Here is a 144179-nt window from a genome sequence, read left to right as displayed (position 1 = left end):
AGAGACCCTCAGAGGAAGTGATAAACAGCATATCACATGTATGCTGGCCCTTCACCAGTGCTGAGAGAGAGAGAGAGAGAGAGAGAGAGAGAGAGAGAGAGAGAGAGAGAGAGAGAGAGAGAGAGAGAGAGAGAGAGAGAGAGAGAGAGAGAGAGATCCAAGCTATGAGGGGAAACATAAAAATAGGATGTTTGTGGCCCAGGATAGTCTGGGCAAAAAACAAGACCCTACTGCAAAAATAAACAGTGTATAGCCAGGTACTGGTGGCTCATGCCTGTAATCCTAGGACTCAGGAGGCTGAGATCTGAAGATAGTGGTTTGAAGCCAGCCTGAGCAGCAAAGTCTGTGAGACTCTTAGCTCCAGAAAACCAGAAGTGGAGCAGTTGCTTAAAGTGGTAGAAGAGTGCTAGCCTTGAGTGGAAAAGCTCAGGGACAGCTCAGCCCAGGCTCTGAGTTCAAGCCCTATGACCAAGAAAATAAATAAACAAAAATACCCAGTGCAAGCCAGGCGTTGTGGCTCATGTCTGCAATCCTAGCTACTCAGGAGGCTGAGGTCTGAGGATTGCAGTTCAAAGCCAGCCAGGGCAGGAAAGTCCATGAGACTCTTATCTCCAATAAACCACTAGAAAACCGGAAGTGGTGTTGTGGAGCACTCGCCTTGAGCTGAAGGGTGCAGGAACAGCGCCCAAGCCCAGAGTTCAAGCCCCATGACGGACAAAAAAAAAGTGCAAAAAGGACTGGAGGTACGGCTTAGGGGATAGAGTGCCCGCCTAGCAAGCAGGAAGTCCTGACGTCATTACGGAAACAACCAGCCACAGCACAAAGCGAAGGTCCTAACACAGCCACCATGGGTGCCTTCAATCCCTCCACACCATTGAGCAACACAGAAAAAAAACAAAAACAAAAACAAACCTGCTTGGAAAGGAGGCAGCGGCAGCACTGGTGGTGTGGGTGGGACGAACAGAAGTCCCTGGTGGGGTGGTGGGGCGGGCTGGCCGGCCGTGGGGGTGGGGGGGCTCAGAGCTGTTTCCTCCGGTTCTGTGGGGCTCTTCCCGGGGACACTGGCTGGTTGTCTTGAGCTGTTTTCCTTTGCTAAGTCTCAGAGGACTTTATACTCGACTCTAAAGTTATTCACCATTGGAAGAGGGTCAGGCCAGCCCAGGCCTGCCCTGCCACCGACCCGCCTGAGCTGGGGCGGGCTTCTAAACCGCTTGTGCCTCCGTCTCCTGTCTGTGCCGCTGCAGTAGCAAGGCTTGTTACTGCCCTGAGTTGGTTTGAGTGTCACTGGACTCCCGTGGGGCAGCTGCTTAGTCTGGGTGCATAAGCACTTCATGTTAAATGTAAGGAATTCTACGATGGACGTGCGTGTGCGTGCGTGCGTGTGTGTGTGTGTGTGTGTGTGTGTGTGTGTGTGTGTGTGTGTGTGTGTGTGAAGTAGCTTTATCTTTTTGGAAAGTTTACTGAATGGATGAATTACATTCTCTGTTGCCTTTTAGATGGTTCCTCCGTTCCTAGTGCCTTTTATTCTGCTTTTTAATTTTTTGGCAGGGCTGGAGATTGAACCCAGAGCCTCTCAATTGTTAGGCGGGACTTCTACCACTGGACCTTCACCCAGGGCCCGCTTTTGTTGTTTTAGACACATTAGGAGAGCCTTTCCTGGGGTGGAAGGCACAGAGGGGGGGCGTCTGGCTGGGCTATGCCCTCTCCCCCCCTTCCCCACGCTCCCCCATCCTCAGCCTGGCTCTGGGAGGATGGTCTGGCATCTGAGCACAGGTGGGGCCTCAGATCTGACAGACATTTATGAATCCATGAAGCACAGCTACGTCCCTGCACTGGAGACAAGGAAGGGTCAGGGTTTCAGCTTCTAGTTCAGCAAGTCAAGAGGCCCAGACTTGACTCCCCTGGGGCGCTTAGAATAAGAACTGATTCCAATTTGTGCAGCTTGCTGCTGGGTGGAGAGGGTGGACTGGAGGTGCTGCTGACAGGCCTCTGGACCCTGGAAACATGGCAGAGACCCGAGGGTGATGCCCAGGCCGACTGGGCGTCGCTTCTCTGCTGGAGCCTCGCACAGCTGTGAAATTAGCTGGGACCCCAATCCCAGAAACCCTTTGGCAAAGTCTTGCTTCTTTTCCTAGTCTGGGGTGTTGCTCTTCTTGATCTTTCCAAAGCACGGTGGGCTGATTTTGAGTTTTGATCAGCAGAAACCTGTATTTCTCATAATCTCCTGCACAACAGTCTTTTTCACTATTTCCATCATGGTGGCATAGCCATTTCCGGTCTGAACTCGCCTTATGGCTGCATTGCGATTTCTGGTCTGAACTTGCATTATGACTGCATGCTATTTCCAGTCTGAACTCACATTATGGCTGCATTGTGATTTCCAGTCTGAACATGCATTATGGTTATATGCAGTAGCACCACATCACAACTCATTCACTGAGGGGTGGCTCAGGGGTGGACATGGAACCCCCAAATGGCAGCAGTAGTGATGGATATGCTGGGTCAGGATAGCATTCTAGACTGACTCTCTGTTCCCCCCCTCCACCCCCCCCGTGACCTCTGTTCAAGGTCACAGCTGCACATTCCTGCCTCAGAGTGCTGGTATCCCTTGCTCTCTGGATGGTGCACTCACTGCAGGCCTAGCAGGAACTGGAAACAAGGGCTGAGTGCAGTCTAGATCTAGATCTAGTGTTGCCATGTGTCCGCTGTGCTAGAAGACAAGATGGCACATGACGTGTGCTGAGGTCCCCAGCAGAGGTCCCACAGACCGGCCCACTGTGGGTGAGGAAGCCCGCCCACTGGGCTCTGCGGACCACACTTCAATCCGTCTGCAGGTCACCACCATCCCAAGAGACTTCTACATTTGTCTCTTTGACATCCCAAGGGAGAAAAAGACTAAGAATCTTCCAGATGGCTGTGGCTGCGATGGGACTGATGCTCCCTGGAGGAGCTGGAAGTCACAGAATGGTTGGAACCCCCACTCCTGACCTCTAAGCTTCCAAATGCCACAGCACACCTACGTCAACAAGTGAACAGACTCATCCTGAATCAGCCTTGAAAGGAGAGTCCTGTCCTGTCTGGCTTCCTTGTCCCAGGACAGCCACAGGTACTTGGTGGAAAATGAACTATGCAACTTGTGGCAGGATGGGAGGGGTAAAGCGAAGAATGGGGTGACATTGTGCACAAAAGAGGCATCCTCATCACTTGACTTAGGAAATGGCTTCCCCTCTGTACACCACCTTCATAAGAGTAATAAAAATATATTTTAAAGCTCACAGGTACTGGGCTGGGAAGGTGGCTCAGTGGTAGAGTACTTGCCTTGCATGCATGAGGCCCTGGGTTCGATTCCTCAGCACCACATAAGCAAAAAGAAAAAAGCCAGAAGTGGTGCTGTGGCACAAGTGGTAGAGCACTAGCCTTGAGCTGAAGAGCTGAGAGACAGCGCCCAGGTCCAGAGTTCAGGCCCCACAACTGACAAGAAAAAAAAAAAAAAAAGGTCACAGGTACGCATAATGGGAATGCACACCGAAGGCATGGAGGCGGAAGTTTCTAATCACAGGGAATCAGCCTGTGAGCCAGGCTGGAGGTGAAGAGGGAGAACGCAGGCACAAGGTGAGGTGCACAGAGCCATTAGGAAGGTTGAACGAACCCCGCTGGAGTTCCAACTGGCTTCCAGTGACCTTAGCAGCCAGTGTAGCTTTTCTTCCAAAATCTGGTAGAATAGCAACTTTGAGGTCATTTCCCTTAGGAAATGTAGGAATTGCTTAATAAACATAAAGGCCTAGCACTGTGGCTCAAGCCTATAGTCCTAGCTACTTGGGTGGCTGATCATAATCTGAGGTTAGTTCAGACAAAAAGAAGTTTGTTAGACTCTATCTCAACCAATGGCTGGGTGTTGTGGTACATGCCTGTCATCCTTGGGATGTGGGAAAGCACATAGATGAAAATGGCAGCCCAGGCTGGCCCAGGCCTAAGGTAAGACTGTACCTTGAAAATAAGTAAGATAAAAAAGGGCAGGGGATGTGACTCAAGTGGTTAAGCCCCTACCTAGCAACTGTGAGGCTCTGAGTTCAACCCTCAGTACCAAAAGAAACAGAAGGATAAGCCAAAGAGACCTAACCTTTTGCTTTTCCCTATTTCAGATATCAGAAAATTGTGCTTAGAAGATTCCTGAAAGAATCTCGTGAGAACTGAGTGCGATCCACACCCCAGGCTGAAATCAAAAGTATTGAATTCTTAAAAAAAAGCAACTTTAATTCTGTGCAAATGATCAGTTACCTGTTAGTCCCTTATCAATTTTGCTAGTCTTCTCCAGAAAAGCTTGTTCATGGAACGTGGCCTTTTCTCTCACCAGCCATATCTAATGTAAGCCTTGTGGATTTCCACTGAAGAGCGTCTCCAAGCTCCCCTCCCTCTTGAGTACCATCCAGCCCTCGTTGCTCCTATGTGGCTCATGCTAACAGCAGTAGGACCCACAGTGGCCTGCCTTAACTCCCTACTTCCTTTAGCCAATCTCTGAGTGGCCAGCAGACTTTCAATCTGTGGCTTTCCTGTGGACGCGTCCCTTGTTACCACCTGTACCCCAGGCTCTCTGCCCTTCATAGGTGGGGCACATTGCCAGCTGTCCTAAAGTACCCCAATATCCCTTCCTTCTGTAACTCCAGGACAGTGGCAGCGATTCCCTGCCTCTCTCTGCCTAGAAGACCTGGCCCAGTGTCACACCTTCCTGAAGCTTCCAAGCCTCCTTGCCTCCCCAGGTGGGAAGCCTCCTTTTCAGTCCTGTCCTGAATACCTGATCACCTGGGCCTGCAGCTCTGCTCTGGCCCTGAGCTCCATTCCTTTATTGGGTGGGCTCTGTGTCACACAGGCCACACACACCTCACCAATGCTCCCTGCATGAGCGTTTGTCTGAATGACCGAAGTTGCTCAGTGTCATTAAAAAGAAAAAGCCAGGCACCTGTGGCTCGTGCCTGTAATCCTTGCTACTCAGGAGACTGAGATCTGAGGATCCTGGTTTGAAGCCAGCCTGCAGGAAAGTCTGTGACACTCTTATCTCCAATTAACCACCAGAAAACTGGAAGTGGTGCTGTGGCTCAAAGTGGTAGAGCACTAGGTTTGAGCACAAAGAGGCTCAGGGACAGTGCCTAAGCTTTGAGTTCAAGCCCAGGACTGACCAAAAAAAGTAAAAACAGAAAACCCAAAGCTTATCTTAGAGAACACAGGATGGTGAGATGGAGCTTCTGTGTGTCTTTAAGTCAGTGATGAGCTGCTGCCGCCTTACCGTTCAACAAACCCCAAGCCTCCTTCTTAATCAAGTCTTGCAGAGCCGTTGGATATTCTCTAACAGCTTCTGCATGGACTTTGGGCCTGGACCAAATTCGTATGCTTGGCTCCTGTGGTCTAAATTAAAACCTCCCATTCTTTTTCCTACCCCTTTGTCTGGAGATGGATACTTACACATTAAACACTACGGGCATCTTCCTTTTCAACAAGTCTTCTCCTGAACTAAAGTTGCACCTTATTCAAGGAATGTTAGTTTAATACCAACAAGTACTATTGATATAAATCAAACATCTCTTTTAAGTGAACTAGATGAGAGGTGTTATCTGGGCTGCTGCTTTGCATGCCGAGCTGCAGTTGTTTCTGATTCTAAGTTCCTGAATACACGGTGACTTATGTTTCCTTCCCTCCTGTCTTTTCCTTCCTCTTTCTTACCTCCCTCCCTCATTTCCCCCCTCCCTTCTCCCTCTCTTTTCCAGGGCCTAGGCTCATGTTACTCTCTAACAAAGCTTGAACAAGCATTTTGGGAATATTTTGTAACTCCATTCTGTGTGGTGTACTCCTAGCACTTGGGGGAAGATATGTAAATCTAAGCAGGAAAAGACAGCGCACACACGCACATGCACACACATCACACACGTACACGAGCACACACACAAGGTTCCTGGTTAGTGTTTGAGATCCCATCTCTCAGGCTCAGCAGATGCCCCCTGCCTCCCCATGGAGCCTTGAGACTTCTAAGCAAACACATTCTTTAAAAAAAAGAAACTTAAAAGAAATATATCTAGAAAACTAAACATATGAACAATGGGGAGCAAAACCTGCAAATATTCCCACGTCTAGGCACATCGAAGAACGTGGCACACACCGCAACCATTTCCAGAAAATCATAGAACACATCCTAGATGCCTGCTGAGAGCCACATTAACCAACTTGTCAACTGACAGGCAGCTTTGGACCATCGGGGCCCCTGCCTGCCCCTGGGGACGGTGATTTGTCATACCCCATGTCCAGTAGCACTGGAGACCGAAGGCTTACCGTGCTCGTGGCGGCAGGGTCGCCATGGCACCTGTCCTCCTGGGGTGCCCTCAGACACCGGGCACAGCCGTGCCCCTCCAAGTCAGCCAAGAGCCGGCCCAGGCTGCGCCTGCGCAGTCAGAACACGCGCAGCCCAGTCCGGCCGAGGGCTGTGCGAGCGGCCGGCCCGAGGCGCATGCGCACGCATGCGCGCTGCCCCTTCTTTCCTCTTTCGCCCTTCTTTCTGTCTCTTCCATCCTGAACTTGGACTGACCTGCCCAATTCTCAGGAAATCCAAGCCGCAGGACCTGCCCATTTTCAGCCGGTGTGGCCTGAAGGGCGGCGCTCGCCAGGGCTGCGGCACAGGTAGCTGTGTGCTGAGGGCCGGGGGTGCTGAGGGCCGGGGGTGCTGAGGGCCGCGGGTGCCGAGGGCCGCGGGGTGCTGAGGGCCGCGGTGCTGAGGGCCGCAGGGTGCTGAGGGCCGCGGGGTGCTGAGGGCCGCGGGGTGCTGAGGGCCGCGGTGCTGAGGGCCGCGGGGTGCTGAGGGCCGCGGGTGCTGAGGGCCGCGGGGTGCTGAGGGCCGCGGGGTGCTGAGGGCCGCGGGGTGCTGAGGGCCGCGGGGTGCCGAGGGCCGCAGGGCCGCGTGTCCTCACCGCATGGGCCCGGGCGGGGCCCTGACTCTCCCCATGCATGGCGGTGCAGACCCGAGCTCGCCCGCACAGCTTCCTGACACAGAGGCACCGCAAAGCGTCCTGAAGCCGAGCTCCTCTCTCAGGGTGGCGCGTGGAGCAGCCGTTCTTCATAACCTCTGAGCTTCCTGCGCAAGGCCTGGGAAACCTCCGCCACGGCCGGGCCACATCCGGGCCACAGCGGGAGGCTGTGCTGACAGCAGACACAGCTCTCCAGCTCGGACGGAAGCAAGCCTCGGGCTCGCGAGCGCCGTCCTCCCGGAGCCCACTGTACACGAAGACGTATGGTCAGGGTGCACGGGAGGGCCCTTCGTCTCGGCTGCCTGGCACTGCACTGAGCCACACTCGAGCCTCTTCTGGAAGGCAGAGTGGAAGCTCAGAGGCTGCGTGTGTATGGGGGTTGTTCTGGCACCCCAGAAGGTGGAATGCATGGAAAGCAGTAGGAAAAGTGATGCTGTGTCTCTACCACCCCCGGGCTTCCCCCTGCTCTGCTGCTGCTGGAGCTAGCTCTGGAAAGAGCAGCTGGGAACATCATCCTGACCTGCTGAACTGAGGCAGCCTCTCGGGTCCCTGCCCTTCCCCACTCCAGCATTTCCCCCTCTCTCTTCTGGGGTGCCCCTACCTTCCTAGGAAGGTAGACTGGAGTTCACAGCATACACAGAGCCAGAGGAATTGGTCCCAGGCTAACATCTATTCTCCAGGCCCATGGTCTCCCCTAAAGATGCTCCTCTGCAGCTTTCTAAGCCCTGACTCCCCTGGGCCCTAGGAAGAGAGTACTTTGAATTTTCATGCTCACTTGATGCCCTCCCACCTCTGTGTTAGGCAATTCATGCATTTTTCTTCTTCTGCGTTGTCTATCGTCAGTTTATTTCAACAAACTCAATTATCAAAACTCCAGAGGGGAAGCTCCTTAACCCTAACACCTTCCTTCTCCATTAGTTACTGTTTGCCTGGATTATAACATTTATAGCATGTAACATGTAATTACGAGCTCTTCTTGGGCAAGAATCACATCATACCCTTCATGTTATTAAGAAAGTGCTATGAACAGCATGAAATACAGTTGCACTTGAAGCAGCTTGTTGGATTACTTCATTTTTACTGTAATAACACAATTACAAATAAGGTGCAAACCACTTAGTCTCGAAGCCCTTGGGCAAAGCAATAGAGCCTGCTTCTCTCTCCAGTGCCTGTAGTTTCGCCAGGTCAACTGCAGTCAAAAACATAATAGTGGGGAATTAAGACATTTTTGGAAGAAAGAGAAACCACATTCACTTAGCTTTTATTACAGTGTATAATTATGCTTATTCTATTTTACTAGTACTTATTGTTGCTAATCTCCTACTTTTACAAACTTATAGATTCAACCCTATCACAGATTCGTATAGACAAATCAAAACATAATACATGAAGTCTCTGGTAGCAGACAGGACCCCTAGGAGTCATAGCCACCAAAGAGCATTTTCAACATAACAGCAACAATAAAGTCACTAGAAAATTAGTGTGAGAGAGAACAGCACATTTCTGAAACCACAGTGCCACTTACCAGCAAAGGTACAATGCCAGGGCAGGCTCTTGGCAACGGCTCACTCACACCGTAGTGTGCCATGCCTCATTTCCAAACAAACTTTTTACCCTGTAGAGAATTCGGAGACTTCCTAAAATATATCACAACACCTTAGCTAGAAAATACTGTCATCACAGACCGGCAGGGACTCCCCCAGCATTCACTAGGCATTCTATTCCCTTCTAATCACCTCTTGAGGAGCCTGAGATGCCCACTGCAGTGCAGATGGCAACCACTAGAGGGAAGTAGAGCCCCTCCTCTGGAGAGGGGAAGACCTTCACCCTCTGGGGAAGGCAACACAGCACCCAACTGATAGAAATTCGTTCTGTTAGTTAGCTGAGGTTTTTCCATTTCGTTCTCATTAGCTATGCGCACTAATTTAACAAACATTGGGTGCCTATTGGTATGCAAGAAAAAGAGGAGCCTGGTATGCTCCCAGGATTGTTTGCTCCCCAAACTCTGAGGTGGCCCAAGGACGTCCCTACCGCAGGAGACCAGGGTGTGCAGTTTGAGGACAGCCAGGCGCTGCCGTGAGGACGAGTCACTGCGCTGCACAGAAAGGAGCCCTGACCTCCTCGCCTGCAGGCTCAGGACTACAAGCGTACCTTTTCTGAGACAGTCTTCAGGTGACCGTGTTGTTTCTTCGCATATTGGGGAACAGAGAGCTCTGGACTGTACAAGCCTCTGGCTCCTTACTTACAAGGAAACAAATCTTATCGATGTGGGCTCCAGTGACCTCTGCTGACCTCACAAGTTACCTTCAGATACCCGTCCATGCCACCCCTCCACCTCCAAATCCAGCCGTTGGGATGGACTGGAGGGAGAGGGGAGCACTGAGTTCACCAGTCTTTGCAGCCTGCCTGGGATGTCAGTGCAGAGGCCCCAGAAGGCGTCTGTGTGCACCCCAGGGGTGCGCGGCAGGGGTGCAGGGCCAGGTGCACCTCGGCATGCAGCATGGCTCTTGGAGTAGTGCGCAGGTAGGCTGTATGCAGGACTGGTATTCCACACTGGGCCCAACTCCTTCTACAAACATAGGCCTTTGGTGCTTCCTAAATCTGCAAGGTTCTTCAGAATTGTAGAGTCTACAAGACAGATGCTGTGTGCACAGCACGAAAAGACCTATTAGCAAAGGACGTGTGAAATGAGTGCAGTGCAGCCCCTCATGTAGACACATCCAATGCATCCACCCCCCACCCCCCAGTGGCACTCTGTGATTTCTCTCCGTCCTGTTGGCCTCTGGGCCCGCTGCTCTATTCTAGGTCTGTCCAGGATGGCTCATCCACAGTTGTCGAATGTGAGCTGTGGCACAGGCTGTGCTCTCGCAACTGGCCCGGGTGCCATAGCACGGTGCTGGGACCTGGCTCCCCGACATGCTCTTCCCCGGGCCCAGATGCTCATGGTGAAGCCTGGCTCCGAGATGACCAGGGGGAGATGGCGCTCACCACTCCCCACTTGGCAGGAGTGACTGCCAAGTCACAGTGCGAACACTGGCAGAGGGAGGGCAAGCATGGCCGGTGATTCTTTGGGAATCCAGCCAGTGTTAAAGGTTAAAATGCTGTCCCCACCTCCCAGGAGTGGCAGAGATTAGCCTGCCCCATGACCCAGTGTCACAGTTGCCTGAAGACCCACAGTAGCCTTAGGGGCTCCATTAGGTGGTGCAGTGCAGTAGATGATAGAGTTGCCCTATGGGGAAGTCATCTTCCATTGTCCCCAGGTTCCACCATCAGTGGAGGATGGGACAGAGGGCACACCGGGTTGGTAGTGTGGCCTGGAGGCACAAGGAGCCAGAGGCTGGCAGACTACAGAAAATCCAGCCTGGCTACGGAAAGACCACGGTTCCCTCCACTTCCTCTCTCCCTCTCTCCCTCTCTCCCTCCCCCCTTGCATTTATTAGTGTGAATGCCACAGTAGAATGGAAAGTATGCGATGAATTTATGTCCCAAGTCTTAGGATGATTTGTTTAATCCCTTTTCAACTTCAGACACATGTTGATAGTTCTGTGGGAGTTCCCCATATTAATCCAATTATATGGTTAAAGAGAAAACATTTATAAATTTGTAATTGAGTGGGTTGTAACCTGGGCTTTTCTGATTAAATTTGGCACAAGGATTCTGGCAGTTGAAAAGCTGAAATTACTGGTGATGTATTTATTATGGCCTGCAGCCACTGTAGCAGACAGGGAGTTTTGTTTGAGATTTTATATATATATGCCTGAGGAGTTATGGAAGCCCAGCTTGGTTGTGTAGGTATCTGTGTGGAGGTGTCAGATGTGATTGCATCCTGGTGGAGAGCTGATGCCTTGTGGGCTCTCCACCCCTCCACCCCCTTTAAAACTCCTCCTACTCCGCTCAATTCACCCTTTCATTCTCCTCTCCTTTCTTCTCCCTCTTCCTCTCTGTTGCTTTGCTCTAAGACGGAATAGTCACTTGTCACTTCTGTTAATAGCAAATGTTAAATCTTTTGTCTCTCCCTCCCTCCCATCCTCCCTTTCTTCTTTCCTTCTTTTCTTTCTTTCTTTTACCAGTATCGGGGCTTAAACTCCCTTAGTTTCCTCTTCTTCTTTTTATTTATTTATTTTTTTTAATTCTTTTTTTTAACCAATGGCTGGAGGTCTACCACTTGACCTCCACTTCAGCTTTTTGCTGGTTAATTGGAGATAAGAGTCTGATGGACTTTCCTGCCCTGGCTGGCTTTGAGCTGTGATCCTCAGATCTCAACTTCCTGAGCAGCTAGGGTTTCAGGTATGAGATGCCTGTGCTCAGCCTAATCTGTTAATTCTGAATAGAATAGACAAGACCTCTCTTGGGGCTCAGTGGAGCAGGAGAAATTACTGACTCACTTTCCACAGACCCAGACACAAGTTTTCTTCAGGAGATAAAGACAAATACAGGACGGGACAAAAGAAATGAGAGTTTTTCAGAGCAAAAAGGGTTAGAGGCATGTTCAAGCAGTAGAGGGCCCACGTGGCAAGCAGGGTGTTCGAACCCAGTACTACCCAAACAAGCAGCAATGGTGCTGCTTGCATATGATTTGAGGGCCCCAGAGTCAAGTGCTGAGATTTCGCCCCCACATGAGGTATCCGGGGTCTTTGGGAGATGATGAGGATGAGACAGGATGAAGTCATCCAGACAGAGCTCCTCACTGCACCTGTGTGGCCTTATTAGAAGAGATGACGTCCTTGCTCACGCCCGGCTCCTCCACTGTGTCCCACAGCACCGGGGATGAGGCCGTCACCCAAGTCACCAAACATGCACATCCCAGCCACACCCTCAGAACCAGGTGCTCACAGAAATCTCCTCACTGAGAAAATGACTCAACTAGAGACTTTTGCTATTGCTATTGTTGTTTTTTTGTTTTGTTTTTTTTTTTTAACATAATCAGGTTCTATCTCATCTTTCTTCTCCTGTCCAGTCTCAGAGCACAGAGTGACATGGAGTGAAAAATCAGTGGAAGGAGTGGCTTTTCCCATACAAGAAGCTTCTGCTAGAGAGAGAGAGAGAGAGAGAGAGAGAGAGAGAGAGAGAGAGAGAGAGAGAGAGAGAGAGAGAGAGAGAGAGGAGGGGGGAGAGAGAAACAGACTGAAAAGTGAGAGAACTAGAGAGAGAAAGGGAGTGAGGAAAGGGCAGAGGAGAGAAGGAAGGGAAAATAGGAGAGAAGAAGAGGGAAGAGAGGAGGGGACCTCGGGAGATGCCTGCAGGAAGGGGCAGAGCTTTGAGCCCAGCCTGGCTTCACGTGGAGTGGGGACCATACAGTCTGGGGAAGGCATTTTGCAGCATCTGCTCGGCACACAGACATGTTGGTGCAGGGATGAGCACACAGCATTGTTTATGGCTAGGGAATGCTGGAAACATCTATATGCAGTAAGAAAGCAGTTATAACGATGGCCATTTTCCTTCCAGACATTCAAATAACACAGTAGATCTCTACCTATTGGTATTGCATGTATTCGTGATGTCCTTTCAGGTTTAAACAAGAGCAGTTTGAAAAACTGTATGTCATATGTCTAGTGTGAGCCTATATTTTTGTAAAATAATATGCATGGAGCAAATCTGGAGTGATAAACAGTGAAATAACAATCAGTGTGCTTTTAATGTTCTTCTCTCTCCATTTCTTTCTGAATGGCTTGACATTTTAAAAGCAGATTTGTGTTTCAGTAGCCATCTAGGCTCACAGCAAAATGATACTGAAATGCAGAGTCCTCACACACAGCCTCCACCACGCAGGCCCAGCCCCACTCATGCCTGCACCTCTGGGTTGTCTGTGGTGCTGTCCTGAGACCCAAGGAGCCTGCCAAGAGAGACTCACCGCCACCATCCAGTGTCTAGCATTACCGTCCTGTTCATTCTGGGTGTTGTACATGCTATGTACAGAATTCTGTGTACAACAGTAGACAGGATGGACAGATAACTATCATTAGGGTGTCATGCCATGTATTTTCATTAGCTGAAGTGTCCCCTGGGCTTCGCATGTTCATCTCTCAGCCCCTGGCACGCACTGATACTTTCCCCCTTCTGGAAGGTCTCCCAGTTGGGGGTCTCACGGTGTGTGTCCTTTTCTGGATTGGCTTTTCTCCTTCAATATGCAGACTGGGTACTTCCAGAATAGCTAGGATTACAAGTAGGAGCCACAAGGCCTGACCCCAAAGCAGTGACAGAGAATATGAGGCAGGGCGAAGGTCTTAGAGGGGATCACAGTCCTATCAGGAAGATAGAAAACGTGACAAAATGAAACAATAACACATACTGGCTCCAGTTGGGACCTCCCGGCTCTTCATGCTCCTTGTCCCCTCTTCAGCAATAGAGTGTGTGGGAGTAGGTCTGTAGTCTCAGCCTGCTCATCCTCTCTGAATCTGGAACAGCTGGACAGTACTGTACTGGAAAGTCAGGTGTCCTTGAGCGTGGCACAGAAGTCATGAGGAGCTGCTAGGGATGAAGGGTGTGTGATTAGTATCTAGTGGAGATCAGGACCAGGGGGCCATCCCCAAAGCCCTTGTACCTGTGGATGTACTCGAACTTGGACCCAACTCTGGGAGAGGGAGAGGGGAGATACTGAGCTTATTCAGAGCACATTGTAGGATGGGATATCAAACTAGAAATCCAACTGGACTACCCATGCCCTTGAGGAAAGAGACACATAGGCAGTATAAATACAGAAGCACCTGTATTTATATATATACATATGTATGTATATATACACAACTTGATGGTATAAATACAGGGGCACCTTTCACGTTGCTGGTGTCGCCCTGTGGTTTTGGCATATTAAGCAATGCATGTATGTTCTTGTATGAGGTCCCTAATATCTTAACTCTTCAGGGAAGTAAAAGAAGTTGGTTCAACCAATAAATAAGAAAATTCCTGTACAGAAATCACACCCTCATTCTCTGCTGTGCTTTGACTTGCTTTGCCCGAGGAGGCCAAATAATCCCCCAATTCAAGGCTGGCTAGAACGAATCAGAGGAGTTTTATTTAACCAAGTAGAGGGAGGTCAGCCGTTTAGAAGCAAACTATTCAAGGGATCAAAAAATGTTTAAACACAAATGTATTATATTGACAGAGTCTCTAATCCAGCCCAGACACTTACCTAGAAAGGTAAATAAGGGTGGTGCTTGTTTCTCCATGGTCATTCCTTGTATTTCCTTTGTAGTAACTCTTGAAATTAAGCTAGTGTGTAAGACCCTTGGTCCTTAATGGGAATGATACTATAGAAAGGCTGTTTTCCCTATGAATTAAGAGACCAAGAGAAGATTCATTTTTGTGTATGTGTGTTGGTCATGGGTCTGAACTCTGGGCCTGGGTGCTGTTCCTCAGCCCTTCAGCTCAAGGCTGGCGTTCTAGCACTTGAACCACAGAGCCATTTCCTGCTTTTCTGCTTATGTGGTACTGAGGAATCGAATCCAGGGCTTCATGCAAGGCAAGCACTCTACCACTGAGCCAACTTCCTAGCCTCGAGAAGATTCATAAAACATTTTAAAGATATGGCTTATACAGAGTATGACCTTAGAGATCTGAGTCTCAGAATCCGTTGACACAATTGAAACTGGAGTTGGAGACCCCAGGCCCTGACTCCAAGAGCTCCAGACGTCAGATCTGCCCACTCACTGTATCTGCCAAGTACAGTGACAGTGTTGGCAAAGGTCAGGGAAGGGACACATGTTACACGGCACAGGCAGCCGAGGAGAGAGGTGGAGTTCCCACTTCAGCCAGCCCTCAGCTATCTGCTCATGTCCTCAGGTGACAGACATGAGCTATAGGTTTAAGAAGACAGACACCTGAGGGCAGGGGAGAGAGGTAGATATAACCACTCAGCGGTTCTGGTCTGAGTCTGGTCTGGTACATCATTGTTTCAGTCCTTGTTTTGGGGTTCCGGAGTAGTTACGTATGTTGTCAGTGATCATTGCTGCCTGATGGGCCGTGTGTCCTGAGTATTCTCTAGGAGTCCTTGGGAGTAATTTCCGCTCCTTGTCATAAAGGCGTGATCCATCCATCCTGTCCTTCCTGTCTCATTCCCAGATTCCAAGGTGACTGCGAGGTGACTGCAGAAAGAATGGCTTAGAGAGAAGACACGGGTGAGATGGAAACAGGTATGTCAAGCTTTTCTCCTGATTTTAATTTGTGGGCCCAAGTAGGTAGTCAGTGCTTTTTACCAAAATCAGCTTCAAACACCTCTTGTAATACTGCCATTTATACTAGCTATGATCATTGTAAGAGGAGAGGCAGAATCACTGGGAAGGAGAGACAGTTATAACTCTGTCTGTCTGTCTATCTATCTATCTATCTATCTATCTATCTATCTATCTATCTATCTATCTATCTATCTATCTATCTATCTATCTATCTATCTCTGTGTGTCTGCCTAATCTATATCTATCTATCTATCTATCTATCTATCTATCTATCTATCTATCTATCTATCTATCTATCTATCTATCTATCTATCTATCTATCTATCTCTGTGTGTCTGTCTAATCTATCTTCTATCCACTTAACTATTCCACCTTTATTATATAAATACCACACCCCCACACACCGATCTTAAGAACTTGGTCATTGAGATTGGCTCCTTTGTTATCCTGGGAAGCTAGGTCTGTAGTCTCTGCAGAACCATTGCTTTTGTGTCTGATGCTGGAGGTTGAAGTCTACAGGCAGGCAAAGGGGAAGAAAGATGAATGGAATCTCTTAGGATCTAAAGACATGCTGAAAGATCTGAGCAGGATGGGCGAACACGTGTGCGTTGTCTTGCTTTGGTCTCGGTGGTGGCGTGGGTGTCCTGCAGAAACCAGAACCCTGGTCATGGAGCCAGGCATCGCTGGGGCACCACAGGCCCGACAACACATCCCTGGGCCAAGACAGGTGCAGCCTTCAGAGGACAAAATGCAGGCTATGAGATGGAGGTCTGCGGCTTCATTTCCTCCTCAGAATCTTGCACAATGGTCCCTCTTGTAGTCTAACCACCCTAACTAGAAACTCCCAGGCAAGGGAATTCTGGGAAACAGAGTTCATCCTCTGTTGGCTGACACCTTACACAGTTATCACATCCTCAGTTAACCCAATGCCATCGACCTGAGTACTTCTTCAGATCACTTCTAGAGGTCTTTCAGACTTCATTTGGTTCGAAGCATGTCCCTTGATGCCTGTTTTATACATGCAAAATCCAATAATATTTCAGCAGTGTATTTCCTTTTTTTCTATGTGAATTTAAAAATTGTTGCATTCTGCAGGTATGAGTTATGTCCTTAGAGATACAATCTTATGTGCTTCTATTTCAACATCATTTAACAATGAATGGTGTAACTGTATAAAAATTTATACTATCCTCATCCTGTAGTTGGGTTTTTAGATAGTCTGAAATTTTCTACTTTTTAACTGAGGAAATGGTATCTTTTTGCATCATTTAATTATTCCCTAAAAGAAATGGAGTAGTGGTAGACATTATGTCTTACGCTGTGCTTTAGTGCACATGTAGACATTTATTTAATGAATTTGGGTGTGTTTCAGCAATTTATATTTTCATCACAAATATCAAACCCTTGCACTTGGAAAGCATGAATGTCTTTATTGTTTTTGTTCCTTGTGCCTTAGGATGTAGCATGCTTTATTGATACTAAGAACTTTTTCTTTATTGTATCTTTAAAGTTTGAGTTGATTCACATTTGATGGCATTTTATAATACAATTGTCATTGTATTGTTTCACAAAATAATAGTATTTCTAATAGTCCAGAGCAGTTTACTCTGAATGAACAAAGTCTTTCTCCCCTCACACAAGCCTTCTGTTAAGGTTCTTAGTAAAGATTTATAGGTTCCTGGTTTAGGTCTCATTAAAATTATTCTTAAACAGTTTATGGTGTAATTGCTTTTAGAACCTTTTATTTTTCAACTAACAATAAATTATTGTTAGCATATAAGGGAAACCTATAGATTATATTTACCAGATATTCCTATGTTTATAGTTTTACTTTCTGTTTTAGTTATTAGGTTGCTGTCCACTTATTTTAAACTTTGTTCTTAGGAAGTATTAGTTTGCTGCTTTTCAAAATTCTTGCAATTTTGTTTATATCAAAACATTTATGTGTATGAGTATATATGCATTGCGGATGAGTGTGTGTGTGTGTGTGTGTGAGAGAGAGAGAGGGGGGGAGAGAGAGAGAGAGAGAGAGAGAGAGAGAGAGAGAGAGAGAGAGAGAGAGAGAGAGAGAGAGAGAGAGAGAGAGAGGAGAGAGAGATATGGAGGGAGGGACAAAGAATGAGTCATTGTGTAGCCAGGCCGGCCTCAAATCCCATGTTCCTCCTGCCTCAGCCTCTCAAGGGCTGGGATTATAGGCATGTCACCACTCTCCATTCTATTTAAAAAAATGTGTGCAAGTTGTAGAGATTGCTACAGGCTGTAGACACAAAGATGAAGATGGCACTCTTTTCACCCTCAGGTAGACTGAACTACAGTACTTTGGTTTATGAACTAGAGTGCTGCCTGGGCATGTTTGGGTGCCTGCCCCTAGCAAGTCTTGCAGCAGTGTGCAACCCCTCCCCCCATGGCTGAAGACAGCCCAGAGCATCTGACCTCCTGTTCATAGTTGCTCCATTACTTCCTCTCTGTAGCGATTATTTTTCTTAAATCTCTTTCCCTTAAGAAACAGCAGGGAAGCTGGGTACCAGCAGCTCATGCCTGTAATCCTAGCTACTCAGGAGGCTGAGATCTGAGGATTCCAGTTCAGAGTCAGCCTGGGCAAGAAAATCCTTGAGACTCTTATTTCCAGCTAGCTACCAGAAAACTGGAAGTGGAGCTGTGGCTCAAAAGAGCTCAGGGACAGTACCCAGGCCCTGAGTTCAAGTCCCACAACCAACAACGACAATAAAACAGTAAAAAAAATCCCCAGGGACTGAGACTAAGCACACAGTGGTGGTTGGGTATACAGCGGCATCTCTATCAGTTGTATCTCTAGTGAAATTTTGACTGGTCTTGATTGGAAATTTAAACCAAATAAATCTGACTGTAATGAAGCTTCTTATATTCTGAGTTTATTTAATTTACTTGGAAAACAGTGTAAGTCTGTTTGGGACTGTTATATGCGAATACCTTAGCTGGGCGCCCATGGCTCCAGCCTGTAATCCTAGCTGCTCAGGAGAGTGGAATCCAGTGGACTGTGGTCTGAAACCAGGCTGGGCAGAAAAACCTGAGGAAATTGTTTTAGGAAGACGTGACTATACTGTGATTAAAAAAAATCTTTCCTGAGGTTTCTGTGTTGGGGAAGTTCCAATGGGAGTAGACGCAAGACCGGAGTTTGGTTGTGGCCATGAAAATGTTGCTTTCAGAAAGAGTCTTAGGTCGAGCTGATGCTTACTGAAGGGTTCTGAGCTTAGACATGTCTGCTAAAGAATTGAGTGGAAGTGACTGCGTGCTTGCTGTGCATTTTCAAACCCCGCTTTCAGATGCTAACTAACATGAAACGGTGCTAACAAGCTCACAGGTTTTGTCTTACTTAGACTGGACCGCCTGTCATTTGCAATTTCTGTAAGTAAAAATGGTTGAGTATTAGTACGTTTCTGGGATTCAGTTGACTAGGAATCCATTTTCATCTTCACAACAATTCTGTGAGGAGGCAGCCGTCTTTAGCATTGTTGGGAATGCTGCTAAAGCATAGGAAGTTAAACTACCCCGCCGGGTTCCCAGTTGGGATGGTGGGAAGCAGGCCAGCCCAAGCCGACTGGCAAGTCTCGCTCTTAGCTTCCTGCTCCAGCAGTGGCTATTGAAATGTGTCTAAAGGACCGAATGCTTCGTTCTTAAAGTTGGTGCCACTGGACTATTGTGCCACATGGTCTGAAATGAAGATGCAGTTCCAGATATCATCTATTTTTTTTTTTTTTTAACAATACTGGGATTTGGACGCAGGGCCTTGGTTACTACTCAGGTGCTGTATCACTAAGTGGTGCCTCCAGTCTTTTTTTGAGCAGGTTAATTCTGAGATGGCTTCTTGTTTCCTTGCTGAATGGGCTCCTAGATTGTGATCCACCTCCATTTGGCATCCTGTCATGACTGAAATGACAGGCATGCACCACTACGCCCAGCTTTTGTTGAGGAGAGTTACAGAGTTTTCTACTCGGGGCTGGCCTGGAACCTTGATTCCCTCAGTCACAGCACTGTGCTCTGAGTCCTGAGTATCATTAAGAATTTTTGCAGGGCATGGTGGCTCCTGCCTGCAACATCAGCTCTATGGGAGGCTGATATTACAGCGGGGATCATGGTCTGAGGTTGTCCCTGGACAAAAAGCACCTAAAAATTAATAAAAAGCAAAATGGGCTGGGGACATGGCTCAAGTCATACTAGGCATCTGGTTCTGAGATCAAACCCCAGTTCTATAAAAACAAACAAACATCTTGAGCTACTTCACATCTTTTAGGGTCATTAATGTTTGTTATGATTACACTTGCTTGATTTACTTGCAAGTGAACATTGAAGCATCATCTGAGCCTGTTTCCTAAATATATAATGAAAACAAGGGTGAAACTTCACAGAATTGCCCTGAAGAGTGAAATATAATAGTGTAGATTAGCTAATTCTCAACATGACCAGTTATTACCAGTGTCTGGTGTGGAGTGACCCTCAGGAGTGGTCCTTCTAAAGTTAATCTTTAAACAGCACTCATAAATAGATAGCCTTAAAATACTTTCTTCTGAGTAGATTGGGAGTATAGGAAAGAATGTTTAAAGGGTGACTTTGATCAAGACACTTTGTATTCATATACTTCTTTGTTGAATGGCAATTCCTTTGTATAATGACTTGAAGATAATAACATTTTTTTAAAGAACAAACCTTTCTTCTATCTTTACTACTGTACCAGAAGTGGGTTTGGTGATCTGCCAGAAATGTCTGCCCAGGCATGTGGGAAGGGCAGGGTGAGTTGACTTGAGCATGTTGGGTTTGAAGACCCACAGAACACCCCCAAGTAGGAATGGCCGATAGGTGGTTGGATGTGCAAGCCTTGGATAGGCCAGAGGGACAGTAGATAAAGCCAAAAGCACATGTAAAATCAGAGCCATGATATGTGTAGCAGATATTTTGGGGAGATTACTCTTACATGAAGGTCCAGAGTGGTTAATAAAAAAAGCAAGAAAAGATGATCGGATAGAAAGTGATTAGACTTACATAGACATGAATTGAAAGGTTAGGCTAGGGTATTTATTAGTCATGACAATGGAAAGGAAAGAGAACCATGATATTCTGCAAGCAAAAAATGAGAGGACTTAGCGATGAACTGGCTAGGCAAAGTGAGATCACACCCAAGATCTTGAGCCTAAGAGCTTTGGAGTTGCGCCATTAATGGGAATAAGAGGGGTTCATCGTTAAGAGGTAGTGGTTGGGAGATGACACTGGAAATTATACATAACATTGTCATTTGGATTTTTGCCAGTGCAACAGGGTATTCAAGTGGAATGTCCACCAGGAAGTTAGGAAACTGAAGTAAAGAGGACTGAACTCCAAGGAAAGATCAAGACTGTATGTACATTATCTTCATAATGATGAGAAGTTGAAACAGGAGTGATTTCCAGGGGAACGCATGAATCCTTTAATATGAGCTTAACAATTAGAGTACAGACTTTTAACAAGTAAAGTATGGCTGGTTCTTATTATTCATGGTAGTTATTATGGTTTATAAATTTTCCATGGACACTGAATTAGCAGATCTTAAAGCGTCATTCCTAGGGGAAAATACAGAGTTTGGTTTCTGTGTCTGAACAAGATTTTTATCACAGGATCATCTCATGACCTGTTTTAAATTGTATGTTTCTGTTTAAAGACATTTTATTTAATACACGTGTGGAGTTATTACTGTAGGCCTTACCACTGACCGGCAGCATGCAATTCAAGCTTGAATGAACCTTCCCTAATATGTGTGCATTTCCTCTCAGAGGCACACTGCAGCCTTCTTGCCCTTATAATGCCAGACAGACTTCAGCACTATACACAGGGATCATCTTAAATGGTAAAATCACCAATAAGGAGCAAAAAAGAGTCAAGTATGGTGTTCAATAGTGGAAAGGACACTTGTTTACAGCTTGAGGGCTAAAATGAGCAGGCAGAGTGCTCCTTTACTAGATTCAGTGCTACTTTACTAGTTGCCAGGTGGGCAACTCAAGCTCTTCACTATAAATGGCAGGTCTTTGGTAGGACTTGAATTGTCATGAGCACTGATTTTGGGTCACAAATAGATGTTATGAAGAAGGTGAACGAGCATGTTGGAAGCTATAAATAACGAGGATGATTTGTATGAGATGAACCTAAGGTGTGTGACAATTAAGTCTTCACTGTGCATCCCCAGCTCCAAAACTTTACATCTTGGAAATCATTTTGAGAAGGATTCTCTTGTAAATATTTAAGTCATTGGAAAGGACAAGAACTGGTGTAAAGTCAATGGGTGAAGTTCAACTAGAATTCATTCTTTTTGTATTTCTTACCACTTAAACAGAATTATGTGTTAGTCCAAGGGGTTTTAGCAATAGCCTTTTTAGCGAACAGCGCCAGGCGCTTTGTGATGTGCTCTATATGAGAAGGTGTATTTCTTGATTATGGCAGAGTATAACCCAGGAAGTGGTATTAGACCTAGAATTCAGGCCTTTGGGGCCTCATCGGATGTTCTCCATTCTACAAGCTGACCACTAGAGGGCAGAGGAGATCCCGTGGATTTTTAGGAGTCGGGACTTGAAGTAATTAAGGCAGCTACTTCCTCTACACTACACTGGCCAGAGGGCAAGGAGTCTGAGAAATTTAGGATTAACACAAACTTTGGTTGTAAGAGCTTCCTACTAAAGTTGTAAAGTTCAGTTTTTGACGTAATGTCTTGTACATCTCATTGTTGCAATGGGTCCACCTGTATCCCTATTTAAAAATTTTGTTTTTTCCTGGGGTGGCGGGGAAGATGGGAAGGGATGGGAAGGGGAAACAAAGGAGGAGACAATGCTTGATGCTTGATAAGAAATGTACTCATTACCTTGCCCATGTAATTGTAACCCCTCTGTACAGTATTTTCACAATAAAAAAAAAGAAAGAGCTTCCTACTGAGGCTATAACAAATTGCTACAAGTATGGTAGCTCAAAACAAATTTATTCTCCAACAATTCTAGAGATCAGAATCCTAAATGGGTCCAGTGGGTCTAAATTCTAATGAGCAGTCCACCCAGAGACTCCATGAGGTCTGAGTTCCTGACGATACAGCAGGTAAGGCATCGCCATCTGAAGATACTGTGGAGGGTTACAAAGGGCCCTGTGAGGCTCCCAGGAGAGAAGGTCAGCCTACATCATCAGCTTGCCCCATACTTTCCTCCACTTTGATCCTAGAAGGCCAGAAATCACCAGGCTGGGGAAATCTAGGCAGGAAGACAGAGGAAGGGGCCTTGCGGAGATGTACTAGGCCCAGTTGTGGATTTGGGAGAAAATCTAATTTTATATTAAAATGGATTTGTGTGATTTGTGTGTGTGTGTTATGTGTGTGCATGTGTATGTGTGTGCCAGATTAGGGCTTGAAAGCAGGGCCTGGGTGCTGTCATTGAGCTTTCTTGCTCAAAGTTAGAGCTCTGCCATTTGTGCCATACCATCACTTCTTACTTTTTGGTGGTCAACTGAAGGTAAGAGTCTCATGGCTTTTCCTACCCGCTTGCTTTTGTAAGGTAAATTAAAGTGGGTTGCTGGTAAATGAGATGAGAGCGCCATGTGGCATTCAGGCAGGAAAAGAAGTTTTATTTCTGAACCGCCTTCCCCAAGCATGGTGGAGGGCACAGGCGGAAAGGGGTGAGCTGATGTCCTACCTGGGTTTAAGTAGGGAAGGGGCGGGGAGAAGGGGTGGCCTGGTGTGGACAGGAGGATGTGACCTCAGAGCCTGGGACCCTCCCGTTGTCTGATGCTCCTGTTGTCTGGGGCAGTCCAGGATGTGAGAAGGGGGAGGTGACCACTTCCAGGTGTGCCAGTTACTTAGGTGACACAGGAACTGGGCAGAGACTCAGTCAAGAGGAGGGAGGGGTCTGCCAGCGTTGGACCCTGATCCTCACATCTCAGCCTCCCCAGTAGATAGAATTATGGGCCTGAGCCACTGGCACCAGGCTAAGTATGGAATTTTTTTAAATATTGTATAGGATTCAACGTTTTTAGCCACTGAGTTGACCCTATGCTTACAGCATAAAAGGACTCTAAGTTTGCTTGTTACTCAAGTTGACAGCAGTCATGACTCTGCCTGAGTTTCTCTCTGAGGCAGAGGAAGAAATATTTTAAAGGAACAGTAGAATGGTATTCAAGCTTATGAGCTTTGCCGGCTCAGATTACCCCTTCATATTTTTTCATCAATATCATACTTTCCAGGCTTCTCTGCTAACTCCCCTGGCTGCCTATAGAATCCAGACTGGCTTGTTTGACCCTCCACGTGACCTAAACGGTGAGTTGTGGGGCAGAGAGAATGTGTATGTTTGGTCCACCCAGCTTCCATTCTTCATCTTTCTAGTGATTGCACCTTCGTATTCCTGCAGAGGATATAGAGACATAATAAGGAAGCATTTCTAGCTTGTATCTTCTCCTATTTTTATAAAACTGTGACTTCAATATGAGGAATGTTTGCCCTGTTTGATCTGGACTAAGGAAGAGAATTCCACAGCCTACCATTTTGTAGAGAAAGGAGTGAAGGACACAGAAATGGCAGACTACTGGAGATGGCGTGTGCAGAATCAGATGACTTAGAGAAGCTGACAGATATGTCTGCCCTACAGCAACCCTGGGTCCTCTTTTCCCCCCAACACTTTTTCTTTGGTGTAACACTTAACAGAAAACAAATGCAACCACAGTTTGTCTCTATTCTTTGCCAGTGATAAGATTTAATATTCCCTCCAAGATTTTGGTCAATAGCTAGAATTGGTCTCCAATCTGAGGCAGCAATTGATACTTCTATCAATGGTTGTGTCTGCGCTTTTAAGTTTTGACTAATAAATGCTTCCATAGTGTCATGAACAATCTTCTTTTGTCCAATTCTCCACAATAGCGCTTTGACTTCTTGATAGAGTGAGCTGTTTGTTTCTAAATCCAATATTGTTTGCTGCTGTGTATTGGCTAACAAATAATGCACTTACTATCATTGTTAGAATGTAATGGATTTGTATCACCAGAGTGGTATGGTATATTAGATGGAATGATCTAATGTCAAATTAATTTTGTCAATAAGTAGGCTGGTTCACCAGCATACAAGTACAAACTTGGACATTAAGTATTCTCAAACTGAGCATTCTTATACTATCACCATAGCAATGGCAAATAATGACATAATCCTCAAATTCCAGCAAAAAAGAATGGCCAAGGCATGATATAAAAAGTTCCTTCAATTAATACAATGTCTGCCAATGTCTTTAAATTCATCTTTTAAGAAACTAGCTTAGAAATGGAGGCATATGAAAACAATTCAGAGGATCAGCAACATCATTAAACAAGGTATTTCTTATGTAGGGTTTCTTGTCTTTTGATTTTTAAAAATAATTTTTAATTATCTTTAATGAGTTGTACAAAAGGAGTTCAACCTGAAATACCAATTTAAGAGTACAGTGTATCCTGAGCAATGTACCCTTGTTTGATGTGATGAACCCATCCACCATTGGTGAAGATGAGATGTAGCAAGTACTGTCACCAAGAATTGTGAGTGCGAGGCAGAGTATGCAGAAATGAAACCCTGCCCACAACCAACTTCTTGAAACAATTCATACAAGGAAACATATCTCTTTTTCATGCACCATCTACTTTAGTTGAGAAATTTAAATAAAAATGGAAAACGTCTGGAGGAGAGAGATGGATTCTGTTGGAACGAGGCCTTTGCAGAGTCTTGCACGAGAGCAAAGATGTTATGCAGAGTGTTTGATAGCTGCAATGATAATGTAAATGAATAGGGAGAGCAAAATTAAATCAATAACTGGCATGTGTTTTATAGGGTTTCTGAAAAGAAGATTACTTTAGTAAATCAAGTTGTGTTGTGTTGTTACTATGATACATGAAGAGATTGCCTTTCATGCGCCAAGCCCTGATACTGACAGCAGAAGAAATTGCCAAGTGCCTGGGGGTAGCGAGGAGCCTGTGCCAAGGCCACCAATGCAGTGTGGGACAGAGCTGGAGAAGGGAGCTGTCCATGTGCCCATCTTTCACAAGGAAGAGCCAGGCTTGCCAGAATGCAATCATCCTTTGATGGCTATGCAGCAGCCCATGCGATAGCCTTTGAGTTTTGAGTTCTGTTAAGATTTTTTTTTGGTACCAGTACTGGGGCTTGAACTCAAGGCCTGGGTGTTATCCCTTAGCTGTTTAGCTCAGAGCTGGTGTTCTAGCCCTTGAGCCACACCTCTACTTCTGTCTGGAGATAAGAGTCTCATGGACTTTCCTGCCTGGTTTGGCTTTGAACCACAAACCCTTAGATCCCAGGCTTTTGAGTAGCTAGGGTCGCAGGCCACTGGTGCCCAGCTTGGTCCTTGATGGTTTTTGAGGATGAAGGAGCACCCCATTCATACAGAGGAGAATGCGTGCCGCCTCCAGTCACATGTTTACATCTCAGAAAGAGGAGCTGGAGCCCTGGTGAGGATGTGAAGTGTATAGGCATAATGTGTGCTGGAGTAGTGTGTGCCTGGATAAGTGACACGAGGGGAGAGCCAGCCAGGAGGAGAGGGCCACGGTCACTGTGCAATGTCTCCAGCACCTCCCCTGGGCCGGGCATGCTGGAAAGCATACCCTTTCCTAGCCGGGGAGGGTGTGTCTTTGGGATCCTGATGGGACTCCTGGATCTTTCTGGCTCTTTCCATGGCTTGCCAGAGAACAGCTCACTGGGCTACTGTCAGCAGAGCCTTGGTTACATGCCTGCTGGTCCAGATGGCACTCATAGGTGACCACAGGTCTGTTCCCCGTTCATGGGCCAGTACACAGTGGATCTCACCACAATGACCACCAGAGGCTTCGTCTGCCCATTCTGGGAGTAGGTGCCTGTCTGCCTTCTTGTCTCAGACATAGGGGCACCTGTTGAACATGCTCTGGGAAGGGCGGCCAGCAGCTCTGTGGCACAAATCACTTCTCAGTTCTATGTGCTCTCAACCAGGGGTCAGGAGTCTGTGAGATAGTCTAGGAAAGGGGCCAGACATATGCTTTCCTGGCACAGTGTCTGGGCCAACTTTCAAGACCATCAGCTGCCACGTGAGGACTGTACATTTCAATCTCTTGCTCCTCGCACCCTGGCTGATCTTCCTTACAAACTGTGTTCATTATATTTCCTGAGGACTAGAGTGAGTGCGACCCAGTGTGTGCCTACGGTGCGCTCACACACGGTTAAACTCCTCCAGTGGGGGATACGTGAAGGAGGGGAGGGGGAGCATGGAGAGCAGTCTCTTGGGTTTCTCAGCCTATGGCAATACTTGTCATGTAGGGTTGCAATGTGCTCTTAGCTGATTGGCTGATCTATTACATTCCACCTTGAACTGTTTGAGGCAAGGGCTCTGTGGGTTAGTGACACTCAAGGGCTCAGACCCTATCACATCACTTAGAAGGAAAATAGGTGTTGAGCAGAGGTTATACAAAGGTGAGGGAAATGAATGGCTTCATCGATACACTTCAACCCTCGTGCCCATTGCCCAGGGGTAGCGGAGTGGGGTGGACTATCAGCTCCCTGGTGGAGCCCATTTGTCTTATTTGACCCAGTCATTGGTGAGAAGCATGGAACCCCCATCTGTGGGCTTTATTACACCATCAGAAGCAGTCTAGCAAGAAGGCTCAGGAAGGCAAATTCTAGGCGGGGAATATGATGTCTTAATCCTTTGGGGTGTATACTGATTCCAGCATATTTGTACAAAAGAAGATAATCACCTTGGCACTGCCTGGAAACGCAGCAAGTTGGAACTGTGCATAGAGGGTGTGCTCCCAGCACGCGTGGAGCGACCGGAGGATTTATTTATGCATGAGCAACGCCTGTTCTCTGCACCTTTCAAACTGGAGGAGGCCCCTGATGAGCACTGAGGTCTAGTATGATTCTTTGCTGTGGAGAATTGGCCTCCATGGATAGGAAGAAAGTGTGGGGTTTTTTTTGGATAAATCTATATTGAACATGAACATGTAAAATAAGCTTTTATTTGCACTCTGTGCCTTGGTCCAGATTTATGGGAAATCTGTTAGCGGGACGTTCTTAGGTGTCATGGCGGTGTGGGATGAGACCCGTATTTGATGTGGACTCTGTCACGCTCACTGGTTAGATGAACCAGAAGACATTTGTGCAACTGTGTCTTCTCTTCGTAAAGACAAAGAACTGCTTTGAAGAGAATGAATACTGTTCAAGGAGAGCTTTGCCATTCTTTTGTCATCTTGCCAGTGAAAAGCAATTTCTGTCTCCTTTCTCCCACATCTAAGTGAGTTGAGATGGTGAATCTGACTGGCTGACTTCTCGTTCCTCTCCCCTTTCCCTGTTGATGCCACCTTCCTTCTCATCTGTGGTTCTTGAATTATTGTTCTTCCCAGTCAGGCCAAGCACTATAGGCCCATGATATTTGTTGTCTTTTAAATTTTATGTGCACATTTCTGCTGAGTAATGGGTATCGTGCAATGATCAGCCACTATCACGATATATATTCAAATGTGGCACTTCCAAAGGAATTGAAGAGCCACAAGGACCAAACCCAACACTGCACAGGATTGGATGGCAAGATGACTGGGATGAGACAGAAACTTCCAAACTATCTTGTACTGTTGGCTGTTGACCATGCCTCCATTTATCCACAATAGAATGTGAGAACAGTATTTTAATCTACTCTATCGCATAGGAATGCCATGACAATGTGTGTGGAGAGTGTTGAACTCTTTTGATGTGTAGTTATTTAAGACACTAACTAGAACCAGAGGTACTGTGTGGATACAGCCTGGTTTGTAGAGCTACACAAAGAGCATAGAACAGAGATGGAGGCTGGCTAGCATAGGTCACATTGACAGTTGAGTGGCAGTCACTCAAGTTAGCCTTGGAGAGACTGCCACTTGATTTGCTTTGACAAGAACAACAGATGCAGTTTTGTAAATTATGGGGAAAGAGTAAAACCAGTCACTACAGTCATAGTGTCAGAGTGTCTGTAACACGAACTAGATGCAAGAAAACTCCAGTGAGCAGCGTGTGTATGTGTGTGTGTGAGGGGGAGTAGGGTGAGGGAGAAGAAGGAAAGGGAGGGAGGGAAGGAGAGACAGAGAGAGACAGAGAAACAGAGAGAGAGAGAGAGAGAGAGAGAGAGAGAGAGAGAGAGAGAGAGAGAGAGAGAGAGAGAGAGAGAGAGAGAGAGAATGAATAGTGGGATTTGAACTCAGGGCCACAAACTCTTGCTAAACAGCTCAAAGCTAGTACTCTATCACTTGAGTCACACCTCCACTTCCAACTTTTTATTGCTTAATTGAAGAGTCACAAAGACTACTCTGTCTGGATTGGATTTGAATCTCTAACCTCAGATCTCAGCCTCCTGAGTAGCTAGGATTACAGACATGAGCCACCAGCGCCCGGCACTCAGTGGGTATTTTTAAGAGAATAATATTGAAGAGAGGTAATTGACTCTTGGGTCAGTACTTTTTGTCTTAAGTATTTTAAAACTACTACTAATGATCTTAGAAGTTCCTTTAGGATTTTAAAGAAATTAAACATGTACCCTCAAGTCTGTAATCAAGTCAGAATTGGGATTGGGACTAGTGAAAATTAGTAATTTCATGGAGTATCTAATAGCCCATAGCTGATTGCTCTGATGTAGTCATCAGAACTCTAAATTTGGAAGCCCATTGCATTGCGTTTCATCCTAAAGTGTCAGAATAAGAAAGTTGCTCTGGTAAGTCACATTCGGAGGCAGGGATGAATGCACAAAGAAGGAAACCACTCTTTGAGGAGCTTGCTATCAGTGGGATAATCTAATTAAACCTAAATTGAGGAGTGAAATCATGCAATTGCTACAGTCCTAAGGGGGGTTAGTGGCACAGTTGGGACGGCATGACTTGGCACTTCATCACCCCCGTTATCTCTGCATTGTTAGTCAAGAATCACCCTGGCTGTCCCTGGCATGTGTTACTGCTCTCCTCCTAGCCTGAGCACCCCTGGTCTCACCTGGATTGTAGAAGTCTGCTAACTGGCTTGCCCTGGATCAGACCTCGGTGCCAGGACTCTTTCTCTGTTTGGCTGCTTTCCAGAGCAGTCCTCATTCTTTTGGGCTGGTGTCCTTGAGGTTGGAATCAGAGTGGTGGCTCATTTTGGCTTTCTTATGTGCCTCTTTTGGCTACTGTAGCAGAGGACTACATGTTTAGTGGCTTAAGCAATGGAAATATATTCTGTCTGTTTGGAGGCTGAAAGTCCAAAATCAGTTCTGCTGCACTGAAATCAACCCTCACAGGCTCTAGGGGAGAATGGTTCTTTGTCTCTTCCAGGTTCTCATGGCTGCCAGCATTCTTTGGCTTTTGGCCGCATCACTTCATGCATATCTTGTGGTCTATTGTCACACATCCTATATGTGCGTCAAATCCTCCTTTCTTCTAAAGACACTCATGATTGAATTTAGGGCCTAACCTGATAATCCTTTCTCTTATCAGGTAGCACCCATGGGTGTCTTGGAGGAGGAGGAGGGCTATGTTTCAGCCAACCATGTTTACTGCCCTTCCTATTCAAGTAAAGACTTGGTTAGGGAAGTCCTGCCTCTGACCATCCCTGATGGAGCCCTGCAGTCCCTGAGCAGTTAGAGGGAGGGCACTGTGGAGAAGGACATTCTGGGGGAGAGGACATGACACTTGGTTGGAGCTCTGGTCGCCAAAGGACAGGCTGGGGAGGTTGCTGTTGGATGGATGTGAATGGCGAGTTAGGAAATACCACACCAGCCAGGAGCCGCCTAAGAGAGCGTGTGTCTGAACACGAGATCACCTGCAAAAGAAGCTCACGGTCTCAGAGCTTGTAAGTTGAGTGAGGACCGAGCTCTGGATGGCAAAGTGGAGAGTGTTGTGCTTTTACTGGGTGATCATCAGGTGAGAGGGCCAGCCTCAGCACAGGTGCAAGTGCTGTTTTGTCCTTTTATTCCAGAAAAGAGGGTCTGTGCATTCTGTGTCCACACATACAAACACATAAACACCCATACATTCACATACATACGCAAACACACATACGTGTGCAAACACACATATAAGCACACATATACACATATATGCACATACATGCACACAGGTACATATACATATACACATGCATATACAGACATATACATGCACCCATACACATAGACACCAAACACATACACATATATATAAATATGCATGCATACATGCACATCATGCACACATGCACACATACATCTACGTGTATATTCACATACCATAATACATGCATGCATGCATACCAATCTCAAATTCATGTCACAGCCTTCCTCCTCTCTGTAGAATGTCACCAGTCGGGTTGGGTTTGGGATTGGCAGGTTGGATGGTAAAGTTCAGACAGCTCAGGTTTGCCCCACGGGCGCAGGCTTTCCAGCCCTGGAGTCGGGACCGCCTCCCGCCGGCCGGCCGGCGGGGGTGGGGGTAGGGGGCTGTGGCAGCTTCCCAGGCTCAGAGCTCTCCCAAACAGGCCGGGCTCCGGAGAGAGACCCTAGGTCAGGGTTCAAAGGGCAGCCACGGGAGGGCTCTAAATTGTTGGCCCGGATGATAAGGCGATCTTAACCCCCCCACCCCTCCCCTCCACTTCCTTCCAAACCAGCGGAGCCACAGCCAGGACCCCAAGCAGGGCGCGGGCGGGGCGCGGGACGGGGCCGAGCCAAGGGGACCCAGGGCACCCGTGGGCTGGGCAGGGGTCCGACGGCGTCGGCCTCTCCCGGCCGGACAGTGTGAGAGGAACTCCCAGGGCCGCTCTGCCTGCCGCGGGGCCCGCGGGACGCTCAGAACCCGGGGGTGGGGTCACGGGGTCACGGGGTCCCACGCCCCGCCCGGCCCGCGGACCCCGGGCCCCGCGCGCGCCGGCAGGGGGCGCCCGCGCGCGGCTAAAAGGCGCGGCGGGCGGCGGGCGGCCGCAGAGGGCGGCGCGGCCGGGAGCGAGGTCGCCCGCGCGGGAGCGCAGCTGTCCGGCGGCGGAGCGGAGCGCGGAGCGCGTGCGGACCGACGCCCCGCGGCGGCGTCCCCGACCCCGGCCCGCGCGCCCCGGGCTCCCATGGCCCCCTCGGCCCTTGCGCCCCGGCGCCCGCCGCCCTGGGCGGCGCTGCTGCTCCTGGCCGCGCTGCTCCCGGTCGGCTCCTTGGCGGGGGCCCCAGGTAGGCGCAGCTCCTGCGGGGACGGCTTCTCGGGGGACGTGGCCCCGCTCCGCTGGGCTCGTGTCGTGTCCGCGCCGCCCCGGGCGCGCTGGCTCGGGCGCCCTCGACGTGGGCTTTTCACCGCGCCGTCCACGCGGCGGCGGAGGGGGGTCGGGGCGGGCACGCTGCCCCGGGGTGCCCCTGTCTCCGGGTGGGGTGCCGTCGGAGGGGCCACGCCGGGACGGGCCGGCCCCCCCCCCCCGGAAGGCCGGGGTGCGCGCGCAGCCGGCTCCGACCCCCAGGGAAGCCCGGCGGGCGGGCTGGGAGGCGGGTGCCGGCGTCCTCGCCTCTCCCTCTGGCAGCACCGCGGCCCTCGCCCGCCTCTGTGGGCTTCCCCGGCGGGGCGCTTGCGGCAGATGGCCGCCTCCCGCCTTGCATTCTCACACCCGCGTGTTGGGTTTGCGGAAATCCAAGAAGTCGACGTGGGTGGGGAAGGCGAGGAAAACCAGGCGCTTCCCTTCGAGGGGGCTTGGCGCTGTCCCTGAGCTTTGCTTCTCCAGGTTGGTGCTGCACCCCCGGAGCCACAGCTCCACTCCTGACTTTTTTGTTGGTTACTTGGAGAGCGGAGTCACTCAGCTTTGTCTGCCTGGGCTGGAGTCGAACCCCGGTCCCCAGATCTCAGCCACCCCGAGTAGCTAGGATTACAGGTGTGAGCTGCAGCGCCCGGCTTGCAGGTGCTGTTCTGAGGAGGGCTGTGTGGTCTTTGGCGTCTGCATCGCTGTCTTACTGGAGGCACAATGGGAGAGAAGCTGGGGTCCCATTGTTCTGCGCCTTTTGGGGGGTTGTATCATGCGCGATTGCTTGGGCCAAGTTGATGCCAAGTACCGACTCCACATGCCGCCTCTAATAAAGGCTCAGGCCAGCCGTCGGGTCTCCCTCCAGTGATGTCTAGGCGAGCACTGGCCACATGCTTGGACAGCGTTCATCAGAATAAAGCTGTTTAAAATCTTGCCCCCTCCCCATGTACAGTCCACACTTTCAGTTTTCGAAGAGAATTTTTTTTTCTGAAGGTTGAAAGAGTTTTGGTCTCAGAAAACAATGGGAAATGGGTCCCAGTGCTAAATAAATCGGCTCTGAGGTGATTGTGGTTGATTCCCTCTATATCCCGCTGCCACCTGTCCTGGAGTGAGTGAGTGAGTGAGTGAGTGAGTGTGTGTGTGTGTGTGTGTGTGTGTGTGTGTGTGTGTGTAGGCTGTTCACTCGCCTTCTAGAATCCAGCCCCTGTGCACTCTTCCTTCTTTTGCCTCTGCTCTGTAAATCACTGAGCAGTGGAATGTTCCAGTTGGAAGGCGTGCTGGCACTTCGGCACTGTGTTGACGTGGGATTTGAAGGAAAATGATGACCAGACTGGAAATGGACAAAGGAGACACCCCATTTCAAAATGAATCTCTACCATATTGAAATCAAATGCTACAAGGGAAGTACCAGACTTCCTAACCTGTGTGAGCACCCCAGGTCGGCGCCCGAATCCCGGGCCACATAATTACTTCCATAGGGCCTTGGAAAGGCTTCCGGTCTGTCTTGTCATCCACAGCTGCTGTCGCTGCTCTGGCCTCGGGTGCCAGGTCTGCAGCAAGACCAAGCACAGATGGTTTCCTCTCTCTGGGTGAATGAAGGCGTGGATCCAACAAGCTGCTGTGTTAGCCCTCCCCCTCCCCCACTGGGACCCGCACCTCTGTAAGGAAGCAACCCATTGTCACACGAATACTGGCTGACCACTAAAACTTCACAATGTCTTTCTTTACAGTGGATGTGGTCATAATGGACACTGAATATCTCAACAAAGCTAACACCTGAGGGTCAGTTCACACACACACACACACACACACACACACACACACACACACACACCACTAAGCAAACAGTTCCTGTCCCCTCCCCCCACAACCCTCCCTAGAAAAAGCTACTATGCAAATATTAAAGTTACATGGACCATCAAGTCTAATAAGATATAGAGAGATAGATATGTATCTATCTGTCTATATATACACATATATATAATTCATGTCCCTGTATGCCTACATTTACAGTAGATTTTTTTTTTATTATTTACTTATTGAGTCAGTCCTGGGGTCTTGAACTCAGGCCTGGATACTGTCTGTAAGCTTTTTTGCTCAAAGCTAGTACTCTACTACTTGAGCTACAGCTCCACTTCTGGCTTTAGGGTGACTAATTAAAGATGAGTCTCACAGACTTTCCAACCAGGGCTGGCTTTGAACCATGATCCTCAGATCCCAGCCTCCTGAGTAGCTAGGATTACAAGGAATAAGCCACTAGTGCTCAGATTTTTATTTTATTTTTTAGAGGCCCTTTTAGAGAATCCATAAGGGCAGAATCATTTGCAGAGCAATACAGAGCTATTTGCAGAGCAATACAAGGACTCTTGTAAAAGCCACTGGATTTCCCATTGAATTGACAGTGTTTTTGCCCTGAGGTTTTGAACTGTTTTTACAAAAGCTTAGTGGGTAAAGTGCTGGTGCCTGACCAGGAACAAAACGGGGACACCATAATACCCTAGCAATTACTGAGGGTTTTTTTTTTTTTGTTTTATTCTGGTCCTGGGACTTAAACTTGGGGCCCGGGTGCTGTCCCTGAACTTTTTTGCCCAAGGCTAGCACTCTACCATTTGAACTATAGCTCTACTTGTGGCTTTTTTGGGGGGGGGGAATAACTAATTGGAAATAAAGAGTCTCGTGGGCTTTTCTGCCCAGGCTGGCTTTGAACTGTGGTCCTTAGACGTCAGCCTCCTCAGTCACTAGCATTGTAGGCGTGAGCTACCAGTGCCTAGCTTCGATAGACTTTCAATGGAAGAGCAGATGAAAATTCCTTAACATGTTTTCAGATTCTGCAATGCAATTAATTCTTAATTAACCATGATGAGTTTTAGTGTAATGTCCAGGATTTTGCAAAGTTATTGAATAACTTCATCCTGTTAAGATATTCTTCCAAATATCCATCTGTATAAGGCCACATTTCTCAAAACAAAGTATCTCAGTAGATTGAATGTGGGCTCCTGTGACCTTCCGCAAAAGAGATCCAAGGAAATAAAACAATGCTGCTCTGCCCTCTGTTCCTGTTTGGGGAAAGTTACTTTTCTCAAAATATGTGTTTATGCCAACATTCAAGACTTTCTTATTGCTATCCCCCAAACACACACCTCTTTGATTTTACTTCTTTTTGTGGTGCTAGAGATTGAACCCATGGCCTTACAGCCTGGAGCTGTTCCTCGGAGCTATAGCTCAGCCCAACATGTTTTAATTTTGTCTTGGTTTTATTTCTAGTATGGTAGATAAGGACAGAGACTCTAATAAGCATAACCTCCGAGGGAATCCTCGGAGATGAATCTGTGCATTTTCATTGACTCACGGCTGGTCTTGGACAGTCAGTGTTTCTTTAGGAACAGACCCAGTGAAGAAGGGGTCTTCTCTCCTCAGAGGCTTTGGGGTTTCCTGTGGGCCGTCGGTTTCCCTCCATTCTTGTCTTCTTTGCAAGCAGGTTGTGAATGCACTCTTTTATTTTGTGATCTGGTGTTGGAGCCTGGCAAATGGAAGGCTTGCTCTGTTCATCCTCCGAGTGTGGGATTCACAAGCATGGGGTTTGAGTTGTAATAGGGCTGCAGGTGAACAAGTCATAAGCCCCAGAGCATTATCAAGGCTTCCTACTAAGGCCTCTCCTCCCTACAAGGTAAGACTTGAAGGCCCATCCCCAGAAAACAGCGGGAAGAGTGGGGAACACAAGAATGTATCAGTTTCTCACTGCTGCTGTAATAAATGACCACAAACTTTACAGCCTGAAACAACTCAAAGGTTTATTATGTGGAAGTTTTAGAAATTGGAAGTCCAAGGTGGGCCTCCGTGAGCTAGCCTCGAGGGACCTGTTCCTTCTGTCCAGCCCAGGGGTGGGGAAATAGGTTTCTGTGCCTTCATGTGCCTTTGGTGCTGCCCTCATTACTCTGCGCTAAGACAAGGCCGTCTTTGGTGACTATCACTCTGCCCAGCTCAGGGTGAGCGGAGCGGGAGTCTAGAAGCAAATATTCCAGGTGAGCCCCAACTGTGGTGCCGTCTGCGGATTAAGGAGATCTCTTCTCGTTATTCTCCACAGAGCTAGGGGTAGCTCATTCTTCCACCTCTGCACTCAGAGCTTTCATTTCTTAGAAAATGTAGAGGCGAGCATTTAACACTATAAAAGTAAAGGGGAAAAAAGAACGTGTGTGCGCGTGGGTTAGTGACTGTGTAGAGCACTGAGGTCAGGAGACACCAAATACTGAGAATAGTGGTGTCTCTGGGGAGCAGCAGGTGGTTGGGGGCTGGTGGCGTTGCGCCCACATCGTTTGCCGGCGTGAGGAGGCGCACACCAGGGCCTGTGGAGCCGGGAGACATCGGCTTATTCACTGGAGTAACTTTTTCCTTCCTCCTAAAATTTGTCCCTGCCTGTGTAAGACTTGGCATCTTTCTCCCTGGGCGCTGTCTGCCGGCACTGGCGCCCCGCGGCCCTTAGAGGGCGCTCCCGGCTTTCTGGAGGCGTTCCGACTCCTGCAGGCCCTCCATTCATGCCGAGACAGCCGAAAAGCTTATAAGAAAAGGAGCCATCAGCCCAGTGATCTGCTTCGCTTTCCCTTAGCGCTGCCTTATGCAGTTTTGTAGCTTCCTATAGATGTTAAATTGGGAAGGGAAAAAAAACTCACTCGTGACTGTATGTCTGCAATATTTGTCTTCAACATCAATAAGAAAGGAAGTTGGATGAAGCCTAAACCTGAAGGTGAAGTGAGCTGAGGACCCAGGCCAAAGCGGCAGCAGCCCGAAGATGGGGAGACTGAGGACATGGAAAGAGGGTGACTTTGGTAACTTCAGGTAGTGTAGGTGAATTCCTCTCCCTCTCCCTGCCCCCCTCTCGCCTTGCTGTGGGGTTCCTGGCTGTTCATTACTGGTGGCATGAAGTGCTGTGGAGTGTACATTTCCCTGCGGGTTCTCACATTTATTTTTCACTGGCTCCTTATGCCCTTGGCCATCTCATGACTCTCCTGGAAATGGATTCTGAGTAGTTAAAATCACCGGGTTCTCCTGATGGCCATGGCATCGTATATGCTGGCCTTGACCTTGGAACCTGAGCTCCTGGACCAAAATCCTACAGTTGGCTCCCTGCTGAGGGCCCCCTGGGCTCCAGTGGGCCTGGGCATTTCCTGAGCTCCCATAATTTCTTTTGTGCGGTTGGGTGGGCACTTTCGCACGCATGTCCATTCTGGCTAAGAAATGGTCCGGTCACACACCCACTTGTATCCAACCCCAGCAGGGATGAACAGGAGGTACAGCTACCAACCTCCTCCCTGTGTGTGACAAAACAGATGTGGTGTGTGGCTCTGAGCACTGTGGGAAGCACTCTTCATCCGCTGGCTCTTCCTCGTACTGCGTGGTGTTGTCTATGCCACGAACACCGTGGCCGTTTAACGCAGAGCTCCTCTGAGATCTCTCACTTGCACAATGAAAATCACAGCTGAGAAGCTCCCAGGAGCGTTCCCTACGCCCTCCCTAAAGGGCCACACTGTGTGCTAAAACTTTCACTTCTTTTCAACCAGGAGCTAGTAAATCCAGGGAATATGCTGATGTATTATTTGCTAATCAGTGGAAATGACAGATCTGTGCCTTGCTCACACGGGATGAGAGGAGGACAAGTAGCATTAAAGTATTTTGGGTTTACTGGAGGAAGAGTGTCACGTCACTGCTGGCTTTATTTTTAGGGATGGTTTTGTTGAGTCTCATGTCTCCACTTAGTCTTCTAAGTCCTGACCCAGTGCCACATGGCTTTGACAGGTCCTAAGTCTCCTGGCCTCAGTTTTCTTATCTGCAAAATGAGAGCTGGCCATGGTTACGGGCTTTCTGATTCTAGCTTTCAGGCGTCCGCATTTGAATGTGTGTGTCCCGTGTGTTCCTTTGAGCGGTGGTGGAGCTGACAGTTAAGGCAAGCCCTGGACAGTTGAGAGTGCTGGATGTTGGCTTTGGGGCCAGGGGTGGAATCTGGTGTGATTTCCAAGGGAATTCCTTGTGGGAGTAACTAGTGGATACGATTTATTTTGTGTTTCTAAAGTCTGCAAGCACAGAGAGGTAGCACACACTGCTTTGGGGCTGTGTGTGCCTTCAGCACCTGTGGACTGCCTGCCCACCCCATTCCTTCTCAGTAGGCAGAGAGTTCATGCAGTGTCCAATACTGGCCACTACCAAGAAGCCACTGAGTTATAAGTTGTCAACCAAACTCCGAAGACCTATAGATATTCAGGTGGTCTTGATTCCTAGATACATTACGTAAAACTAACTCAGATGTTCTATGGGTGAGTTACTGTGTGGGGCTCTGAGGTTTAGGTTATAAAGACTTGTGGGGGCTGGGGGCTGACCTTCATGATCCTTGGGAGGTGGAGATGGGGAGGATCATTGTTTGAGGCCAGCCTGGGGCAGAAGAAATGGGGAAAGAAGAGAGGCAGTCAGAGGCTGAGCTCAGACACACTCTGACATGTGAAGTTTGGATAAACAGACTAAGAGGGAGAAGTCATAATGACATGGGAGAGAACCTAGCTACTACCGATTGCTTTCCAGTGTGTATCTTTGGTTTGGATTTCTCTCCAAACCTGCCATTTATTGTTTTTAGTTACAATTGCAGCTGAGAGACAGCCCAATATTGTGGATAGAGTTTACTCTATGTTTTTAGATCAGTTTCCTGACTGTCCCTTATGATCTGTGTGATTCTTGGCTCGCTTTGAGGAATACCAGAGTGTACAAAACTTAAAACACCTTCGCTCATGAAGTACAGAGTCCATAGGCAGAACATGCACATGCATTCTTGACAGATTATTTGCGTAGGCCATTCATAATAGTTGATTATCTGAGATATTTAAAAATAAATATCAGAGATATTAAAAAACCTGTAGCATCTCCAGGTCCTTGTGGTGGCCTGATTTTGGCTGCAGGGATCTTCTTAGCTCTCTCTAGTTCTTGCTCTCTTCCCCAGCCTTTGCCTGGCCTCTCCTCAGAGGCTGCACTTTCTGAGTTAGATGAGTGGAGACTTCGGGACATGCATGCCCAAGTGTTTAAAATAGTTAGACAGTAACTTTCACATTTTTGGGGGAAAGGAATGGATTTCAGGGAGATTTCATCGTTGTTGTTTGTCTGGCATCTCAAGCAGTTCATAGTGGGCTGAGCTGAAGCTGGCCCAGAAAACAATGGCAAGTCTTTAAGAAACTATTTCTTGGTGGTGAACTGAATTTGAAGAATGTGCAAAAGATCCCACAGAAGCCTGGAAAGGACTGGTTGATGATTGGGTCTCTGATGCCTTCAGCAGCAAGCGTAAGTCCTGCATCCCTTTCTCAGCTTCTTTTGAAGGCCTTCATTTTCATTTTCTTAGGATTGATATATCCATCTCTCTGTCTGTCTGTCTGTCTGTCTGTCTGTCTGTCTCTCTCTCTCTCTCTCTCTCTCTTTCTTTCTCTCTCTCTTTACCTATCTATCTGGACTCCCTCCAGCTTGTCTCTAAATGATTCTGGAAAGCTGATGATATAGATGGTAGGGTAGCTTTTGCTTACATTGATTGCTAAATAAAATAGCTAAGTGTTTTAAAAGCTCAGACTCTAATTATCAAATTTAGCCAGCTCTGTTGGTTAAATAAACTCCAGTTTCTGGCTACATCATTTTCAGGAAAGATGTGGTTACTCAAGTCAAATAAAGCATTAATGTTGTCAAATTTAAATTCCCACAGTAGAACCTTTATAAACAACAAACGGAAAGAAATCAAAGTTTCAACAAAGCACCTTAGGGAAACATGACTTTGATTTATGAATCTCTCCTCTTGACCTTCCTCACACACATCCAAAACCATCTTCCTGCTGGATATGACCCTATGTATGCTACTGTGTATGTTTGTCGTTTAGATCTGATTTCCACATATAAGAGAAAATATGCATCTTTTGTCTTTGTGGGCCTGACTTATTTCACTTAACACAATTCTTCCCAGGTCCATCTATTTCTTTGCAAATGACGCAATATCATTCTTCCTAATAGTTAAGTAAAATTAAGTACCACATTTTTTGGATCCATTCCTCCATGGAGGAGCATCTGGGCTGTTTCCATACCTTGACTATGGTGAATAGTACAGCAGTGAACATGGTTGTACAAGTGACTTTACTGTACCTTGGTTTGTAATATTTTGGATAAATGCCAAAAGTATATGACTGGATCATAGCGTAGTTCTATGTTTAATGTTTTGAGGAATCTCCAAGCTGCCTCCCTCAGTTTCAATCCCCACCATCAGCGTTTTGGGGTGCCTTTGCACTTGCATCCATGCCTGCATCTCTTGTTGTTTATATTCTGATGCTGGCCATTCTGACTGGAGTGAGATGGAATCCGTGTTCTTTTTTTCTTTTCTTTTTGTCTTTTTCTTTTGCCAGTCCTTGGGCTTGAACTTAGGGCACTGTCCCTGAGCTTTTTGCTCAAGGCTAATACTCTACCACTTAAGCCACAGCACCACTTCTGACTTGTTCTGTATATGTGGTACTGAGGAATCGAACCCAGGGCTTCATGCATGTTAGGGAAGCACTCTACCACTTGGTCACCTTCGCTGCTCCCAGTGTTGTTTTGATACGCATTTCCTTTATAGTCAGAGATATTGAGCATTTCTTTGTGTGTCCATTGGCCATTTTTACTACTTTTTCTGAGAAGTCTCTATTTAGCTTATTAGCCCATCTATTAATTGGGTTGTTGGTTTTTTGAGCTTTTTGAAATTCTGGATATTAGGCCATTGTCTGACACACAGCTGGCAAAGATCTTTTCCCATTCTGTGAACTGTCATTTTTAGATTATCAACTATGTTCTTTGTCATGCAGAAACTTTTTAAATTTGGTACTGTATCATTGGTTAATTCTCTCTTCAGCTTGCTGAGCTCCTAGAACTTTACTCAGGAAGTTCCTGCCTGTGCCAAGAAGTTCTACTGTTTCTCCTACTTCTTCCTATAGTAATTTCAAAGTTTCAGGCCTGGGAGTTCAATCCATTTTTGAATTGACATTAGTCCAGGGTGACAGGTAGGGATTTAGTTTAATGAATAGTCTTTTTCTTCACTTCAGTTTTTTTCCAGATCAAATAAAGAACATTCTAGGCCAACTTTGTCCATAGGAACCATTGACTCTTGGGGCAGTAGCAACAGAAAGGAAGGGAAGGTGTTGCCTGTTAGCATCTCAGGATTATGCAGGTGGCCTCACGTGGTGACCTTTGCCTTAGACACTCCCTCGTGGTAGTCTGTGTGTGACTGACTGTGTGCAGAGCCAGGTGAGATGGGTTTGGATGCAGTTTCTAGAGTCTGAGTGTGAGAATCACCTCTTGAAACTGATATCCTCCCTCCATGAAGATCATGGGGGGTATCTTATTTTTCCTTTAATTATCACTAGGTAATTGTACCAGGGATTTCAACTCACAGCTCAACGCATCAACTTATGAGTTCAATGCATCTTGACCAATGCCACCCCTTCCATCAGTCTCCTCGATCTCTCCCAACCCTACACATCGCCTCATTTACCTGGCTCCATTTTCACATATGCACATTGCATATTGTAGCTGTGTCTGCTGCCCTTCCATTCTCCATTTTCACAGACTCTGCAGGTTGGCAAGTGGCGTCTGCTTTGCTGATGTGTGTAGCTTTGCCATGTGGCTGCTCTGAGCTGATGAATCACAAATGTGATGACAATTGAATTCAGATCCCATCCAGAGCCCTCAAGAGCACACTGGTGTGCATGCATGGCAACTTGGAATTCTGGAAGGATCCAGTGATGCTTGTTGAAAATAGCCGAGGACGTGGCTTAGTGGCAGAGCACTTGCCTAACATGCCTGTATTGTGGGCATAGGGGAAAGGAAATTGGAAACTGCTGGAAGGGCTGGGGACCACCACAGGCTTAGGTGAAGTGGCTGGAAGGGTGCTCCCAGGGGTCCATTTAGTTCCCGTGTTCACCAGGGAGTGTAGAGGGCAGTCTGTTGCTGTTGCTGAACAGGAATAGGCCACTGTGCTGCCTGTCAGGAGCGTCCCCCGTCACTGGGGTCTCCAGCCCCTCTCTCATCGCATCTTTGGGCCTGGGGTGGAATCCAGTAAGCTAGGCTTCTATGGGAAATAGATTCAGTTGGGAAGAATGTGCAAGTCTGCCTTCTTCTTTGGCTGCCCTCAACCTTGTGGGGGACCTGGACTGTCTGTGGGTCCTGATGTTTCTCCCTAACCTGGAAACAAGGCCCCACAGCTTCCCCAGGGCCAGGCCAGAGGCTTTGTGTACAGAGTTCTTTGTGCTCCCTGTGGTGCTTTCTACTACAGACTCCAGAGTCAAAGAGTTTGAGTGCTAGAGAATATGCCAAGGGCAGACAACACTTTTATGGAGGCCCATGAGTGTTGAGAAACATCAGAAGAGAATCCAGGCTATTGTTTTATTATTCACACTGTGTCCACCCAATACCAGTCTCCCAGAGAAAGGTGGGGGTAAACCAGCTGTGAATGGGACTAGGCATAGTTTTATTTCACACAGACACAAGACAACTTGCTCTCACTTTGGCAGGAAGTGGGGGGCTCATGATTATTGGGCAGATATAATTGCCAATGTCTATTTGAAAAAAAAAACATTTAAACATTGGTCAGTCATTTTAGTGTCTTGCTCACACGTTGGAACCATGTGGATGTCTCTGGGTTTCTGAACATTGCTGAGCTATCCAGCATTATGTGAGCGATAGCAGATCTTTGCTACCTTTCCTCTCAAGTAAGAAACTCAGGCTTATACATCCCATCGATTCTCACGCTCCAGCTATACGGTGGGTTTTGTGCATCTAACCTTTTCTGGCTTATCTGTGGGATTTTTAAAAAATTAGATTCATGGTTATGCTGAGATCTGTGTTTTCATCATTGTAGTGTCTGGGAAGCATTTGGTGGTTTCCAGTGGAAAGCACAACTTGACTCCAAACAAAGAAGAGGTAGGCAGGCTTCTGTCCACAGGAAGATTTAAGTATCTCTGGAAACTTTAGAAATAATGTTAGTGTTTGGGGATTTCAAGGACTGGTCTATTTCAAAAGCAGGCAGGGGGAGGCCAGCCTCCAATGGCCAACCTTCCAAGTAAAGCCACAGGCCTGTGTCGGCTTCCAGCTGCCTTACTGTGAGAGCAGCTTCCATGTGAAGCTTGCTGAGTTGGGGCCCCAGCCTGCTGATCTCTGCCCCTGCTGGGAAGCAGCAAACTCACTATCCATCCCAGTTCTCCATGGTGGTCCAGTATTGGAGACGGGTGCCATGGAAACATCTTCAAGCAAACAGACTTCATGTACCTATCAAGTGAAGTAAAACTGATATGTGATTTATTATTTATTGGTCCAATAGAAACATATAGGCCCTTTCCATTGCTTGTTCAAAATATTCTGTTCTCTATTTATGGTATATGGAAGTATAAGACAGGGTTCAAAGAATAAGTGCGTTGTGCAGGACAGTGTGACCATGATTTCTTATATTTAAAGAATAACTCAAATCTACTTTCACATGTGATTTTCAACAATTCAACCAAGTTTTTTGTTTTATTCAGTAAATATTCAGCTAAAAAAAAACAACGAAGAAATGGCATCTGTTTTTCCTACCACTGTTGAATCAGTAATTGCTTCAGAAAATATTTGGTTCTATCCAGTCAACATTTTATTAGTGGGTATTCCAAAAGCCATGTTTTTAGCTCCAAGATCTAACGTGATTCCAAATCGCAATGATGCAGATTCAAAGTAAGTGTGCCAAGCAGGGGAAAAGTTTCCTTTATTCCCCTCCCCTCTCCTCCTTAGGCTTCCTCTCTCCTTTCTTCCCTTCTCCTCTTTATGTCCCTTTTCCACCTTCTCCTCCCCTTCCTTTTCCTCCCCTCTTCACATGAGTAACATTTAAAACTCAGAAAGATTCCATTGCTGTTTCAAATTCCAGTTTTTCTAAGTGTAACTTCTCCATAAATGGTGTCATTAAGAATTTGTTTTATTCACTGCCTTTGATCTTTCTTTCTCTGTACTCTTAAGAAAGAGCCCTGAACAAAGTTCCCATTTGGGGAATCTTTTTGTTAATCTATTGTAGATTTGCCTGTATGCTTAAGGGTGGCTCTGGGCATCTACCTTAGGTACTTGGGTTGTGATGTCTATGGACCAACGCACTGGGCGGTAAGATCTTGAATTCCAGTTTGGAACTTGCATGAGACTCTCACATAGGTGTAGGGAACATTGGCCTGGAATGATGATAGTTATCCTTCTGGCTGGGCTCCAAGCCTGCGTCACATGCTGCACACCTCTCTCAAAACCCAGCCCAGCATGAGTCTTAGTTACTTCTTGGAGCACAGGTCCAATGTCTTCTTCTGGAGGCCTGGAGTTAGAATATGGCTTCTTGGGCAGATGTGTACCTTCTTTCTGCAAGGGGTGGGATTTTAGCCTACTTCTTATTCAGCCTTTCATCTTTTTTTTTTAATTGTCATGTTTATATACAGAGAGGTTACAGTTACATAAGTAAGATAATAAGTACATTTCTTGTCAAACGTAACCCCTTCCCTCATTTTCTCTCCTACTTTCCCTCCCCCTCTCAGCCTTTCATTTTTACTTTCATGCACCCATGCTCTTCGGAGCCAGATTCACAGAGGGGTCTCTGGGTTGAAATGAGTATGGGGACGCCTTGTCTGGACCAGCAGTGGAGGATCTCTCCCAAGTCAAGGTAGCAGGGTCCGGCAAGTTGATTGCATGTGGGGATGTTTCTCCACATAGTGTTTTGTAAAAGTGGAATTAATTGCTAATGAACATAAAATTGGGAGATTTCACCTCTACATTAGGATTTCTGCCATCTTGGGGAATAAACAAAAACAAACAAAAAACATAGGACAGCTGTCAATCTGGGGCCTGAATTCCCTTGCTCCATGGATCCATGAACCAAATTGTGTCTCCGCATGCGTCTCTCCTTTCCGTGGCAGGCCCTTATTTGCTCCATCCTTGTGGCCTGGTTAATCGATTGAGTTAGAGACCTCTAGCTCTTCTCCTTGCCTGGCATCCTTTCTTTCAAGTTATTTAAGTCTTGAGTTGTGATGGTTGATGTCAAGATATCAGAGTCAAAAGGTAAGGAAGCGGCAAGTGAGGTGTTCTATCCACTGAAGAGTGGGCCTTGTACACGCTGCTCAGGCTGGTCCCGAGGACTTAGCTCTCCAGTCAGGCTCTGAGGACCTCCATCAGCCCTGGAGACCTTCATGAGCTCCATCACTGGAAGATGGAGGGCACATATTACAAGTGTTAGAATGTAGAGTCTATCCTTAAGCAGATCCATACTCTGATCTTAAGCCACACTGGCCTCTGAAGGCTCTCCTGGGTAGAACCTGGAATCTGCTGTTGGATCGAAGTAAGCAGTCTAGACACAGGCTCTGTCCTTATTTTCCAATCCCAAGCAAACCTGTAATCGATCTCCCATGGGAGTATGTATGACACAGCAGAATCTAGGCTGGGCATCTGAAAGATTGCCCAAATATGTTGTTGCCATTTTGGTACCTGGCAGAATATTGTTTGTAATTGTCCAAACTATGGCAAATGACTTTGAAATCCCTTGAGTCTCAGCAGAATCCTGCTGGCTGCTGCTTGTGTCTGGAGCACCTCACCATCTGTCTCCATTCAAAGATAGCCTTGCATGGGGGAGATGGAGAAGGAACAGACAGGAAATTCTTCTTATAAATTCAGTCCCTTCTGCTGCAGCTGCAGCTCATTTCCTCATGCTGCAAGCCGTGGCGATGAGAAGGCAGCTGCCGTGGCCCTACCTGTCATCCTGTCACATGGATGCTGTGTCCCCCCACCCCCACCCCAGTGGTCCCCACATCAGGCTTTATGCTTCCTATGTGGCACTGATGTTTGGCCGTGACCGTTCTTCCTAGGAGCTGGCTTCCTGGCAGTGTAGCTTGAAAGGTCATCTCCAATAGCTCTCCCGGCAGCTTGTGTGTTGTCTGGCATAAAGAAGGGTCCATGCTAAGTCCCCAAGAATACTTAAAAATAAATTCAGGTCACGGTGCCACACTGCAAGCTTTACGCTGCCAGGGTGCTGGTTCCTTACCTGGGGTGCAGGGAGCAGTCTGCGACCCGAAGCCACCCTCATGCTCCTATTTCTTGATTTTATTCTTATGGGTCACAGTCACCAATAAATGTTCCTGCTTCTACCCTGGGAATGCATTTTCTATCCTGTAGCTTAAGCCACACTCATCTGGACCACTGGACGCGCTGGTATCAGTCATGCTGGTTTGATGATGGGGTGTTGGCAGGTGAGGAAGGGGCTGGAATGTCTGACAGATCACCCTGTTCAGCCTCCCTGTTCTTCCTTTTGGCCTGTTCTCTGAGTCAGCCATAGGCAGTGTTTATTAGAAAGCTCTGAAAGTGACACTCGTTTTTAATAGCAGAGTTGATGGGAATCCAGGAAATACAAGCACCTCCTAATGAAGACAAGGGGCTGTTTCACTGATCTGGTCTGTGTGTGTGGTGGGAGGTAGGGTGAAGGCGGGGAGGGGCCTGAAATCGTCACCACAACCTGGCCATATCACACTTTAAGAGAGTAACTAAGTTAGTTCACTTGTAGTAGATCTGACTCTTGGTCACTTATGACTAGGGACAGATTTCATTTCAGGTAAAGTCACGCTTGGCTCCATCCCTTGTGGGTTTGTGTGGCTCTGAGTGGCTCACCTAACCTATCTGTCCCGGGCCTTCTTATCTGAAATCTCCATGGAGTAACAACTCTTCCCAGCGTATTACAAGCACCTCTTGTAATGTTTAAGTTCCTGAAACTGAGTGTCGCCCACTAAGACCCTTTCTGGTCTGGTCCCCTCTCCTCTTTTGATACGTTTCGTAACAGATTTACACTACGTGCTCTTTTTGTTAAAATGGAGGCTATGTTGGTTTCGGATCACAGGCTCTGTGCATGGACACACTTAGAAGCACTGAGTGGGTAAACAGATTGAAGAATGCACAGTAGATTTGGGGGGATCATAGTGGTTTCCCCTGTCCCTCCTTACTGTGTTGTCCTGTCAGAGCTCCTTGGTGGGCTTAGAGTGGTTCCCATATACTGAGCTACTGTGTGCATTTCCATGCAGATTCTCCTCTGAGCTGGGGGTCTGCTGTGTCCATTTTAAACTCCAGGCTGCTTGAGTTTGGATAAGTTCCCATAGGCTCATGTATTGAAGACGTAGTCCCCGCCTATGGAACTATTGGGAGATGGTGGAATCCTGAAGAGGTGAGGTCTAAGGGGTGGCTTTAGTTCACTGGGGGCGTGTCCATGGACGGGGATGATGAGACTCCAGTATTGTCCTTCCTCTTCTTTTCTTCCTGGCCACCATGAGATGGTGTGTGTCCATTATGAAGAGCTGCCTATCAAAAGATCCAAGAGCAATAGGGACAATCGATGATGGACTGAAACCTTGAAAACTCTGAACCAAAATAAACCTTTCTTCCTTATAAGTCGGCTTTATAAGGTATTTTGCTATAGTGACAGAAAATTAGCACAAAGACATAGCAGGGGAGAAGAACAAGTGTATTAATAGATTTCACTTCTTTCCAGATGTTAGTAAAATAAAAGTAATGGAATCACTACTACCTGTTCAGTGTTTTGATTCCATAGGTTCACATACTAGGACTTCTGTTCAGGAATGAGGTTTTTGTAAGAGAGTTTTGGAATTTAACTGGAAGGAACAACATCATTATATCTTCACTCATTTATTTTCTTCCTTGGGAAAAACAGCCACCATGAGCTTCCCTTTTCAGTTTCTGAATATCTTGTTTTGCTTCTATGCATCTTTTGGTCATTGTGAGATTTGGATTTCTGGGGAAGATCCCTGCTGAAGTTTCATAGGTGAGGAAGAGTGTAAGACAACTACCAACAAGTGGTCTCTTGCTCACTTTAAACGCCCAGGAAGTGACTGGTGTCTTTGTGCATGGCCTACTGCATCAGGCCACTTACCTGTAGTTTCTCCATCACCTGGTTCACAGAACCTTACGTTCCAGCTGGGAGGGAATGCTTTGTGGACTTCAATCTATGCACATAGTCTAAAACCATGCTTTTTGTCTCCAAAAAGGACATCCATATTTTCATGCTTTGAAAATTATCAAGTTTATCTTCTTCTTTCATGCCATGAATTTGTTCAATGAGTTCCCTCACAAGTTGTCTGATGCCCCCGAGGTGCAGGGAGTGTAGGAGGGACTGAGTAGAATCTGTTAGACTCATTTGTGTGTATTCCATTCAGAATTTTTATGCAGTATTAAGGTCACATGCTGATCAACGAATTGTGAAGTGGCTCCTCCTCCTCTTCCATGGGAAACACATTCCATGTGTCTTTTTCTTTTCTTTTTTTCTTTCTTTTTTTGTTGATCATAGAGTCTGAACTCTGGGCCTGGGCATTGTTTCTCTCAGCTCTTCAGCTCAAGGCTAGCACTCTACCACTTGAGCCACAGTGTCACTTCTGGCTTTTTTTTCCCTGCTTATGTGGTATTGAGGAATGGAACCCAGGGCCTCATGCATGCAAGGCAAGTGCTCTACCACTGAGCCACCTTCCCAGCCCCTCCACATGTATTTTTCTTAAATGATATTAAATGGAAGGTTTCTCTTTCTTTCTCTTTTAGGCTACTTTTTTTTCTTTTCTAACTGGCTTCACATCATTGAGTATTTGTTTTCAGAGCAAATCTTCTGAAAGTGTCTAACTGTTGCATGAATACTTCGCAACTGTCTCTGGTGTTTCCACATGACCATATCCATTACATAGTCAGTCGACATGTTTTGTCTGAAACAATATTATGTATCACCTTGGTAATTTTACAAATTAAGAATTTTTTTAGAACCTTATAACAGAAGACTATACAACTGAAGATATAATGATTGTTTCTTTACTTTTTTTCTTCTGGTATAAAATATAGAAACATTTCAATCAATATGAGGTTCACTTCCCCAACATTTACAATGGTTGTGTTCCTGGCTTACTTTCTTTTCAGAAATGAGCAGGTCTGCCTATCTCAGTCATGTGGATGCAAAGGCTGTGCTTCCTTATCCTGATATGTATGCTGTTCTTTTCCGAGGTGTGCAGACTGTCCAGCTTACTGTGCAAAATGCTCAGTATTCCACTTACCATGCAAAAGCTCAGTACTCACTGAATATACAAATGGCCCTGGCGCTATGTGAATCTCTCAGCACTGGCATATCAGAGTAACCGAGGCAGAGAAGGAGAGAGTTTGTTTTGATTTGTTTCTCGTTTGGTTTAAATTTGCCACCCGCGGTTATCCAAAATACACAAAACTTTGTGGGTTTCGTCTGTTTGTTTTGTTCTCATACTGTACCCATGTGCAAACATGAGTACACTTAAAGTCTTCTGGAACAGACAGATTAAATGTCATTTGGCTTTTGGTTTTTGTGCTAACCATATCCGAGAACATTCAAAAACTTCTCCCCCACCCCTGCCATTACCGTAAGTTGATAGTTGCACTGTTTGCATAGTTGACCACCCACTGAAGCCAAGACACGTGAGACTGCTGTCCACTAAAATGGGTCTGAAAGTCACGTGGGACCCACCCAAAGATGCCACCGGTAGACCCGTGGAGCATTACAACATTGCCTATGGGGAGTCACTGAAAAGTCTTAAGTACATCAAGGTGAATGCGGAGACATGCTCCTTCCTTATTGAGGATGTGGGTAAGTGACGCCACGCCCCTGTCCCCAGCCCAGTTCCCGCTTGGGAGGCCAGCGCTGGGCACCTGGTGCTCTTTGGAAATGAGAAGTCAAGATCTGAGGCTCTAGCCCTGCGGCTGCTGTCAAACTGGTGTCATATTGTCCTTCTACACATTTGTCCCACCTTCCCCTCCATGCAGTCAAACTCAAACATTCTTCTCTCCACACCGAAATAATGTACACAGATCTATTAGAAAAAGTTAAATTTTGTCAAACTTATATATGCAAATGCTGTAAACCATACATGACATCCTTTTCAGTAGAGCAAAACATAAACCAAATTAGGAATTCAGCCTTCAACCCTTACTGTGGGAAACTCACCACAGTGCCACTGTACTGGGTAATGCTGTAGCCACCTGCTGCCATGCGGTGAGAGACCTCCAGTGTCGTGAACACCCACATTCAGTGCTGCTGTAGGTGCTTGTCTCTACAGTGCATCTGCCTAGGGTACACGATGTCCCAGGAAAAGATCTCTCAACTAGGCTCAGGCCTGTAATCCCAGCTACTCAGGAGGCTAAAATCTGGGACTCCTGGTTCAAAGCCAGCCCCAGAAGACAAATCTGAGGCACTCATATCTCCAACTAACCAGGAAAAATCCAGAAGTGGTAAAGCATCAGAACTTCAGTGAAAAAGCTAAAGGACAGTGCTCAGGCCCTGAGTTCAAGCCCCAGCAGCACCATTTCCCCACACCTCAGCCCCCCGCCCCCCGCCCACAGTGACCTGTCCCAGTTCTCGCTTCTCTTTTACCCTGTACATGTGCATAGCACACAACTATGTGTTATTTGATTGCTTATGTGTCTGTAAGCTTCTGGTTAATGGCAGGCTCTTAGTACTTAAAAGGCACAATTAAATTAGATTTTTTTTTTTTGGGTCCGGTCGTGGGGCCTGAACTTTGGGCCTGGGCGCTGTCCCTCAGCTCTTCAGCTCAAGGCTGGCGCTCTACCACTTGAGCCACAGTGCCACTTCTGGCTTCTTTTCTTTTTGCTTATGTGGTGCTGAGGAATCGAACCCAGGGCCTCAGGCATGCAAGGCAAGCGCTCTACCACTGAGCTACCTTCCCAGTGCCAGGTTTTTTTTTTTTTTTGCATGAGCTCCTAACACCCTAGTTACTCAAGGTCCCAACTTTAATATGCTTTATAAAAGTAGTTGTAGAGGCTGGGCATTGGTGACTCATGCCTGTAATCCCAGCTACTCAAGAGACTGAAATCTGAGAATTGTGATTTGAAACCAGCCCGAGCAGGAATGCCCATGAGACTCTTCAATTAAGCTCGAGTACACACACACACACATACACACACACACATACACACACACACATACACACACACACATACACACGCACGCATGCACGTGCACAACACACACACACACAGGCCAGAAGTGGAGCTGTGGCTCAAGTGGTAGATCATTAGCCTTAAACACACAGGCTCAGGAACAGTGCCCAGTCCCCAAGTTTAAGCCCCATGGCTGGCACACAAAAAAATGTATATAGAATGTCATATTTAGCTATGACATGCCACATTTTCACTCATTTCAATTTTAGCTTAATTTGATTCTGTAGGTTGGAAACATCTTAAATTCTGTCTCAATGTATATTGTCTGATAAGGACAGATGTAAGTGGTGGTAGGCTTTGTTGTAAAGCTGCCTCCTCTGTATCTTCTTTCTTCTATGGAAGATTCCAGTGGTCTGACACTCCATTCATTTGACCTTCAGGATCTAGCCTTGACATTGATGAAATCTAACCAAAAGTAATCTAGCTAGCATAGAGAAAACCCAGTGTCTGCTAGGTCAAGTTTGCCTTCTGATCCTGGAACAGATCATAATAAACTCGTAGCTCCCAGCATGAGACCTCTACCTATTTACTCTCCTCATGTTCTGTAGTGATACATTATGTTTTCTTTTTTTGGGGGGGGCCCGGTCGTGGGGCCTGAACTCTGGGCCTGGGTGCTGTCCCTCAGCTCTTCAGCTCAAGGCTAGCGCTCTACCACTTGAGCCAAAGCACCACTTCTGGCTTTTTTGTTTTTGCTTATGTGGTGCTGACGAATCGAACCCAGGGACTCTGGCATGCAAGGCAAGCACTCTACCACTGAGCCACCTTCCCAGTCCTACATTATGTTTTCTGAGTACAAGAGCACAACACTATGGTCCCCAAAAGTCCAGCTGTGAAATTAACGAGAGATCCTAGCAGACCAAAGGCCTGCGCAAGTCATATTTGCTCTAACTATGGGTTTTTATGATTGCTGCAGAGAAGAAAAACACATGAAAGAGCCACACATTCACAACAAACTAAATAGTAGCTCCCAGGCGACTTTCTGTTGTGTTAACTCAGGGCCTCAGAGACATGTGCACCACATTTCTTGGCAATACAAGTAAGCTCAGAGTAACGCCAGTGCCTGGGGAGGTGAGCTTTTGCATTCTGTCAGAACCTGGATCATTTTCCCGTGAGTGGAGCAGGTTGTGCCAGACCCCAAATACCACGAGGCCTTTGCTGTATTCAGAGAGAGAGGTCACACCAGTCTTCAGGACAGCAGGTGTCCAGAGGGTGGCAGCTCACTCGCTGGTCCTGAGCACAATGCTGGCTTGAGAACTGAATGAGTTTCTGTTAATGAAATGCTCCTCACTTTGAGAAATGTCACAGTCAGGAGCGCCTTCGGTAGAATAGACTCTCCCCTCTCCAGCCCTTTCTCCCCTGCAGTGCCCACAGACTTCCATTCTCCATGAATTGGCACCTGAACTTACGGGTCACAAGATAAGAACTCATGTTTTGAGGAAAGCCAGTTTTTGTCTGGAAATCTGTAAATTCAGGTGCCTTCTCTTTGTAGCATGGTCTCTGGGTTGACAGTGTAGCCCAGCCGCAGATCAAAAGTTATGAAGCAAAAGCCTCGTTATTTCCAGATTAGCAGTTCCAAGACTTTAGGTCTAACTTTGTGTTAAAATGGCCCAGACCATCATGTAGACATAGCTTAGGAAACACTTCACTGTGAATAATTTTTTTTTGGTGAAGCTTTATGTAGTATAACCAAGAATTTCCCATATGTTACATTTTAAATTGCCTTTATTTCCTCTCGCCCCTGGAGATTTCCATTTGGAACATCCACGTGGAAATATTTGTCATTTCTGACACTGTTAGTCCAGATACCAATTAGTAGACTGTGACTTCCTAATTCCTTCACTGATCTTACATTAAAAACTTTAAAAGCCCCTTTTATTGACTGCATAAGAATCCAGATTTATTTCATAAGGCCTGTACTTGTGCTAATGATAGGATTCTTTGGATTGGGTGTGTTTCAGATGCACGAGAAGATGGCAAAGGGTTTTAATAAAAGTCACACAGAAGGCCATTAGACTTGTCACCTAATTTAGATTTTTATATTTGGTTATAATTGACCTTGGGGAGGTAGTTAGTGACTCAAAGTGTGTCATTCTTGGAGATTTTTGATGGTGGCTTGACATAAACCATGTGTTTCAGAGCCGGGGGTAGTGTACTTTGTGCTGGTTACTGCAGAAAACCACAGTGGAGTGAGCCGTCCTGTTTACAGAGCTGAAAGCCCACCCGGTAAGTCTGACCTAGAATTTCAGACTACTCAGGTTAGGAGAGACCTCTCTCCCCGCCCCCACATCTTGCTTTTTCCTGTCACTACTGTACATTAAGAATTGTTAGGATTTCTGAATCCTAATAGATTTCTGAATCCTTTTAGATTCCTATAACAAGTAAAATATGGAAAACTAGAAGAGACTCACCCCTTTTAAAAGACAAAACAAAGTAACAACAACAAAACCCAGTAGTTTTATTAGAATTTAGTCCATATTTTTCCAAACATGCAGATAAAAAAAATAAACCATGAGCAGAAGACTCCACATATATATTGTCCCTATAGTTAGGTATGGAGTCACTGTTGTGGCCAGAGAAGTCCTTGTGAAGACTGTCGAAAAGAACCTTGAACTACTCATTACGAAAGTAGCGAAATATGGAAAATCCAGTAGACCATGTCTCTAACTATGCAGTTGCATTTCCCTAATTTAGGAGGTGAATGGATCAAGATTGATGATTTTCCCATTAAGGGTCCAGGACCGTTTAATGAGACCGGCACAGGTACTACTCGCTCGTTGGTTCGTGTCTTCACTGAAGCAACGGCTCACAAGAGGGTTGTGCTTCTGTCATACACATGTGCTCACAAACCTTCACCTCATTCCCATCGCTAACTAACACACGTGCCGTCCAATCTCAGTCCATCGCCTCTGCGCCCCACAACCCAGACTGCAGCCAGTGTTGCTTGTTGTTTGTTGTTCTTTCATGTCCTGGCAGGGTGGTTGCAGGAGGAAGAGCATCTGTGTGCTCATCTGGGGACACTGTCACCTTGTTGTTAGGCAAATATGGTGACTGAGGTGGTCTTACTGGCCCCATTAGGCTTTCCTGTGAGTGGCAGAAATGCCTGCGATTCTCCAAACTGTGGGTGGCATTGGCTACTTAATGTTGCCTCAGTCTCATTCTCTCTTCTGATCACCTTAGGATGATTTATGACATTAGATAACCTACTTTCCATCTCAGCTCCATATTTGTATATGTGTATGTTGTATTGTGTGATGTGTCTGGTCATATTATTCTAGTTTCTTGGACATTTTTAATTGATGGTAAAAAAAAAAAAAAAAAAGCCCAATACCTAGTGAATGCACTTTTTTCAGAATGTGGTTGGACAATGTCCCTAAGGCAATATGGCAGGGAGCTATGGTTTATTTCAACATACCATGTGGTTGAAAACATCTATCAGATGTTACTGTTGGGAGGAAGGTGAGTATGTTGACGTGAACAACTGTAATAGGTTTCCAAAATCCGTTTGGCTCTGGCTCTATGTGACAAAGGACTGGAAGAACAAAGCAATCCACAGAAGAACCTGGGCTGTCTGTTATGTTGGATATGGGGGTCACTGTAGGTGATTGGAGATGAAGGAATGGAAGTTGGAAGAGGAGATTAAGAGGTAAACATGAATTAGGATCCATTTGAAGTGCAGAGAATGAGTGGCTAGGAAAGGATGGATGGAAGAGAGGGAAGAGGAGGCCAACGATCAAACCAAGAAAACACAGCCAAGTGTAGTAATGCTCCCTTATCTGTAGGGTATGCTCTAAGACCTGCAGGGCTTACTGGAAACTGCAGATAATACTGAATTCTCTATATACCATCTTTTCCCTATGCATACCTACAGATATGTGACAGATTTTCACTTACAAATTAGACACAAGATTAACAGCAATAAATAGTAACAAAACAGTAACATCCATGTAATTGTGAGCTCTCTCTTATCTCTCTTCCTCTCATTTAAAATAGCCTACATTACAGTATTTGCCCTTCTTGTGATGGTGTGAGAGGCTACAAAGCCAACATGTTTAGGTGAAGTAAGTGATGCATGCATGGTGGCAAGCGTTACTTGGACAAGCACACCGTGAGACTGCAGCAGTCCATGTGATGACCCTGAAGGTTGTGAGGTGACTAATGAGAGTGTAGTGTATACACCGTGGATCCTTGGACAAAGACACGGTCCTGAGCTGGGGAGGTGGAATGCCCTGATCCTCCATCATGCCTTGGAGAATTGTGGGCTATTTTAAACTTCTGAAATGCTTATTTCAGAGATTTCCAATTGAGTATTTCTGGGCTACAGTTGACAGTGCTGAACTGAAACTTGGAAAGGTGGAACTGGTGAAGGGGAGACTATGCAGACTTAGGATCTGTGCAAAGTGGGAAAGGGTGTTTATCTCAGTGGTGTTTACTCCGGCACACACACACACGACATGAGACATGTAAACACCTTACTGACAGATGTGTACGTCTTGTGCTTGAATCTCATATTTTGTATTTTAAGTGATTGTTTTGTTCTTATGATCTTCCTGATAGACTTTTTGTAAATGATAGTAGTTTTAGAACAAGTAATTTTCTCATTTTTGTGTAGGTCATTCATTTCTGATGCTTTAAGAGAAACTTGTGAGTGTGTATACCTTGTACATGCATGTGTGTGCACATGTGTGTACATGTGATCTCTTTGAGTAAGAAAATTTACAGAAATGTAGGTTGGGAGTTGGAGAGAGCCACGTCCCGCTCATTACTGAGTTTATGTGCTATGAGGCTTTTAACCTCTCTCTGCAGGTGCTTTGTCGGCATTGTTTGCTAAGGCACTATGTTTGCCCCATATCATGATTTAAATAATACACTAGAAGAAAATGCTAGCAATATTTGATACCAGTCAGAACTTTAAAAATAAAACAAGCCAGGCACTAGTAGGCTGAGGTCTGAGGATTGTGGTTCCTCAAAGCCAGCCAGGACAGGAAAGTCCGTGAGACCCTTATTTCAATGAACCACTGGAAAACTGAAAGTGGCACTGTGGCTCAAAGTGGTAAATAAATGAATGTATGAATAAATAAATAAAACAACTCATGAACATGTATAGACTTAAAGTACTCTGGGTAACTACCTTTAAAAAAACACTTGGATTCTTGTTCTGGAAATGGTTTCATAGATGACAATTTTGTTGAACAAAAGAAGCATTCAGATTTGCACATCTCCTTTCCCAGGAAGGAATTTACCCTAAAAACTGCCGCGTCAGCACTGGCACTGGGCCTCAGGCCTGGCCACGTCTCTGCCTCAGCAGATGGCATCTCTTGTTCTGCCAGGGATTTCTTTGAAACCAGGGGAGAACTCATTCTTTCACTGTGCCGGAAACAATGGTTCCCATTCACATTCCACCAGGCCTCCTTTTCTTGGCTTTGACCTATTTGGAAGGAACTTTCTTAACCTAAAAATAGAATCTCAGTTATGTACTTAATTCCTTGTGCACTGATACCAGGGGAACTTACAGTCAAGGACCTGCTCGAACAACACTGAAGAGGCAAGAGAACCAGCTAAACAAGGAAGCAAAGAAGAATGCATGTGGCTTACTAGTTTGCTAGGGTTTCCATAACAATATACCACAGAGTAGGGGGAAGGGAGGAGTTTAGACAACAGAAATTTATTTCTCGTGGCCAGTGGTTAGGATCTCCTGGGACCACTCTCCTTGGCATGCACATGGCTGCCTCTGTCCTTGTCCCTACTTGGTCTTTCCTGCATGAGGACGCATCTCACACAAGGCCAAGATAGTGATCAGTGTCTCTGGGTATCCAGATTTCCTCTTTGTATAAGGATATCTGTTAATTAGCTCAGGACTCACACTCATCATTTAAACTTAATTACCTTTTGGTTTTTTGCCAGTCCTGAGGCTTGAACACTGGGCCTGGGCACTGTCCCTGAGCTTCTTTTGCTCAAGGCTAGAGCTCTACCATTTGAGCCACAGCACCACTTTTGGCTTTTCTGAGTAGTTTATTGGAGATAAGAGTCTCATGGACTTTTTTGCCTGGGTTAGCTTCGAACCACAATCCTCAGCCCCCTAGGTGTGAGCCACTGGTACTCAGCTACTTAATTACCTCTTTAAAGACACTTTCCCAAAGCCCCATTCTGAGACAAGAAGATGAATACTTTAGCATATGAAATTTTGTGTGATCACAATTCACCTGAGAACATAACCACAGATATGTTTGAAATATAGCTTGCACTGTGACATAGATAGCTGGTGGGAAATGTAGGGATTTGGAATCCTGATGGTGATGAAGTATGCCAAGGAAAACATGCCAGGACCCTAGAGGTCAGGAGGGAAGAGACTCCAAAACAAGAACCCTGGATTCAGAAGTGATAGACTAAGCAAAAAGCGCAACCCCAGGGCAGAAGTCACAGCTTCCTCTCCTGTAGCTTACCCCGTCTGAAAGTCTTCTTTGTGTTGGTGTGGAATCCCTCTCTCTTTTTTTCATCAGTATCATTTAAAAACAGTTTTTAATTGTAAAGATACTGTACAGAGGGGTTACAGTTACATGAGTAAGGTGATGAGTACATTTCCTATGGAGCATTGTTACCCCTTTCTTTGTTTTTCCCCTACCATCCCTTCCCTCTCCACCTCCCCCAACCCCTCTCTCCCTCCCCTAAGTTGTAAAGTTTGTTTTTAACATAGTGTCTTGTATGTCTCATTGTTACAATGTGGAATTCCTCTCTCTTATCACTGGAGTGTAATGTAAACCTGTAGCCTCCTGTCCCCAGGGAAGAGATGGTTCCAGTCTCTTCTCTTTTTGGCATACTATCACCTAGCATTTCTACAGACTTCTGCTAACTGTTTTAACTTTATTTATTGAATTTTATTTTATTTTGGGGGCCAGGCCTTGGGTTAGCTTAGCTGAGCAGAGTCAGGCCCTAGGAGCCTGGACAGGAACGTGAGCCACAGTCTCAACTGGTTTGGTTATCCTGCATTTGCCAAAATGTCTTCTTGAAAACCATATTTGAGTCTGGTTGCTTTTAGCTCCAACTATGTTCACATCTATTTTTAATGTTTATAGTTGTCTAAAGTTCTAGCTCTCTGTGCTTTTCTCAAGCTGCATGACTAAACCAGATGAAGTATAGAAAGAAATCTAGATTCTGTTCCTTACTTCCTTTATACCATTGCATTTTAGTTATGAAAGACCCTCTTTTTCCTTTTTACATAAACAGTAACTTCAAGTTCAACATAAACTGAAGTTCACAATGACTCCTTGGCCATTTCCAGGCAGTAGCAATGGGCTGCTCACCCAGGGCCCAGCACTTCTTCCTCATACAGCCACCCCCTGGTCTCCAGGCAGCTCCCTCCATCTAGTAGCATGTGGACACCTGGCCTGTGATTGTCTCCACATACCAGACATCCTGGGTCTTGCCAGTCTCCATGACAGGTGGCCCATTAGGTGGCCCTAATAGTTTCCAACTACAATCTCCTCTTAGAGTTGCTCCTCCATACCCAGAATTCTGAATTCCCTGACGTCTTTCTTCTACCCATCACCTCATGCACTTGTTTTTAGACCCTTAATCCTCCTGGAGGTAAGGTGGAGAGTGTATTTTCACAGGACCAAGTGATTCTGATGAACACTGATCTTTGAGCTCCTTGGCTGTGGTATAAGTGTGCAGACTTCCTCCTGCCCTGAGCTCAGAGTCCAAATCTATGTTTAAGGCTGATGTTAGGGATACATTGGGTAGCTGTTTGCAGCACAGAATGAGCACCAAGGTCTGTGATCACATAGGCCTGCTCATGCAGCCTGTGGAGATGGGGGGAGGGCCACCCGTGTGAGGCTTTGTGACCAGCATGGTGGGTCCTCGGGCTGGTTGGCAGGATGATCCATGAACACTTCCATGCTATGCAATGAGTAACTGTCTTCTGGAGAAACATCCTGCTAGCCATGTCCTGAGCCATACAACGAGGCCAGCAGACTGCAGCAGTGAGCCCTTTATACCAGTGAAGAGTGGGCCCATGGAGTAACTGATCCCGATAGACACTTGTGAAATGGTAAATAATACTCCCAGTTCATGGTGCCAAAAACAGTCATCTTGATATAGACAACTTCTTGTCTGAAAAGGTTTTCAATGATAGGGTATTTTTGGTAATAATTCCGCTCTTGCTCTCACTTGGTTTTCAGTGACCCCATGTACTGGATAAATCTCATGTTCCAAAGGGAGCTTCTCACTTGGGTGAGAGATCTAAAAATAAAGAGGGAGTCTATTATATTATTATTATTATTATTATTATTATTATTATTATTGGTTGGTCGTGGGGCTTGAAATGGGATTCCATTTTTGTCATGACCACTGTGTTAGCTTCCCACCATGAACAAACACCAGATAATGAGGTTATGAAGGAAAAAGGTATATTTTGGATCACAGTTAGAGAGGTAGCATTCCATGATGAGTTGGCCCTGTTACTTTAGACCCGTGGCAGAGTAAAACTGCTTGCTTCATGGCTAGGTCACTCAGGGAATAAAAGAGGCTGCGGTGTCACTCTCCCTTTTTATTGGTGAGACTTTAAGCGTCCTATCAGCCTCCTCTAGGTCCCACTCCTTACAGCTTCTATACCTATCAGTAATACCACACCAGGGACCAATCCTTTGCCATATGGACTTTTGGGGGATCCTTAGGATCTAAACTATGGCTTCCATAACCACTAGTGACACTAGATATACTTTGCCTGGATTATATTCTCAAACCTGATGTGTTACATGCAATTGTCCAGATGAAACTGAGGTTCATGGAGAATGAGATAAGACAACACTGCATAATAGATTGGATATAGACTCTGAATTTAGATTCTGAATCAGCTCAACTTAAAAATGTTCACATTTAACTAACAGAATTAGAAAGAGGCGAAGCAACATGTTGAATTTTTTTTTGGTGTAAAGAATAGATTTTTGATTCTGTATAGAATGTTTGATTCTATATGTTTTGATTCCATCCGAATGTTTGATAATTTGTGAGGCTGGTGAATCAGAAGAAACATCCCCCTCAGCCTGAATGGCTTTCTGGTCTACTTCAATGGGGTGGCGATTGCTTTACCTGCTACCCTGCCAGGTAGATGATGTGTAATAGATGCTGCAGATCTTCTGCTCCCCACCAGCTCTAAGTATGCCTTACCTGGTTCTGTTGCACCAAGAACTATCAGAGCAATGTGTTCTGCCAAGTTTGCAATATACTCAGCACTGGTGGATGGGAGCTTGATTGTTCTTGGCAGTTGTGACTTCCTGTTTTCAAGATAAAAGACCTACAGAGATTTATGAGAAAAATTTAGAAGGCTTTGGTGAGGCGGTCACATACAGCTTCGAGAAAACACTTCAACGATTTAATTGCAAATGAATTTGAACCATCTGGAGAGTTTGCTTAAGTGAACATCAGCTGAAAAGGGGATCATAAAAGATTATCTAAAAAAGATGCCTGATGGTGTGTATAACTCAGAATTTTGAAGAAAGGAAACATGTGGTTGGCCTTTCTAAATCCAAAGATCTGCGAGAGAGATCTATGATTGTGTTGGACAGGTTTCATTCTCGCTTGGCTCTGTGGCTTCACCCACACAGTGAATTCCAGGTGGTTACAGGAGCAGCCTTTGAGAAGAGTCCTCCTCTTGTCCATTTTCTGCCTGCTGAGGAAACCAACTGGCTCATTGTGTTTAGTGCCTGCTGGATAGGCCAGAGTTTGCCCTCTGCAGGAAGCATGTCCAGACCCACATCCTTGTTGAGTCGCAGGGTCTCGGGTGGCTGGTGAGAGGGGTCGGTTTAAATGGAAGGGGAATTGTTATGAAGGTGCACATTGGGAAGCGGAATGGTTGCATTCAGGTTCCTGCTTCACTTCTGAGTGATGGACCCCTTTCCTCCTTGTCGTGGGGCTGCTTGCCGGAAGGGCAACTAGATGAATCGTCATTGTGAACAGCCAGTTCGATCTAGAAAAGGCTTGATACTGAGCTGTCAGAGGAAGCATGACTCTCTTCCCTGCAGCTGTTCAGTGGCCTAGCAGCATCCTGAAGGTCCAGGGTGGAGTGCCTGGACACAAGCTGGTGCCCAAGGGTGTGGGAGATGTGCAGTCCCTTGGGGCAGCTCTGTCCTGCCACTGGGCAGGACCTAGTGTGCATCAGGACAGAGTCCGGGGGAGGCACCTCAGCCATCTGTGACAAAGTTCCTCGCCCTTGGAATTCACTTCTTCCTCCTCAGTGATCTCATCTCTGCAGGGGAGAGGGGCGGTGTGCAAGGTCTTTTGGTGCATCACCATTTTGATTCTGCAGTTTCCTGGCAAGCACCTAGAGCAGCCATCATAATCATCCTCCAGGCTGGCAGTGAGAGAGCCCTGGGTACACTCCCCTCTCAGATGCTTGCCTGGAGAGGACACCGAAATGACGCAGAGCTGTGGGCAGAGCGCGCCATCTCTGTGCAGCAGTTCATTTTCTAGACTCGCTGGAGCTTGTGTGTATTTCATTTTGCTGAACTGTTCCAGTGTGTCACACACAAAAACTTTCAAACAATCACCATTTTGTGTATTAGGGAAAATAACTATTGAAGCTCAGCTACTACTCCCCCCAGTAGTACTTAGGAATGAGGTGCCCAATAACAGAAGGGGAAACGCCCGCTGACCCATGAAAGGATATTTCTTTGGTTAGATCTATGACATGGGGACTAGGTGTCAGACACTTCAGGTAAATCAACTGCAGTGGCTAATTATTTACATGTTACCGAGGTTCACACTCACTTGTGATATTCATTTTTGTTTTTAGGTCTTATTTAGCTTAGCTAGGAATTTTCTAGTCTGATAAAATTAGTCAGAAATGAGGATGGAGTTAGTGTACACAGTAAAGGAAGCAGCTGGCTTACATGACTGGAGATAGTCATTCTCCAGTGGCCTCCTCAGATGAGGGCTAGATTGTAAAGGCAAGGTGGTAATAGTTGTTTCCAACTCTTCCTTGATGCTAATTTAGATCTGTAAACACTAGGCAATGACCACCAGAGCACACTGGTACGAGAAATCTAACAACAGATGCATTTCCTGAGATCAGTCTGCAAGAGGATTTCTTATAGCTTGTTGATTCACCAAGAAGAAAATAAGAAATACTGAAGACAGCATCTTGGTATGCTAGAGCCAGGGTTTGCCTGAAGGAGAGGCAGGACTTGCACATGGAAGAGAAGCTCAGACCCCACACAGCAGTCAGTTAGTACCAAGCTCTTAGCAGTTTAGTGCAAAGGCAAGGTGAGCCTGTGTTTCCAACACTGCAGTGATAAAGCCCTTTGGAGGAGGGATCAAAATTAGCCCATAATGGGGCGCTGTATTTTTGTCTCGACATTTAGCTGTTGCCAGAGAATATATAGTTTGGGCCTACATATTGGGGGGGGGGGGAGGGGCAAAAGGAAATAGATGAAAAGAGACGTCGCGAAGCATCCAAGATTTTGGTCTGGCAGCCTCAACACATGGTATGTTTTCATTTTAAGTTCTTGAGACCTATTGGTTATAAAATGGGGAAGATAATCCTGCAGGGGAAATGAGCCTACTGGAACTGGTTACCGAGAATGGATGCTGAAGCCCAGCAGCTAATTGTTGAGGCTCAATGTTTGCATGGGCTTTGTGTACAAGAGGGCTGACCTCCACTCTGTGTACTGTTTGATGGCTTCTGTATCATGTCCTCTTTAAGAAAAGGAAGTGCCCAACAAGCCCTTGCGCATGCGTGTCCGGTCTTCTGACGACAAGCTGTCCGTGGCGTGGAAGGCACCCCGCCTGTCTGGAGCCAAGAGTCCACGCAGGTCACGAGGGTTTCTTCTGGGCTATGGAGAAAGTGGCCGGAAGATGAATTACGTTCCACTCACCAGAGATGAGCGGACACACGAGATTAAAAAGCTAGGTGAGTTTATTATTATTTGATATACAGTTCTTTGCTGAACTCTGTGATCATTTTGGTATCTAGAGCTCACTGGTGCTAGAACACTATCTTAAGATGGAATATTCATTTTCCGGAGATGACAATGATTCAAGATGATACTCTTTTGTTCTTGTCTCTGTCAGAGCCTCCATCACTTTAAGTGACAGGTCAAGGCTGCTTTCTGAGTTGCTGTCAGATTTCTAAGTCAGATCATTTTTTCCAGATACAAGTGGGGACTAGTGCTTTACTGTCTTGGCTTCCCTTTCATCGTTGTGTTGTTTGAAGCTTTGTCTTTGAATTCTGGGGCCCTGAACCTTGAATCCCATGGGGATAAAGCATTGTGGCCGCTGAGTGAAGCTACAAAGCAGGCCTTCCTTCCTCCCTTCCTGGGCCCCTGCCTGGAAAAAAGAAGACTTACATGGAATGCCAATGAGAACATTTGCTGAGACCTGGAGACATTATGCGCATAGTCCAGTCTGGGATGTCTGTATTGACAGGCCTAGATGGGGACACAGGCCACATTCTGAGAGAGCACCACCTACCTCTCAGGCTGGTGCTTCCCTGTGTCTGGAAACAAGGTCATGGTTTGCCCCACTTTCCTTCCCTCTATTTACTTGGTGAATTCAGAGGTTGGGTAAGCAAGGCTGGGTCTCTTCTCATGGCCTTCTCCTGGAGGAAGCCTGGCTGCAGAGAGCCCAGGGGTTCAGGGCAGCCAGGACCAGCAAAGCTGTCTCATCCTGAGGCGTGTCCGCCATCTTGCCTTTTACGAGTAATAAATATTTAGGCTGGTATCTTCTGTCATTCAGTAGACAGGCAAGGGAGCGGCTCTGGTTTATTGGGCCTTCTTGGAAGACTCAGTAACACCTGGCAGTGTGTTTACTCACATGGGGTCTGGTATCTCCCAGCTTCCTCCACTGTGGTGGTGTGGGGCTGGAGGTGGTGCTCACCTTCTGTCAGTGATGTGAAGTCTGGGGCTGGAAAGGAGGACCGACAGCCATGGGCCTGCGAGGAAGTGGGGTAACCGTGAGGAAGGCATCGCGGTGCTTGTTGCTTAGTGTTTTATTCTGGAATCTGGATAAACATCTCCACAGTCCTCAGGATTCCCAAGGCTGCTTCTCTGAGCTGCACCGCAAGTGCTGACCAGCCTGGATTTGGCCTGGTGGAGATGGACAGAAACTAGAGTAATCTCCTTGTAGCAGCTAGAGGTGCCTGCTGCATTGCTGGTGTTCTGGCAGCTGCCAGCATCTGGACTGCACTGCGGGCAGTTAGATGTACCTGGGACGGGTCAGCCACATCACATCCTGGTCTCCACATTGCCCCTGTGGAGAGGAGGATATAAGGCATCTCCAAGCCAGGCAGCCTCAAGGTCATTTCAAGTACAGATTCTAGACTTCCTTCAGGAGAGAGACCAGCCATGTCTCTGTTGCTAAGCCATAGGAAGTGAGAGGAGACATCTGGGCAGTCCGTGCCTTGTGAAGCTTGGTGTCAGTATTAGCAGCAAGACCTGTTCTTAGAGACCCAGTTCCCTGAAGCTGCAGAGTCATTGGGAAACGCATCAGCCCTTCGTTCCGGAGCTGCCTCTCTGGTGTGGATTGGCTCTGTGTTGGTGAGGCAGGCCAAATTCTGCAGCAGGAGAAAAGAAGCCCTATTTTTGCATTCCTGATGTTTCAGGAGGGCATTTTTTTTTTCAAAAGGAATATTTTCATTGGTTGGGTCTCCATCTTAGCCGACTTAAAGGAAGACAGGTTGGTTTTGGCTTACCGTTTCAGAGGGCTTTCCAGTTTAGTCCCTCATGCGGGGAAGGCATGGTGGTGTAGGCCTGGAGAACCAGCTCACATCCTGGTGGACAGGAAAGAAGGCTGATAGGAAGGGGCAGAACAAGATAGAAACCCGAGAGCAGGCTCCCAGTGACCTCCCTTCTCCTACTAGGCCCCATAGCCTCCTCTTCACGCCTCTCAACAATGTCTCAGATTCTGACTCCGTCAGGGTGTCACCTGAGCCTCAGACTTCCAGTTCCACAGTACTTAAGGGAAAGGGAACAAGTTCTGGTCTAGTATTGTAATGTTTTTCCAAATGCAATTTTGATTAAATTGGAGAGTAGTAGGATCTATCTCTGAGGGGGAGGGATGAGTAACTAACCAAAAGATGAATCTGGAATAAAGGATACATTTAACTCTCCCAGGCCCTCTTAGCAAAGCTGCAGAGACTCCATTTCGAGGATATGCATTGTGACACAATATCTGAGACGTTCTAAATTGCTGACGGGTGCCAGGGCTCCTTTCCTTTCCTCCCTTCGTTTTGATGGCAGATAGAATCACATTAACCTCCCTCTTTTCTTTGTAGGAAGTAAAAGGAAATTGGTTAAATACAGTTTTTAAGCATTCTTTATTTCTCTGATGTTGAAAAATAAGAAACTGATTTCTCCCCAGGAATTACCTAGGTAAAAGTGGAACCAAGTAGTGTTCTTTCTGAGTTTAGTTCCTGCAGTACTTGGACAGCTCTCTAGTTGTCTAAGGGGCTTGGAGAGACGGTCTCATGCCTTCTTTGGTCCACAGCCTCAGAGTCGGTGTATGTGGTCTCCCTGCAGTCCATGAACTCCCAGGGGCAGAGCCAGCCGGTCTATAGGGCTGCCCTCACGAAACGCAAGATTTCAGGTACGTTTCCCAGGATGCACTTTGGGAGGCCATGCGGTGCTGTGAGCTCCCTGCTGCTTCCTCATGCTGCTGGCAGTGGAGAACCACACCAGTCCATGGGGGATGGCGAGGGCAAGAGGGCAGAGCTGGCCACAAGCTGGGTATAGGCTTCTTTCCTGCATACTCCGAGGCTGCAGCGTTCTTGTGATGGAATTGATTTCGCTCTGTATTTGAGGTGGCTTCACTGTGTGGTAGCTCTGCCACCACTACAGTATTTTTTTTCTTTTTGTTGGTTATGGCGCTTGAACTCAGGGCCTGGGCACTGTCCCTGAGCTTTTGTGCTCGAGACTACGTTCTGACACTTGAGCCACAACTCCACTTCTGTTTTTTTTCTGGTAGTTACTTGGAAATAAGAGTCTCATAGATTCCTCTAAACATTTGCTTTCCATGAAATGTTTATTGTTTCTCAGAACCTTACAGTGTCTCTTGAGCAAACCCTGAGTTGCTTAGACCCCAGAACAGCACCTTCCTTGCGCTGGTCTCCATGTCGATTGGGTCAAGTGGTGAACTGCCATTCCTTAGGTTGGGCTTACGAACAGGAGAGTCTGGTTTTATACACTGACCAATCAAATAATTGCTCAGCTTTCTATTTACTTCATTATACTCACCTTAAGTACAAACAATCTAAACATGATACAGGGTGAATTACAGGCTCAGAAAGCCAGAGGAAGTCAGGGCAAAGCCTGTCATTAGAGACTCAGGTCTTCCGATGTCATTTCAGAAGAGGATGAACTGGATGTACCCAAAGACATCACTGTACGTGTTATGTCCTCTCAGTCTGTGCTGGTGGCCTGGGTGGATCCGATTTTGGAAAAGCAGAAGAAAGCTGTTGCATCCAGGTACTTTGGTTCATTCCTTCATCCTTGTGTGTGAGACATGGGCTTTTCTGGCCTAGGAGTAATGTGTATGTAATGATTCTATTCCTTATTTGACTGCTGGACCTTCTATAGCCGAATGGTGCACATGCTGTCCTGTGACACACTAGTTCCTGCAAACTGATGGTGCACACACTAAGACCTCACATCCCACTTACCCGCTTTACCCTGTGCCTGGAAATTTTGTGGATTCTGTCTCTTCCTTGCCCTGCTTGTGATTTAATTTTGTCTCATTGGTGTCCTGTTTTGGTGTGGCACGTACTTTGGGAAGTGGCTTACTGAAAGACAGCAGCAGGCTGGAATTTTATGTAGAATGGTGGACATTTGTCCAATGCCTCACACCCAGACATTTGCCAAACATTATGTCTAGCCCATATCTAGCTCATGTCTAGCACATATCTAGAAAATACACCTTATTTTCTCTTAGAATGCAATCTCATGCTAGTCTAGCTTTTATATTCATTTGTAATAACAAAGACAGAATAATCATAAGGTTAAATGAATTTGTGTATGTTTGTTTGCTAATGCATGTGTGCATGCTACTGTATGTGTATGCTAGAGTATGTATGCTATTGTGTGTATATATGTGTATATGTTAGTGTGTAAGTGTGTGTGTACTAGTCTTGAGGCTTGATTTTAGGGTCTCTCACTCTTGTTTAGCTTTTTCATTCAAGGTTGGCATTCCACCACTTGAGCCACACCTCTACTTTTGACTTATTACTGGTTAATTGGAGCTAAATCTCTTGTGTTTGTTTGCTTTGAGTCTCAGATCTCAGCCTTGAGATGCAAGGATTACAGGCAGGTTACTGGTGCCTGGCTGATTAAACTAATTTTTTTGCTAAAAGGCTACTGGTAAATATGTCTATCAAAAGTTCCCATGTCTAATCAAGGAGCAAATACTTTATATAACCAAGGGAGGGCCAAAATGTGGTGGACTACTTAGTATGTGTGAAACTGAGTCTATCTGCTACCTGGAAAGGGAAATCTGAAATTAGTGGACTCCCATGCTTAGACTATGTATATGTATAAGTATACGTGTTTGTATGTCTACATATTGCACATCATATTATACACATAATTTCCTTCACTACATCTTCGTCTTTGAAAGACCTCAGAAGAATCACAGTGATCCTCTAGCCATATAGCTTTCATCAGCCCAAAGTGTTCCAGATTACCACTGGGGCTTGGTTTCTGACATCTTGATGAGAACCAACAAAGGCTTGAGTTTTCTTGGAACTCCACTGTTAATTGCTGTGCCAGGTCTTCAACTCAAGTCTTCTCTTGTCTTATGAAATATAATAAGTAGCACATTTTTAATGCGCCAAATATTTCCTATTGCAAAGAGGCTGTGAGAAAAAAAGTTCATTGAAGAAGAATCTAGTAAACAGCATTTGCCACTCTTAAAGCATTATGGATGTCCGCTGTCTGGGTTCTGGGTATTACCATGTTTGGTTGCACTCAGTTTCTCTCCCTGGGCCCCTTTATTATATCCTCTGCCCTGTTCTATTTGTTACAAATATTTTACTCCATTACATAGTCTTGAATCTACTCAAAACCACATGCTTCTTTTCCTCCTGAGTTTGTGGAAATCATGCCTGCTTTTTTCTGAATTTAATCCTTTTTGGTCTTTATATTTTGGAAAGCCAGGATACCATTACTTCCATTTTGGTCCTTACTATTGTTACTTCCACAGCCCCCTGCAAACCTGCAAGACAGACAGACACACAGACATAGACACATACATATACACACATACACACACACATACAGGATATATGAGCTATTGCCTCATAAAAATTAATTCCTAATTTGCTTATTCCTTTTGTGATCTGTGCTCAGTCTTTCCAATGATGAGATTTTTTTTTTTTTTTTTTTGCTGTTAAAAGCCTCAATGCTTCGTATTTCCTGGGTTATGTTTGACGCTGGAATGTAAGCAGTCTCTGAGTCGGTAATGTCATCCAAAGCTTAGGCTTTGTGCCTCTTTGCTCTGGCTGCTTCCTGCAGAAGCTGTCACTTCAGGGCAGGACAGCAGCAGGGCCATGGGTTCTCCCGCAGAGGATCGGTCAGCGGGCTGTACACTGTGTTGTGTTTCTTGTAGACAGTACACTGTGCGCTATCGAGAAAAGGGGGAGTCAGCCAGGTGGGACTACAAGCAAATCGCCCACCGACGCGTGTTGGTAGAAAACCTGATTCCAGACACCGTGTATGAGTTTGCAGTCCGTATTTCACAGGGAGAAAGAGATGGCAAGTGGAGCACCTCCGTCTTTCAAAGAACGCCAGAATCTGGTCTGTATTTGAACTCACTTTTGGTTTTCCATTCTGGGAATTACTCCTGTAATACGATTTAAAACCAATTAAGAAACCAGTAGTGACCAAGGCTAGCATAAGTGCTTAAATCACATGAAACCTGAATTTTGGTAATATTTCTTAGTATGTCTTTTTTTTTTTTTCCTGGCAGTACTGAGATTTAAACCTTCAACTTGCCAAGAAGGCTCTCAATACTTTGAGCCACACCCTAGTTCTTTCTTATTTTAGTAATGTTTTTGAATAGTCTCAAGTTTTTGCTCTAGTTGGTCTGGTACAATGGTCCTGTGATCCTTTTTTTTTGTTGTTGTTGTTGTTGTTTTTAACCTCTCATGTACCTAGAGATACAAAAATCTATTACCATGCCCAGTGTTTTACTGGTCAAGACAGGATCTTCGTGAACTTTTCCCCTGGGTTTTCCTAGAACCACAGAATCTTCCAGCTCTCTCTGCTCCTCCCCATTCCCCAGGTGCAGAGGAGTTGCAGAGGAGTTAGGGAATCTTGTCTTTCCTACTGCTGGACATTCCCTAGCTTGTGGTTCTGACCTGTGGAGCCATTAGGCCTCAGTGTGCAGGCATGCAAGTCTCCGTCCTATGTGGGGATCCCGGTGGGGATGCATGGGTCTCCAGCCTGACGCCATCTATTTCTTTCCTGAGGCTGAAGTTCTACTTGACTCTGGGGAAGATTTTTCCTTGGTAGCCAAGGCTCTGATTTCATTTACATCATTTCTTTAAAAGTTGTAGTTAAAAGGAGTTGCACCTGGGTTTCTTATTTATAATCTTTATATATTTTCAGTGTTTAGTTATGAGGGGGAATCCTGAATTCCTAAAAGCCTTTCCTTAGCTATGTCTAGACTCCCTGCCTAAACTGGCACAAGGGGCATGCATCACCCTATTCCTCAAAGAGCAAGTGCAAAATTTCCTCTCACATGCCATCCAATGAAGACATGGGCTCTCCAGTGATCAGTGCACGCACTCGGCCTGCATGCTTATTCCACCCAGGCTGACCATGAGGGTGTTGTAAACTGGTCCATTCCTTGTCACCTTGCAGCTCCCACCACAGCTCCTGAAAACTTGAATGTCTGGCCAGTCAGCGGCAAGCCTACAGTGGTCACGGCGTCCTGGGACCCACTGCCTGAGACAGAGGGCAGGGTGAAAGGTAGGCCCTCTCTTCCTTGAACCCTAAGTGGTACCCACTATGATGATCCTGCTCTGTTCCCAGCTCTGGTGTCTGGGGAGGAACTAGAGGACGTGCTAAGGGTAGGGCTGAGGGCCTTTCAGGCAAGGTTTTCATTGTCTGACATGTAGGTGGTCTCCAAGGTGATTATCCTTGATTATTCCTGCAATCAGGGATGCTCTGAATGACATGGTATAACTATGCCTTGATCCATCCTAGTTTCATGCTCTGAGCTTTTCAGTGTGCCAAGAAAACTGAGAGTCTAGGAATCAGCGGGAACCCCACGGGGCCATAAATATCTTTAATGAGACCATAAATACTTTTAATGGCTTTGAAACACTCAAGTAATAATTTCCAGAAAATGGATTTATTTCCTGTTTATCATCTGTATTTATTTACTGAGGTTGAAGAAAGCATAACACTAAAGTATTAAAGAGTATAAGAGCTTTCAAAGAATAGGATAGGATAGCACATTCATAGGATATGAATAGGATAGGATAGCATATTCACAACTAGTTAAAGTCTAGTCTATTGAGAATATTAAATAAACCCAGAAATCATTTTGCTGCAATGTAAAAGGATTTAAATAGCTTTCAGGAGTCTGAGGACATCATAAGGAATCAGATCATGCCTAGACAAAAACACTCTTGGGGTAGGAAAGTAATGAGGAAGGAATATCCTTTATTGTTACTAGGGACTGAGAGACAACCAGAAAAGTTTATATAAGCTTAAAGAAATCTAGAATATTACTGCCAGTCTCCTTTGAAAAAATTCTTAATTGGAAATATCAATGAACTTTTTTTTGTTTTTGCATTTAACTCTGAGTCCTCTTTGCTGCCATTAGGGGGTCTTTTCAGAGCACGGTAGGAGGTGAGGAAGTAGATATTTTGTCATTTCCTAGTTTTCTCAGAATAGGTGACACTGCTCTTCTTGCTTGCTCCTCATCCCACTGGAACAAGTCAGACACCAAGGAAGAGAAGAAATACTTAGTTGGCCCTTTTAAATGATGGTTGTTATGATAGTCTGCGCATTGGTTCCTTCTGTGTCCAGCACTAAGGCCGTAAAGCCTCTGTAAATGGAATAAAGACTTTTTTTGGCTGATGATAGTTTTAGTTTCAAAAAAGACAGTTATTACTCTTTAGTAAATTTATTACCTACTACTGATTTGGCCTTCTTCTTGCCTGTATCTTAGTTTATATTTATAGCTCTTTGCTGAAAGAGGCCCCTAATCACCAAATAAATATTTCTAGGAATAATTATAGCTACTAAGTATTAAAAAAATATTTTGGGAACTACTGGGGTTTGAACGAAGTCATTGTACTTACTAAGCAAGTGCTCTACCACTTGAGCCATTCCCTAAGCCCTTTTGACTTTTAATTACTTTTCAGATAGAGTCTCACTTTTGCATAGAACTAGCTTCAAACTTCAATTTTCCTCCCATTTCTCTTATAGAGCCTGGATTACAGGTGTATACTATCACATCCCAACTTGTTTGGTTAAGAGGGTTTTCACTAATGCTTTACCTGGGCCGGCCTTGAACCTCAGTCCTTCTGATCTCCACCTCCCAACTAGCAGAGATTACAGGCATAAGTCACCACACCCAGCAAATTGAGTTTCCATACATGAAAATTCATGTATCCTATCACTGCTGGGTTTTCACAAAGGTGTAGTAGTGGGGCTGAAATTTATAATTCATTGGGGGCATTTTCTACACAAGAAATATCAAACATAGCAGAAGAATATATACTTTACATGGTTTAATACTTTTTCCAGATGAAGGAATCTCTTAAAAAATCAGAATTACAAACTTTCAGAGAGTGGGTTCTCTTAGTTCTTACTTTGACCACCACAAATGACTAGCTTACTCATTTTCAATGAGAAAAGAATGCTGTGTTTTGTGGATAAATGCTGTAAAAACATTTTGTTGGAAAGTTTCAAAATTAATGTTCTTTAGAAAGATTGGAAGTTAGGGAAAATAAAAGCCTCATCTTCCTTAGAATTGGCTGATTTCTCTGTGATTCTCTGTGATTATTTTCTTAGTTAGGTTGTTCTCTTATTGAGTTAATAAATTTTGCAAATCTTGGGTTGACTGAGGAAAAAAAGGATAGTTTATAGTTGAGGGTTAAAAATCATACTCTAAAATATGACTATGTTACAGTATTTCTATGCAATCAAAGAGGTATTTTAGTTCCTTGGACTGAATTCTATGGTTTTTGAAGTTCAAGGTCTTAATATACTTATCTGTAGGGCTAATTAAATGTGGAAACCTTGGAGATCGAATAAATATATTGCTTTGCAACTTTACAAATTCTGTTGAGTATCAGGTGCTGGTGACTCATGCCTATAATCCTAGCTACTGAGGAGCTGAAATATGAGGATCATGGTTTGAAGCCAGTTCAGGCAAGTAGTCTATGAGGCTCTATCTCCAGTTTACTAGCAAAAAAGTGAAGGTGTGGCTCAAGTGGTAGAACACAGCTTTTAAGCAAAAAACAAAACAAAACAAAACCCCAACAAAACAAAAAACAAATGAGAACATAAGGCCTTCACACACAAACACACACACACACACACATACACAATTTTGTGAAACATCCTTATCAGCAATGTGGAGTAAGAATTTTTTTATAATTCCTACAAAAGTGAAGAATTTATATATCAAAAAATATTTTCTCCTGGTTCAACTTGCTAATAGAAGTAATTGAACTAGACAAACTGAAGCTCTTGACGATGTGAGTGTTTATTTAGAATCAGTTCTTAGATGTCACTTTTTTTGGTCTTGTTGAAGATTTGTCAATATAATCATAGCATGCTAATAAATGAATATACATCATGAGGCTGGGATCTAAGGACCTCAATTTGAAGCCAGTCTTGGGCAGGAAAGTCTGTGAGACTCTTATCTCCAATTAACCACTTCCCCCACCCCCCAAAAAAAGGCTGGAAATGGAGCTGTAGCTCAAGCAGTAGAGCACTAGCCTTGAGCCAGAGGAGCTGAGAGACAGTGTCCGGGCCCCAAGTTCAAGTCCCAGGACCAGTGCAAAAACTAAAACTAAAATAAAATGAATATACAAAAAAGTGTACATATTCTTTGGTGAATGTTTTTCCTGAGTTTCATATGCTTCAGCGTCTTAAAAAAGCAAACTGCCTGTTCATAACCTTCAAAGCCTGTCTGGTGTCCAAATGAGAGAGTTCACCTCTGCCCCTTCCTGCTTCAGCTGTGAACTTGGCGTGCATTGCTAGTGTGTTTAATTTTTGTGATGTGAGTTCTAACTCATGCTGCCCATCCAGTCCATCTGCTGGACCCGGGACTGTTTCCCATTCCTTCCTTCCAACCGTCTGCCAAATCATTTCAGAATACATTCTTTCCTACGCCCCGGCTCTCAAACCATTTGGAGCAAAGTCTCTCACCTACCCCGGACACACTACTTCGGCCCTGGTGGATGGTCTGCAGCCTGGGGAACGCTATCTGTTCAAAATCCGGGCTACAAACAGGAGAGGTCCCGGGCCACACTCCAAAGCCTTCATTGTCGCTATTCCAACAAGTAAGCACTGCATTTGTGGCTGTCTCCTACCTCTTTTCATTTGCTGTTTGTTTTGTGTGACTTTGAATCATGCTCTTAAGTTTAAAGCTTCTTGGTGAATGATTTCACAGGACTCAGTTTGCATATTGGTTACTAAGATGTTTCTGTGATCTTTTTAGGAATTGATCTTCCCAAAGACTAAAATCATTACAGGACTATTAAGATGCTAGTTCTCTGATGATTTGTATCATGGTTTAATGGAGGGGGGGGCTTATTTTGATAGGGAGAAAACATTTTTACAGATATACTGGGACTTGTTTTTTTAAACTATTGGTCTTCTTGTATATAACATTTAAGAATTTTTAGTTTTTATTCCACTATTTTGGAGTACAGCTCTACTCAGAAGAATTCCAGTTGTCTAGTTCATTTGTTTGGCATCAAAACCAACTATGGAAATGATTGTCTTCTTTCCAGCTTCTCTGCATTTTTGTCAGAGATGGGGAGCTCTCTGCCCACTGTGTGCTGTGAGGGTCCCAGCAAGGCTGCAGTGGGAAACAGACTTATGCTGGAAAAATCTCTGGGAGAGATGAAATGTGCTCCCTTAGGGCCCCCAGTGCTATGTGACTACCCCTACCCCCCCCCCCCAACAGCCTTCCTTCACCTGTCAGTTCTGCTCTCCAGCCAAGGTACATTCAATAGAATATGTTCTATACCAGGAGTCTTCTCATTGAAAGCCTTGGAACTTCAAATGTGTCTATTATGGAAGGAGTTTTAAGCACGGAGGAAATAAGTAAAAACATATTAGAGCGAATCTGAGACTGTGTAGTGCCCCAATAATTGGCATATGTGTGTGTGTGTGTATATATATATATATATACATATATATATATATATATATATATATATTTCATGCCTATTAGTAACAACTATATATATGGTTCCAGATAGAGAAGGATAAATATCTGCAACTATAGTGGGGCATAAATTTTTCATTTAAAGATAATGAAGACAAAAATAGGAATAAGTGGCATTTGCATTTTTCATTGCATAAAATGTTTGTTTTCGCTACTAAAGACGATGTATGGTAGAGCACTATCCATCATGTACAAAAAGAACAGCTCTAATGCATTTAGAAACTACTAATTTTTTTAAACTTCTGATGTTAAGATTTTCTACTGTCAAAAAACAATGACTTCATTCACTGTTCAAGATTCTCAGGACCCTTCAGCATGCCAAGATCCAAAGGCGCTCAGGCTCCTTCCATAAAATAGTAGAATCTGAGCAGCACCTGTGCACATTCTCTTGCTTACCTTTAACGATCACTAGTTCATTGCAGTGTTGAAGGCAATGGAAAGGCGATGCCAATGGTGGTCTTTCAGTGTCATTTAGGGGGAAAGAAAGAGACGAAGGTGCCAGTGCCTGCTCCAGGGAGCTGTAATTGTCTCCTCCCCCCCCCCCCCACAAGCATTTTCCAGAAAGGCTGAGCTGAATCCCAAGGCGAGAATCCCCGGATGTGAAGGGGCAGCGGCGGCTCAAGGTCTCACTTCAGAATCCCCTCGAAGGAGGAATCTGATGGGACAGAATCAGACTGCATGTCCTTCAGGCAAACCGTCCTGGAGCCACGTCCCCTGTGGTGTCGCCTGAGCAGCCTGTAAGTGCTTCTTCTGTAACGCTCGCTCTGTGAACTCTTGCAGCCAGTACCAGCAAGTCCGACGACCGGCAGGGCGGGGACGACGCCCGGACGCGGGGGAGACCCCGGCCTTCGCCGCTTGCCCCCCGCGCCCCGGCCTCGGCGGAGCGCGCGCCTCCTCGCCCGGCCTCCACCGCAAGCAGGAGCACCAAGGACGCCCTCCTCGACCTGAAGAACAGGATCCTGGCCACCGGCGGCGGCGGGCCCAGGAAGCCCCAGCCTCACCCCGAGAACACCCGGGAGGCGGGCCTTCAGTCCACGCACCTCACGGAGGCCGAGGAGCGGGATTCCCTGGAGGACCCACGCCCGTACCCCTCGGAGACCCGAGACCAGCGGCGCACCCCGCGGCCCCCAGGCCGCCCCTGGGTCCCGGCTCGGCCTCCGGCCAGGGTCCGACCGCCGGTGCTGCCCCGAAAGGAAGGCGCCGGCACGCGGGGCCCCTCCGCGGCCTCCCCCCCGGCTGAAGCCCCTCGGGCCCCCCAGGACCCCTCTCCGCACCCCAGCGCGACAGATCGCGACGGGGAGGTCCGGGAGGAGCCCCACCACCCCGGGAGCCCCGCTGCGGCCCGGCCCACGCCGGCCCCCAGCCACCCCGCCACACCCACCTTCCCACGGGACCGGAGCCCCGTGCGCGGCCTCCGGCCTGCGGCGGCCCAGGAGGACCCGATCGCCCGTGCCGCACCGTCCAGGCTGTCCCCGCCCCGCCGAGGCTCCAACGACCCGCCCCCGGGCCCCCCGCTGTCCAGGGGCTGGAAGGACGGCCCCGCCTCCCACGTGCCCCCTCGGACCCCCTCGTCCAGGACCGAGGCCCCCGACGGGGAGGACCCAACGGGGGAGGACCGGGGTGCCCAGGGCGCCGCGCGGCAGGCCGAGGCCTCCGCCCCGGCCCTGCGGGCCCGGCCGGCCGCGGGCCCCGCGAGTCCGCCCAGGAATAAACCCTTCCCCGCCAGTGGCCGGGCGCAGGCCTGGTTTGGTGGCGGCCGCGGGCCGAGGCTGCTGCCCGGGAGCACCCCACCTTCCCCTGGGGCCTCCAGCGCCGCCTCCGGCATCCCCGGGAACCAGGACGGCGAGAAGCCACGGGCGTCGGGGGGCCGGGAGCCCCCGGGCCGGAGCCCCCAGAGGGGAACCAGTCCGGACTCCGAAGCCGCTGGCGCGGGCGTGCGGCCCCATGACAAGTCTGAGGCCCAGGACGTCCGGGGGAGCCCTGATGTGGCCCCCGGTCGCCCGCTGTTCCCCGCGCGCCCCCAGCCCAGGCCCCCTGTGCCCAGGAGGCTGGCCCCCGGCCGGCTCCCCGAAAGGCCGCCCCACCTGCCGCCTCCGTCAGCGCCCCTGCGCCCGCGCCCCTCGGCCCACGCCCCTCGGTCCACACACGAGGACGCGGGCCGGTCGCTGTCCCAGCCCGAGCTCTCGCTGGCCCACTCCAGGCGCCCGGCTCCCCGGGGCCGGGGCCCGGGCCGGGACTCCTCCGGGAGCAGCTCCGAGGACAGCAGCACGGAAGAGGAGGCCACAGATGTGGGCGCCATGAACGCCCTTGGGGCCCCGCCCAAGCCCCGCCAGGGCACCCTTGTCCCTGGCCAGCGCCCTGCGCTGTCCACATCCCCGCAGTCGGTCTCCACCGCCGAGGACGAGGGCCGCGACGGGCCGAGGACGGGAGGAAAGGCGAGCGCCCCGCGCGCGCCCGGGGATGGTGAGGCCGGCCCCGCGCACGAAGAGGAGGAGGTCCCTCGGGGAGAGCGACCCCCTCCTGCAGGCAGCCCCCCGAGGGCCTCACCCCTGGCCCACACCCCTGCCACCCCCGGCCCCCCGCCAGGCCCGCGATCCTGGCCGCAGCACACCACGCGCGCCCCAGCCAGCTTCTCGTCCACCACGCCCATGCTGTCGCTGCGCCAGCGGATGCAGCGCCGGTTCCGGACGCCGGTGGCACGCGCACCCGCCAGGCTTGCCCACGCGCAAGGTGACCGCTTGCCCTTGCTTTTGGGTCCGGGTTCGAGTTTAGTTAGTTCTGTGGATGTCCCATAGCTGAGGCTTCAACTCGACTTGGGCGCTGCTGCCCCTTGGCTTTCTTGCTCGAGGTTGACCTCCTTCGGCTTGAGCTACAGCTCCATTTCTGGCTTTTTTGCTGGTCTGTCGGAGCGAATGGACTTTTCCCGCCCGGGCTGTCTTGGGTCTGAGATTCCCCAGAGCTCAGCCCCGCAGTGGCCAGGATCATAGGCGTGAGCCGCCAGATCCATCTGTCCGCTACCCTCACTTTCCCCTGAAGACCAAATGGGATTCTGGTCCACTGCCCTGGCACCCCAGGTCTGGTGCTCAGTGTGGGGCCCTAGGCCCGACAGACGCAATCCTCCTCCCTCAAGCAGTCTAGAGTCCAGCCCGCTTCCAGACAGCCCCGCACCTGTCCCCGCACCTGCACCTGCACCTGCACCTGCACCGTGGGCAATGGAGGATAGGGCTCAGAGAGCTCGACGTAGTTGTCCTGTTGGGTGGCTAGCCTGAGGACCCTTTAGAGATCAATATGCTCTGTCCTAATCATCCTGTGCCCTCCAACTGGCTAAAATTCATTGGTAACCACTTAGGCCTTAAGCTCTATGAAGAAATTTTCCTTGTGTGGCACGTGCTTATTCTTCTAATCTGGTCAGAAAATGGATTTGCGCTGTCCTTTTGTAGCCATTCTTGCCCTGTGAGGTCACCTGTAGGACTGTTGTCATCTGCCACATAGGAGCAGTGAGTTTAAAATTGTCTCTCGTGTTTGTTTGAAATGATGTGTTATAACTTAGAGTTAGGGATGAAGCCAATGGCTCAGAAATACAGAATTTGCGGGGCACTGTTATTTTTTTGTTATTACACTATGCAGGTTATAATGGCAGACCAAATATGGAAGAAAATGTGTCTTCTGGCAGTAATGGGAAACAGAATGGACAAAGAATTATCAACGGCCCTCATGGAACCAAGTGGGTAGGGTAAACTTCTTTACACATTTTGGTTGCTCATGTGCTGTTGGAAAAGAGAAATCATAGACACTAGCTGGGTGCTGATAGCTCACGCCTGTAATCCTAGCTGCTCAGGAGGTTGAGATCTGGTGATGTGGGGGTAGAGAGGAGAATGGCAGTCCAAACCAGTTTCGTTTGTGTAGGTGAATAGATAGAGAAGTCCAATATCCCTTTTAATTGGCTTCTTGAGAACTGTAATCTCTTCCCTCAGTTGATGGATCCTTAAGATATTTCCTACGTGACATTAGATGCAGTGTACTATGTGGTAAAAATATTTGAAACACTCTTGTGTGTTGTATTTTTGAGAAAATAACATCGATAAACAGGATAGCTTTGTAAGTCTTGGGAACGGTAAGAAGCATTTTTCCCATTGAAATAATGGCTTTTTTCTGTGGAAGCTCTGTGCATATGCACAGGAAGTTGGATTAATATGAACATTTTCAAGTGTTGAATGTGTTCTTCAATCTGTGCGTGGGTGTAGGTGGTGGATCTCGATCGTGGGCTGGTATTGAATGCAGAAGGTAGATACCTCCAAGATTCACACGGCAATCCCCTTCGGGTCAGACTGGGAGGCGATGGCCGCACTATCGTAGGTGAGTGAGGATGGTTTCCTTTTTATGTTATTTAAAGTAATTATTTATATTATTTGTATTTTTGGAGATTGAATTCAGGGCCTGGGCATGCCTACCCATGAACATATTGCTAAAGAAACAAAAATGTACTGAATTAGTCATAGAATAACTCCTGTCTTCTCTCCTCATTTTTAATGGTTGCCTTGACCAGTTACTTTCAGCCATGTGGGAAGAAGTTCCCCCCGAAGAGGCAGGGCTCAGCATGTCCCTTGTACAGTTTTAATTAACTGCTTCCTGTGGACTCCACCCCTAGAAATGTAAGAATGTAGTATAGTATGTGAAATTAGCCACTGAGAACAGAAGGCTGAAATCTATGACCCACTATCCACTGCCTATTTCTGTAAGACCCACGAGGTCAGAGTAGTGTATATGATTTCAAATGATTGCAAAAAAAAACCAACCAAGATACTATTGATGATTTTGGAGCATGTGATAATTATACAAAATTAATATTTCAGTATCCAAAGTCCTCAGTATCCAAAGCATTTGTATCTTGTGTCATCTAACATGTTTGCTATGTATTGTAGAAGGACTGAGTTGAATGGTTGCAACAGAGACCATCTGGCCTTTAAAGATGAAAATATTTGCTCTCTGGCTCCATACAGAAAGAGTTTGCTATCCCTGCTAACCTGTTCCTCCTTAGGAGTAGGTAGGAGTGACTTCCCTTAGTAGATACTGAGTTTTCTCAGAATGCATGATGGGGCATAACAGTGACAGAAGTGTGCACTTGTATAAGGAAATGCAGAGAGGAGGTGCTACAGTGGCAGATATTGCCTCCTAGGCTGTTACGCTTTTCATTATTCCACTACCTCTTCCTGATTAAAATATAATACAGAAATGCATAGAAGACCCTTTCTACTTACTTCTGATTTCCTCTGGATGGCTCCATCCGGTTGATTTCATTTCAGATCTGGGAGGAACTCCTGTGGTGAGTCCCGAGGGTCTGCCCCTCTTTGGGCAGGGACGACATGGCAAACCTCTGGCCAGTGCCCAGGAGAAGCCCATCCTGAGCCTTGGAGGGAAGCCCCTGGTGGGCTTGGAGGTCATCAGAACTACCACCCATCCTCCCACCACAACCACGAGGCCTACCACCGCCACAACCACGAGGCCTACCACCGCCACAACCACGAGGCCTACCACCTCCACGACCCCCACGGTGGCTACCACTACCACCACGATGGCTGCCACCACCACCCGAAGGCCCACAGCTGCCACTCGCCGCGTGGCCACCACCCGTCGTACCACCACCACCCTGCGCCCGACAGCCACACTCCGGACCACCACTCGGACCACCACCACCACCACGACCACCACCACTGCACCTCCCACTCCCACCCCTACCTGTCCCCCCGGGACCCTGGAGCAGCACGACGACCACGGCAACTTGATACTAGACTCACATGGGATCCCCGAGTGCTACCCTGAAGGTAACCAGCTTCATCCTCCCGGTAACCCAGCCCTCTGAGCCAGCAGGCTGCATGTCCAGGGTGGCAAAGCCTGCCGGCAGCGGTAAGTAATGAGCATGATGGTGACGAGGGTCACCTTTAGTCCAGGTGGGAACTGTTGATGGTCCTGGGTCCCAGAGAGAGTTCTCAGAGCGAGCTAAGAAATACTGCGTGGAACATGTGTTGCTTATCTAAAATTCAGTGTTGGCTGTAGTTCCTGTGTCACAATCCAAGTCACAGATCAATCAGAAATTTATGACATTAGTTTGAGCTACTGTTTCCTAAAGTGATTTCTGGGATACCAGTAGATTAATAGTTGTTATATTAAAAGAAGGAAGGAAGGAAGGAAGGAAGGAGAGAAGGAAGGAAGGAAAGAAGGAAGGAGGGAAGGAAGGAGGGAGGGGGGAGGGAGGCTGGCTTTGTGAATAACTGTGGGATTTAGACACGGTGAACCATCTGGACATTGAATGGTCAGTCTCCCTGTGAATCTAAGGAAAGTCGAGTTTCCCCAGCGAGGCTGGCAGCCGATGTCACCAGCCTTCCCTTTGGAAAATGCTAATCCTCACTTGGCTGGGCTTCTTATGGATCTGCAAGCTTCCCGTGATGTGAGGATGAACTCCCCCAGCCTTGCCACACTCCATCCCGGCAGTCAGCTGCCCTTCGTGTCTTTCTGTGTTCGTGCGGAAGAATGGAGCTGGGATGTGATGGTCCAGGCTGCAATGGTGCCGCAGGTCATCATCATCTCTGTTCAGGCCACTGTTCAAACTGCTGTGGATGGAGCCAGCCAGCAACAGGATAAATTTCAGTTGAGATGAATTGCACTGTCTGCTGTGAGCTCAGTATTCGAAGCTAGTACAGCCTGGAGACCCTTCCTTCCTCCCAGGAATCCTTTCCAAGCTTGGAATCCTTGCTGATCATGAGAAGCTCATGTGCCTGTGAATGCAGTTTCCAAAATGAAGATGCTGTTTGAAGCCGTTCTGTTCATGGAGAAGTACCAAAGAAAGAGGAAAACTTGACAACAAATTCACCCAGCGGAACAAGGAACCACGTCACCAGGGAGGAAGTACTTCTGCTGTTTATCCAGTGAGTACCAATCCGAATTTACCTTTGCATTTCTAGTACCACAACTTTTCTTCTGCATGTGTGGATGTGTTTGTTTTTAAACAGAAGCCTAATTAAAATAGATAATTGCTTTAAAATTGGTTGTAAGCAAGAATGATTAGAATCTGATTATAATTATGTGCATTTTATTTTGTCTTTTAAAAGTCTTAGGACATGTTATTTTCACATGCTTTTTCTTTTAGCTTTAATTTAGCAAGCATGGAAACTTGTGTCTCTTCTCTGTAAGTCATATTTACTTATATGTTTTTCTTTACTTAGATGCATTCTTCAAATTCCCTAGTTCAGGCTGAAGAATAATCTACTCAGAGGCAGAATTTTGAAAACTAGTACAAATAAAGGCAAAATCTTGTGGGGGAGGGAATTAAAGTTTGGGAGTGCAACGTACCCTTATTCAATATTTTAATGTATTATATGTTATTATTTTTAAGATACTCTTGTGTGGCCTTTTATTTTAAAATTCCTCCTGCTTCACTAGTAACTCAAGCACTTCTTTGCATGTATGCAAATTGTAGTTATCTCTTTTCTTTAAAGCCATTTTGGTTAATACCTGAAGAGTGGCCAATGTTTAGTGCCTACAACTTGATGAGTTTAGGGATGAGAAAATAGTCCTGAATGTACCACCGTCACCAAAGTCATTGGCACCCATCACTTCCCAAAGTGTCACCTTCTCTCCTTTCTCTTTCCCTCCATTTTAGCTCTTATAGTTGCTTTGTTCTCGCCATCTCTAAGTTGACCCCACCAGCCAAACACTCTTGAGAGAAAGAGACAGAGGAAGTATTTGGTTCTAAACATGGCTCGAGGTTTGAACATAGTGAGCCCAATTGCTCAAGAAAAGTCTGTGCACCCTCTATAAAATGAATACATCCAGTGTTTCTTGGCTGAGTGCTTCATTGTGGCCACCATATGCAGAAGTGCATTCTGTGATTTCTGCACTAATACTTGGAGTAGAGAGGTGTAATGTTGGAAAAATGACCACTCTAAGGAGTCTTCTGCAGAGCCAACAGTGACTTACTCCCCGCCTCCCTCCCCCTGCCCTGCCTCTCACGTTAACGCTTCTTTCATCATGCTGAGTCCAGTCCAGTCCATGCTGCCCTCTGTGAATGCTGGGCCTCCGTGTGTATACACTGAGCTCTGCTCAGCAACGTGTTGTCCAAGGCTTTTGTTCACTTGCAGCGTTTATTGTTGATTATGTAGTGATTATGACTTGGTACCTGCATCAGTGGCCAGTGGGGGAGGGAGGCGGTGTGAAACCCCTCCTCCTCTGTCCCCCTTCGGCTGATCATCTGACATCCCATTCTAGTTGCAGAGTGCTAACATTCTGTTTATAGCTCTCTAGTTTTGAAAGCATCTTTCCATATCTGAGAGTCTTGGCTCACTTTGTTAAATCACACCCCTCTCATTTCCTTGAAAACACTGCTTGCAAATGATGTTCTGGAATATTTTTGCACCACCCAGTCATGCAGTCATTCAAGCTGTATTTCTGGGGACTTCTTCAGTTGTATGGATGTCATGTGTCTCTGTAGGTACAGATGCATTTTATATGCTTCTCTCTTCTTACACACATGCACAGGCACGCATGCATGCACATACACATACACACACAGTGTTTTTTTGCTTGACCTGAGTTTTCCATGAGATAACGTATATTCCTTGGGTACCTGAGAGGGTGGCTTTTGCTCCATTTCTAATTCCTCATGGTACTCAGTCATCTTTTGAATATGTAGGTCTTGTCTGTTTTCCAGCTGGGAAGTAAAAGCCATTGGTCTTTGTTTTCCAGGTTCTCTTTCTACAGTGCATTGATGAAGTTGTGTGTACTTGGAAATGTTCTGTGCCAGATGAATATTCAAGAGTCTGTAATATAACCCTATTCCATGGTGCAGAAAAACATCAGCCATGATAGTAAATAGCTCCACCTTGCCAGACTTGTTCTCCTGACAGAGAATACAGAGAATCACTGAAATTCACTTGAGCTGGACCCATCATCGAGGGTGAAAATACTCCTGGATTCTAAGGGCTGTTACTTACCCTTCCTCTTTTCCTCCTCCTCTTCTCTCAACTATGAACAGTAAATCTTTTTTCATATTTCTGTTTCTCTGTAGGGCTCAGATTCTCTCTTTTTTTTTTGGTGATATTTTTCACCCGTTTTTATGACCACGAGTAAACTACTGAAGGGAATAAGAACTCCGCCACTATGGTTGAAGACTGGCAGCTGCATTTACATGGAGAGGTTCCAGCTGGTGGCATGAATGTCATCAAATGTCCAGTTCTGCATGGTTCCAAATAGCTCTGAATGGCATCCCGGTGGAGCAAAAATCAAGCTTTTCTAAAACAACTGTAAATATACTTCATTACATCTGGACATTACTTTTTCTTAGAGTCAAGACACTGATTTAGAAAATTTTTTCCTGAGTTGATTTGGTCTTTAGGAAAAGGAAGTATTGTTATTAAATAGGATGTTCCTTTATTCCAGAGGCCACAACCATCACTCATCTCAAGAAAAGATCAGCTTGCACATATCTTTCTGCTGAAACGTGTATTTCAGCACCTCAAGGAATTAACCTTAATGCTAGAAATCGGTAAAGGAAACAATACACTTTTCCTCTTCTTGGTCATCCCAGAATGCGAAAGTTGCACAATTTATTCATTTTGACCTGGATAATACAATGAGAAGATTACATTGCTAACCAGGAAAAGTAATACTAAAAGTTAAAAGTCCCCAAAGTTCCTAAAAGTTATGTGACAGAGGAAGAATACAATAGGCCAGGAACCAATGGCAAAAGAACTCCAAACTTCAGTGGGAATAAACCTGGAAGCTACTTTGTACCAGCTCATTAGTAACTGGGATTTGGACATCTTGACATTGGAGTGACCTATGGAAACATCCAATTGTGTTGAGTGGCATTTCATGAAACGACCCACCTGTCCCTGAAGACCAGGTGATCTACAACTTGTAAACGTCCACCGGTCCCTGGGACATGCCAGGCAGAGGCTGGTCATGCCTCAAGAGTGCTGAGCTTCTCACTGGCTGTTGTGGCTTCAGGTCATCATCTTCCAAAGGGCTGGACAGCCAATTCTAGATGTACCACTGCCCTTGGCGAGGCCTGCCTGTGTTAGCACATGAATACTTTTTGTGCCAGGACTTGGGCTTGAACTCAGGCCTTACACTTTCATTGGGTTTTTTTACTCAAGGCTGGTGCTCTTATCACTTAAGTCATATCTCTACTTCTGGCTTTTGGTTGGTTTATTGGCAATAAGCATCTCATATATTTTCCTTCCTGGGCTGACTTTCAACTGTGATCCTCAGAACTCAGCCTCCTGATGAGCTAAGATCACAGGCCTGGGTCACAGTGCCTGACTAACACTCATGATATTAATCAAACTAGAGTCCCAAAAGGCAGGTAGACTCATGCCAGTGGAATATTTCTGAGTAATGATTGATAATACTAGCTGATTAATGGGTGGGTGGGCTGTGTTGGCAGAGGGATCCCCAGGAACAGAGAGATGTTAGCTCCTGGTCAGGGGACATTTATATCATTCCTTTCTGATCCCAAAGGAGAGAGTACCACTCCAGAGTTCTGCTGGTCTCTGGAGAGGTGAGGAGATGCTGATGTAGCTGGCTGGTCTCCATGAGCCACTCAGGTGGATAACTGTTACATTATGTCCTGGGCCCAACTCAGACAGCACTTGGAAGAATCACAAGATGACTCCTGCTCTCTCTCCCTCCCCAGATGACTTCTCAGGCCTGGAGACAGACATAACACCGACAGAAGAGGCTTATGTTGTATATGATGAAGGTACGAGTGGATTCTAAAACACCTGTGTATTTTCTTTCCCTCCCCAAGGATCTGATTTTGAGTGGATGATTTCAATTGCAATTTCCTTTGGACTGACTTGAGATGGTGGTTAGAGCCATCACTCCCCTTAGAGTCCCTCTTGAATTCACCTTTGATCTAAAGGAAAGCAGTGTGCTTCACAAGCAAATGCAGCTTCTCAACAAATCCTTCACAGTCTTTTATTATTATTATTATTATTACAGATGGGTTACAATTACATGAGCAAGATAATTAGTACATTTCTTATCAAGCATTGTTTCCTCCTCCTTTGTTTCCCCTTCTCGTCCCTTCCCATCTCCCCCCACACACACATCTCCTGAACCCCCATCCCCCCTCACAGTCTCTTTCTGTGAAGAAATACTAGGGCTGCTACTGTTTTGGCTCTCTCCCCTACCTCTACTTGCCAAACCATATGGTTTAACTATCATCTGGACTTCCTCCCTGATGCACTCTCTCTCTCTCTCTCTCTCTCTCTCTCTCTCTCTCTCTCTCTCTCGCACACACCTTTTTCTTTCCTCCTCTTTTCTAATTACATACAAAATATGATACCGCCAGATGTGTTGCTTCTTATTATAGTATCTTTTCAAGTACAGTATGTTCAGGAATATAAAATGAACCAGGAATTGTACGGTGGCTCACATCGTAATCTTAAGCTACTTGGGAAGTAGAGATCTGGAGAATCTCAGAGACTAGACCTTGCAGAAAGCTCAGAAACTCCCTGGGTGTGTTGGTACATGCCTATCACCCCAGCTATGTGGGAACATTAAATAGGAAAATCAAAATGTAGACCATCACTCCAGATCTTACTCCAAAAATAATGAAATCCTTTCATTCCACCCTTTCCCCCCAAAAGGCTATAAAGTATGGTTTAGGTGGTACAGTGCCTGCCTATAAAGCATGAAGCACTGATTTTTAAACCCCAGTGTTGCAAGTGTGCGTGCGTGCATGCACATACACACACACACACTCACACACGCATGCACATGTATCTGAAGTGCCTTTGGCAGGAATTGGAACGGCCTCTCAAGAAATGACAACTGATCCTGTTATTATTGGGGCCTATAGAACACCTTGGGTGCTGTGCACGTTGCCTCTGTAGTTCAGAAGTTCATAGGGGAACTTGTCCCCACCTGCTGAGGACTTTGACACCTGAGCTCAGGATGTGCTCAGGATTTGCAAAGCCCCCTCTCACCCCAGCCTATCACCAGCCTTGGCCCCAATTGTCTTAAATTATAGCTGTGTGAATAATGTCACCTTTGATGCTGTATTTATTTCTAACCAGGTTTGATGCAGTGACTTAATCCACTACAGTATGCAAAGAAAACGATTTAGAAAAACAGTACATGTCAGGAAGTTGAGGAGGATTTCTTGGCACCTTGGAAAATAACCAGTCTTTTTATGTTTGGACAATTGAAGCATGGTTTTATTGTTTTTTTAATGTTAAAAAATGAGTTCTCTTTAGATCTTTAATCCTACCTTCCTCCTCAGCAGAGGAAAAATAGACTATACCCAGATTTTTTTAAATTCAAGTTTTTTAATTCACTTTTAATGACCTTTTATGGCTCTACAAGGAGAAATTATTCTGGTCAGGAAGAGTATTGGGTCAGCAACATGAATCACTGACAACTGATGCTGTTATTATTCTTGGGACCCCACAACTTCTAAAGGTTCTAAGTTGCAAGGGTCCCCACAGCTATTACTGTAAAACCCTGTTTTCGTGGACATATGGTTTCTTAGTTTTCTTCCTCTCTTATTATCTGCAGCCGTTTTTCTAAAGGGACAGATGTGGGAAAAAATGGTGTATTACTAGAGACAGTATGTGTAGGCATAGCAGTTCTTTCAGTGGGGGAGGGACACGACAATTGAATCTTAAGAAAGTATCTTTTGACTTCAAATGGTGCCCTTCTCCTGGAAGGGCCCCATTCCCAAGCTTCCCTCTCCTTTCAGATTATGAATTTGAGACCACACGGCCACCAGCACCAGCCACCACCATGCCCGCCACCACACCGCAGGTCATCCAGGAGGAAGGCACCGTCAGCTCCTTCCCTGAGGAAGAATTTGATCTGGCAGGAAAGAAGCGGTTTGTTGGTAAATATAACTTCCTTGATTGGAGAAACATGGCTGTTTAACTTTCCCCTTTTGAAGAAGAGTGTAACTAATTCCTTGGCCAAGACATTGCCCAGAGTGAAGTTTCCTTTCATTTGGGGTGATTTAGCGAGTCAGTCTTGTTGAGATGCATATGGATTTACTTTCTGCAAAAGTCAGAAGAGGGGAAGATCTCAAGGACAGCTGGTGTCCAACAGAGGAGCATTTAAAGAGGTTGCTTCCCTTTTAGCCTAAGAGCCAGAAACAAAAATCAGGGGCTGGGAAAGTGACTCAGTGATAAAGTGCTTGCCTTGCATGCATGAGGCCCTGGGTTCAATTCCTCAGCACCACATAAGCAGTAAAACCTGGAAGTGGCACTGTGGCTTAAATGGTAGAGTGCTAGCCTTGAGCCGAAGAGCTGAGGGACAGCGCCCAGGCCCAGAGCTCAGGCCCTAGGACCAACCAAAAAAATAAAAATAAAAACAGAAAAATCAGGTTCACCAGGGATATGTATCATTCTATTTTATCAAAGCTAGTTTCCCTAAGATAAGATTTATTACCAGGCCTTATCCACACGTAGTTTGTTAAATTCTCCCCATAGGGTTAGCAGCTTATGGAGTGGTGTCACCAGGAACCACTAGCATAGATATAAGCAGAAACAAAGCTGGTTTTCTCCAGTTATTTCCTATAAGTTTCTCTAGAAACTCATGTTTGTCCTCTATCTCAGTAATTAAATCAATTTAAGTAGGAAATTCTCTGTAGCTAAACCGTATTTCATTCTCTTTCCAAGTCTTTTTTTCCCATGCCCTGAATGAACTTCACTGATGAGACAGTTAGATTAATATGTTAGCAAGTGGAGACAAGCAACAGCTTAAATTAATATCACACTTTTCTGTTTCCAAAACAAATACCCTGCCATAAGCAGGAAAGTGTTCCAGCCAAGATGCAGTAATCGATTGAGTGTCTAAACCTCAAGTTCTTGAGGAACAAGAAGATTACTCTGATGTAGCATTTCTGAGCTAATGCCAGTGCTTGTCCACAGTGTGCCGATGTCCAGCTGCATTCACCAAGTGCTCTCTCTGTTCTTAGAGTTCCATGGCAGAAATGAGAAAGAATTCAGAGCACTGTCCTACAGAGCACTTCCAAAGACTGAAAGACTTACCATGGGTTGGCTATTTTTCTTATGACTATAACTTTCCTATAAGATGTCATAACCCACTTCCCAAAACTTTCTGAGGAGATCTACAGACAATCCCTATAGGCCTAGTTTTATATTAATAATTGGAAGTTGGAGGAGCCAAGAAATTGCATTCAGTCTCAACAAGTCCTAAGAAGGAGAGCCTAGCAGTCAAAGATGCAGTGGGCTCTAGGAATGACAAGAATTGTGATGCAAAAATACTTGAGTGTTCCAAACCTCAGTTTCTTGGCATTTCTAGCTTACAGGGTGGAATGGAATTAAACAAACTGTGGGTTGGGCAGATTTTCCTTTGGAGCTTTTAATTGTGGGCATGCTATCTGCACCAAGAGGTTCAGGTACAACAGTAATGCCAGCTCACACCTGGCCCCATTCTCAGACCCCTTGAAGTGACTGAGATCACAGGGGTAGAAAGAGCTATGGCCCACCCATAAACAGGGGTAGTTACTATGACACTGAGAAGGGATGGGTGTTGCAGAGAGGCGCTTGGGCCGGGCCTTGTGCACAGACAACCCAGGTGGTTGTGGATTCATGAAGCCCTAGGGAAGGTACTTCCAGCTGAAGCTTGAAATGTCTTGCTTAGTGGATGTTGTCTTCTGGTCCCAAGATGGTTGGGGAAAGCACTGTTGTGAAAGAACACTAGTTAACTGTTGGGTGACTGACTCACTCACGCACACTCTTACTGGCTCACACTTATCCAAATGTTTGGGCCTAGGGATTGTAAAATGCTACAAGGTCAGACTTCATGGAGTAGATGCCATGATTCTACCTCCAGAAGCCATCTGCAATCTGATTGCACACCTCTGCTCTTTTCTAGCTCCGTATGTGACGTACCTAAGTAAAGATCCCTCGGCCCCCTGCTCTCTGACGGATGCTCTGGATCATTTCCAAGTGGAGAGCCTGCATGAAATCATTCCCAATGATCTGAGGAAGAACGACTTGCCTCCCCAAACAGCCCCTCGCAACATCACCGTGGTCGCCATGGAAGGCTGCCACTCGTTTGTCATTGTAGACTGGGACAAAGCCACCCCCGGGGATGTGGTCACAGGTGTGTCTTGGGCAGATGCCTACACAATTTCCACTGATACGCAGGTAGTAAATATAGAGCGTCAGGGGTGGATAGATGAATAAGTGGGTTCACAGATGGGTATGTTTGATGGAAAGGGCAGATGTCGCCTTCAATGGGGTGGAATATTGGCAAGTCTGAGAGTGGATGGAGTTGAGAGCCTGAGTCCTAGTCCCAGATGGGTTGATCTGACTACGAATTGGCTACTTTATCTCCCTGGGCCTTGGCTTTCCCATATGCAAAAAATAATTCCGTCTCTCACATCCTGCCACTCTGCAAATGGCCAGGAAGCCAGCTAAAAGGGTCATGAAGGAGCTTCTACTGAATCCTGAATCTTCTGCTCACCCTCATTCCATCCTGCTGGATGCTTGCTGCGCAACCAGCTCGAGTATGCCCCAGTTCCTTACGGGGGAAGTGGAAGTGATGGCAGAATGTCCAAAGACTGAGCCTCCAGACCTTGGCTTATGAGATGTGTGTCAGTTCAAAACCCAGGCCTAAGGATCAGCAGACACGCCAGTTCCCCACACAGAAAGCTCCTGATTCTGACGGAAGCCGGAGGTCATCAGAGGAAGAAGAATTTGATGGAGACAGCAGCAACTGGTTAAGCTTCCCGCCACTGTAATGCAATACTTGAGACAATTAACTTATAGATAGTAAAAGTTGTCTGTAGCCTCTGGTTTTGGACTTTTGAGTTCAAGACATGGTGGGCTCATTTCTTTCGGCCTCTGATGGGAGCTCCGGATGGGGGTGCTGGGAATGTGTGGAGCAGCAACACTGTTCATCTAATGTTAGGGAGCAAAGAAGAAAAAGAGGGAGAGCCCAGAGTCCCTTAGAAGGCATACCCCCAATGACTAAGGACCATGTCCATGTGCATCTCCTGAAGAGTCCCAGGAAGGCCACTCTGGGAGCCAAGTCTCTAACAAAGCTTCCTTTTGGAGAGAAATCGTGTTTCCAAACCACAGTAGGAACATTTCATTGAGTGACAATGAACATACTCATTGAATGGCAACAACAAAAAGACTCCCCTTCAGGAAACAACGTGGGAAGGAGGGGCTTCAGAGCCTAGTTTACCTGCATTCTGGTACCAACATCCTTATTTATTATGTGGGGGACATTAATGGGTGATACAGGTTGCCAAGTAAAATAAAGGCTGCCTGTCCGATGTATTTAGTGCCATGGATCTTTTCCTCCTTCTCGACTTCTGTGGTCTAGTTCATGTCTTTCACATAGGTTAGCTCTCCCTACACTGCTCCTGGAGCCCCCATCGACTATTCCAGAAGGAGTCCCACTGCTCTTGACTTCTTGGTGATTAGTTTATCTCCCACTCTTAGTATCAAGTAACAGTTGCATGACAGGTGGTTATTGATGGAGTTAGTGGATGGGAACTTAGACAAGGCATCTGTTCCATGACTACATTTTCTCATGTGTCTAAATGAGGTTAGCAAAACGTTCTCTCCCTGCAGTTCCCCCAGAGCTGCTTGTGCACGCCGCTGCCCCTTCCCTGTGACACCTCTGGTGCAGTTTGGTTCCTTGATGCTCACTGGGTTCTTCCTATTCCAATTTCCAGGGTACCTGGTCTACAGTGCATCCTATGAAGACTTCATTAGAAACAAGTGGTCCACTCAAACTTCATCGGTCACCCATTTGCCCATTGAGAACCTGAAGCCAAACACAAGGTATGGATGTCTGAAAACAAAACAAGAGATGATTGGGCATGTTCCCAGAGATCCTTTGCTTGAAAACAGAGGGTCAACCAATGCATTTTTTCTTGTTTCCTTGAATCATCTGCATAGTTCTTATGGAATGTCAGTGAATGCTAAACATTTGTCATTTTCACTTAGGAGAAATTATTATTTATGTTTCAATGTTGTTATTGTGCTTATATCTTGTTCCTTATTATGGTAAACACTTCATGCCATCAAAGATAGAAGAGTTGAAGGTTAAGTCACCAATGTGATCGGCACACTGGGGAGATGGGACATTAACGGAGCAGCAATTGCTAAATATTTTAAGTACTATGATATGGAAGTGCAGATCATTCTAGAATGGTGAATTTCAATATGAATAAGGGTTACATAGCAATGATTCAGGTAGGTAATCCTAGCTACTCAGGAGGCAGAGATCAGGAGGACTGTAGTCCAAGGCCAGCCAGAACAAAAAACAATTAAGACCTCGATTTCAGTCAATGAGCTATGCATAATTGTGTGTACTTGTGATTCAACCACACAAGAGGATACAGGTAGGAGGATAATGGTCTGAAGCTGGCTCAGGCAAAAATGTGAGACCTCACCTGAAAAAAATAAAGTTTAAAGGATGGGGATGTGGTTACAATGGTAGAACACCTGACCAGCAAGTATGAGTCCCTGAGTCAAAACCTCAGTACCACATACCAAAAGTAAGGGTTACAAGCTTATCTTCATAAAGTGAGCAGTGGCTGGCTGGTCGGAGCACCATGATGGAAGAGTTTGTAGCATTCAGTGAGGAACAGGCACAACTGTTTTCTGTGGCTACAAAGAGGATGAGCTATTATTCCTGGTTTGGGAAGTAGTGACCCTCAAACACCTTCCATGTGTGAACTGGCAGGTGCCTGTTCTCTGGCTCTCTGGAAAATGAAAATCTCTGGTTTATGCTGTTTTCCAATTCCTGTTATGTCACTATTCCACCACAGCCAATTTCAAGCTACAGGTCCTGCAGAATTCCCGAATAGACTGCAGATGGCTGTACCCCAGCACGGTTGCACAGATCCCACAGGCTTGCTTAGCAAATAGCTCAACATGGCATGCGGGTGGGTCTGAGGACCAGATTGCGCTACACAGGCAGAGGAACATGGAGAAGTCTGGAACAGACTCTTCCCATGAAGCAGATGTTTGCTGCAGAGCAGAGCATCTAGCCTTTGCCCCGGCACTGAGAGATTTCCGAGAATGCCCGAGAACTCTGCTCAGAGCATTGTAATGTACTGTATAGGCTCCCTACGATGGAGCAGTCATAAATTGTTTAGAATTTCAGATTCGGCAAACGAGTAGCAAAACAGAAAGTTGAGAAAGTACTTTGCTTTATTTTTCCCTGGTAGCAATGAAGAATTGATTAGAGAAAACAAAAACGACAGGATGGGAGAGGCAAGGTTAGCATGTGTTTTGTTGTGTGCAGAATGACAGAGCTGTGCTAGCCCAGCCACCCACTGCTTCAGAAGCTGAAGATGCTCCCAGAACTGTGTCACAAAACTATGACAAAAGTGGAATCCCATGCCTTCCAGAACTTGTGCTGCCCTACAGAAGGAAGTTAACTTTTGAAGAAAATTAGGTAGTGGTTCTGTGCAATGGTGGATTATTCATCCTTGTAACAGGCATTGGTTTCCATATTAATTCACTAAACTCTTCCTGAGTGTTAATGTTGGACCAGGCACCACCTAAGGGGAATGCAAGGATGCAGGGCAAAGTACTTGTGGCCCTCATGAGCTGACAGTCCTGTCCCCATGATCTTACAGTCCTGACTCATGAGCTGACAGTCCTGTCCCCAGGAGCTTCCAGTCCTGTCCCCATGAACTTACTGTCTGGTAGAGGAGACAGATTCAATAAAAAAAGAGTATAAATATGTCTACTTCCACTGGTCAGTATCAGTAGGAAACATAAGAAAATACTGGGACAGTTACTACTTGAACTTTTGTTGTTGTTGTTTTAGCCTGAGCCTGGGGTAGAAGAGAAAGTTAGGAGAACTTCCTGTGAGTGGGGGGAGTTAGATCTAAAACATAAGAAACAGTGAAGCTGCTGGACTCTGGTGGATCATGTCTGTAATCCTAGCTACTCAGGAGGCTGAGATCTGAGGACTGTGGTTCAAAGCCAGCCTGGGCAGGAAAGTCCACAAGACTCTTATCACCAATAAACCACCAGAAAATGGGAAGTGGCACTGTGGCTCAAAGCAATAGAGTGTTACCCTTGAGCTCTAGCCTTGAGCAAAAGAGCTCAGGGACAGCCCCCAGACCCTGAGTTCTATTCTCACAACTGACAAAAAAAGGGAAAGAAAATAAAAAAAGAAACAATGAAGCTGGAGAGAAGGTGTGTGAAGTAAGGCCAAATGGTTCCAAGAAGACACAGGAAGCAAAACAAGTTTCAAAAGGAGGTAAGCGACGAGGGTGAGAGGAAGCTGGACAGACAGTGCGGGATTTCACCTCCATCATCCTCAACTTCCCAAGGTCAGATTCCTTCCCAGTTCTCTTCTGCTTCCCCCTAGAAGGCAGCCTTGTGCTCTTGGGGTAGGGTGTGCAGGCTAGGACACAGCATGTGTGGCTTTTCCTACTCCAGTCTCCTCAAAACCCTTGTGACAGTGGCTACACCATGTTGTGACATGGAGCATTTCTTTCTCCTGCATTTCCTGAATGCAGACGTCCCTCTTGCTGAGGGAACATTTCCCTGATGGTCCGTCCTGGAGCTTGGGCCTCGAACCCAGCCTGGGAGCCAGTAGGAGAGATAGGGAGTCAGTCTCTGTAGCATAGAAGCCAGTGCCTCAGAATCAGCTTTGGTGATTTGTGATTGAATCTTGTTTTTGACTTGAAGTGAACGAAATCCGCTTTATTCACTAAACTTAGCCCGATCCATCTTAGGGGGCTGTGTGCACTAAGTCCTTTCTTCCAGTACAGATTTGTTGCCTCTCAGAGTTTTCAAAAGAGGTGCCAACAGCTTACATAAGAAGGCAGGCCTTGCGGCTTGCATGAGACAGGTTTTATTCTCAGTATAAAAGGCATATTTTAGGTGATGGAAAAAGTTTAATGTAGTTTTTGAAACTGAGAACTTCATTTTTCACTGTTTTGTGTTGCTCTCTACTCAACACACTCACGTTTACTTTGACACGGTAGGTGTGGTTCTCGTGGACAGGAGTCTAAGGATTTGGCATGCGTGGACTCTCTGAAGAACTAGGATCTTGTGTGAACAAGGAGAACTCCTGAGTGTCAGCGACAAACGAAGGCATCCCTGAGGTCCCTCAGCCTGTCCCAGAGTGACCCAGGAGTGCTTCTGTGGAGCTGGGACCAGGGGTTAGAACAGGTCCAGCAAGGGCTTAAGGAACTTTAGGCAGTAGAAATGCCTCCATGTATGTAGCTTCTGAATATAAAAGCCAACCTTTATGCTTGTTTTCCCCTTCTTTAAGGAAAAAAAGTGTCTTTAAATTTTGGCCAGGGGCTAGGAAGGTGGCTCAGTGGTGGAGCGCTTGCCTTGCATGCCTGAGGCCCTGGGTTCGATTCCTCAGCACCACATAAGTAGAAAAAAAGCTGGAAGTGGTCTGTGGCTCAAGTGGTAGAGCGCTAGCCTTGAGCTGAAGAGCTGAGGGACAGCGCCCAGGCCCAGAGTTCAGGCCCCACGACCGGACCCCCCCCAAAAAAAATTTTGGCCAGGATTATTGACATGTGCCAAACACCCTGCTTGAACTTTTAGGTTAAATCACCCCACAGTCACTGATTAAGTTGTGAACAACTGCTGCGTGCCCGTGGCTCACATGTGTGATCCTAGCTACTCAGGAGGCTAAGATCTGAGTATTGCAATTCAAAGTCACCTCCCCAGGCAGGAAAGTCCCTGAGACTCTTATCTCCAATTAACCATGCAAAAGCTGGAAATGGCAGTGAGGCTTAAGTGGTAGAACACCAGCCTTGAGCAACAATGCAAGGGACAAGTGACCAAGCCCTGAGTTCAAGCCCCAGGACCAGCACACACACACACACACACACACACGCACGCACGCACGCACACACACACACACACACACGTATGAGTAATTAGGAAGCACACAATGTTAAGATTTGGATACACAGATGTTCTTAATTGTGGGTGTCTTTTGAAAATTTTGAAATTAAAAAAGGAATACTCCCAAATAAGACAGGAATGACTTTATGAAGAGTAATTTTACCAAATGCTTTTTCTTTGCCAATTAGTCAAAGTTACGGGAAAATATCTGCTCACTGTGAGGCCAGGAGAGGCTCTGCAGAGCTACTGGCTCTTCAGGCTCTGGGCCCAGAAAGTTCAACAAGAATAACCTTTCCTCATTTTAATTAGTGCGTGAAATCTGGGTGCCTGACTTAACCAGATACAGAACTTTGGATGGTTGAATTATGACACTCTTCCTAGCCAAGCTGGAGGAAAAGGCTATAGTATGGAGACCCACCATGCTTATAAAAGGACATCCTAAGAGACAGACATGACATCTGGAATCCAGGGGTAAAGAAATCACAGTGAGTTCTAGCTCACTGCAGGGCCCCTGGACTTCTCTCACCAGCACTGTTATCCTGCAGGAGTACACAGCCACTTTTGAGACCCAGTCTCCCTCCAGATGAGCTAGCTGCCTCAGACAGTGTGCTTTCCAGAGCATCCTCTGTTCCAAAACAGTTTCTTCCCCAATCACTCTTCCACTCCTCCTTTTCATCCCTTTAGACCCAGAAGCTCAAACCCCAGTGACTTGAAGGGTGTCCATTCTGGGCTCCAGAGTCAAGTACAGCACTTCTCAAGGAAGCCCAAGACATCACTGTCTGATTAGTCCCAGTGAAGGTGCCAGCCTTCAGCCAGGTTCACCCTTTGCCTGCCAGGCATGAGTTCTACCATATGGGACCCAACATCCTGCTTTTCTGTATGGACTTCAGTGATGGGAGGATTGGGTTAAAATTTGAATTTGACTCTAAATTTAACACTCTAATTTCTCTCTGTCAGGCTGTAGAGCTCAGCTGGGACCTGAGTCTTAAGCTGGAACAAGCAGGTGTCATCAGGAATCAGCAGAGGGGAGACAACCCAGACAAGGGGTCATCTGATGACCCACCTGTTTGCCTCATGTCCCTATTCTATTGCCATTACCATATCATCTGTGTTATAACTTTATCAGCTCAAAAAGTTATTAAGATGAGAAAGTTCAGAAAAAATGCAAAGATCACTAGCGATTAAAATGAATTAGGATCTAAGCATGCCACAAAATCTTAAGTGTTCAGTAGCTTGAGTCTGTCTCATATACACAAGTCAAATAAATTTCTTTTTCAAAAGGATTTTTCTTCCTATTTCAGATATTACTTTAAAGTTCAAGCCAAAAATCCTCATGGCTATGGGCCAGTCAGTCCTTCGGTCTCATTCGTTACTGAATCAGGTATGAATAGCTGCACTTTCTTCTTGTTTACCCTTTCTAAAGAGTAGAATCAAGCCTCCAAAATAATAACTACAGCTGAGTGAAAACTCAGTCAGATCTTTTCTTTTTCCACTTGAGGAGTTTCACTAAGGCCCTCTTTATAACGTAAACATTCTTTTCTTTCTGTTAGTATTTGTTGTAACTGTTGTCACATGGGCCGTGGTGCACAGGAACAAGGAGGGGTGGTGAGTCTAGCTGGCAAATGGTGACACAACAAAAATGCCTGGGCCTAGAATTCCCTTACCTCAGGTTCCCATATCTTGGATTCATATTCCTGGGAGCGCTGAAGAATCTAGTTGCTATGTTGTGAACTGCCCTGTGGATAGGGTCATGTGGCAAAAATTGAGAGCATCGATAGCCAGTGGAGGCCCTCTGTGAGGAACGGAATGCAGCCAATCACAGGAGCTTGGAAACTGAGCCTTCCCCAGCCCAGCCATACAGGAGAACCTAGTTTGGATTCATGGCTTGATTACAGCCCAACAATGGGCCTAGGTCTCACCTGGACTCCCGGGATGAGAAAACTTACTGATCAGTGCTAAAACAGATGTCCCAGAGCTCTGGAGTGGTTGAGGGCTGCCCCAGAACCTAGATTCTAGACACAGTGGACATCATTTGGTTGCGGCTAGTTAGCTGACTACCCAGCTAACAGACTGACTTTATTCTGGAGCAGTATTTCTCTCCTATGATTGTATGTCTGAATCCTCTGAGATCACCAGCCAAAGTGTGTGGAACATGTGCTATGGTAAGATTTCATTGAAATGTATAAAGAAGATGATCTCCACTGCCTCAAACTCCCTTTAGCCTAGGAGATATTTGCTATGCATGGCCTATGTGTGCTGTATGCAGCGTGACCAATGTACATGGAGAAGAGGCCCAGGACTGTGATGTCCCTGCACCATCCAGACCCAGAGCAAAGCAACTGGAAGAGTAGGTTACATCAAGGCCATTATGAACCCCAGTGACTTGTTGATCAGAATACAAGTGTCAGCAAATATGGCCAGAACAATAGAATTAATTCTGCACGGAGTGAAGACATGAAGACATTGGATGTGGCCAGCTAGTTGTATTCTTGATGCCACTTCCTGAAAGGATAGTTGGAAGTCTAGTGGAAACTCTGGTGACCATAGTTGTGTCATGGGTGTTTATAAAACTATACCCATCCAAGCTGAGTGTCGGTGGCTCATGCCAGTAGTCCTAGCTACTCAGAAAGCTGAGATCTGAGGATCGCAGTTCAAAGCCAGCCTGGGAAGGAAAGGCTATGAGACTCTTCTCTCCAATTAACCACCAGAAAACCAGAAGTGGCACTATGGCTTAAAGTGGTAGAGTGCTAGCCATGAGCAAAGAGAGCTCAGGGACAATGCTTAGGCCCTGAGTTCAAGCCCTACAACTAACCACCCCCCAAAACCCCATAAAACGACATGCATCCAGTAAAAGCAGGCCCGTCATGCCCCCAACCAAACTGGACAGGGTATTATGGGGAGGGGCTGTAGGAACTGCTTTTATTGTGACTCCACTCATTCTTCCTGGATCACTAATTTCTGGCCACGCCCCCTATTTTTCATGTTCTCTCTGACCAATAGGAATCAAGAATTGAGGCCACACCCACATTCCTTGCTGCCTAGTAGCATTGTTATTCCCTCCGTTGACTCAAATCACTGCCAGCAATTGAGGGAAGTAAAGGGGCTGAGTGGTGAGTGACCAGCCAGGTGCTGGTAGCTCATGGTTCATGAGATTCTTACCTGCAACTAATCACCAAAAAGCCAGAAGTAGAGTTCTGCCTCAAGTGGTAGAATGATAGCTTTCAGCAGAAAAGCTCAGGGACAGTGACCAGGCCCTGAGTTCAAGCCAAGTGACCAGCACTTTAAAAAAAGGGTTCTAATTCAAGAGCTCTCAAGAAACTCAGATTTGACTAGCGATGTATCTAAGCAGCGAAGCTCTCCCCTAGCATGTACCAGACTCTGAGTTTGATCCCTAACACCACAAAACTAAAGAGTGATAAAAATAAATCCAGATGTGCTAGTTCAACACCCATCACCCCAGCCATGTGAGAATCATGAGTCAGACCGCAAGGCTGCCCGGGGCTTGTCAGCAGCAGCCATTTCTCTGCTCTGTCACTGTAGAATAGTGCTCACCCTCTAGAACATCCCCTGTCATCTACAATGTGCCCCATTGACTGGCTTCCTAGAGCAAAACCACGCATCATCCCATCAATACTTCATTCTCTTTTATTATCGCTTGTCAGGACAATTGATGCTATTTCTACTTTGTGACTCTTACAAAGATACCAAAATGTTCATATCTAAATGTTGGCATGGACCTACATCTTATCTTGGATAAACACCCAAAAGTGAAGTGAATGGATTATATAGTAGATGATCTGTACTCTTTTAGGAAGCTAACACACTGTTCTTTAAATATAGAATTTATTAAAAAGGAAAAGGTATCAAACTATTTTGTAGCATCCAATATTACAACTTTATCATTTTCAGAATCCCACAGCTTTTACGTGAATAAGGCAGCTAGCAAGAAATGAGTATTCTTCTAAAAGAAATGCCCAGAAAATTAAAACAGGAAAACCTTTGACAGTTAAGAAATAAGCCTCACTTCTATTCTTCCACTTATTTTCTCCCACATGTGCATAATTTGTGAAGTACGGTCCAAAGTCATTTCTTTATTCTTTTCATTTTACAGACAATCCTCTGCTCGTAGTGAGGCCCCCAGGTAAGTGTCTCATCCTAAAGATTTTGGCATCCTGGTTTATCAGGTTGAATATGGGAGGTGAGGTTGCTGTGGTTACTCACAGGTAGAAATTCTGGGCCATTTTTGAATTTTCATAGTTTTATGGCAACTTCTACCCATTCTCCATCTACCCTCCATCTTGATCTATGGAACAAAATGACCTGGAAATGTAATAGGACCCTTGTGGATAATATTTGTGAAAACCCATGATGGAGGTAGCCAACATGCATAAAATAGATATTTATTTGCACAACCCTTGTGAGTACTCTCAGTTGGTGAAACAATGGCAAGATGAATTAAGTGTCGAATTGCTTAAGCTCAAGACTGACTTTGTAAATGACAAGAGAACGGGAGTCTACGGTGCAGGGCTTGTGGCAGGATGGCATGCTCCAAAAGATCAAATCTGCTGTGACAGCTGGTTTCCCTGTGAAGCTTAGGTCTTAATACCAAACATTCCTTGATGAAATCCAAATACTGTCAAAATGCTCAGGTAAAAGGAATTCACAAGTTGTATTACAGAACTCAAACAGGAGAGTGAAGAGGGGAGGCTCAGCAAATAGGTCAAGCTCTAACACTGCAAGAATGATGATAAGCCACGGGAGGCTGCATAACCTAGAGCTGTATTTTTTGTTGTCAAGGTGGTGAGCCCATCTGGATTCCATTTGCTTTCAAACACGACCCCGGCTACACAGACTGCCACGGTCGGCAATATGTGAAACGGACATGGTATAAAAAGTTTGTGGGAGTCGTTCTTTGCAATTCACTGAGATATAAGATCTACCTCAGTGACAACTTAAAAGGTAGGTCCATGAGGATGGTGGCCACACGGGTATGGAGAAGTCTGGTTTTATCAGACACAAGCTTGACAGAGAAGGTGCATAGAGTTGAATCCTGGACCTGTCATCATTCAAACACTAACCAGTTTCACAGGCTCTACCATAAGGTTGCTACTTCTGACCTTGGTGTGTGTGTGTGTGTGTGTGTGTGTGTGTGTGTGTGTGTGTGTGTGTGTGTGTGTGTGTGTGTGTGTGTGTGTGTGTGTGTGTGTGTGTGTGTGTGTGTGTGTGTGTGTGTGTGTGTGTGTGTGTGTGTGTGTGTGTGTGTGTGTATTTTAAATCCACTTACTTTGGGAGGAAAGTCTGAAATTCAGTTAGAAACTTAAAAGACTGTTTTATTGGTTATTAATTCAATAACAACTGGGGGAACTGAGGAAACCCCCCCTCCATCACCACCACCATCACCACTTAATAAAGAAAAAAATGCAGATTGTGAACGAATGTTAGCCATGCTGCTTGCTCTGTCAGAATTAAAATCACCTCATTTTCAGCACGGTTGGGGATTCAAACAAAGAAAGACACAAGAACCTTGGACTCCTAACACTTTAAAAATTCATTTTCTGGCCAGTTGGTTTTAACTCATCTATTCCAATTTGTTTTGGTAGTTTGCTCTTGTATAAGTAATGGGGATTGAACTCAGGGTCTTCATCTCCAGCTCACTTGGCTCTTTTTACTTATGGTTGATGCACTACTATTTGAGCTACAGCTCCAGTTCTGACTTTTTATAGGTTCATTGAAGAGAAGACTTTCAAGGACTTGTATGCCTAGGCTGTCTTTGAGCCCTGATCTTTACATGTCAGCCTCCTGAGTAGCTAAGATTACAGGAGTGAGCCACTGGTGTCCAGCTTTAGCATGTTTCATATTTCAAAACAACACAGCTTTCCATTTTTTAGTTGATAATCTTTTATATTTCCTTTTGACCATTCTGTATTTTATTATGTCATTTTTATTTGTTTACCCTCTTAAGATATCACTTTTAGTAGGGATCATTTCAAGACAATGTCAAAATACTGTCTCCCTTCCCCTTTCTTGCTCTGACAATTTCTACAAATCTGCCTTTCACTCAAACTTCTGGAATTTTCTCTCTGCTGTTTCCTGTATCTTCCAACTGTGTCCTTCTCCTGTTTCAATATCTCTGAGAGAGGTCACACATCTTCTCTGGTTCCCACGGTGGGAGACATAATTTTGCCATCCTGTGCTGTAGTGGTTCAGGACCACGGACAGCACCTTCTGCTACAGATTTGTGCCCTCTCATGTATAAAACTATACATCTGTGGATTTATTACAGTGAAACTCCTTCATGGTATACAAGTTTGCTAAGTCAAAAATTAAATTGAAAATGAACATAATCCAATCAGCCAATTCTAAAAAAGGGTTTTTTCCTATTTGTATAGACCTGTTTACTTGTTTCTCACAATTATTTGATTATATATTTTCTATCCCAGTTTTCTCTATTCCTTTGGCAAAACTAAGGAACAAGTCCTTCATGTATAGACTAGAACTGCCAATGTGTCACTCATGGTTTCTCCCTTCTGACCATTGGTTAAATATTTAGGATACACCATCTTGCTGAATCCTTACAATGCTTACTGATATTGTGCCATTTTAACCATTTTTTTAAATGTGTGAAACATGCTACTTAAGTAACGTGCCCAACTGTAATGGGCCTCAAAGCTTGTTCCAGCTTCCAAGCCAGATGCAAGTGACATACTTCACTAGTCATTCACTGTCGTATTCCTTTATGTAGACACATTCTACAGCATTGGAGATAGCTGGGGAAGAGGGGAAGACCACTGCCAGTTTGTGGATTCACACCTTGATGGAAGAACAGGGCCTCAGTCCTATATAGAAGCACTCCCTACCATCCAAGGTAAATATGAACACATGCTAGCTCTGTTCTGCCGAGGATAGACGAGGAGGGAATGACAGAAGGACAGGATTCATCGTAGCTTCTCCTTGGTTTGTCATTTGAAGATGGATGCACGGAATGTTTTAGGTCCTAAAAAATAAGAATAAGAAGTCAAAAAATCTAGAATAATATTGGATCAGATACCTAACCTAGCCTACTTGACCATCATAACAAATATACACAATATATCATAATTTTTCAGGCTCTTATAGCTACCCTGAGCTACAGTTACATGCCTGTATTATCTGTACCCTACTGTGTTTCTTTGCCTGTGATCATGGCCTGGGTCTTAGAAGCTGGTTAATCAGTAGAGTCACTGGTAGTATCACAAGGAGCCATTTATTTGGCATGACTAAATAGGCCAAGCCTGAGAGCAGTTGTTGAGTTTCCTGAAACATTGTGGGTAGGTTGGAGCATCATGTCTATTTCAATGGTGAAGTGGTATTAATGCCACAGGATTATTTCCTGTGAGAGATACCCTTGAAAGATCTAAAAGTTCAACCCAAGTCCTGATAATCAAACTATAGGGTTTTGAAGTTCTGGCATATTGGAGGCCTTAAGCTCCATGAGGAGCAAGTGTGAATCCTACTCAGTTTTATTTACAGAGCTCAAGGGCTGCCCCAGGGTGAGAGTGCACTGGTGATTGGCTTAGGCTACCTTGTTTGTCGAGGAGAGAGAAATAGAGCAATTAGATCACCTCCTACTGACCCTGCCTGAGGTAAACCTCAGGCTACGGCGAGCCCCTCCCACCCAGTGCCTCTGTTTATTTAGAAGTAAGAACAGTTTGCCAGAGGGCTTTGGTCTGAAGGGAGGTTGGAAGGATGCAGACTTTGCCTGACAATTCATTTTAACGCACCTTGTTCCCCTCTCATTCCCATCACCCTTCCAGGATACTATCGTCAATATCGCCAGGAGCCCGTCAGCTTTGGCCACATTGGTTTTGGAACCCCCTACTACTACGTGGGCTGGTATGAGTGTGGGGTCTCCATCCCAGGAAAGTGGTGACCACAGGACTGTCCACTGCAAGTTCGCCCACACAGCCATGTTGACTATTTTGCACTTGGGGCCGTGAGCAGGGGAAAGACAGTGTCCCCAGCCCTGCTGGCCCCCATCTCAGGAGTCCATCCCACAGGTGCACTCCGGACATCGCGGACATCTTCAGCCTAGAGCTCAGTCCCACTTGGTCTGGACTACAAACAAGATTCAGTTTTGCTGAGACATTGCTTTTCCACAGTTTTTTCCCTACAGTTCTTTTTGTCTGTTTGTTTGCAACCGCATACTCTAAAGCCATCTGACACCGGCTGCTGATCCTGTGTGAAGACCAGAGTCTAGACACAGAATTCCGACACTCCAGCATCTTCAAGGAGCAGGATGAGCATGCGGGGCTTGCTTTTTTGAGCACTGTTTATTTTTTTCATTTTCAACTCCAAAATCAGCTGAACTTGAGCTTCAATCTCAAACTCAATCTTGGTATGCAGTGGAATTACTGAAAACATCGTCAAAAACACTGCAGGACATTGAAATTCCATGGACTTTCCCACTGTTAGACTAAATGCATCGGGTTTTATTTGTAAATTCTCAATTTTGATATATATGTATATATGCATATACATATCCACACTTCTCTGCAAGAATACTGATTAAAATCGTTGAATTTTTACTTGTCCACTTGATGAAAGTGTGTCCAGGTTTTTGGACAAAGATGTTTATTATCATTGTTTTGGAATGGTGCAGGTGTTGGACACTCTGTATAATGTAGCATCAAAACAAAGGTTCACATTCTTCCTGTAAATGCTGCAGGACTCTGGCAATGATGGAGAGACTTGAGATACTGTTGGTGAGCTAGCCTGCCATTCATACCCCCAAACCAAGTATTTCCTTCTTAGGGAGGCAGTCTTTATCCATGAGGAAAATGCCTGTCTGGACTCTTGAGGTACATCTAGTATGTTTCCAGATGCATTCAGATTTTAGGTCCCTAGTGACTTAAGAATCTTGTTTATAAAAATTCCATTTCACTTCCAGCAAAAAGGTGATCATTAAGAAAATCGACCACAAAAAATAATTGTGAAGATACAGGGTAAAAGGAGCCCTCGTACACTTGGTGAGAATAGAAGTTAGTACAGCCACTATGGAAATCTGTTCGGAGGTTCTTCAACAAAACCTAAAACCTACCTGTGTCCATTGCCACTCTTGGGCAAATATCTGAAGGAATATCAATCCACATACAAGAAATACCCACACCTCCATGTTTATCACAGCATTGGTCACAGTAACCATACTGTTTATAGTAACAACATGGAGTCTTATTCAGCTATGAAGAAGAATGAAATTAATATCCTTTGCAGGAATGGATGGAACTGGAGACATCATGCTGAATGAGATAAGCCAAGCTCAAAAAGCCAAATATCCCATGTTTACATTCACATGTGGAATCTAAAATGATGATGATGAAGATGATGATGATGATGATGATAGTAATAAAACATGAGTGTAAATGAACTTTCTGAGTGGAAGATAAACAGGACGGGGTGGGGGAGTGGAGTCAGTAGTGGGTAGGAATGAGGAATATTGAATGATAGTATACATACATATGTATGTACATATATATATGGGTATACATGAGCTATACCTGTATATATCATAGATATGAAGCTAGCATAATCCAACCAAATACAGGAAATAAAAACAGGAGAAGAGTGTGAGGGATTCAGGGAATGCAGTAGAGATGGTGAGCTTGTTCAAAGTACATTCTATGTGCCTATGGAATTATCACAAGTCCTGGAGTCCAACTGCCAGAGATCCTGGATTCTGATACCTCCCAGCTCCAGGAGAAGGGAGATTTTCCTTTTGTGTAGTTAGATTCTGGCAGGACTCCATCTGATGAAATGATGCCCACCACACTGAGGGTGGAACTTCCCCTCATTCCAACTACCACCCCAGCCTCCTCGGGAAACCCTCACAAACATGACTCTGTAACCACTGCCGATTCTCCAGGTTTAAACCAGTTACGTTTGCAATGGAAATGAACCACCACACAGTATTACTGGCAGCATTCTGTTCAAATGAGTCTCTGGTGTTCAAATCAAAACTTTGGAACTGCTAATTCTGGAAGCTGTGCTTTACGAAGGGCATTGGTGCCGCGGACCGGGTTCTGTCGGGACGACGGAGGATACCTAGGGGAGGAACCTGGAATAGGATGGGGAGATGGCAGACAACTCACACACAAGAGGAGTGGATGCTAAGTGCTGAGTGTGATTTAATGCAGAGGATAACAAACTTTTATAACAAGTCTCATGAGAAAGGGCAAAAGGTTACACAATCTTGCTGCATGGCTTCTTTCTTGGGTGGTCACCAGCTGGGCACCTGATAGGCATTTGTCTCCGGCTTATCTCTAAGGAATACAATGGGTTTGGGTTTCGATGTTTGTCACCAATTAACCATTACCTATTTTTATAGAGGCCTTAACTTTCCCATAAGATCTTTCCTGTCTCTTCTTTAATAGTAAACTTTAAGGAGACCTAGCAATTCTCTTAGTAAATAGCAGGAAATTCTCTCTCCTAAATAATTATCTCAGCAATTGCCATACATTCTTTCTGTTTTAGCTGAGCCTATAGCTTCTTGTAAATCCCTTACAAATAATTCCTTCTGCTGAAGTGACTTTGTGAAACCCCCAATACTTTTATATTTACTTATAACTTGTCTACTAGCCTCCATAAGAGGGGTTTCAGGTTAGCACTTAACTCTGGTGAGTTAGTCATATTTTTAAGACACTCATCAGATATTGGAGTCGTCAACACTCTTAAGAGCTTTGAATAAGGGAATGTTAACAATGAGCAAGTACAAAAAGCAGTAGAAGCAGTAAAAGATCAATAGGCACTCTTATGAGGGAAAGAAAGACAGAAACACATCTTTCCCCAGGGGTTTGCCAGCCTTTTTCCAGGAGTAGGCCTCTTAGCAGCCCTATTCTCCGAGGTAGACTTCGGTGAAGTCCCAAAACTCAGAGATAGGTTTCTGTAAAGCCCCATTCTCTGAGGTAGACTTCAGTGAAGTCCCAAAACTCAGAGATAGGTCTGGAAGCCCCTATCATGGTCTTATAGATGGTTTCCTATGCTAAGCAGACTCCACTGGAGTCGGCGTGGCACATTGGCAGCAACATGAGATTGAATGTAAAGGATGTGGAGGCAATTTCATGGCAGGTTGGATGGCCTTGAGGAGGAGGTTCTGTTAAAGACAGGGTACTTCACCTCTCACAAAGCTGCTGAGCAGGAGAGCTTGACAACTCTACTAAGGTCAGAAGCAGATCCACATAGCAATTACAGGAGGAATGCTGAGGGACAAAGACTTTTAGGACAATTCAACCATCAAATGAGCTTGGAAAGTGATGAGATGTCCATCCCTGAGAAATTTTAAATATGTCCTGGAATGCCTAATCCAGCTCAAAGTTCTACCTTGTTTGGTCTATGAGACCAGAATGGTTTCTACACAAAGTGCTGTGTACAATGCAAACAAGGCATATTGTTTTAAAAAAATTAGCATGGAATAGAGACCATATGTGGCTCTCAAAGTCCCAAATATTTACAAGCTATTCCTTTAATAAAATGTTCACACAGTTAGGAGCTTAATCTTTCTTGAGGTTTAAAGAAGGTTTAAATTAATTCCTAATTTTCAGATAAGTACATGTTGCTTAATAGTTGTTTCCTCTCTTCTATCTTATTTAAATTATATGCATTTTCTGAGCATTGTCTCTCTGTTCCCCAAACCTGAACTCCTGGGTTCCTGAGCTTCTGGCTTTGCAATCACTGTGTTTGTGTTGTCTCAGGATTATTATACTCTTTAGGCAGCTTCATGCATATTGAATGTGACCATATTTAATATTCATATAATCATTATGCTAAACCTAATTTTCAGGGTTTGCCACATAAGTTTCTGATATTTTTCTCCTTTGAGCCACTGAAGCTACACATCTGAGCCACTTCTGGTGGATGAACAACTGGAGGGTATGAGGAGAAATGAGGTCAGGTGGGCTGGCCACCCTCAGCATGGAAACAAATTCATAGTTATGCATAATTTCAGAACTTTCCCACTCACCGTCAGCTCAGGTTTCTGGAACCTCATTCATGTTATGATACTATAACATTGTCTCCAAAAGCTGCAGCTGTTTTGCAATTCATCGACTTCTGCCCCCATGCCTCCTCCACTGGGCACCAGCCAGTCACAGAGTAGGCACCTGACAAATGCTTGTCAATGGGGGCATGTATGGCCAAGACATACAGCCGTGGAAAAGACCAAGAGTTTCAACCTAAGAAGTCGGTGAAGCAGAAGTGCCAGCCCTTCTCCAGCCCCCAGTTCCTTGCAGGTCTTCAAATGTCCCTGTGGTCCTCCAGCTCCACTCCCTGCTGCCCACACTACCACCCTTGCTCCTGCTCTTGATTTTAGGAGATAACTTCCCAACACAATGCAAAATGGAATGGCCACAGACAGATACACGTGGAATATTTTTTTAAAATAGTTTTAGCTGGTCGCCGGTGGCACATGCCTGTAATCCTAACTACTCAGAGGCTGAGCTCTGAGGATCATGGTTCAAAGCCAGCCTGGGCAGGAAAGTCTGTCAGACTCTATCTCTAATTAACCACCAGAAAAACAGAAGTGATGCTGTGGCTCAAGTGGTAGAGCCTTGAGCTGAAGACCTGAGGGACAGCACCCAGGCCCAGAGTTCAAGACCCATGACTGACAAAATTATAGTTTAAAATAGTTGTTTATCTTTAGTTGTGCAAAGGAGTTACCATTCAACAATGCGGTTTATAAATACAACAAATCTTGATCAGCGCCACCTCTTCTATCATTCTCCCCATCCCTCCCAATCCCATCTCTTCCCCAATTTTCTTTTGTAGACTATGCACTGAGGGTTATAAGTGTATTTCCCCTTCCTCTTATTGAGCTCTGCTCTCTGGCTGAGACTGAGACATTCAATGCTCTGAGTGTCTCATCGTTCTCTCCCAATAACCAGACTTCCCCGGCCCTGCCCCTCATTTCAGGCATCCTGTGGCTGCCTGGTCCTTTGCCCTGTCTTTCCCTGTGTCCTGCCACACGGCCCCACAGACCTGGGGCCCACGCTCACTCTGCTCTCCGGGCTCCCTGATCACTGATGGTGCTTCCTCCAGAGACACGTGTCATCCCACCCCCGCCCTTCCCCCCTCCTCGGGGGCTGAGGCAGAAAGGCATCTGCCCTCAGGAGGCTTGGAGACTTGTTCAGTGGGCTTGGAGTCGGACAGCATTCACTTCTCACGCATGAAGCAAGTGGCAGTTGAATCCAACGTAGGTTCCAGACACTGCATCTGTAGGATGATCAAAACATACACAGCCATTTCCGTACGGAGGGCATACGCTAGAGCGCACAGGCGGAACACCAGCACTAGGGTGTTGGGTGGTGAGAGGGGGGCAGATGCACGTGCTACGTGGAGAGAAAACAGTGGAGTACATCAAATGCGGCTGCTTGGAGAAGTTAGGATACCAGATGGCTGCAGAGAACGGAGGCCAAGAAACCTGAAGGAGGACCAAGGTCAAAGGCTTCCAGGTGAAATTTCAGGCTTGACTTTGGAATGTGTGAGTTCAACAATGTCTATCACCTCCCTTGATCTCAGTGGGAACAAACCTTCAAGTCCCTTAAATTTGAATCTCTGGAAGGAAAGAGTCTGGGGAATGTTCCACTCAAGGAGTAATGCCAACCCAAATTTTCCCATCGAGGTAGTCATCTCCCTAAAGCTCAGACACAGCAGGGGAGGAGAGAGACAAAACCCTAGCATAGTACACAGGGCCTGGCCCATAGCAGGAAACTTGAATAAAAGAGGCAAACAGTTTAGATGGGTCCATGAGGCTATCGTTATGGGATGATGAAACAGACAAAGAGAAAGAGAAATTCTATGTCCATCCATCCATCCATCCATCTGTATTCCCATCAGTCATCCACCTACCTATCCACCCAACCACTTTCCCATCCACCCAGCCACCCAGCCATTTACCCTCCCATCACCCCTCCCATCCATCTGTCTGTCCATCCATCCATCATCAAGGAATATCCACCAGAACATTCACAGTGATTTTGAATGAACAAGATAGAGAGCCGTGGACTCCCAGCATAGGCAAGCTGGGCTGGGCTGTAGGTGGGCATCTTTTCCTTTGGTCCTGAGCTGTTTAGGTTTCTATATGAAACCTCAGTCGCTGTTCAAAATTCTTTCCTACCCCTGCTTCCCATAACGTTTCATAGACTTCTGCGAAGATGATAGCACTAGCTAAACAGAAGTGGACCTTGTGCATACTTCATTAATAAAGCAAACCCTCTTTATATTTCCTAACTTTGCAAAGATCCATATCCCAATAGCAAGCAGACATCGCATTCAAAGTGACTCAAAATGGGGCTTAATAAAGGGGCCATGTGTGTGGATATGGGACGGGGGCACTCCATCGGCAAACTGTTGCTACCTGAGATACGAAAGCACCAGGAGAAGGAGTGGTGGACAGAATCTAGAAGGACAGTCTTGGAGAAAAGTCCAGTGTTAGATAAATGATGGTGTCACTCAAGGACAACACCAGCTGGAGGCAGCCCTGTAGGGGGGAAGCCTGGGCTTCCTCTTCTCTACCCTCCTCCCCACCTCCCTCCCCACCCTTCTACCTCCTGCCAATGCTCCCCGTTGGCCAAGTCCATCTGGAGGCCAGCCGGTGAGGGAACTTGTTGATGAGGTTGACGCCGCTCAGCCCCTTGTACCTCAGAGAACAGGGAGAACGGGAAGAGACCAGAGCTGAAAGACAAAATAAATGCCTTCCTACATCTGGGAATTGATGGTGCATTTTCCACAATCATGGATTGCTTTTTAACACATTATATCATGAGATAAGGACCTATTTGTTAGATAACACATTTATAAGATATAACCTCCAAACTCCCTCTTCAGTCTGGAGATTGGTAGAAATGACACACATTTCATTGAGTAATCATACATTGACTTAACAAAACTGAGAATGACACAATCTGGCGACGTCATTGACTGGTTAGAGGTCTGGGAGGAGACCTTCAGACCCTGCTTTTCCACCAGCACGTGGCCGCCACACCCTTGACCCACAGCAGCTGTCTCATCGCTCAGGGCGTTTTCTCCCATGGAATCTGTATTCGGTTATGGCGTGGCCATCACATGACCCCAGGGTTCTCTCAGGACAGTAGCACCAGAGATCAAGTTCGAGTCCATATGCTGTCTGTGCCTCATCTACGGCCTCAATCACTGCAAACAGCTGTGTTGATTTCTAATAAAAATGAACCTTCTACCCTCAGAGACCCATGACCTCTGGGCAGAATCCAGAACTGAGAGGATTAGTGAAGTGAATGTTTTTCATCCAACAGATTCCTGATTTCAGTTTGCAACGTCAAATTCTGACTTCCTTCAGTTTTCAGTACTCGCTTAGTTTCATCTGTCAAGTACTGGTTCAGCCTGTGTCATATACTCAGCATGGTCTAGCTGTGCAATGGCTGACCAAGAACAGTTTAATCCAACTTAGGGGAGAAAATCACCCATGCCGACGTACATGGGTAAAGAGCCCGTTTGGCCTCTTCAGAGTTGGTTCTACAGAGAAACGGCACACCTCTGCAATTTCCATTGCAGGAAAAAAAATTCTATTCTTTTGTAAGAGAAACTGACATAGGTCTAAGTTGGTCAACAGCAGAGCCTAATACCACCTTTTTAAAAAGAAAAAAAACCATCTGATTTTCCCCTTTTGGTCTAGGAAACGTCTTCTTCAGAGCACGAAGACATGAGCAATGTGGCACTGGAGTGGACAGACACGGCCACGGTGGCTGTGGCCTGGTTATCATCTACCTCCCAAGACCACCTGTGCCGGATGGGCACATGCCCTTCCGGCCTTCCCAGAGCTCCTCCTCCCGGAAGCTCCACCCCGCTGGGAGGGCCTCACTGTGGGCGCTAGCCTCCTGTCGTTGGCCGGAGGGCCACATGTGAGTAGCTCCTGTGCTGAGACAGCAAATGGTGCTCTTTGTTCTATTCCCCGCCTATCCTCAGTGTATTTGATTGGCTGAAATGATGAACTTTCAGAGGGAAGAGAGCTAATTTTACACCTTCCTGTGTCGTTCTTTTCCAATCTCTGCAGGCCTAGGTTCCCTTGAGTTTGGAGGAGCTTTGTGTTTTTCCCTCTCCCCTGCCTCTGCCGAGACACCAATGGACATTTTGCACGGCCACTTATTTGTCCCAGACAAGCCTCATTTGCATTCTCCCCCCCTTCCTCTCAAGACCCTAGTGAGTTTGCCCACTATCACCTCCTGGGAAGGGTTGGAAAATCTACAGATTTGCTTCAAGATGCAAAGATCGGCGGCTGTCAAGCCGCAGGGGCAACTGTTGAAGGTTTCACGCTGCAGCTGCCTTGCTAATGTAAGTTTGAGGTTCCTGTGGGGTGTCAACCCTCGTGTGGGTAAAGTGGCAGGAGCGGGATTTCCTTCGGAGGTCCAACATCACCACTAGGGCGATGGGTACAACCAGATTTCTTCCTTCTGAAACCATCAGTCTTTCTTCACAGCCCAGCTTTCCCCCATTTTCTCTTCAAATCAGTGAACTCAGCACGCGCTGCACATAGCAGGGCATGAACATACGTGAAGCACAAACAGCTGGTACAGCCATCTCAGAGCCTGCTTAGCTTATGTGACAGACTAAAATAAAACAACGAAAGAAGACAACTTACCAATTGTTTTATGAGCCTGGGAAAATCATACATGCACGATGGCTCATTTTGGTGTGTCCTTCCTTGTGTTACCATCTTCAGTTTTTCTCTCTCCATAGGAGGCACAGCTGCTGTGAGACTCTCTACTTTAATGTTTGTTTGTTTTTAAACAATGTTTTTGGGTTGTCTTGTTATGTAGGAAATATTTATTTGGTGACCACAGCTTCTTTCTGGTTTTGATGCGCAATTGGGAAAGGCTGTTTATCCCTTGGGAATGCTTCAGTTAATGAGAAGCAAATGGTGGTCTGAGAGGTACAAAACTTGTTGGCCGGTCCAGGAGATTTTCTTGGGTTTCATCTGAACTCAGGATACTAACTCTGAGTTAAATTATAATTATGGAGTCCAAAATGCTTTGCACCTTGATTCCTAGTTCAAACAAATACACATTATTAATGTGTCTATCATACATCAATAGCAATCCATTTTGAATCAGTACTTACTAAGTACCAGAGAGAGAGCCTTCTCAGTACAGACTTACTCTGTTGTTTGGTTTTACCTACTTTTTGAAAACATTATGCATTCTTTTTAACACAGAGATCTATGAATTTTAACAAATGTCTACAGTCATAGAACCATCACTAAAATTAAAATAGAGAAAAAGTCTATCACCCCAAATAATCCCTCTGTGCCAACCTCTGGCCCTTCTTCCAGCCTTTATGTTCATTTCCAACTCTAGCTTGGAATTCGCCATCCTGTTGAGTCCTAGTGAAGAGGAAGGTGGAAAAACACTTGAACAGACAGGGCATCTCTCATTGAACAGTCACTGGGGTCTTTGCTCCAAACTTTGGAAGTAGACATCTTAGTGAATGCCTCACAATGCTCCTGTGACACTCATGTTTGACCTTGCCTTTAATCTTACTAAGTTTACCTCTTCCAGGATGGAGGCCACCAAGATTCAGATTGTAGCCAAGGGATTATAAGTCTTCGGGATTCCCCTTAAATTCCCCTGACCATGCACACTAACGCTTCTGGAATCTTTCAGGGTGGTCCACCAGAATCCCGGGGGCAGTTGTCGGGAGCATGAGTCCCTGTGAGGCAGTGTCTAGTGTCCTTTTCCAGCAGAAAGGAAATTCAACACCTCCAAAAGATTCTGGGGGTACGTATCTGTCAGGGGAAAAATCAGGCAGGAACACTAGATAAGGGTAGTGGGTGCCATGTGGATAAACTACCCTCTGCTCTGCTCCATCCTATTACAAGTGATTTACAATCACTGACATCCCTTGAAACAAAAAAAAGCTGACAAAACCGGATCAGAACTAGGCATATCTTGCACACAACAATCAAGGACCTGTACTCAAAAGGACTTTTTTGGCCAATATCCTACTTAAAACTTCATCATCAAACGCATTCATGCATCTGGTTAAAAAAACAGGGACTGATGTTTGGCATAAGCACAAAAAGAAAAAGACTTTCTGTCAAGAAAGAATCACTGAAGCCCCAGGCTTACCTCATAAGTCTGCCCACACATAACCCTGATGGAAATAAAGCCCCAGCCGCACAAAGCATTGGGGCTCTTGAGCCATTTTGCTCAGGCCTACTATGCTCTCGCAGTGCATCTGACTCTCACTTGGATAAACACTGGTGCTCTTTTGCTGCCATCCCTTTGTATCTTGCTCAATTCTTTGATCAGGACACCAGAGAATCTGGTTACAACTCATGGGAAAGAGAGCCTCTGTTCTCAGTGAACACTACAAATAATAAAAGCCAAGACCCAAGAGGAGGAGAGTGAGAAAGAGAAAGGGAAAGCATGGAGCACCAGGCTGGAGTGGAGACTGACTTTGGAGCGCCTTTCCATGGTGAGGTCCACAGTGGTTAGCGTGGGAAGGCCCTAGGAGAAAGGTGAAAATAGAGGCAACTGGCTCGGAAACATCATGTGCAGGGGCTTGAGTGCCACAGAGGTCCAAGTCCTTGTCTGTAGCTTCCTTCAGAGACAGTCCCTTACTGGCTATGGATGTTCCCATAAAGCCTGACAGACAGATTCTGTGTAGTTGCTAATGGTGGACCTGACAAGACTGGCGCCAGCTTGTGTCTCAGGCTCTACAAGTGACCATGGAGCCCAGGCCTGTGTCTCAGGCTAGGCCTCTACAAGGGACCATGGAGCCCAGGCCACACAGGAAATGGAAGCCCACATATTGAATCTAAATGTGAAGTTACAGATCAAGGTAGTTAAAATTTCTTCAACCTTTCTACTTCAACAGAAATATTGCGATAATTAAAAGTAAGCATGCCTAAATAAGGTATGAAGCTATAGTTGTTATATGACTAAGTGGCTGCAGTTCATAATTATTGCAAAATTTTGGTATCATGAATGGCCAGAGATACTTGCATGAGTAGCAAAGAGATTCCTAAACTGTGTGATTTTCTATTTATTTCATTGTATTCATTTTTCTTGTCCACATTTCAGAAATAATAATTTTCACAGATTTTGTTTTCTACTGACAGTATCAATCTAAGCTTTAAAAATCGAAATGTGACTTTAGTTTACACATATAAAAATTTAAGATATTTCATAAACATAAGATAAAAACTGAAAATCCAAAGTTCTTTCATGTTTTAAATGAGTTATCATTTTAAACTGCTCAAGATTATTGAAATATAAGGTAAATTAAAATACAATGCTTTATTGGATAACTTTAAATGCATAATATTATCCACATGAATACTGATTTAAAAAACATAAAGCCAAAAGTTTCAAACTTAATATTTAAGGATTGCCACTAAAAGATACCAAACTATTTTAATAAAAATTGAATATTACGTTCTGCAGCTTAAGATTTCAAGAGCACTTAGGTGCCAGTGTTTCATGCATCCTTCGTTTACATAGGTGTGTGCAAACTAGCCGTGAGGTTCATTTAATATTGCAAATAGTATCCACCACCGTTTGCAAGAACCTCCAGTTCAATCTTTAGTATATAACAAGAAGACAAGTAATAGACGATTGACACCACGAGGATGAAAACAAAATAATCTGCTGTGTTCAAAGACAGCATTTGAATCTGCCGTGTTGGCACAGAGCTAGTTGATTGACTGCTCTCTGGCCTGGGGTTTCTGCTGCTCAGGGTCTGGGCATTTTGGTGTTCCCCTGAATGTCTTATCAAATGCTACTGACACAGTCTCCTGAAAGGAAACCATTTACATTTGGTGACTATTATATAATTTCTAATCTATGAATTGAAATAGTATATATGTATACCTACATATATATATATATATATATATTTAAAGTAGAAATTATCAAGAGTTGTGTATGTTTCTTTGGTAAAGTCAAGTGGGTTGTTTGTACAGTGTCTTTTGGAGGAAATTGCTTTCTGAGCAAATACCATTTCTCTTTAACTTCTTTGGCACAGCAAACAGCCTGCAGTGAGGTCTAAGGACTGAGACAACTTTTCAGGCGCTTGGATTTAATAACACTGGCTACAGAGTATTTGTAAACACTGAAGAGCGTGTGAACTGAGCTGCTCTGATTTCTGCATGGAGCACTCGCGGTATAGACTGCACAGTAAGCAAGGATGTGGGAAGACTTCCTTAAAAAGAACTCACTGTCTGCTTTCTATTAATTTCCCTCATTTGAAATAATCAAAACCTGTTATTGGTTTTGAAATAAAATGGAACTGTTCGTTTTCATAAATACCAGAAGATACACACTATGTTTATCCAACATGCCACGCTACACAGATGGCCTTGAACCGCTGACCGGCTTGTCTGCTGTTGGTCAGCTGCAGAGCCCTGCCGACTGTAGCTGGAAGCAGCATGTAGGCCCTGCGAAGCTGGAATATTGCAAGCTGGAATAAGGCTTCAGCTTCATCTCCTCGGGGCTCATTTCCTCTTTGGGACTGAGGAGACAATACAGATGTGGCGGAATGGAGAATCTTAGAGACATGGTAAATTTCAAGTAGAAAAAAAAGAAGAGAGAGAAACAGAAGGTCTTTGGCTCTGAGTTGGGCCTACAGCTGTAAAAGTCTACCTGACACTATTGGCAGGATGTGGGCGGTCCATGTTATCCTTTGCAGGCAAGGTCAAAGTGTCAGAGCTCTTCCCTGTAACAGACATTACTGTCTTCATACAGACACAACGGTAACTACTGCAGTTGTTTCCAAATTCTTTCATGTTGGTTAAAGAAAATCACATGGCTGAAAGCTCTTCTTCATTGTCTCAATGCAGTGACTTTTGCACTAGTCACATGTTTGAATTTGACTAGAATAAGCCTTTCCCACATTGTTTAAATTCACAGCTTCTCCCCAGTATTATTATGTGTGCATGAAGGACATCAGACAAGTGAACATCATGTCCTGTTCCTGATATACCCAGGGTTACGCTCCACTGTGTAACTTTTTGCGGATTTATTTGACAGTACTGAGGAATGAGTCACACCTCTAGCCCCATTTTACGTGGCTTGTTTTGGAGATAGGACCTGGGTTTTACCTTGGTTATTTCTGAGGGCTGTACTGAAATCCTCCCATGTGCGCTTCTTCATATTTCTAGGCATGACAGCCATGCTCCACTGTGAACAGCCATTGTGGCGATGGGTCCTCATGAAACGTTTCCATGGGGTGGGCTCAAACCACAATCCCTGCATCACATCTGTCCAGATAAATAGGGTTATAGACTCAGTCCACTGGAGTGGGCTTTTAGTGGATTCTAAGGCATGAGGATCAGCACAGTTTTCTCAAAATGATTACTCCCATGGGGCTTCTCTCACCCATAAGGTCCTTTCCTGTGAAGTTACTGGGAAAAGGAAATCGTTTTCATATTGTCTGTGAGAGTTCTCGCATGTGTCTGAAGGTTACTAGAATGAATGAAGGCTTTCCCACATTGCTTACATGAAGCAAATTTCATGTTCTTGAAGGCAGAAGTGAATGATCTCCTACAATGCTTACATTTATGTAGTTTCTCCCCATCATGGGTTATTTCGTGTCTTTTATCTGTCTCAGGACAAATAAATGATTTTGGCATTGCTTTTATCCATATGGTTCCTCAACACTGAATTCTTCCATGTCATAAAGTTCACTAGAACAAACGAGTGCTTTCCCACGTTGCTTACACCATGATTTTGCTGCAGTGTGGGTTCTTTCATGCTTTCAAATGGCACTGAATCTAAATGAGGCTTTCTCACATTGATTACACTATAAGGTTTCTCCAGGTGAACTCTTCTACACAAATGAATGCTTTCCCACAATGCTTAGCTCTAAAGAGTTTCTCTCCAGAGTGTGTCCTTTTATGTATTCAAAGTACAATGGAAAATGTGACTGCTTTCCCACATTGTAACACCTATAGAATTTCTCTCCAGTGTGAATACTTTCATGTATGAGAAGTGCACTAGAACAAGTGAATGCTTTCCCATATTGTTTGCATGTATAGAATTTCTCTACAGTGTGAGCTCTTGCAATCATAGGTCATCAGAACAAGGGAATACATTTTTGCATTGCTTATATCCCAAAGGCTTCTACCCAGTGTGAGTTCTTAAATGTCTTCAAATGACATTGAAGTTAAAGAAGGCAGTCCTACGTTGTTTACATCCATAGACTTTCTCTCCAGTATGAGATTTCCAAGCCTTTGAGAGACTCTGGAAAAGTGAATGTCTTTATATATTCATTAAAGTAATAGACTTTCTCTCTAATGTGAGCTCTTCCATGTCTTCAGAGACCACTGGAACAAATGAATGCTTTTCTATATAGCTTACATCCATAGGATTTCTCTCCAGTGTGAGTTCTTACATGAATTTGCAATTCATTAGAAAAAGTGAAGGCTTTCCCACATTGTTTAATCTGTAGGATTTCTCTCCAGTTTGAGTTCTTGTGTGTATTTGAAAGTCACCAGAACAAAAGAATGTTTTTCCACATTGCTTAACTCCAGAAGGTCTCTCACCAGTGTGAGTTCTTTTATGTCTTCCAAGGGTAGTGGAACATGTGAATGTTTTCCAAGGTTGTTTACATCCATGGTATTTCTCTCCAGTGTGAATTCTCTTGATTTTGAAGGCAACTAGAAGTGAATACTTTCCCACATTGTTTACATACACAAGAACTTCAGTGTGAGTTCTTCTATGTGTTCAAAGTCTAGTGAAATGAATAAATGATTCTCACATTGTTTCCATCGATATAATTTCTTTCCTGTGAGAGTTCTTTCATGTATTCAAAGGGCATTGGAAAAATATAAATGTTTCCCCATGTTGTTTACAACAATCAGGTTTTACTCCAGTAGAAAATTTTCATGCTTTTGAGGGTGACTAGTGAAGGCTTCCTGTAGTGCTGATACATGTAGGTGTTTCTCTCCAGTGTGAGGTACTCCATGCTTTTGAAGGACAGTGAAGGCTTCGAAAACCATAGGGTTTCTCTCTATTAAGAGTTCTTTCATGTTTTTGAAGGGCACTGCAACAAATTCTCACATTGCTTACAGCCATACAGTCCTTTCTCACTAGAAGTCCTTTCATGACTTTGAAGGGCACTGGAAAAAGTGAAAGCTTTCCCCCAGTGCTTGAATTTTTTCAATTCTGGAAAAAAAATGGGATGCCCAGAGCCATCTCCCCATTCTGCACATGTGAACAGTTTTTCTCCAATGTGAATTCTCTCATTTCAATTTCACTGTAGTCCTGAGCCCTTTCAAACACTGATTACATTTACGATGTTTGAATACAGTGCTTTCACGATCTTGATCAGAAATGATAAGCTCTGGAAGCCCATTTTCATATATGGCCACATGGCTGAGTCTCTTCAGGTTCTCTCTCTTCATGTCTTCGAAAGCATTGGAAGGAAGTGCAGACTTGTTCACATTTCTTCGAATTTTAAGGCCTCCTTACATATTCCTCATACACGTTTTCTGTCTAAAGTTAACTTTGAATGGTGCCGTTATAGGTAAATGACTTGTGATTTTTCCACATGCATGCTTTTCAATTGATATTACTCTGGGAAGAGGTTTCCTGTTCACAATATGGTCTGCTATTCTATCCAAAGAATACCTTCTCACACCTTCTCTCTACCATGTCAGTTCTATATAGGCCATGTTCCTGAATGTTTCCAAGTCATACCTTGTAGAGTTTCTTTGGGAAGAAACAAACAAGTCCCATTCTTCCAGGGTGAAGTTTGTGGGTGCATCCTCAAAGGTCCTCTATTTACTGCTTCTGACCAGTCCTCTGTGTATCACAGAGCTGGCAAAACCATCACCGGAGGACTCTGAGCAGCTAGCTCTTGGCTGAGATGGCTGCTGTAGTTCTTTTTCAAATAAGGTCTCGTGGTTTTGCCTGGCCAGGTTGGATCACGATCCTCCCATTTATGTTTCTATTGTAGCTGTGGTGACAAGTACACACTCATCTTTATTGGTTAAGATAGAGTATCCTTAGGTTTTTGCTTAAATTGGCCTTGGGCCATGATCCTTCCCGTCTCTGCTTCTCCAGTAGCTAGGATAACAGGTATGAGTCACATATCCAGCCATACTCACCCACCGTTTAGAGTCTGACTAAAGGAGTTCTGAAGAGAGAGATGGAGTTGGGAGGGAGTGCTGGATGACTTGGGGAGAGGATAGGGGGCATCAAGAGGCAGTGATCAGTAGGTTGAGGAAGTAAGTTAGGGAGTGAGGGATGAGGGGAGTGAGTGGGGCTGGCAGAGGGCTTGGGCTTAGCCAGCGACTCTGGAGTCTGAGCCCATGTGTTTGGAGCTTCTCTTCTTATTTAAAGAGAAGTCAGACAATGACGGAAGACTCTCTAGTCACTGTTAGCATTTGAGTTGCGCTCCTTGGATATGATCCTGCTCTATTTCTAAGCTACACCCATGTCTGGGCAGATAAATTTTGTTTCTATTTGAAAAGCCTGGTTTTCACTGACTGCTCAAAGTGAAGCTCTGTCTTTCTCCTCAATTGTAATGCATCTGTTTATAACTTTTCCTTTGTCTTGAGAAGTCTTCAAAGTTTGGTACTTACTTAGTTTTGTCCAGTATTAAGATTAGGAGAAAAATATTAAAGTATTAGGAAATGATACATAGAAAAGTTATAAAATAGCTACCTTTTGAAGATAACTTTGTTTTTTAAAAATAAACTAAATAAAGAGATTCTATTTGATTCAGAAACTCCTTCCAGAAAGCATGAAAAATGTATTTCACAATGAAATCAGGGCTGAACGAAGGTCCTTTGTTTTTGTGACCTTGACTGATTGGATATATTTTCTGGAGATGAGGTATTGCATAGCTTTATCGATAGATAATGATTTACTCAGGCACTAAGTACCCCAGAGATTTAGAGCTGACACAGCCAGAGAGCAGGCTTCACATGATTAAGTAAAAGCCAGTCCAAGTAGTGTAAATGTTACTTGAGATCAAGTAATACCAAGAAATATGTATGTCTGAAGGCACAGAGGCAGAAAAGACAGTTAAAAGTTAATGTTAATTTTTCTTGGTGAAACTCTTTACAAATGAAAGCACCTAAAGAAAGAGGTGAGAAAAATCTGAAGTCCTTTTAAAGACATGGATGCATCTCTGCAGAAGAGAAGTCCAGGTAGGAACAGAGACTGGTTTAGAGAATTATAGTACGTGATGCTGGCAGGCGATGATCAGGAGATCTCTACCTTGAGACAAACAAGCAGCAGTGGATGAGTCACAAATGACTAAAAGGATGTAGAAGAGATCTGAGGAGGTATTTAATGGAGAAAGTGCTTCTGAAAATCCATTTTCTCATCTAGGAAATTTAAGTGCAATCTAAGTTACAGACTCGTGGGTTTCTGGTAAGGGGACTGGGAAGAGTTGCTTTGGTGGGATCCAGGGAGGGTGTCAGGCTGCAAATTCTCTTCATGAATTCATAGAGCTCACAATTCCCACAAAAGAGCCTGTTGTCAGAATGTGGGACCTTCAGATGGGAAGCAACTATGAAACTACAGAAGTTGGGAACTAGAAGGGACGTTGGTACCCTCGTAATCTTTGTGTACTAGTAAATCACATTTGTAAGTCAGCACATGTGTAAATCACACTTGTAAATCAGCACATTTTGCAATTAGGTATCTATTCATGTCTGATGTCCTCACTATACTGTGAGCCAGGCCCCCTGGTCCTTAGAGCCCAGAGCTCTAAGTAGTTAACCAATAGTTGTTGGACTGTGACAATAGAACCCACTCTCTGGTTCTATTATTTCCAGAATCTCTAGTGGAGCAGGGAGAGAGTTCAATATATTTTAAAACAAACAAATAGAACAAAACACATCATGGCGGAAAGTTTGCAAGCACACAGCCCACACTCTTCTTTCTCCTACTCTGGGTGGAATGGCCATTCACCCACCATCTTGGCAAATGGCAATATCTGGTGCACATTGGGAAAATCTCTGAGGATCTCTGTGTTGACCCTCGGGAGGGGAGAGTAAGTGTATACAAACAATCTCAGCAAGTTTCCTAAGTTCTAGGAGCAGAGTAATCCTGAGACTCCAGGGTATAAAGTAGCTAGACCCAGGAACTTCAGTGGATTAATATTCACAGGACTACACTAGGAAAATATTCTCAGTATCCCTGCCATCTGCACTTAGCTTATGATGGTAGATGTCTGACAGAGCTTGGCCACAGCCCCAGAAAAGAGACGTGAGGAAACTAACGCACTGAAGTTCTATTTGTGCCACCACTGGATCAGTAATGTGAGTTATAGTTTCCTTCACATGGTGGATTGAAACTCACATTCACTGCATACATGTATTTCTTTCTCAAGACCTTCTATACTAGAAACCTATTCTAGTTAAACAAATGTAATGCACCTATAAACAGAAGTCAGCAAGCCTTGGCCTCACACCGATGTGCAGAAGATGGTCAAAGAAGGAATGCCAGGCCTAGGGCTTGGCCCCAGCAGGAGGAGGAGAGTGGCATACAGGCTCCTCATACCTGTGTACATCACACCTCAGTTTCCCTTCTGCCTCAGTGGGGTCTCCTCACCTGACCTCCAGTGTCCAGAGAGTCAGAAAGGAATCTCCCTCAATAATCCATCAGGCCCTCTTTCTTCTTACACAATAGCAAAATACATTTAATTTTGTTGTAAGGCCTTGTTTTGGAAACCATATGCTAATTTCAATTACATTTTTTACATTTAATTTTAAAGTATTTCTGAAGTGGTGGATATAGCTCAGTACTAGGCTTGCTCAACGTGTTCAAGGCCCTGCAGTATCCCAAGGAAACAAAAACTATGAAAAAATAAAATTTATTGCTAAAAAATAGCTTTGTTCTCTGAGTAGGTGTGAATTCTTGGCCAGGTATTTATTTTGGTGTTCCTCTAGAGAGAAACCATTCCACTTGATTCTCCTTTAGTTGATTCAGTTTGACGCAACTCAGTTCTATCATAATTATTAATAGTTGTTAGCACCAACACTGATATTTAACAATTTGCTATGTATTTTAGTCATGATCCCTAACTTTGGAAGCTAGTAGTCTAATCAGGAAAATGAAACAATTCCTGGGTAACTTGTGAGCCAAACTATATCCTTAGGAGAGGCCAAGGCTGGCAACAATGGGGTAACCACACCATTCCCACCCTCATACACACAGTCATAACAGACATTTCTCTTTTTTTGTTGTTGGTCATAGGGCCTGAACTCTGGGCCTGGGCACTGTCCCTCAGCTCTTCAGCTCAAGGCTAGCACTCTATCACTTGAGCCAAAGTGCCACTTCTGGCTTTTTTCTGCTTATGTGGTGCTGAGGAATCAAACCCTGGGCCTCATGCATGTGAGGCAAGCGCTCTACCACTGAGCCACCTTCCCAGCCCCAGACAGATATTTCTAATCATTGCTGCATGATCTGTGGCCAGGCATGGTGTGAGGATCTCTCTCATCAGTCACTTCCCATTGACCCATGTTGGCATGCTAACTAAACCTCTTATCTATCTCTGGAATAAATTGCGTAATGGCTCATAGGATTTCAAATTGGAGAATTTTGTTTGAGTTTGTGCCAGTAAGCTTTGTGCTTAAGAAAAAATGTAGCTTGGTAATGATAAGGATCTCTTGGTTGAAAATGAATTCAGGCAACATGAATCTTCACCAATTTTTTTTTCCAATTGGCTCACAGTCTGAATTTATATACTACTGTGAAGAGTCATTGGAGAGCCAGGCACTGGTGGCTCACGCCTGTAATCCTAGCTACTCAGAAGGCTGAGATCTGAGGATCGCAGTTCAGAGCCAGCCTGAGCAGAAAAGTCCCTATGAGACCCTCATCTCCAATTAACCACCCAAAACTCAGAAGTGACGCTGTGGCTCAAGTAGTAGAACACTAGCCTTGAGCACAAAGAGGCTTAGGGACAGTGCCCAGGAAGCCCCACAACCAACTGAAAATGAAGAAGGAGAAGGAGAAGGAGAAGGAAAAGGAAAAGGAGGAGGAGGGGGAGGAGGGGGAAGGGAAAAATCATTGGAGAGATTAATCTGAAAGTTTTGAAATCTGAATTTGAGATAAATATGGAAATGCTCTTTTTTTTTTTTTTTTGGGTCCGGTCGTGGGGCCTTGAACTCTGGGCCTGGGCGCTGTCCCTGAGCTCTTCAGCTCAAGGCTAGCGCTCTACCACTTGAGCCACAGCGCCACTTCCGGCTTTTTCTTTTTGCTTACGTGGTGCTGAGGAATCGAACCCAGGGCCTTGAGCATGCAAGGCAAGCGCTCTACCACTGAGCCACCTTCCCAGCCCCTGGAAATGCTCTTGAGACCAGAAAGACAAGGTTCCATAGTATTTTGCCATGAATTAGCCATGAGATCTCGGCAATTCTCAATCATTCTGTACATTTGGACTTCATCATGGTGGCAGGGAGGGTCAGTAACATCTTTCAAAGTATTTTTTTTTCCGAAAAGATCTGGATTCAGAAAATGAATACCAAAACAAAACAAAAAATAAAAAATAACCTGGTCTTGGTCCTGCATTACTTTGCCCGTATTAATGCTTTCTCAGTCTTATGGAAGCCTCTGAAACAGCTACAAGAAGTATTAGCAAATTGAGAACCAAATTTAGAAAATCTCTAGACAAGAGATTCTTTGGATTCTCTTCCAGCTAACCATATGTTGGTGGATGTAAGTCAGTGAAACTGGATTCGCTCAGCAAAACACCCACACATGTACACAATGCATGTACAGACATACATACGTATGCATACACACACCATACATACAATTCCTGTGTGCATGCAGACAGTAAGAAACTAAAAATAGTAAAGCAGTAGTAACACCCAGCCATGGATATTCCTGCTACTAGGGACACCTTGAGCAGGTGCCGTTGGGGTCCGCTGCCTCTTAGAGCTGCTCCCTTGTGCCCTTGCTCACGGGATCCTGCTTTGGGAATTTGTGAAGCCCACTTGGGTCTTCTGGTGAAATCCCTTTTCCAGTTACTTTGCTCGCACTACCATGTGTCAACGTGAGATGACTGTGTATATTAAATGAGAGGAATGGATAAACTTTGAATGGTCTCAGAGGCCAGGTTTTTAACTTCTGTCTTCTTTTAGTATTTTGGCGTTTTCCTCTTGACACCAGTTCAACAACACATTAAAAGCCTTTCAAGCTTGAGTTTATTATGCTACCATCAAATGGACTTACTAAATTGTGTGTTCCAGTGAGCCACTGAGCTCAGAGTGAAAGCTTCTAAAACTGTTTTTCGACATTTATTTCAATCTGGTTTGTGCAACAGTCTTTAATCAAAAAGAAGAGGCATGATCCAATGAAAACAGGGCTGGTGTCTAGGGATTGGCCACTTGTTTCTGGCATCTAGAGCTGAGCAGGCCTTGCTGGCTGACTGGGGACCCTGGAGAATTCGCCGGTTACTCCCCCAGATCATTCTCAGACCCAGTCCTGTTGGAGTCATGTAAGCAAAAAGGACAAAGTAACTGGGTAGTGGCTTGTGCCTGCAGTCCTAACTTCTCAGGAGGCTGAGACCTGAAGGACTGCTGTTCAAGGCCTGTCTAGATAAAAAATGTCCATAAAACTTAGTCTCCAAAATAACCAGCCAAAAGCCAGGCTTGGAGGCTTGTCTCAAGTTGTAGAGCACCAGCTGAGTGAGACCCTGACTTCAAACTCCATACTACCACCAGAAAAAGAAAAAGGAAATTAAATCACTTACCACATTCCTGCTTGCTCCCTCCCTAAGTAATGAAGCAGAACTCTGGAATGGCCCTTCTGGGTTCTATTCTCACAATAAATTTTCTAAGCCCAAGAATGCTGAAAAAGTTGGATAGAGTTGCCAATTTTAACCTGAGATTCAGGAGCTGAGCAGAAATGTTAACATTTATTTATGTATTGCAAAACTGCCTTTAAACTGGAACATGAAACAGAACTTTGTAGCTCAGGACTAGAAGTTTAAAAGCTGGGAAGGGAAGGCACTCAGGAAAGGCTTCACTGACAGAGCATGGGGGTACAGTGTCCCCTTGGCAGGGGCAGCCAGGTGAGCCCAGCCCGGGGCCCAGTCAGGCCCCAGGAGGGGTCAGGCCCTTGGCAGTAGGGTTCACTCCATAACAAAACCCACTCTTTGAGGTAACCTCATGAAAAGATAATTGCACGTTGGTTTTGTCCACAGAGTTCAAATTGCTTAAAACTATTCAAACCTCTAGATCAAAATAATCACTCTTGTCAAGTTTTTCTTTGAGCATATAACTCAAAGAAAAAGTACATTAGAGAAATTCCCAGTGTTGATTCTGAATTGTGTGTAGACATTTGCCATTGTTCCATTCACCTTGAAGGATCAAGATGAAGCCAATTAAACCGATTTGCTCCCATGAGAACTCCAAGTCTCCGTTTATGAAGTACAAGGAAGAAGAGAACAAGGGAAGGGGTGATACTGATCAAGATGCATTGTCCTCATAAATTGATATGTTGAGTCAGAACTCCTGTATTCAACTGCTTACAGATCACTTTTTAATTTAAGAAAAATAAAGAAATTATACAGTAAATTTTCTTTTCAAGATAGAGCCTAAAGAGATCAAGGGACTATGGAATACTTTTGGAATTGATTGGTACCCTTTATACTTGTACACAGTTTTCACTTTGTTAATGAGGTTTGGGGGGGGGTTGTGCCTTTTTGTTTCTTCAGGTCTAGTGTACAGGAGCAAAGTCAGCTCTGCAAGACAGCTCCTCTATGGTGGGGACTCATTGTTAACAGAGGGCCAAAGATGGTTTAGGAAAACACTGCTTCTAGTGCCAGAATATAAATTACTCTGTTATATTAAGGCATATGGTAACTAGGCACATTGGTTGACACCATAATCCTTGCTACTCTAAAAGTAGAGATTGGGAGTATCACAGTTGGAGTCCAGCCAAGACAGGAAGTTCATATGACCCTCATTTCCATCAATTAAAAAGAAAAACTGAGCACTGTGGCATGCACTTGTCATCCTGGCTACATAAAAAGCACAAATAGGAGGATCAAAGTCCAGGTCAGCCCAGGCATAAATGTGAGACCATACCTCACCAACAATTACAGTATGGTCTAAGCAGTAGAGTACCTGCTAAACAAGCACAAAGCCCTGAGTTCAAACCCAAGATCTGCCAGGAAAAAAAATGAAAAAAAATGGTAATGAGTTACCAGGGTAGCACAAGAAAGTCAATATCTGAGCACACAGAGACAATGATATATTACACGTTACATAAAACTGGCTGCTGCGGCAAACAGATTTTCCTAAAGCCTTGATTCTAACCCTCTTCTTCGGGCCTAGGATGGGGTTTCAGGGACACTCCGTGCTTGGTCACTGATCAAACCTTTAAAAACAACAGCATAAAAGTTTAGAGCTTCAGCATGCTTGCTTCCTTTCAACCCAGCCCGGCTCCCAGAAGTGCTGATATGCATCTTTGCAAAGTCCTATAAAATTGTGGTGAGAAAAGGGAAATTTATTTTGGAAACCCTTCACTCATCGAGTAAGTTTCCGTGACCCTGCTTGCTAGACTGTCTGGCGAGCTGCTGGATGACTGCGGCATGGGTGAAGAGCAGGCCCAGACTGGTGGCCAAATATGGGAGGCTCAGCCTCAGCTGACTGCCGGCACGGTGAACCAGAGAGGAAAGGTGAAGGGAGCGGTGGGACAGGGAAGGCACCTGAGAAGAAATAACTGACAGCTCTGTGGGAGAAGCAATCCCCTGCCTGCTGAGAGAGGAAAACAAATTCCTCTCATGACCTTCCTGTGCGTGGTCCTGAGGGGCCGGGAAATATTCACACAGTCGCACTGCTAGGGGTGTCCCTGGCAGAGGAAAGACATAGCTCTATTTTCTCACCCCTGATGCAGAGGTGTGCTCACCCCATGGGCTCCCTTGGATGGCTCTATTGGACATAGTTCCCAGTGGAGGGGCACCTGCAGCTGGCTTGGAGCAGCCTGTCTTGACTGTCGTGATGCTCTGGTCAGCACCCATCTGGCTGGCACTCCCAGGAAGAGGCTATCATGGTGGGGTGGGCTTCTCTGTCTTGTTGATTCCATAAGTCCCCAGAGGCCCTGCTCTGGGGCCAGGAGGGGCTTGGAAAATGGACCAACACAAAATGAGGACACATGGACAGCTGGAATGGCCGAGTGGTCCAAAGCCATCTGTGGCCTTCACCTGTCTGGTATCAGCTTAGATCCTACGTGTGTGTGTGGCGTGTGTGTGTGTGTGTGTGTGTGTGTGTGTGTGTTCCATGAGGGTGTGAGTCCTCAGATCATGCTTAAAGTCAACTGAGGATCCTGTTGGGACAAAGCCTCCCAGAATGCAATGCAGCAGAGCCGCAGCTGAGGTTGGTGTACATGGAGCCAGTCCTGGATGGTAAAGTCTGGAGGTGGTATGAAGGCATGGTGAAGGTGAGTGAGGCCTCCCTCCCTTCCTGCTCTGCTTGTGTCTTGAGCTGAGGCTGCTGGGAGCTGTGGGGTGCTGGGCTCTGGAAACCCGGTTAAGGACTCTGGCTCAAGCACAGGATGGGCTGGGAAGAGCTCTGTCCTTAGAAAGTCTGATCCTAATCTCATACAGAGGACACGCCTCCCAAATGGGGTCTTCCTTGTCACATTATTTCCAAAAACACACCAAGAAGCAGCATGTCTTTTTTCCATCCCATGGATGGTTTTTCAGTGAGATTTTCAGGAGGTCTGTTTTCACTTGCTTTCATTTATGTTTTCTCCCGTCAACCCCTTTTATCCATCTCTGCTGGATATAAAGAAATCTGTGTTGCCTTGGTAGCAAGGAAGCTTACAAGCTGTTATGACCGATAAGCAATCTCAGAGTATCGGCCCCCAATGGTATCCACATAGGCGTGCTCATTAAGTGAGCTAAGTCATTTTCCCTGCTCATGCATCTGCTGATATTTGAGGCGAGGTGACTGTAGTCTGGGTAAGGTTGATGACCCATCAACCAAGCAACCACGAGCATCAAGCAACAAAGGCAGGATGAAGGAAGCAAGATTTGAGAGCTAAGCCATGACAAATCTAATAGGAGTTGCTCAAGAACGTTCTAGCCTAGAGCAATGCAAGATCACCAGTAGCAACTTTAGCGGGAAACACATTCTGCTAGCACCAGGTAATACAACCGTAAAGACACTGCTATAGGAATCTAACACACACACACACACACACACACACACACACACACACACACACACACACACACACGCACACACACACATCTATCTTAAATAGATGCTTTTTCAAAACTTCTTTGTAGTTATTTTGATGTTCATGCATCATGCTTTCTCATCAGATTTAAAGGAAAACCATCCATCCAGGATGGTGTGTGCTCTCTGAGAGTTCCCCAGAGAACTCTCTGGGATGAGCCTTCAGGAACATGAGCTTCTAGACACTGATGTACTGTGGGCCGGGAAGGAAGGTTGTGTTGGATATTGTTAAACAGCAGGATAACAGCAAATGTTTTCCTAATGGAAAAAAATATTCCTGCCCTCATGCAAGGACCTCTCTGAGGTCCACCCACTGTTTGATCCTCTCTCTTATGTCTGGATTTGAAACAAATGATCCCGAGCAGTGGCATGAAAATCATGCTCTGTGGAAGGCTGAGTTGGAAGGTAGCTAAGTCCTGGTGCCTTGTTAAATCAAACAAATGTTCTGAGCAGTTGGAACACCCTTGGAGACACAGTGTTTACACATCTAATTCCAACAACAAAGGAAATTGGACTGGAACTCTGGGCCACATGGCAGGCAACAGCCCAGACCTATTGCTTTCTTGTTTCCTATCATCGCTCTGAACAAAGATCTCCTCCTTTTGTTTCCTAGACTCTCGTGACCTACAATGACTTCATGGTCTCTAGGCCTGTAGTAAAGCAGGACATTGTGGTGGAAGAGACTGGGGACACAAGCTGCTCACTTCATGGTGGCTAGACAGCGGTATGAGAATAGCAGGAAAAGGCCAGGGCCCAGTTCGCCCTTCAGAGGAATGTCGGCAGGGACCTGCTGCCTCCAAGGAGGCCCCAGCTTTCAAACTTCCATCGCCTCCCAACAAGAGTTTTTATCATTGAACAAAGCCATTGATGAAGCCCGAGCCCCCATGTTCGTTTGTTTTGTTCTGTTTGAGAGTTTTGTTTTGTTTTTTGAGATCAGACCATCTTTTACTTCACAGTGCGTTTGCTCAGCCTCCTCAGCTCTGGAATTACAGGTATGCAATCCAGCTGTCATTCAATTCTCTCATGTTCTTATCTTCCCAGGAAATGCCTTTATACAGGCACATCCAGAGATGTGCTTTACTAATCTGGATATTTCTCAATCCAGTCAGATTTACAATCAAGATCCATTATCATACGCCCATGCCTTGTCAACTTGATGCCCAACCATGACCAATCACCAAAGAAGGGCAATGACACAATTCTGCACAATGATATACGTAAATGTACTAATTCTTTTCCCAGTTGACTCCAAGGATGGTGACCCCGACCCTCTGGCAGCCTCCGCTGAAGTATTATCCCAGAGCTCTCAGAAGCTGGTTCTCCCTGCTGACAACACTTAAATGAGGGCAAGAGCAGCAGAAAAATGGCCTAATGAAAACTCCTAGATCTGTGGGTTTCTGTTTAGAAGTAGGAAACAGGTGGCTGGGCCACGAGCTCAATGGTCAGCCCGGGTTCTGGCATCTGCTGCTCACCAGGGTCCTGGTTATGCTTACCGTGCTTCTGTATCGTTGCCCTGTCATAAAGAACGTGCATCCACAGGGCTGGGAAGGTGGTTCAGCAGTAGAGCGCTAGCCTTGAGCTGAAGAGCTGAGGGACAGCGCCAGGCCCAGAGTTCAGGCCCCATGACTGGACCCAAAAAAACAAACAAACAAAAAAGAATGTGCATCCTGACACTAATCTCCAACACATTATCCACCCTGACTTCTCCCAGAGAAGTATGTTCAACTCACAGATGTGGACTTCGAGGTGTTGGGCCTTTAGTTCACAGAAAAACTTCTTAGAAACCTGCGGGACCAGTGCTGCGGACTTGCCCTATCCTTGCTGGGTCTCTTTTCAGGAACCGTGGTGTCCACCACAGCCCATCTCCACAGCGGACCCTTCTCTCAGCTGTGTCCAGGGCTATCTGCAGGTGCTTTGAGACCCTCCCCCTAACTAAGGTCCCTGGTGAGCTGGGTTGTTTTGGAGAAGAGCTGCGGAAGCAGTTTCCTGAAGCGCAAAGGCAAGTCGATAAATATGGAACTTTTCAAAAAAGATTCTCATTGGCATGCATTAGCTGTGTGCCAGCTCACACCCTTGAGATGTTTTCACACATCGGGATTCAGAGCCGCTGAGAAGCAGCACCATGTGCTCAGCAGTGGCCCCACCCCACAGGAGAGAAAGGGGGTGGGATCTGAGGCTCAGCCAATCAGACTGCAGAATAACAGAGCCTTGGTGGTCTTCCAGGACTGCGGTTCTCAAATGTGTCCTCATCAGCAGAATCCTGGCCTCAAAAAGATCTCAGGGCTCAGGCCAGGGCCTGGAAGGCATCAAGTGCCGCCTCTCAGCCTCCCTGCTGCCAGCCCTCTCCTCATCCAGTGTCACAGCGTGAAGACCCCCGAGCTCCCCAGGCAGCGCTCTGCAGCTGTGGATTTGAAAGCTGGGCCCAGAACAGCTCACGGATTTGCCTGAGGCCCTGTCAATAGTTAAACAAGGAAGCCAGGGTTCCTGCTGAAGCAACCTTAAAGCAGAGTATGAGGAGCAGAAGCCTACACCCGGGTTTGGGAGCCTGGCCTGATTCCTCCCTAGCGTACTTGCCCACTGGGTGACTGTGGAGAAATCTCTTAACTCCCCAAGTCTGTCTTCCCATTGATAAGATGAGGATAGTCCTACTACTACTACAGCTGCCGCTGAAGGCTGACCTGGGCGAGCAGAAGAGTGCAGAGCATGAAGCACAGAGAGGCTGCAGCATGGCGACCCCAGGCACCAGCCAGCCCATGCTGGGGACGAGTCTGTTCCCTGAGTTGGAAGCTTGATACGAGGCCTAGCACAGTCCACATCAGGGTCTCTTTCTGGCCATCCCGGTAGAAGTAGTCATGTTTTCTCTGTATGACACATCGGAATGGCTACAGTGACACAGCACCGCCAGGCGTAGTGGCTGTGACTGCACAGTCTTCTTGCCTGTCGTTCTGGGCTGGTGGCTCATCTTCCCTCCACATGGTCTTAGCTCCAGCTCTCCGTCCTCACCTACCAGGCCCCTCTCTTTCCCTGTGAGCACTCACCCCTCAGGGTACCCCTGGATTTGGGGGGTGAGGGGAAGGCTCCTGAGTGAGGACCACCTGGGTGGCCAAAGCAAGGCTGCAGGTTCAAGCGGGGGAAGATGGACTAGACCTGGGGATGGGAGAGTAGACCTGGGGATGGGAGAGTAGACCTGGGGATGGGAGAGGCGGCGTATGGCGTATGGACCTGCGGCGGGGACCCTGGGGCGCTGGGGCTTCTCACCCTGCAGACGAGTTACTAGGCTGCTCTTTTCTCATCGGTCGCTGCTGTGAGTGTGTCCCGCCTTCCCCTCCACTGCCCGCCTGCAGCCCAGCCCAGGCATGAATAACGAGAAGGGGGCAGGGGGCATCCTGATTTTTTACCATCACAACTTAAGACATTGAAAAAGATTGGCTGTTTTTTTTTCTCTTAAAAATATTTTAATAGATGTACTTCTTTCTCAGTCATTATGTTTTTAGTGGTTGGCTTCTGGGAGACCGTTTTGAAAGGATTTTACACACACATGCACAAACAAACCAGCAAAAACACATAACTTTCTCGAGGTGGCAGACAGAAGAGAATTAATTGATGGATAAATACTGTATTCAGGGCTCTGGGTGGCCAAGCCGCAGAAGAAGCCGAGGTAAGCGGCACGGCTGTGCTGAAATGTAAGCAGCCCGCAGTGGAGTGTGAGCTGAGTGTCCAGGAAGGGGACTGCGGGGGAGTCAGAGACAGGCAGCACAGGCTTGGGACTCTGGGCGAGCTGCAGCACTTCCCAAGCTGTTCTCACAGCTCTCCTGGAGGTCAAACACAAGCAAGACGCCCGGCCTGGCTTTGCCGATGCCTGGTACTTGGTACTTACTTTCCGTGTCCTCAGCCAGGGAAGCAAAAAGGATGGAGCAAGGTGTGAAGGACTGGCGATCTTTCTGTTTTACAATGCACTTGGAAAAAGACACAGCCCTAAACTGTCACTGCAGTTTAAGCAACTTTGGCCATGTAGGAACTCCGGAGAGGCCTGTCACCAGGACCATTTGTCAAGCATATGGGGTTTCGAATGGGAATCGTAATTGTCACTAGTGAAGTCCTGCAAACTTCAGGAGAGAGCCAGGGGTTTCAAGAGCTGGGAAGATGGATCTCTCCTCCTCCTCAACACGTTTCCTTCTCCATTGGAGGTGGTCTCCTATCCTGGGCATGATGCCAGAGGCACTTTAAGGGCTGGCAAGACACAGGTTGGCTAGGTTAATCCCTGTTCCAAAGGCGCAATGCAACGGAAGTATGCGAGGGCTTGGACGGGAGTACTGTCTGGTTACTTGCAGGGAGCGATGCTGTCGCTGAATGTGTTGAGCTCCTTTCTGCATGAGAGTGAACGAAGCCCATGGCACAACCAGAAGACAAAGAATAAGAAAAAGGGCCGAGCATAGGATGGATGCCCGTAGGTACTCAAGAGATGAAGAGGGAAGATCTCAAGTCTCTTACCTTAGCTAGTCAGCCACATACCCGGCCACAGATCTATGGAGGCCCAGCTTTTGAAACGAAGGCAATTCCTGTGCTCAAGGTCAATATCACTAGAAAAGCGTATATTATGTGTCTGAAATGGAGGCTTCTCAAGGCATACTTGGTTCCAACTGGAAGAATATGGACAGATTGAAAAAGTTCTTTTTACTTTGACTTACAGTGGGAATCTTTTTTTTTTTTTTTTTTTTTTTTTGCCACTCCTACGGTTTGAACTGGGTGCTTGGCACTGTCCCTAAACCTCTCTGCGCTCATGGCTAGTGCTCTACCACTTGAGCAACAGCGCCACTTCTGGCTTTTTCTGTGTATGTGGTACTGAGGAATCAAACTCAGGGCTTCATGCATGCAAGGCAAGTACTCTATTACTGAGTCAACTTCCCAGCCCATACAGTGGGAATCATAAGTGACCAGCCAGGTGACAGAAAAGAGGAGTCGCTGTCCACAGATCTGGCCAAAGGAACAATTTTTTCCTCCATTTATAAGGGTGAGAGAAGTTCAGACAAGCCCTTGCTTCCAATGATAGCAGCGCCTATTCTCATCCCATTTTTGGCAAAAGATACTCAAGAAATTTCAGCTGTATCCAAGAAGACTCTGGGATTTGGGGAAATATGTTGAGAAATAGATGTCATGCAAAACTACAGATTCAGCTCAATCTCAGACTTAATTATTTCCATGCTCTCTTCTTTCTGCCTATTGTGGCAGCTGGGAGCTTCATCTGGAAAACAATAGAGAGATGAATTTAGAAGTCGGACATGTCTTTAAAATGGCCTCCTGACCTCTATACGTATGTGTATTTTATATATGTTTTATGCTTCAGTTTCAAAGTTGACAAAAAAGACATGCATGTACATGTACACGTGTATGCGCGTGCGCACACACACACACACACACACACACACACACACACACACACACACAAGCACTACTACTCCTACTGTAATTTCATTGAATTGGTCCATATCAGAATATTCTAGCACCTGTAGTTCATTCTGCTTTCTGTTCTGCTGATATACCAAGGCACAGAAATTAGGGAACGGAAATAGATTTACTCCAGGTGGTCACTGAGGGAAATAGAGGAAGCTCTCCCATTTCAAATTTTCATCTTGGGGCTCAATTGGGGTTTGGTATGTTGAGGGCCTTTGTGAAACACAAAGGTTAAAATAACCCAAGACTGAGGCACAGCTGGCCCTGTGCTGGGCTTGTCTTTCTCTCCAAAGTCCAGTCTTCTTCCTTTTCTTTGACAGTCAGTGGGAGCTGGGCCGTCCACTGATCTCTGGGGCCAGCACTTACATTTTCTTTTCCAACAAACACTGTTTCTCTGTAAGTCAAATAAATCATGAGGAGAGGACGAGGTGTTGTAGATGCCTCTATTTTATTTTTTCTTTTTTAAATTTAATTTTATTGTAAAGGTGATGTATAGAGGGGTTACAGTTACATAAGTAAGGTAATGAGCACATTTCTTGTTGAACATTGTTACTCTCTCCCACATTTTCTCTCACTTCTCCCTCCGACCCCCGCCTCAATGATGCCTCGCTTTAGAAACAAAAAAACTTGGTGACAGTACTGAGTCTTTAAGAAGTTAGGGAAAGCATTACAGAACGAAAGCAGAGGTAACAGGCTCTTCTCACTGTTCATGACAAAGCAGACCCATAGAGATCCCGTCACCTTTCTAGTATAACACTAGACTATTTTGGATGACTTTCTCATCTCTCAGCCTCCAAACCTTTCTTTAATTGCTGCTCATACCTGAGAACTCCTCAAGGTCTTGGTGTCCAAAGAAGCCATTTTCCTGGTAGGAAATGATGAACTAGACTGTGCAGTCTATTTGAATAGAAGAATTTCTTGACTAGACTATTCTGCTCACTGTACATTTTATAGCATTGGCCAAACCATTTCTGAGAAGAAAAATAACTGTGAGTCTATCAATAACTTGATTATTAAATATTATTTCCTAGGAATTGTACTAATTAGAATAATAGCAACTGTATCCACTTCTTCTTGCTAAATCATTCAAAATTACTCATAATATGGGTAAATAAAAGGCAAGCCATAATTATGTATCCACACTAACTGATACACTTTATCTAGTGAAGGATTTGCAACCAGTAGAAATAGCCACATGATTTCTTACTAACCTCAGAATCTTTCCTAACTGTGCTAAATCTTGAATTGATTGTAGCTACATCAGCAGCCTGGTGAGACCACCAGGAACCATTTGCTACAAACTTTATTTGGTTGCCAACTCCACTGATGTAACCAGATATAATCATAATAAATGAAAAATAGTATAATAATACATGATTATATAAGACCTCTATCTCATGTTAAAAATCATTCACATGCCTTTCTGTGGTCCAATGTGATTGGAAGGAAGGGACTTGGAACAAAGGAGAGGTATACAAAGTGAAGTTTAGAAGGATTTTTCCTTCAGGAGCCTTTGGCCATTTATTTGACTCATGAAGACCCACTGCAGCATAGGAGCAGTCAAATTCCATAATCCTCAGAGTTTTAGGAAATAGAATGATATACTTTTTCCTTAGGATCTGATTGGCAAAGCACAACCCGTGGAAACCCGCCTCAGCTTGAGGGCAGAGTGGGGGATGGGACCGAGGGTTGGTCCACACTGGAAGGGCTTTCTTTCAGACCTCCCCTCTAGGTCTCCTGTTTGCTTCTTATATCTTTCTCTCACCAATTTCCTGCACATGTAGGTCCAAACTACAAGGGGACCTCATCTGGCCTTGGAAAGACTAATCTCCAACTGGAAGATTTCTGTTCTTATGTCCAAAATTGTATATCATAGCTATTGCACATACTACTTCATCTAGCACCATAAAACCAGAGTCAAAGAAACAGCTATGTAAAATCAAATCCAGAAGAGAATACAAGCTGGGCTTGTAATCCTAGCTACTCAGGAGGCTAAGATCTGAGGATCATGGTTCAAAACCAGCCCAGGCAGGAAAGTCCGTGAGACTCTTTTTTTTTTTAATTTTTATTTTACTGTAAACATGCTGTAGAGAGGGGTTACAGTTACATGAGTAAGGTAACGAGTACATTTCTTGTCAAGCATTGCTACCCCTCCATTGTTCTCCCATTATCCCTTCCCTCCCCGACCTTTCTCATCCTCCCCCTCCCCCCCCCCCCCCCGTCCCATCCAAAGTTGTAAAGTTCATTTCCAATATAGTATCTTGTGGGTATCATTGTTGCAATAGGTCATCCTGTGTCCTTGTTTCAGCGTTTTGTTATTCCTCTGAAGACTCTTATCTCCAATAAACCACTAGAAAACTGAAGTGGTGCTGTAGCTCAAGAGGTAGAGTGCTAGCCTTGAGCAGAAGAGCTAAGTGTCAGCGCCCGGGCCTAGAGTTCAAACCCCACAACCGACCCTTCTTCCCCCAAAAATGGCAGAAGAGAATATAGAGGCAGAGCAAGGGGACCAGCTAGGGTTATAAAGTAACAGAGTGTGAAGAGCCAACAGCTCTTCCTGTTTAGGAATCTTCACTAGGCTATAACCTAGAGGAATCAAATTGGTGGTGGTGGGGGGGAGTGTCTCCATAGACCAAGGACTTCCAATGGGTAATTTCCCAATGCAGGCCACTTCTGGATGGTTATCTATACTTCTCTACTCTTTGATGATTGCAGTCTGAAAGAGTGACTCTGAGGTTCCATGTTTGCATTTCTGCAAGGTCAAAGTGTTATTCCATGCAAAACATTATCAACACAGAAAATATTCTTATTACTCAAATTAGAATGTTCTGTTTCCCTATGTACTGTATTTACCATGGAAACAGACAGATAATCCTTGGGTAAGCTGTTGGCACCAGTGCTGGCTTGAAGATGTTGGTCTAGCATGGGAAAGATTCTTTGCCTAACAAATAGTAAATCATAGCCTTCATGCTAGATTTCGAACGTCTCTTCTTCCCCACCCACAGCCTACGAGGAATCTTCTGTGCTTTTCCCTAGCTTTACATTTCTGCCAGTTGCCCCCTGGTTATCTCCTCTGGAGACAGTGAAATGATGGGAATGGATTGCCTGTGAACACACTGCGGTGTCTGCGTGCCTGTGGATGTGGGGACAGTTATGTGCATAAACTACATACTCTAAGCAGCAATTTTCCCCAGCGAATGTTGGGTCTTTATTGGAAAGCCAATTTCAGTGAGAGACTTTGTGATGTTTTCATCAATTCCTTAATTCAGGAGTTGATTCAAGATTTCTTGAGAGTTGATCCTTGGTGTTGTTCTAGATGCCAGAGATTCAACAGCCCTCAAGAAAACTACTTTAGTGTGGGGAAGGGGAAGAAGATAATAAACAAGTAAAAATAAATAATATATATATGTTATCAGGTAACATAGGCAATGAAGAAAACAAAGTTCAAAGTCAGAAAGTGATAGCTGGCAATGAGTGAGGTTGGCTTTGCAGGGGGTCATCGGGGAGCATCTGAAACTTTAAGCAGATATCTGAAGATGGAGTGGAAGTTCATTGCCCGCACACCAACCCTCTACCCCATCTCAGGAAGCTAACAACTCCTCCCCGTAGCCCATACAATTGGTCTGAAGGCACCTCAGGGCTTTGGAATCAGGAAACACAAATGGAACATAATTTGCCACAGTTTACCCAATGACAGAAGGGTTTGGAAGGAGGTGTGGCCAGGCACTGTTACCTCCCCTGCCCTCCCTCTTGCCTTCCAGACTTGGAAAGAGTTCCTGGGGCTAGGAGGAGACAGAAAGTGGGGACTGGATCCATTTGTACCCCACTTGGAAGACAAAATGCAAGCACCTGCCAGAAGCTCTTTCTCCCCAGAATAAGAAGCAAGGTTCTCTGGTACAGGGACACCTGGGGTGAGGGTGGAATACTGGAGGGGACAGCAAGCCAGTCTCCTTGTCCTTCACCTTCAACCTCGTTGTGACCAAGAGTATCCTGACCTCTCCAGGAGGTGTCCACTGGGTCAAGGCCATCACCATGGTGTCCAGCCAGGGAAAGCATGGAAATCCACTCAGCACACCTCTGAGGACTGCAATAACACCTTGGAGGTCTGGAAGGGGGTGGAAGTTGTAGATCTTCCCACAAACCATCCCTCCCTTCCCCGGCTGCGCCCCCTTTCCCCGGCTGTGCCCCCCTCCCGCTCCCCGATCCAGAGCTGTAGCTTGTTGCTTTCCCCACACACTCCATCTTGGGTTGTATCAGAAAATGGCACACATACACTGTTCTTGGTGGGTCTCGGCAGACTTACCCAGGAACTGTTTAAGAGGAGAGAGTTTGGGAACTTAAATGGGCCAAACTGGCCCAAGTTTGTGGAGGACTCAGATGAAACATCCATCTCTCACAGGCTGTGTATAATGAAAGATGAGATTTGTTTAAGTCATTGTTCCAGTGGTCACTCCATGGCAGATGGTGAATGGCACAGGTGGAAGCCCAGGTCAGACCAGGGCTCTGGATGAGCAGAGAGAAGGAAGGGTGGGGACCAGGGTTACTTCTTTTATTTTTTAAAACTCTCTGGAGACAGCTATTAAGAAGTCCCATGAAAACTGTGTCCCACGAGCATGCCCCCAGTGACCTAAGGACCTCCCACTAAGTCCCACCTCCCAAATATTCCACCACCTCCCAATAATGCTGCACTATGACAGTCAGGATGCATGCTGGGGAGGTAGGTCAAACCTTAAGCCAGCCCAGGCTTTGATCAGAGACAGAACACGCCAAACTCTGTGCTGCCTGTGGAGATAGTTCCTTGAACATGAGACCAGTGCATCTTTTGGAAATCATACTTCTGTCCTTGGGCTAAAGTACAGTTGCTTATTTTCCAGCTCTTGGCTGTTTCCCATAAACAATTTGTTTTTCCTCGGTCAATGCTTTTATCAGTAAAGTAGATGAAAAATTCAGCTCTTCATTCTTAAAGGGCTGATGACTTGTGACCCTTGTTTACAAAGGCCTGGAATGATCATGATGAGATCTTCTTTTTTCATGACTTCTTTCCTTCATTAACGAGAAGATGCTTCTTGCAATAAATGTCCTCATCACTTCATAATCCCACAGATCTGGCACTGAACTCTATCCAAATTCTTTCAAGTCTGGTGGGCGAGGAGTAAGAAGGCAAAAGGATAAAGACATCTTAGATGTGTGTCTTTTTATGGTCTTTTTGTTCCTGAAGGATTGTTTTTGCACAGGAGGAAGACTTGAATGGATTTATTGGCCTCCTGTGGCATTCAGTGAAGGCTTTCTGCTGACTCTGTGAAGGAACTGTGGTAGGACAGTGACAAGGGACATGAGCATTTACCCAATAATCACACCAAGACATGTAGAACTGTAGAATATGGTGAGTTCACAGAAGTTGGAAAAGCTGTAAGCACATCACTCATCTCTATGAGATAGAAATGAAATAAAGCTGGCAAGGGAGACGTTGAGACACCAGGCAGAAGGACTGGCATGTGCAAAGGTCCTGGGAGAAGACAAGAGCTTGGTGAAGGGTCAAGAGCAGAAAGAAGGTACAGGAGCAAGTGGAAGAAAGGCAAGCTGAGACTGGAAAGTCTGGATGGACCCAGAGTCCACAGTGAGAAGTGTGGGTTGTATTCTCTGAGAAGGGAAAGTCTCAAATTGTTAAAGCCATTCAAAAATGAATGGGGCAACTGCTCTTTTGGCCCTCTCTGAATGGAGAAGGGTTTTTTTGCTACTTTTCATTTCACAGCTTTCTTTTCACTTCCAAATACACTTATTCTATTTTAACAGTTTCTGCCCTTAAATCATTTTTAATGAATAAAATTGAATAGGAAAGCTGGGTGTGTAGCAGGAGGGTGGCTTCTATGTCAGGGTCATCTGGGGTAGATGAAGAATTGGAGCCAGAGAAACTGTGGGAAATGGGGGGGACCTTCAGGGATGCCCCCAGGGCTCTGCTCCAAAGAAAGCAAGGCAGACAGAGTTGAGAGATCTGGGGGTGAATGTGGACCTGGGGGTGAGGGGTGAGGTCTGGGTCTCAAGTCATCCTGCATCTGTGTTACATCCAGTCCCTGACTTAGGCTCCACGTGCCCCCACCTCCCCCATGCCACCACCTCCTTGTGTGATTAGATCTGCAGCGAGTATTTCCACAGAACACACCGGGCAGAGATATCTTCTTGATATGTGGGTTGTTTTTGATATGTTTTGATAGTATATGTTTTTGAGGAACACAGCTTAACCCATGAGAGCATCTTAGTCTACTTCTCAATATGGCGGTGGCTGCTGACATGTTCTCAGGATGTCTTCATCGCTCTAACTACTATAGTCCAAAATGTTGATTTCATACAGCAAGATCCAACTCAACAGCCCTACAAAGGTGTTCAGAATTGATGGAATTCACATTATGAATTCATTGTATAGCTCACTGGGTTGGTTTTTTTAAAAACTATTAAAGACATTTTCTCATTTTCCTAAAGGTAGTTTGGTTGAAGTGTTCTGGGGTTAACTTTAGTGATGACTATTTTTAAATAAGGAAATACAGTAAAAGACCTTACTCTTAAACTCAGTCTCCAAAGATGTTAGCCATGAAATAATAGATCATGTCTGTGAAGGAACAACTCAGTGTCCTGGCGGAAGGCTATACTTGGTCCAAGTCCCAGACTTCTGGGTGAATCCATGTATTTAAGCCACACCAAAGTTATAACTCGCTCTCCATCCCACAGCCCCAGTGGATTTCTTGGAGGTTTTGTTGGTTGGTTGGTTGGCTGGTTTTGAGAAGATGGAGTGTCATGCACGCCAAACTGCCTAGAGCTATGAAGCCCAGGTTGGGCTCAAAGCTGCAATCTTGCTCTACCTCCTAAGTGCTGGGATTACACGTGTGACCATCACGTCTGCCTAAAATGACACAACCCAAGGTCAACAAAGGCCTCAGGACAGAACCTGAGTTCTATGTTTTATAAAGTATTGTAGCAAGCCTCAGATCATTGCAAATACTGTGTATGCATATTTCACCTTACCAAAAACAGCAAGCTTGAGAAAAAGAAATGGCCTCCTACTTCTTCTCCCCAGAAGAAAATGGATGAATTGTTCTGATTTTTCCATGCTAGGAACATGTGCATTTTTTAGGTTTCCTTGCCTTCTGGGTTCTGGCATGGAAGGAGAGGGCTTTGTGACTTGGCCTGCCCCATTTGTTCTGGTCTGTATTGCTGCCTGGGTTATAGCAATAGACTTTTAACTTCACCTTCTGGCAATACGTACACACATTACAGTTTAGCCTGATGAAAGATTGTGTGTCCTTATTTTTTCCCATTGGTTGTGCTATATCAGCCTCCCAGCTCTGTTATAATTCCTGCCAGGAATCACTGGATGCCTTGGTTTCTGAACATATCTCTAGGTCCCATGAAGTTCTAGCATCTTCTATTTCAATAGACAGCTTAAGTCTATGCTCTTAAATCTCTCTAACCTTAAGAGTAAAACCACAGGTCAGCTCTGGTCTGCAGATGCCAGTTAACCTATGAATTAGCTTACTGGTCCCCTGTCCGGTGGCTGGTGAACAGCTTTGGCATCTATGCTGATGTTTCTCCTTTGCCCTCTGCTTTGTGTCCAAGGAGGACCCCAGAGTCGTCCTCTGCTGCTTCAGCATCCCTCTGAGCCCTCTGATTTTCAGTGGCACTGAAAAACACTAAGTTAACAGGAGCTGAATCCAGACTGTCAGTGGCTCCTGCCTGGAGCTCCCCCCCCCTCTCCTGATGCTAATGTTCAGGACTCTCTCCCTGCCCTTGACCCTGAAGGCTTAGGGATGGTAAAGGCTCTTTGCTGGCACTAGCTCTGTGGTGCTTCCTTGGGCTATGTTGGCTTCTTTTAAAATTGTGCATATATTTGGCAAATAATCAGACTTTGCTCAGTTATCCCAATGTAATGTGTCGTTTGTCCTTGCAGGGATGTTTGGGGTCGGCCTTGCCTTCGAGCTTGCTGCCGAAAGACATGGGTTGAAGGGATCCTCTGGAAGGAATGTGATAGGCTGATATTAAAGTAGCGAAGTGTGCAAAGGATTTCCTTTTGTATATCATATAGAATTGCTTCAAGCCTACCTCTGAAAAAGCAAGCAAGAAAGATTTTTTTTCTGAAGAGGAGCAAAGCAATTGGAGTAGATGGGGATATACACTCTCTCTCTCTCTCTCTCTCTCTCTCTCTCTCTCTCTCTCTCTCACACACACACACACACACACACACACACACATACACATATGCACGCGCACGTGCACGCGCCTCCTGCATCCACCCCTCACTTTGCCCCAGAATGAATTCCCTAGCACTGGGTGCTGTGGGTTCGATGATCCTTAGTGCACTCAGTGGGATGAGTGGCAAGTGTGTGGATGCTGGCTTGAGGCACAGCCTTTCTGTGGAACTCTGCTCCACCTAGAGTTCTGTGGCTCCAGGCCTGCTACCCCCACCCTAGCTGTGTTAGCTGCCTCCTCCTCGTGGCACATCTGGCTCCCCTTTTTGCTTCTCCAGACAAGAGAGAGACGGATATAATGGAGTTCACACAAGGCTGTAACACAACCCTTTAACTGAACACACCCTGGGGAATTCCTTTGCAAATATTTCTGGGTTTGGGGGGTGGTGGTTCTGCTTTTTCTGGACATAAAAGATTCATTTCAAATGAATTCATTTAAGGAACTGCTATGAAGTTGTGATTGGAATGGCCATCAGAGTTTCAGTTGATTGACAGGTAAGGAATGATCAATTATCAATTAAAAAGAAAGCAAGTGAAGAGAAGGAGGAAAAATAGGGAGCAGGCAACTCTGCTGTGTAGGCAAATACACTTCCAAGGAAACTTCAGGCAGTAGAGAAGTATGTTCCTCTGGCAAATTCCATACTTAACCACACGGAAGATGTGAGCCACACAGAACCAGAAAGTCAGAGATGGTCACAGTCTAGAGGCAGAGAGACGTGTCTCTTTGTTCCATATAAGTTGTAGGGTAGAAAGCATTTATTTCTTTCCTAAGAGATCAACTTACAAAAGAGCTAGGGGTGGGAGGGAATAAGCTTGGTCATTTTGGTTGAGGGATAAATTCCTTCTTCACAGTCAATTTCTTCTTTTCCAAAAAATTGTTTCTACAGAAGATATTGTCTTGATTTTTCCAATAAAAAACGGGGTTTAACAGTAATTTAAAACAGATTATAATCGTACAATCAAATCCACCATTACTAACTAAACATGAGATTGGTGGAATTTCACTGTGACTAAATAACCCCTGTAGGTTTGTAAAGCATTATGTGTGACAATTTTTTAAAAGGCCCCCTTTGAGCAATGTATGGCCATGCCTCATACCCAGCTTGGACTGGGCCACCCAGGAGAGTGGGCAAATAAATGACCCACAAAAGATGTATGAAAAGGATGGGAAACTCTCTGGGTGCTGAAACAGCGAGCACAGAAGCAGTCATTTTATGAGTGCTCCAGTGCTCCAGAGGTGTGTTTTTCATGATCTCTCCCCTCCCTTCCGTGTGAAAATGGTGAAACCCTATAAATCCATGAACTGAGAAGGACCTCCTGTTGGTACTATGATGGCCCAGTTCTCGTTTCCTATCCACCAGTCCTCGGTGAGATTCCACTTGGAAATCTTATACTCCAAGCCAGCTTGGTACTCTCCAAAAGCTCCTACTCCATACACATGCATGACAACGAAAGAATAAATGAATTTCAAGTGCAGTAGGTAGAATGTTAGTTAAAATGATGAGCTTTCAAAGCAGTATATTGAAGCCTCTAAATGAGTTTCTAGTGGCCTTTAACTCTCAATAAAAGAAAATACAAAAGGTCACTGTCATTGGTCTCACTCTCTAACCTAACCTTGCTCTGTACACTTCTCCATCTGGGCTATCACCCTCTGCTCTCTCAGCCTGTCCTCGTTAGCCACATAAACTGTTTAAAAACTAAAGTGTAGCCCTGTATAGAAAAGGCTCTAGTACAGAAGGAGAAGAAAGAAGAAAGAAGAGGAAGAGGTACAAGGAAGGAAGGAAGGAAGGAAGGAAGGAAGGAAGGAAGGAAGGAAGGAAGGAAGGAAGGAAAGAAAGAAAACAGAAAAGAAAAAGAGAGGAGAAGGAAGAAGAGGAGAAAAAGAAGACTCAAGCTAACACTGGAACTAACATACAATCCAGCTAAGCCGCTCATTGGTGTCTACAGAAGGGAATCAAAGCTCGTGTACAATAGAGATGCTCCATGCTTATCACAGTGCTATTCACATAGCCAAATCTTGGAACCAGCCTAAATGACCATCAATGGATGAATGGATAAAAGAAATGTGGCATACATACTCAGTGAGATATTATGAAGCCATAAGACTAGAAACACATCATTTGCAGAAAAAAAGGATGAAATTGGGATCATGATGGTATATGAAATAAAGCAAACTAGAACAACAAATAAATAAATAAAATTAAAACAAGTGCAAATTGAGACATGCTATCACAGCAGAATACACACGTTTGAAGATCTGATATAAGAAAGAAAGTAAATGTTGCATTATACCTCTTATATCGGTTGTGTCATGTGTTTGACATATGGAATAATAATATGTGATCAAAATCCATCGTGCTTGTTGCTTTCTGTTGCTTTTGAATGTGGCTAGTTGAAAATTATTCAGCACATGTTGCCTGCGTCCCAGGCTGAGCCTTATAGTCTTCCAGTCAACAATGGTGCCCACAGGTCACCAGGTCAAATGGCCTCAGCGGCTATAAAGCCTCCAGGATGTCTGTGGGCACCGGTGGAGTTGAGCCATGTGCAGATGGCCTCATTAGACCTCTGAAGCTTT

The 144179-nt window shown here is 45.6% G+C and overlaps 1 protein-coding gene across 1 annotated transcript; it reads left to right on the top strand.

Moving 5' to 3' along the window:
* The first annotated feature begins 48923 nt into the window (after positions 1-48923).
* Fndc1 (fibronectin type III domain containing 1) lies at positions 48924-103273 on the top strand. Its single transcript, XM_070010089.1, has 22 exons — positions 48924-49071; positions 52578-52664; positions 53133-53201; positions 62137-62343; positions 64917-65015; positions 65776-65893; positions 68028-68215; positions 69284-69391; positions 72760-72948; positions 74622-76571; positions 77469-77569; positions 78086-78197; positions 79145-79663; positions 84532-84597; positions 86584-86724; positions 88734-88964; positions 90550-90658; positions 96013-96092; positions 98823-98852; positions 99509-99670; positions 101454-101576; positions 102505-103273. The coding sequence occupies exons 1-22, from the start codon at positions 48924-48926 to the stop codon at positions 102618-102620; spliced, it is 4953 nt and encodes a 1650-aa protein (XP_069866190.1). The 3' UTR covers positions 102621-103273.
* Positions 103274-144179: the final 40906 nt, after the last annotated feature.

The sequence above is a fragment of the Dipodomys merriami genome, unplaced genomic scaffold (assembly GCF_024711535.1).
Source record: "Dipodomys merriami isolate MVZ:Mamm:240054 unplaced genomic scaffold, mDipMer1.0.p SCAF_8, whole genome shotgun sequence".
NCBI lineage: Eukaryota > Metazoa > Chordata > Mammalia > Rodentia > Heteromyidae > Dipodomys > Dipodomys merriami.
This window is presented reverse-complemented; position numbering and strand designations above follow the sequence as displayed.

What these genes read in the sequence shown, in the direction of transcription:
- Fndc1 (XM_070010089.1), top strand. Translation starts at nt 48,924, where the DNA reads ATGGGTCTGAAAGTCACGTGGGACCCACCCAAAGATGCCACCGGTAGA. An exon ending in TTATGTTGTATATGATGAAG is followed by an intron (nt 84,598 to 86,583) that starts GTACGAGTGGAT and finishes CTCTCCTTTCAG; the next exon opens with ATTATGAATTTGAGACCACA. An exon ending in CCTCAGTGACAACTTAAAAG is followed by an intron (nt 99,671 to 101,453) that starts GTAGGTCCATGA and finishes TCCTTTATGTAG; the next exon opens with ACACATTCTACAGCATTGGA.